This window comes from Leuciscus leuciscus (assembly GCF_965113295.1).
Source record: "Leuciscus leuciscus genome assembly, chromosome: 15".
Classification (NCBI taxonomy): domain Eukaryota; kingdom Metazoa; phylum Chordata; class Actinopteri; order Cypriniformes; family Leuciscidae; genus Leuciscus; species Leuciscus leuciscus.
The window spans coordinates 29,619,774-29,748,240 of record NC_138739.1 but is presented as its reverse complement, the minus strand read 5'-3'; the positions used below and the strand labels follow the sequence as shown (position 1 = coordinate 29,748,240).

The 128,467-nt window shown below is 39.0% G+C and overlaps 8 protein-coding genes across 13 annotated transcripts in view; 6 read left to right on the top strand and 2 right to left on the bottom strand.

The window, feature by feature from the left end:
• Window positions 1-10,566, top strand: part of fkbp8 (FKBP prolyl isomerase 8) — an 11,070-nt gene extending 504 nt beyond the window's left edge. Inside the window, exons 2-9 of the mRNA XM_082138052.1 lie at window positions 1,213-1,496; window positions 1,684-1,853; window positions 1,996-2,084; window positions 4,498-4,718; window positions 4,801-4,973; window positions 5,179-5,256; window positions 7,168-7,302; window positions 9,573-10,566. Of these exons, the coding sequence (XP_081994178.1) occupies window positions 1,226-1,496; window positions 1,684-1,853; window positions 1,996-2,084; window positions 4,498-4,718; window positions 4,801-4,973; window positions 5,179-5,256; window positions 7,168-7,302; window positions 9,573-9,659 (1,224 nt within the window). The 5' untranslated portion in view covers window positions 1,213-1,225 and the 3' untranslated portion in view covers window positions 9,660-10,566. The remainder of the gene's footprint in view (window positions 1-1,212; window positions 1,497-1,683; window positions 1,854-1,995; window positions 2,085-4,497; window positions 4,719-4,800; window positions 4,974-5,178; window positions 5,257-7,167; window positions 7,303-9,572) is intronic.
• A 1,273-nt stretch (window positions 10,567-11,839) lies between these two features.
• Window positions 11,840-43,609, top strand: ell (elongation factor RNA polymerase II). The gene is made up of 12 exons (XM_082138005.1): window positions 11,840-12,039; window positions 23,837-23,881; window positions 30,784-30,905; window positions 33,150-33,313; window positions 35,155-35,396; window positions 35,804-35,928; window positions 38,107-38,197; window positions 38,432-38,984; window positions 39,949-40,015; window positions 40,188-40,359; window positions 41,114-41,158; window positions 41,248-43,609. Exons 1-12 carry the CDS (start codon window positions 11,905-11,907, stop codon window positions 41,362-41,364), a joined length of 1,878 nt encoding a protein of 625 aa, XP_081994131.1. The 5' UTR covers window positions 11,840-11,904; the 3' UTR covers window positions 41,365-43,609.
• An 8,331-nt stretch (window positions 43,610-51,940) lies between these two features.
• Window positions 51,941-83,621, top strand: dot1l (DOT1-like histone H3K79 methyltransferase). 6 transcript variants are annotated; one of them, XM_082137619.1, is made up of 31 exons: window positions 51,941-53,135; window positions 53,214-53,308; window positions 59,444-59,487; window positions 59,620-59,694; window positions 60,500-60,563; window positions 60,641-60,869; window positions 61,561-61,655; window positions 61,748-61,810; window positions 61,947-62,002; window positions 62,196-62,275; window positions 62,686-62,754; window positions 66,662-66,768; window positions 66,964-67,005; window positions 67,118-67,210; window positions 67,338-67,572; window positions 67,663-67,773; window positions 67,910-68,001; window positions 68,763-68,864; window positions 68,972-69,109; window positions 69,232-69,357; window positions 69,958-70,409; window positions 70,483-70,591; window positions 70,672-70,818; window positions 70,914-70,986; window positions 71,404-71,963; window positions 72,054-72,259; window positions 72,355-72,419; window positions 73,586-74,197; window positions 75,801-76,820; window positions 76,947-77,008; window positions 77,260-77,368. In XM_082137619.1, the coding sequence occupies exons 2-30, from the start codon at window positions 53,228-53,230 to the stop codon at window positions 76,964-76,966; spliced, it is 5,166 nt and encodes a 1,721-aa protein (XP_081993745.1). In that variant the 5' UTR covers window positions 51,941-53,135; window positions 53,214-53,227; the 3' UTR covers window positions 76,967-77,008; window positions 77,260-77,368. The 6 variants fall into 6 exon arrangements, with proteins under 6 accessions (XP_081993745.1, XP_081993746.1, XP_081993744.1 ...); XM_082137620.1 differs by having other exon boundaries at window positions 51,941-53,308; window positions 75,801-76,793; XM_082137618.1 differs by having other exon boundaries at window positions 51,941-53,308.
• Window positions 83,622-84,817: 1,196 nt separating this feature from the next.
• amh (anti-Mullerian hormone) lies at window positions 84,818-90,338 on the top strand. Its single transcript, XM_082137625.1, has 7 exons — window positions 84,818-85,548; window positions 86,669-86,962; window positions 87,075-87,244; window positions 87,472-87,583; window positions 87,670-87,805; window positions 87,950-88,380; window positions 89,722-90,338. Exons 1-7 carry the CDS (start codon window positions 85,431-85,433, stop codon window positions 90,141-90,143), a joined length of 1,683 nt encoding a protein of 560 aa, XP_081993751.1. The 5' UTR covers window positions 84,818-85,430; the 3' UTR covers window positions 90,144-90,338.
• Window positions 90,200-92,308, bottom strand: LOC309475013 (uncharacterized protein). Its single transcript, XM_082137632.1, has 5 exons — window positions 92,108-92,308; window positions 91,864-91,891; window positions 91,588-91,722; window positions 90,897-90,973; window positions 90,200-90,827 (listed from the first exon to the last, which is right to left on the bottom strand). Exons 1-5 carry the CDS (start codon window positions 92,216-92,218, stop codon window positions 90,657-90,659), a joined length of 522 nt encoding a protein of 173 aa, XP_081993758.1. The 5' UTR covers window positions 92,219-92,308; the 3' UTR covers window positions 90,200-90,656.
• A 376-nt stretch (window positions 92,309-92,684) lies between these two features.
• On the top strand, window positions 92,685-97,038 carry oaz1a (ornithine decarboxylase antizyme 1a). The gene is given in 6 exon segments (XM_082137631.1): window positions 92,685-92,867; window positions 94,987-95,032; window positions 95,034-95,120; window positions 95,966-96,141; window positions 96,235-96,320; window positions 96,407-97,038. Coding segments are annotated over 6 exon segments (645 nt in total). The 5' UTR covers window positions 92,685-92,748; the 3' UTR covers window positions 96,538-97,038.
• LOC309475007 (inactive tyrosine-protein kinase PRAG1) lies at window positions 96,785-100,664 on the bottom strand. Its single transcript, XM_082137624.1, has 4 exons — window positions 100,420-100,664; window positions 100,096-100,247; window positions 99,174-99,685; window positions 96,785-98,747 (listed from the first exon to the last, which is right to left on the bottom strand). The coding sequence occupies exons 1-4, from the start codon at window positions 100,497-100,499 to the stop codon at window positions 97,683-97,685; spliced, it is 1,809 nt and encodes a 602-aa protein (XP_081993750.1). The 5' UTR covers window positions 100,500-100,664; the 3' UTR covers window positions 96,785-97,682.
• Window positions 100,665-108,242: 7,578 nt separating this feature from the next.
• On the top strand, window positions 108,243-110,406 carry org (oogenesis-related gene). The gene is made up of 6 exons (XM_082139960.1): window positions 108,243-108,542; window positions 108,659-108,739; window positions 109,468-109,696; window positions 109,772-109,926; window positions 109,992-110,096; window positions 110,186-110,406. Exons 1-6 carry the CDS (start codon window positions 108,486-108,488, stop codon window positions 110,204-110,206), a joined length of 648 nt encoding a protein of 215 aa, XP_081996086.1. The 5' UTR covers window positions 108,243-108,485; the 3' UTR covers window positions 110,207-110,406.
• Window positions 110,407-128,467: the final 18,061 nt, after the last annotated feature.

The window sequence follows — 128,467 nt, the reverse complement described above, 5'->3', positions numbered from 1 at the left end:
TAAATTGATGTATTTTTAATAATAATTAATTCTACAACAATTACGATTTCTTCAAAAATGACTACCGGTATGTTAATACCGTGTTGTTGTTGTTTTGCTCGTGTACCATAGTATAACGAGTAACTTACTTGAAGTATCATATAAATACTATGGATTGTCAATGAGGTAATTATTTGTTAGTACCATAGATCCATCACAGTATTTTTTATAATTAGCGTATTAACACTTCTAAATTGCACATTAATATATAATTTAATTTCAACAAATGTTTGTTGGACTATATTATTAGTATTCCATGATAAGTAGGGTTTCTTTTCCAAAAAGTACCATGGTAATACCATGTTTTTTTTGTTTTGTTTTTTCATGTGGCGAGTATTTGTAGTATCGCATTAATACAATGAATGAAATGTAAATACTCTAATCATTCCACAGCGTTTTTTAATTTTTTATAAGGGTTCATTTAGCCTATTATGTAATTTTTTACATTTTATTAGTAAATGTTAAAGTGATTTGTATTCTATATGATCATTTATTCATTTGAAAGGACAAATAATTAATGAGTCTTTTTGTTTCTGGAGTTACTTTGATTGAATTGGAAGTGGTATAAACAATTTTTGTTCCCAAAAATTCAATATAGGGATGCAGTTTCTTCGACGATATCTTGCTGAATGCTTTTGGGAGTTGAATGCCAATGGGAGTATGATAAACACTTTACACAATCTTTTTTTTTGTGTGTTAAAAAGCAATAAGTAAGCTTATATAATATGCACAAGTAGAAATGCTTGTGAAATTGGTAGATAAAGCTCAACCGCTGTTGGTTTATTATTTACAGAGATTGTTGGCGGCGAATGTGTTTGCTGATTTTTCTAGATTTTCACTGTATGTTTAAGGTCACGGGTTGACCTTTTCTCTGAAAATGTTCACCAAAAAAAAAAACGTTGAGCTTATCCTAGAAACGCATGTTACATAGTGCATAAAGGTGTGTACTGTGTATGCTAAACAATAGGTGGGAGGAAACATATTTAACTGTGAAACACAAAAGGAGATGTTTAGTTGTGGACATTCAAAAGTAAATTGAAACGACGCTGTTTTTTGTCTTTTTTTGGAGCTTGATTGTTTTGGTCACCATTCACTTTCATTATATGGAAAAGAGCAGCTTGGATATTCTGCTAAACATCTACATTAAGGAAACTTGTTATTTCTCTCCTGTAGAACGTGAGTCCAGATGGCCGACGGTGAGGTTGTGAGTGGCTCGGCTGATAACCAGGAGGTGGCGCCGTCGGGTAAGAAATCTGGACGTGCCTCGCTGCTCGATAGTGGTGAAGACTTTGAAATGTTGGAAGATGTGGAAGAGGATGTGGATGACGACCTCCCACCTTTAGAAGACGCAGGTGGAGGAAAGAAGAAAAACAATCCGACTAAAGACGCTACAAAAGCAGATGCATGTGCCGATCAAACCCCTTCTGCAGAACCGGAAGAGTGGCTGGATGTTTTAGGTACGTTTATTTTGGCAGCAATACCGTAATTAATTAATTAATGGAGATGAACACTATAATGGGCAAATATCCAGACCGATGGTGTAGTTAAGCACATTTTTCACTCCATATTCATGTATAGATGGTGGAGTGAAGTATGATGGTGATTTTTAGCTGGTTTTAAAACATTTTCTGTTTAAACGCACAGGAAATGGGCAGCTTAGAAAGAAAGTTCTGGAACCGGGAGCTGGTCCAGACAGCAGACCCCAGAGAGGCCAACATGTCACAATTCATCTTAAAACCAGTCTTACTGATGGAACTGTGGTAGAAGAGCTGCCAAACTTATCTTTCACTCTTGGGGATGGGGATGTCCTCCAGGTATTATTGTATTATATTATATTATATATTGAATTTTTTGAATATTGTCTTTTTTTTCTTTCTAAATATTACCTATATTATACATTTTCATATATGTATAGGCCCCTCAGTTATGATATGTTGTTGTTCCTGTTTTAATTAGGGTCTGGATCTCACTGTACAGCTGATGGAAATGGGCGAAAAGGCTTTGATTGAAGCGGGTGCTAAATACACGTATGGTGCCCTTGGCAGGTTAGATTCTATATATATATATATTTTTTTTTTTATATATAAAATTGTAATGTTTCAAATTATTGTTTAATATTTGTATAATAAAATAAATACTTTTAAATGCAGCCTTCGTGAGCATAAGAGACTTTTCAGAAACGGTAACGGTTTATATACAGTTGCGATCAAAATTATTCACCCCCTGGAGACTGTAACAATTTACAAATGTAAGCTTTTCTAAAGATACAGAGTAAAAAAAAAAATTTGCATATAATAATTGAATGGCATATTAAAAGTGATAATGTCAATATATAATGTAATGCTTTTGATTTGTAGGATTTTTTTGTAATACAGCTATGTCATAATTATTCAACCCCTTTTCAACACTGCTGGTTTTAAGTCACTTATTTGTATGGTATGGTACAAAATTGGGTAAAAGCTCAATTAAGCCTTTGGAAACTCTATAACAAAACTGAATTAGCTTGTGCTGTTACACATACATGCATTTAGCCCATGCATGTGCTAAAGTTGAGTAGCATATATGGCCAAGTCTGAAGAGCTCTCACAATAGCTATAGAACAAATTGTTTTATTTCATTACAAAGTCTATGGCTACAAGATTTCCAAAACACTAAAAGTTCCCAGAGACACAGCTGGCAGACTTATTCATAAGTTTACAATTTGTTGTACCAGAAGAAAAATCACAATATCATTAAGGGGAATAAAATGTTTGATCAGAGCAAATGAGAAAAACCCTCAATTTACTTGCAAGATGAGCTGATGCAGGACTTTACGTGCTTTTCCCAAACCACTGAAGTGACCTCGACGACCGGGTTAGCGGTAGCATTAGCCATCAGGCAAGTGTTATTTAAATAAACTCCTGATGCACTTACAAACTTTCCAATGCCTCGTTTTATGAGTACAGAACCTATTTGTACTACAGTATAAGTTTGGTACCATTCTGGTTATTATTAGTGGGGTAATTTACGAGATACATCCTTGGATCCATTAGCGCCTACACTAAGCCATTCGGCTGATATCTCTAAATAAGCTCTAACTTTAATAATGTTCGACCAAGGGAAAAAAAGCTTTTGGCTTGAGGTCATGGTGCGAAGGACCCTAGGTTGATTTTACTCCGAACCATCCCTTTAAGCTTGGCCTGTGCTGTCTTCAGATTTAAATCTGATTGAAAATATTTGGTGGAATTTGAGGAAAGCAGTGGTAACGTGAAAACCAAAGATTATCAGTTGAACTGGAAGCTTTTCCAAGCGAGCAATGGGCCACGATTTCAGTAGAGAGGTGACAGAAGCTTCTCAGCACTTACAGGCAGCGTTTATTGGAGGTCAGAAATCTTGGAGTAACAGTTGATGACCAGCTGACCTTCACAGATCACATTTCAAAGACGGCTCGATCATGCAGGTTTGCACTGCACAACATCAGGAAGATCAGGCCTTTCCTAACTGAGCATGCAACACAACTTATCGTCCAGGCCCTGGTCATTACTAGGCTTGACTACTGCAATGCTCTTCTGGCTGGACTTCCATCATGTGCAACTAAACCTCTACAAATGATTCAGAATGCTGCAGCTCGTCTTATCTTCAACGAGCCCAAGAGGGCCCACGTCACTCCTTTGTTCATCTCACTGCACTGGCTACCTCTCTCTGCTCGCATCAAGTTCAAGGCATTGATGCTTGCTTACAGATCCATCACAGGCTCAGCTCCCTCCTACTTTCACTCACTCCTACGAGTCTACATCCCTACCAGAAGCCTTCGGTCGGTCAACGAGCGACGTCTCGTGGTTCCATCACAGAGAGCCAAAAAATCACTTTCCAGAACATTCTCATTCACAGTTCCATGCTGGCGGAATGATCTCCCCACCGGCATCCGGATTGCAGAATCCATGACAACATTCAAAAAAGAGCTGAAAACTCTTCTCTTCCGTGAGCAATTAACCATATAAAAAAAAAAAGTATATATATATTTTCCTGTAAATTCTCGCTTATCGGGCTTATGCTAATCTGAATAATGCCTGAACTTCGTATTTTGAGCACTTCTTGCGTTGTTTTTTTGCCTCTTCACGATGACTTGCTTAATTTAGTCCCAATTTGTAAGTCGCTTTGGACAAAAGCATCTGCTAAATGACTAAATGTAAATAAAGAATAAAAGATTCTGCACAAAACTTGACTTTTGGGGTTGAATCATTTTGAACATGAATGTTTAGAGACAATTAGATTATTTTTTTTTTTTTCATTTCTCATCAACTTAACGTTCTCAGATGTGTATTAATAAACGTTCTATAATAGTTTACTGGTGCCTTTGTTTTCACTAGTTTGTTCTTGGCAGCAAAATGTCTTGCAGGTCAAGGGGGTTGAATAATTTTGATTGCAACTGTATGTGACATCGCAGCAATATCTTTCTGCGTTCCTCTGTTCTGTCAGCTCTACTCCTCCTGTGCCTCCTGATGCTGATCTCATCCTGGAGGTGCAGCTGTTGTCGGCAGATGACGCCCCAGACCTGGAGCTCATGCCGCCCTCGGAGAGAATCAGTTTGGCCAACAGAAAGCGAGAGCGAGGAAACGTCCACTACCAGCGCGCCGACTACGCCTTTGCCGTCAACTCATATGGCATCGCGCTACAGATAACTGAAGCCAGTTTCAGAGGTGATACTGCTTCATTCATGATTCATTTAGTTTATTTCTAAATACATCTGCAATTCGTCTGCAATCATTTGGTATCTTTTAGTGGATATCAGTCAACAAGAAGAGGAAGAACTTTTGGACATGAAGGTGCGATGTCTCAACAATATGGCCGCTGCTCAACTCAAGCTAGACCACTATGAAGCCGCACTGCGCTCCTGCGTCTCCGTCCTGGCGCACCAGCCAGACAATGTCAAAGCCCTGTTCCGCAAAGGCAAGGTTGGTTTCCTGGGTTCAGATGCGTATCATTTTCACTCACTCTCATTAAATAGTAATGCACTCCTGGTTTTGGACACTGCGAAAGCGAGTTGTTCGGTCATTTGGTTCCATTCAGGTTTCTGGCCACGGCAGAGGCGGGAGAACAAAAAGAACAGCTTGAGATGTGTTGAGATTAAAGAGTGCTGACATGTGTTTGTGTCTGCAGGTACTGGCTCTGCAGGGCAAGTTTGCTGAAGCCATTAAAACACTGAAAGGGGCCTTGAAGTTGGAGCCAAGTAACAAGGTAACACAAGGGACAATTTAACAGAACCGATTTCAGTAAACTGATATCGCAGCTGATAATAGTTTTTTTATATTATTTGTTTATTTATATATTTTATTTAATATTATTTGTTATATATATATATATATTATATTTTATTTGTTATATATTTTATTTAGTATTTGTTTGTTTATATATTTTTTATTTTTATATCTTATTTTTATTTTGTTTGATTTTTTTTTTAATATTATTTGTTATATATATATATTATATTATATTTTATTTTATATTATTTGTTATATATTTTATTTTATATTTGTTTGTTTATATATATCTTATTTTTATTTTGTTTGATTTATTTTATTTTAAATCTTATCTTATTCATTGAAATATTCAGAAAAATATAATATTTTATTGTATTTTTATATTACATGTATCTTTTTTGTCTCTGTTTTATTTTATCTAACTTTTTTCTGTATTTTATACATATCATAAATTGTGCTATTGAAAATTGGTATCTGTTGAAAACTACTATTTTATTTGACAAATTTTTTATTTCCTTTTATTTTTCTTTAAATATATTCCGGTAAATTGTGTTTTATTGAAAATTGGAATCTGTTGAGAACTACCGGTACTTGTGTAACAGGTCCAGAAACGTGCGTTTCTCATTATAACCTGCAGATGGAACCACAGACCCCCAAAAATAGCCTGTCAGCACACAGTACAAAGTGTTCAAAAACTCCTAGGATCGCGTTTCTTTCCGTGTCTATAAATAACCGGGTCCCTCTGCACACTTGCCATATCTAAAGCAGTGTTGGCCTGCTCTGCTTACACAGGCGGACGGATGAGGTTCCCTGTGTCCCACCATCTGACAGCTCCTGACTGCCACGGCTTTCTGCTGTATGACCAGCCTGCCACTGCCAAGCCACCTACGTCTGCACATTTACACCCCTCTCTTCTCATGTGACTGGCCTTTACAGAGGCTCCAGTACAGAATTCCTTAATCCACTCTGATCCCGTCTTGTCAGTTCGTCTTTACCCTACCTGTTTTTAGTCATTAGCCAGTAATTCAACTTTAGCGCTAATTAAACTAAATGGCAGGTTGTCATGGTATATTTTGACTTTGACTCCTGAAAGTCTACATTTTAGGTGCCATTCCCAGTCCTTGCTAATTAACAATAATGACAATCTGTGTAATTAGCAATAATTGTTTACCGTCATGTTTTGAGCTGTAATTTTGATGTTTGTAGGTTACTGCTTTGATTTAGCAGTGTTCTTTTATCATAATGCCATTTTTTCGTTTGCAAATGAATCATTCTTTAAAACAAATTGATAAACCTTTTTTTTTTTTTTTTTTACAGTCAATAATATGATCGATTCAGATTCACTTGAAGAATTTACACAACTTGAAAGAATCAATTTGTAAATGAATCACCTTACATTTGTAGTGATGACTCCAAATTATTTGGTTAACTAATAGTCTATAAACTGAATATAACAACTGTTCACATATATTGCCTGCACTGTCATTGGCTTAAACCAGAGTAGATCTAAACCTCTTCACTCAGCCATGGAGTGAATGAAGCTCAGGGGTCTTGATTATGAGGTCTTATAAGAGAAAACATAATGGAAATGTGAGTGACCCATCCATATAAAGGCACGTTTCTTCAGTACAAGATGTTTTCGCTTCTGCTTTTGTCTTCTGTGGCATTGCAGCTGATTTATGGAAGCATGTGAATGCGGTTTTAATCTTGAATTGGTTTATTCTTGAACTTTTGTGTAGGCTTTTACTCAATCTCCAACAGCATTGTCATGTTTAATCATTTGCGTACCGCCCAAATGTGTTGGTGTGCTGCAGTGAGCAAGTTTCATCAGCCTGGTGATTACCCCTCACACACACACTATTCATTCTCTCTGCCCTTTCCTCGGCAGACCATCCACGCTGAGCTGTCGAAGCTTGTGAAGAAACACTCTGAGGAGAAAGGAGCCGAACAGGCCATGTATAAAAAGATGCTGGGTAACCCGTCAAACGCCAGTGTGCAGAAACACCGTGCCAAGTCCTCATGGGTGAGAGCGTGAACTGCCCCTATTTAAACTATTTAACACTATGCACTGTTTGTTTATTTTGTTATGAGGTCGCATATCTGTTTACTCTCAACAGGAAGTGGGGTTTACAAATCATAAAGTGCACGTTTATGCCTTAACCTGTTAAAGGGATAGTTTATTTAAAAGAAATAAATAAATTGGTCATTATTTTATCACCCTCATGTTGTTCCAAACTTGTAAGTGATTGAATATGTTTTCACTTTTCTAATTTTAGTTAGTGTGTAATGTTGCTGTTTGAGCATAAACAACATCTGCGAGGTTATGACGCTCAAAGTCTTAAAAAATCACTTTTTAAGGACTACAACAAACAGCTTGTAGGGACTACACGACATTCCTCCCGGGTTAGTGACATAATGAACCCTAAAATGTACATAAACCCCGCTCCAGAACACGATTTATAGATTATCAAGACAGAATATGCTAATCAATGACTAGAAGATAACTACACATAAGCTACATAAATTCACCAACTAACCATTCAGAAACGTAGTCTGCATGTTGTCGCTTCTTCTTGAGTCTCTCCATCTTTCTGACTTCAGTTTGAACATAAAAGGCTAAGGCCACATCCACACGAAGCCAGAGCTTTCCCTATCCGATATTTTTTTTCCCCGTTCAAAAAAAAAATTCCATAAACTCGGCGTCGTCTCAAGAAATATCTGCGTACACACAAAACCACTGAAACCGACTCAAAACGATGTAGTAAACATGCCAGACCAGTATGTGGCGCTGTAATTCTGTCACAGACATGCACTAAAAACGGAGAAGAAGACTTAAAGCATGCGCATAAACCTTGCGCGCTGTATACTATGGCTGTATACAACAATAATATTAGGCACAGTAGCTTCTTTTTTTCTTTTCTTTTTTCTTTTCTTTTTTCTTTTTTAATCAAGAACTTTGTTGAACAATATGAAAAACCATAAATGTAGTTGCTGTGACTTAACGGTGTCTGACTAGTTAACACTTGGTGTGATGACATCATCGTTTCACAAAATGTACGGATTGGCCGTACACACGAAAACGCAAGGGCGGCGTTTTCAGATTTATCCACCTTGGGACCCGGTTTAAAAAAATAGCGGTTTCAGTCTCCGAAAACGCCGGATCCGTGTGGACGAAACGCCAATACAATAAAAAATGTATACGTATACAGCGAAACACGTCTCCGTGTGGACGGGCCCTAAAAGTTTGTGAAATTTTCAGTGCATGTCTGTGTGAGGTAAAATCACAAAAGCTGTTGAAGCTCCGCCCCCTGTGCTGGGAGCAGCAGCTCATTTGCATTTAAAAGGACGGACACAAAAACGGTGCGTTTTTGCTCACCCTCAAAAAGTGACAACTTTAACATGCTAAATAAAAATATCTGTGGGGTATTTTGAGCTAAAACTTCACAATACACACTCTGGGGACATCAAAGACTTATTTTATTCGAAAAGCGCATTATAACACCACTTTAACATTGAGCATGGAAGGGACATTTTTTTAACTTAACGCTGAGAATATATCATTGAGTTTGTGAGTGAGTCTAAGCAGATCAGTCAGATTTATGAATTAATTTACCAGCCCCTAAAGGGACATGTTAATGCAAATAAATGAGATGGAAGAAAACAATTATGTTTAAATTCTTTTGCGTTTGCTCACAAAACTTTTGTGTTCTCGCAAAAGTATTGCATTTCCCCCAAGAACTTTGCATTCTCTTGCAAAAATGTTGCGTTCCCCCGAGAAACTTTGCGTTCTCTTGCAAAAGTGTTGCGTTCCCCAGAGAAATTAAGTTCTCTCGCAAAAGCTTTGAAATCGTTTACCCTCCAATCTTATTATTTTCATTACAGTTTAGCGGCGGAATGTAAAAGATTTACGAGAGAATGAAAAATCATTAAAATATCAATTTTCTCCCATCTAATTTGTTTTCCTTTCACCATGTCCTATTAGGGGCTCCGTACAAATAATTCATTTGAGGCGTTTATTTTCTGTTATCTTGCTACAAATCGGCCTTAATGTTTTATTGACGAATCAAATTATTCTGATTCTCCAGTTTACCTCAATGACTCAAACCTCACTGGAGCAGAAAATGATCAGCGAATAAAATATTCAATTTTGATTTGTTCATCACACAAAGCTTTCAAATGACTTTGAGAAGGAACAGAAAAATAAACAGGTTTAAAACCACAGGGTGAGTAAATAATGACCAATTTTAATTTGTAATAAATATTTCTTTTAATCAAGTATTTCTCTTTTTACAGAGTCTCAGCTGGAAGTGGCTTTTTGGGGCTACAGCCGTCGCGATTGGAGGTGTAGCTTTGTCGGTTGTCATCGCAGCTAGAAATTAACCGAAATGTACTGTGACGTGATGGATGACGTGGTGCTCAAGACTTTGAGCATGCCAAGCCCTCAAAACACCTTACTGACCTTTTATAAAATATAAGTGAAAGTGAACTGGTTGTAAGTTCTGTTGCCCTCCATCATGCTTTAGAGGTTTTAAATGGTGTTCACTTTTTACTTTCAATGCATGAAAGATCAGCTGGGAAGAAATAGATGTGAGAAATATTATATTATTCCTATATATGTACAGAAAGGATCCTAGTTATAATGAAGAAATGTATTGATGTACAGAATGATGCTCTTCAGGTTGTTGGACACAGTTGTGTTTTGCTTTAGAACTCCGACTACAAAAAACATTTGTGAAGTTCCGTAATCTTATTTTGGTGAACTGAAACTCGCTTGTGAACAGTCTTGAACATTCAAGAATATGATTGTACGCCTTTTCTTTTGCAGTATCTACAGGCATCTTTAGCTTCTGATGCAAAAGAAAGACAACACTATTTTAAAAGTCCTTACACTGATGTGGTACGTTTTCACACTTTCTTCCCATTTATAGGCTCCAAAATATCCCTGGGCCGGTGTTAAAGACGTAAAATGTCTGATTCTCAATAATATTTCCATATTTTCGTGACCAAACACTGCAAGGAAGGTCATACGGACCTTTTCGGTTGATATTTTTCAGCTTCTACAAGAATTCTGTGCATTTAATTTGAATTATTTATTTAGGATGAACAGATGTGTGTTGTCACAATTTTTTTCATTGATCCTTATGTTGATTGTCTCAGTTCTCCATTCCATTTTTTTTGTAGTACTGTTAACTTCCAGCATTCCCCTTAAAGTTGTTTTGTAAATCCTAAAATATACTTTTGCACTCTGTTCATATGGTTGCAAATAAAGTGATTTCTTGAAAATGTTTCTATGAATTCTAGATTTGCATCTACTGAAAATATTTTTGGTTTAAAGGTAACAAAAGTGAACTGTTAACATCATAATAACAGTACAATGGTTCTTTGCACGCGCTGTATTATTAACTAAGTACCATAATACACATTTATGACGTATGGATTCGATGTGAACGTTAATGAACATATTTAACACGTGCGTTCTGATGAAATGAAGAATGTATTTGAAGTGCATAACATCCTCGACCTCATCCCTTTCGTTGTAGTCTTGTGGGGCATTCCCTATGCATGGGGGTTTTTTTCCAGACATTGACGTTATTCTGACGCAATTCTGAGTGTGAAGCGTTCGATCCAAAACCTTCCCCCACCCCCAACCAAGAGTTTTCCAGCGTACAAAAACACTGCCAAACATGATCAAATCAAAATTGCTAAACATATACGTTTGTCTTATTGTTGATATATATTTGGAAAATAAGGACAGAATAGTGCTTCAAAGCTCTTTCTAATGACGCCATTCATCTGTCATTTCTAGCGATGTCCAGTCAGTGCATGAAAGAATTGTTCGTTCGAGTCAGATCTTTTCAGTGAAACGGTTCGCAACGATTCGTTCATTAATTGGACTGAATCGGTCTAAGTGGATCTCGAGTCAATAATTCTTACTCAAATCCACTCACTCAAAGAACTATAATGGCAAAAAAAAAAAAGTCAAAATTAAGTTACTTTAAACTAAACTTATGTTTATGGCGTGATTGTCTGTTTTATTAATGTGCATAACAGCGACTTTTCAACTAAAAGTAAATCAATTTTAGTTTTGTGTAGCCAATTATGTAAATAAGATTTAGGATCTAAACAAGATTAAAAAAAAAAAAATCTTAATCCCAGCAAAAATCTGAATCGAGACATAAACACCCTTAATAATAAAACACAATTGTTATTAACAGCAGTATGTTCCTGTGGCTTTTATAGCTTTTTTTATTTATTAAACCGTACAAAATATCAAAGCATTAAGGCAATACAGATAGACATGGAAACAGCAAAACAAAGAAGACGAAAAGATACACAGATACAAATGTGTTGCGTTTTAGAGCTTATAATATATCAGTAACCACATAAAAAACAGCAGAACCGTTTTCGAATCGGTTCTTTGAAAAGATCTGCTCGAAAGAACCGAATCGCGGAAATGAGCCAGACTTCCCATCACTGGCCATCCCTCTTATGATTACCCCGAAGCCACGCCCCCTCCCGCCTGTACGTAATTCACGCCTCATGAATAATCATACCCTTCCCTCACTCGAGCTGCTTGTTGCGTTCACGGCAGAGGCGCGTGAGCGTGGTGGGAAATGCGAGCAAGATGGCGGCGTTGAAGGAGGAGCAGTGCTACGGACTGTCCTGTGGAAGAGTGAGCAATGGCAGCAACATCTCCGTCTATCACGTCAAGCTGACTGACAGCGCGCTGCGAGCATTTGAAGACTACCAGAGCAACAAGGTAAGACGCGCGTCGACCGCAACGCGAGGCTGGATAAACATTGCTAACAGGCTAACACAGTGAGCAGAAGGCGACAGTTATTTCCCTGCCTGACAGCAAATCACCCTCTCAGCTGAACAAATTCCCCTTAAAGCGACCAGGAACTTTGTGTGTAGCAAACCAATCCCTGTCATTTGCTGTCGTTACCTTCCTTATTTAACTAAGCAGTTCGTACACTAACGAAACCATTAATTAAAACCTACAGCAGGTAATTAAAAAAACAGATATAACTTGTTATGTGTTGGTCTGGTGGCGGACAGTCTAGTTTGGTTTAAAGCAACTGGGTTCACAGGTTCTTGGAGAACCTGGAAATGCCTGAGAATTGTAGGATTGCGATTTACAGGTCTGGGAAAGTCATGGAAATTCCAATAATGAATAGACATTTTTTTTTTCTAGTTATGTTGGCTCTCAACCAGGGGCCCAGAAAGGGACCACAAGATGACTTAATTGCTAAGTTAAAGATCATGAAAAAGGAATTCAAAAGGTTGAGAACCACTGATTTAAACTTTTTATTTTATTTTATTTGGCCCTTTTTAATGTTTCAATAATGAAATATCAAATGTAACTTGAAATGTACTTTTTAAGACATACATGCGCATATATAGGCTATATATGTATATGTATGTATTTATTTATTTATTTAGAAAAGGGACAGTGTACATTAACTAACATTCATAAATGTAAATGTACCCAAATTAGCCCGAAGGCTATATATATATAATATATATGTGTGTGTAATCAGTCTTCATATTTTATTTTAGTTCATTAGTCAATTTTCTAATAAAATGGACATTTGTCACAGTGGAATTAAACCCATTAATTATCATTTTTAAAATTTGATTTGTTTTTAATATGTGTATTGGCCATTTTTACAAGCCAACAAGCTTCTCTAAAAAAAAAAGAAGATAAAGTAATGCAAGGCAGTCAAGGGTTTAACTGAACGTATGACGTTGCATTGATAACATTTGTTTGTTGAATATAAAAGTCCTAGTTTAAACCAGAAACGAGTGCTTAATGTAAGCTGTAGAAGTTTGGATAAGATATGAAAGATGCTGCTTTCAGCCTATGAGCCCGAACCAATTGTTTCTATTTTAAACCAGCCCTGCTTCTAACTTGTATTCAGCAGTTTTAAGTGTAATTTGAACCCACCAGTTTTAGTTGGACGCTGTTTTCCACATTGCAAAGCAGTGAATCTGTGTCTTTGAGAGATTGTGAGTTGTTAATGCCATTGGAATCTATCATGAATGAGTGTAAACATGGCTGCCACATCTTCAAGAAGCCCAGTTGAGTGTCCACTCATCTGAAAAGCAAATATTTTAATATTTTTGAGTTGAATTTTTTGGTTTGGGTTCTCAGCTTTTGGATGAAAGGATTGTGAACTCTTGCAGATACAACAGGTTGGTCAGGTGGATGATATTTGTTAATAACATGCATTGATTTGTCTGCGCTGTTTCAGATCTAAGGAAGACCCTCGGGTTGCACGGTTCATGTTTGGTAGAATAAAGCGAATGCAACTCGATCCAAAATTCAACAAAGGCCAAGACTCTCCGTATTCAAACTGGAGTGGAAGTTGAGTCACACTTCTGATGATGTCAGAAAAAAGGGATTGTAGGAATAAAATTACAACTTTCGGCCTACTCCCAAGCCGTTTGTAACAGTTGGATAAAATAGTGAATGTCAGCTTCTCTAAGTCTGGTTTAAGTGTTCTCTTATGCAGTGATTAATATGGCGTATTCTTTAGATGTGATATGTGAAACTCAAGTCGACTGGCTACATGTGACACTGTGAGGGAGGCTGAAGCTTTGCTGGAGTATTTTTAGCTTTCAAGCAGAGTGCATAAATGCTACTTGTAAGTTTAGAGTAGGATAGTCTTCTTTTGATATATTTGCATATGTACTTTTGCTTTTATTGCTTAGGGCATTTTGGTTGCTCATGAGAAACTTGTCTAGATGGTCATTTAATTTTTTCTAATAATTTTTTTGCTTTTTTATAGCTATCACACATTTAAATGTGTTCGACTCAACTGTCCTATGAAGAGCTTGTTGATTTGAAATGTTGCAACATTCTTAAAAGTAGTTTAATGCATCTGTTAAATCCTTCGTCTCGTGTTTTGAAACATGTTGGCTACTTATGTGACCGGTGTTGTGTAACATGCACATACTTTGACGTTGTATTTAAGTACTTACTGCATTTCACAAACTCTATGAATCCTATCTGCTTATGACAGCATAACCTTTTCCAAATGGACTGTTATGAATAATATATATATATAAAAAAAATTAAGTTAATGTGAACCTCTAAATGTGTAGCCTTAAATAATTAATAATTTAAGTTATTGTTCTGTTGTTTAAAGCATATACAAATTGTGTATACGTAACTTGTGTATGTATGTATGTATGTATATATATATATATATATATATGTATATATATATATATGTATATGTATGTATGGATAGATAGATAGATAGATAGATATACGTATGTGTCTAGAGAGAGAGAGAGAGAGAGAGAGAGAGAGAGAGAGAGAGAGAGAGAGAGAGAGAGAGAGAGAGAGAGAGAGAGAGAGAGAGAGATGGAGATAGAGAGATTGATAGATAGATATACGTATGTAGATAGATAAATAGAGAGAGAGAGATAGAGAGCTAGATAGATATACATAGATAGATAGATAGAGATATATATAGTTACATATGTATAGATAGATAGATAGATATAGATAGTTACGTATAGATAGAGATATATATATATATACGTAACTATATATATATATATATATATATATATACACGTAACTATCTATATCTATCTCTCTCTCTCTCTATCTATTTATCTATCTACATATGTATATCTATCTATCTCTCTATCTATCTCTCTATCTCCATCTCTCTCTCTCTATCTATCTATCTAGACACATACGTATATCTATCTATCTATCTATCTATCCATCTATATATATATATATATATATATAGTTACGTATGTCTAGAGAGATAGAGATAGAGAACAAGTATTTGATACACTGCCGATTCTGCAGGTTTTCCCACTTACAAAGCATGTAGAAGTCTGTAATTTTTATCATAGGCACTCTTCAACTGTGAGTGACGGAATCTAAAACAAAAATCCAGAAAATCACATTGTATGATTTTTTTTAAAGTAATTAATTAGCATTTTAATGCTACTTACTCATCAGAGTGATGATCTTCCAGCTCTTGTTTCAGCTGTGCGCTCCTATTCTATGGCGCGTGGTAAATCAAGACTAACGGTGGCACTTTTTCATAAACATACTTGGTATAGTTTGGACTTTAACTAAAACAAATTTGCTTGTATTCTGCTAGACCTTTTCAGTGATATATGACTGTTATGTACCGTGATTTTACAGATCACATTTTCATGTAAAGCAGTTATTTTTTCACGCTATGAAAATAGAGCACTTCTAATATGTCAGCAAATTTAAAAGGACTTGTTACGTGATGGTCATATTCCCTATAATTACTGTAAAGCCGAGCTTCTAAGCTTTAAAGGGGTCATCGGATGCCCATTTTCCACAAGTTGGTGTGATTCTTTAGGGTCTTCATGTAAAGTTTGTAGCATACATTGGTTCAAATTCCTCAATGGTTGTGTAAAACGGCTCCCTTTTTACCTCCTCAAAAACAGCTCTGTTCACAGCGACTCGTTTCGGTGCATGTCTCTTTAAATGATAATGAGCAACTGCTCACCCCACCCCTCTCTTCCATGGGGGGTGTCACACAAGACGGAATCTGCCTTGGTGAACAGTATACAAATGTCTGAGGGCGGATATATGCTAATATGGGACAGTGGTCGTGGGCGAAGCATGAGCAATATGACATCATATTGCTCAGAAAATCTAAATGGCTTGATTATTGAGATTGTTTAGACTTTTTGAGGACTAAAAAAGGAGTGAATGGATTTTTTTTTTTTTCATTGTATGGTGGTTGTCCACACTGCAAAGACACATTTATATGCAAACACCATATAAAGGTGAATTTTGCATCCGATGACCCCTTTAAAATTACGCCTATTTTGTGTAGGTTAAGTACCCTGATAACTTAGCAGCACCCCCGCTTCGGATTCAGAGGTTACGGTTAACAATTAATTGATAGTTTTTTTTAACAATTCTTTATGGGAATCTATAGGAATCTGTGTGTATATAGATTATTTTATTCAGACATTTATATGAATATTTAATATCAGTGCATCTTTAGTGAAAATCATAATTTTGACCTCTTAAGCCCAGGACACACCAAGCCGGCGTCAAAGAACTAGTGGCGATGAAAGCGGACTGTTGTCGCCTCTCATCAGCTGCGTTTCGGTCAAAAAGCTGCGCTTGAACACACCAAAGGGACTGGAGGTGATTGTCAACTAGAACGTGCATTCTGTGCCTTTGTCTTTGTCATATAAATATGTCTATATCAGCTGGTATCAATAATCTGTTTTTGTCATTTTTAATATCACTCTTCATTCCAGTTGGGTTATTGTATTATGAAAATTGTCTGCATTCGAATTCTCGCTTTCATCACTTTTATTGTCGTGCACTGACTCGTTCACTAAGCTGAACAGCCAGTCAGAGTTCTCTCACCGACGGCCTAACGCAGATTCAGCATGCTGAATTGTCCCCCCAAAAAAAACAATGGCGTCTGACAAGAGCGGAAAAAAATAAGCCAACCAATGCTCAAAAAACGGCATTGCCCGACGGCCAACCTTCAGCTTTGTGTGTCCCGGCTTTTAGAAAAGTAATAGCTCGTGTCCTCATTAAGTTACATGATTTGAGGTCTCGTTCATGTCTGGCACAGGAAACTTTGCTTAAAGGGGTCCTATTATGCCCTTTTATAAAGTTTGTAGTTTTGTTTTTGGGGTTTACTAGAATGTTTTCATGCTTGATTGTTCAAAAAATTTATTTATTTTTTACATTTAACATTATTACTGTTCCTCTCTCCCAGTGTGGCTCGAACACTCCGATTTCGATGAAGCCCCTCCTTCGGAAATACGAAATGTGCTGTGATCGGTTAGCTGGCCCAGTGTGTTGTGATTGGCAGCACTTAGCGCGTGTTCGGGAAATTAGTGCTCCTCCATAACTGCAAGTTCTTCTCTAGTGTAAATATTACATATGGCGTCAATTTCAAACCAATTCGAGCCAGATTCAGACCCTGACAATGTTAATGAGCAGGAGGATTGTGCAGAACTGATTTCATGCACAAAACATGCAAGCATGGATTTCACATGTTGTTTCAGAGTGGTATGTTTTTGTAATGTTCTTATACATTATAGATGCGATGTTATCCACCATTTAATCGTGATATTTGTCGGAAAACTAAGGTGATACAAACCGTAAAGGATCAAAAAAATCTTCTTCTTTTTTATGCTCAAACAGCAACATTTCCACTTTTTCAACTTTAGTTTAGTAATAGGACCCCTTTAATTCAGACAAATTCTGATCACAAGGAACCATTTTTCGCACCTGCTAGTGATGGCCAGATTGCATCACGTGTGCATCTTAGTTACCTGTGGAAAAAAGTAGATTGTGTCTGTCGCATCTTATCAATACTGTATAAGGATAAGAGCTGGGCCTACCTCTTTGGTTCTTGGTGCTTGATGGAGAGAAAAACAGTGATAATCAGAATGACTTGGCTCTGCAAATAAATGGGTCAGCCATTTTACGGGGCCGCCCTGGCCTGTTGTTTGAACGCAATAGGGAAATGTGTTGTGGCATCTTGGTTAACTTCATCACACTGTTGCTTTTTCTGTTTGTTGTAACTGAACTTATCCAACAAAGAGTCGTCGCACCGAAAGCAAAAATTGTTTTCAAAGTCTCCTTAAAATGATAGTTCACATGAAAATGTTTGGATGACATGAGAGGGACACAGAGCTTAAATTTTCAAGTTATGTCGTCATTAGTGATCCGGCGATCATGATTTTTCATGGCCAATTCCGATTTTTACAAGCAAATTGTCCGATTCCGATACCAGTTGCCAGCAAATTTCTTTTGGAGCGGTTTCTTTGATTACCGCTGTACAGAAAGCAGTGCAGCGCTTATAAACTACTTTATACTGAGGTAAGAGGAAAAGAAAAGGCCATCGAAACTTTTCGGAAGATTCCCATCAGAGATACATTCATATATAAACCCCCACCCCTAATTCAATATTTATTTTTCTTCCTATATTTTGAGCATTTTGAGCTTGCTGTGTGCCTGGTACAATATTTGCTCTGCTGGTGCGTCTGCGTTCTCTTCGCGTCTGTCTTCAGCGTGTCCCATCTCTGGCCTGTGTTAACGTCCTGTTTACAGACTTTGCAATCATTTCAAATGATCGAAATATTACAATGCAGTTTGTCCGGAGTAGAAAAGCTTTTTGAAAACGCTCTTCAAAGTGGATGCATTTGAAAACGCTGTTTTCACAGATTAGTGTGGACTGTGAAAACGGAGGTATTTGAAACCGATGACGCATGTTTAGTCATGTGACGCATATTGTACCAACAGATATTCATGTTTATTACCAGTATTGTGCCTGTTGTGTGCTATTCACTTTCACACAGTTGCTAAAATGTTACTTTGCACACACATCATATCACAATCCTGCAAAGATGACAGAAAATGCACTCGCATTTGCTGTCCTCCGGCAATACATGAGCAGTTTTAGAGCATATGGTTACTGAGTGCGACCTGGACGCAAGCTGAACACTAGCATTTCAGTTGAACTGCATAAAATACACACTGAAACTCAACAGCAGAGAAATGTTAAGTTTCTTTTTCGGATGAAGTAGGCCTAGTTATCAAGGGCTGAAACCATTGACATCAATATTTTGGCCAAAATATTGGGCTGAATATTTTCAGTTGCTTAAATTGCGGTGCATAGTATAAACAATGATTTTATTTATAAGGTGTTCAGATTTAGTCCCTTTGCTATCAAATTGACATGTTGATGGTGAAGAGAGAATCAAATTAGACTCGATTTGCCATCAAAAGGAAGTTGGAGCCTTGGCACAAAGTCTTAAGGTGTCAATAGTTGAAGTAATTCAGAGGTTGTTCTTGGATCACGGGTTGGCCGTGTGAGTTTCTACATTACGTTCCTCTGAGTCCACGGCTGTTCTCTGGAGAGTAGCCTGTAGAGATGTCTTCGGTCAGGAGCCTGCAGAAACCGTCATTAAAGTGACATAATGATCTTGAGAATGTTTATCTACTCCTTCATGGATAAACTACATTACATGGTGGGTGTTTTGCCTCCGCATTTGGTGTCCGGTGTTATCGACCAACGTAATGGCTTAAGTGACACTGGAGGGCAAGCACAAACAGCAGAGTCTTTACTTTCCTCTTAGTTTGCACTTTTTTTTGCAGTTCCACAGGTGACTGCCATCGATTTGTTGTCTCTCAAGCGATAGCCTTATCTGACTGGTTCCAAGCCTGGTGCTTAAACGAGTTCACAGGTAGTTTAAAAGGAATAGTTCACCCCCAAAATTTAATTACTCACCCTCATGTTGAATGACTTTATTTCTTTTGTTGAACACCAAGAAACATGTTTATCAAATTATCTGACTTTTAAGCAGTATTACTAGTAGCTTATTAGCTAACACATTTTTTTCAGTAGTGTAACTATTATTTTTCTTTAAAAAAATCTTTATAAATGTACCCTTTCCAGTAATGAGAATTTCTGACAGATGGCTTTGGGAAATCTGAATCATTTCATTTAATCAGTTTTAGTGAATCACTGTTCGGATAACTCATTTTAATTGGGTAGTCCAAACATAGATTTTCTGATTCATTCCTCTGTAGAGTTCACTAAAGTCTCCTTGTGTCATTGTATTTTCTTCATCGCATCATTGTTAAATACTGCTGTTTATTCATATTTTTGGTTCAATGTTTTGAGTTTGCTCATCCTAATAAAGATTGTTTTTTCTAGTAGTTGTATAATGTATTTATAATGACATGTGGCCAAGATGTCATTCTAATAACATGAATTCAGACCAAGCCAGTTTAGTTTTGTCCATTTGTGCTACTTGATGAGCCATTCTTCACAGCATTGATCGCAAACCTTGTTGCTCAACCTGACTGCAGTAGGATGGACTGGATTCACGTGGAGGTCAGCCACTGTGTCATGGATATTTAAGGAATGCTGATTCTACATTTTTCAATGCTGAAACTAGGGCCTGGGAAACCAAAATTAGTGCCAAATATGACTCTGAAATGTCAGGCTGTCATGAGACCACTGCACTTTGTGTTGAGGTTCATTTTGACCTTTTTTTATTTTTTTTATGCTGTTAAACCATTTCACTCCTCACTATGATTGAATTTGCATATTGTGGATTAAAGGTCATATTTCAAACCTGGAAATAGATCATGCTCATTTAAAAACAAGTTTTTCATTAATTTTGCTGTTATGAGTCCTGGTGTCCTTGCTGAATCACTTCCACAGCTTTGGGATGCTTGAAACTGATGATGATTTTGTTATAGGGACTGGTATTATAAATCTAGAGGTAAAAATATAGAAATCTAATTTATCGATATGCTGCTTACTACACAGCTATTATTATACTGGTCAACCAATCACTTATGAGTCATGTTCGAGGTCAAAATGTCCATATCTGTGCATATCTAGCGTTGTCCAAAATTGGTGCCGGTGCTCCGCCTAGATCCGTGTTGTGTGATCCGCTGGGGTTCCGACTGTGAGTGTTGGTCCGGAGCCATCCTCTGTCCCAAGGTTAGCTCTGTGGAACGTTCTGGGCTCGTGTCCCAGTGAATAGTGACATGTCAGCAGCCCATTCAAATGAACAGGCTGAGGGTTGCACTCTTTTTAGGGCTGTGGAGAGAGACCGACTCGGGTTGTTGCCTGTATTTATAACGCTTTTGAGATCTGATCGTCATGTTTATCTCTTAAATGTATTTCAATTGATCAAGGAACTAACAGGCCTGGACAATAAGGATTTTTTTTGTGTGTGTAGTTCAGACGTTCACATATTCAGCCTTTTCCTTGACCCCATATTTTATTACAATTATTTTTTTTTCAAAAATAGTTTAATCAGAAAATAATATGACTGAGATTTTCTAAAAATGATCATTTTATTTTTTTATTGTGAATAATTTGTATAGATTCCATAACTTTTTGGCCTCCCATTGACTGACCTGAAATACTTATACTCTGACCCCAGGCCGTCAGATCATCCTTATTGTTGAGCCCTAAAGTAATAAACTCTTCAGCCTTCACAACCAGGCCTAATTATCATCTGTTGCAGTTCATATGAATCTGAATTGATGTATTACATGCATACGACTCGACATTGTCCGTATAGAATATACATTAAGCTAATTTTTCCTGTGTCCTGACTTCTATGAATGTACAGATGCCGGTAATTACTATTGCATTGGATTTTGCCATTCACCGCCTGTGCCTGCAGTGTAATGTCTTCATTACACGTGCATCTCAGTCACAGATGGAATCAAAAGGATGATTTATTCATTTCCTGATGTGACCCAGAACCCCATGGACCGAGCACAGCGCTTCAATGCATTTGTACAATTTGCCAAACTAGATGAACTGAGCCATGATGACATGCTACTGCAGTCTCACGATTTGAGCTCGTGACCAGTTTTACGTCTGTACATTGTCAATATTTTAAATGTTTTTAGAAAGCCGGATTTGGATGAGTTTGCATTACCTGCTTTGTGACTTCGGCTAGATTCAGCCAGTCGTCATGTTGACTCTTGAATATTCTCGCAGGGATAAAAAGGTGAAAAGCTTAAGATGAACTGTACAAACACTGATTATACGTTCAGCTGGTGTGAAGGCCTGATACTTAGATGTTACAAAAATTTTAGTGCAAGTCGCGTTGGCCGACGTATAGGACATGCTAAGAACTTGGGCTGCACAATTTGAGGGGAAAATTGAAGTTGAGATTATTTATTTTAAATTGCGATCTGCAATGCAATTTTCTTTGAGCTCCAGGTTTGCTGTACTTGTTTGTAGGGCTGCACAATTTGGCCAAATTTTTTTTTTATATATATCAATGACTATACAGTAATAAGTTTAAATAATTAAACTAACATACTAATTATGTCTTCATTTCAAACATTAAGCCATTGAGCTTTCTTTTTTTTTTTTTTTTTTACTGCAAGGTTAAGGGCCGTTCACACAGAACTACATTTTCTGTGTCACTGCGCTACTTTTCCAAGTAAACATGCGCTAGATGGATGTCTTTAACCATTAAGTTTGTGTGTAATATCCTTTGCTGTCTGACGCAGTTTCTTTTTTTTCTTCGTCTCTTTCATCCATTGACCTGCATTATGATTAATCGTTTGGCCCTAGCATGAACTGTTGCTCAATGGTCTATTCTACCTTTCAGGTCAACTACTGTCATGGACTGAGAAAACTAAACCTTTTGAGCAAACACTAAACCCTGATTATCAGTAGTAGTGATGATAGATTAACAAACGCAAATAAATGTGAAAAATGGGTGGAATCTGATTGGCTGCCTGATTTTGTCATTATAACAAGGCTAACATCTTTATCACTCAAACACCTAGTTCTCTTTAATGGTATAATCTTTTAGTTTCCCTTTTTTCTCCTCAACGGCATTATCTGAGGAAGGAAGTGCGACATGTTTTGTTTACACTCGGTGGTTTGAGAAACGCTTCCTTCCAAGAAACGAGCCCACAGTGACTGGTGCGACTACCCAGACAAGATGTTCTCAGACTCCTATGTCGCGCATTTTACGGAATTTTATGGAATCAGACGTTTCCAGCTCATCTACCTCGCTAATTGGCACCAAAGCACCTTGTTTGAGATTCAGCCATTTGATTGGCTGATTGAATGGACCAGAACAATTGGCCTTTTCCAGCTCCAACATTAACGTTATAAGTGCTCGCGTTCAGATTGTTCTGTCAGCCCCAGATGAATCTAGTGTGTTTACTGAAATTGCTTTGTTGATGAATACTTGTCTATAAAAGATGCGTTATTTAGTATGAAGTGGGTCGTAGGTGGCACGATTGCTTTAGACAATGATGGCCGGAGCTGAACCCTTCATATTCAAGTTGTCTGCGCTACTCAAGGCCATGTAGCCGATGTAGTTCGCTCCAGTACGCAATTACTCCAGAACGCTCTATATAAATGTCATAAACAACTAGCCTTTACTGAGTGCCATGGGTTTGATCTGATGACATTGTGGGGGGTTTTTTTCTTTTCTTTTCGTTTTCTTGGCACATGCTCCAGTCTTTTGAGTGCCTGCTGAAACTCTGCTCTTGCCCGGGCTAAAGCTCTTTATATTGGGAAACAAACCACATGGCTCAAGCGAGGAATTACTTGTAAAGCGTCCTCTTATTGCACTTGCACGTCCTGTATTTGAAATCTGAAATACCAGACGTGGTTTCGGGAGTGTATTATGGAGCACTTTGTAGAGCTTTTCTAGTGTTGATCAAACGGTCTGCATGTTTATTGGTGTTTGATTCCTTCTTGAAGTATCTGAGAGCATCTTGTAAATTTAAACTCTGCTTTGAGTAATGGAAATGCCAGTGCTTGTCAGCTTAAAATGAATAAAACATATCTGGTTATGATTCCTCATTTTATAATTTCAAAACCATGCGCCATCAGCATAAAACAATAAAATATGTATATTATATTTGATTACTATAAATCTATATGTATATATGTGGTATATAAATAATGTGATCACAATATAATTATTTATGCACACTTTATAATTATATATTTGACTCTGATTTCTCATATGAATAATTTATCTTGTTTGTTTTGCAGGGCCTGACTGCTAAACCACTAATAGGATTCACAGGAAACCAAGGGGTGAGTATGCACAAAATGTTCAACCTTTTGTTTGGGGCCATAAACCACTTGAAACATTGATTGTCATGTTCCATCATGGAGCCACAGACCTTGTGTGAACCTGGGATTCTCCCCAGTTAATGTGAAGTGTCCTAGTTGTGTAGGTAATACGGAAACAGTTGACTGTGTAGCTGGAAGTCATCACATCGCAGTAACCACAGTATCCTCTGCTGACTGTTGCAAAATCAGCGGTGAATCCATGCCAAGTCATAGACAGCCATTGGTGTAGATCTCCAACTCTTCAAAACTGACAGTGGTCGGGACCCATTTTCTCAGACATACTGTACAGGAAGTGGTTGACGACAAATGAATCCCCCTCTTCTGTTATCAAAACCCACTACGTGATTTTTGCACACCTAGTTTTGTTTTTTTCACGCACTCTTGCTCAACCCAGACCTGACAGCAAATGGCCCAGTAAATGTTCATGTTGCTGTTATCTACATATGTTGAAGAATGTGGTTTGTCTGCCTCGCACTGATTTCAGAAGGCATGAAATCAAAATTGACCCCTATTTACTTTGTTAGTGCACTAGTCTTGTGGTGAACTATTCATCTGTGCTGATCAAGTTGATTCACACATTTTTTTTTTTTTTGTTATCTTTGATCAAAGTCTGAAAATGTACTTCCCCTCTAGAATGGCCTTTCTTGTCAGTCTGCTGCGAGCTTTGACAATGAGCTGAATGAAACGCCCTCTTTTCTAGATCAATCAATTCCCAGCAGGAAAAGACAAGCCACGCCCTCTATTTTTTTTCATTTAATATTCAGTTTCACTCAGAAAAATGTCACGGTACTAAAGTAAAGTTGGTCGCCTGCAGAAACATGACTGCTTCTGTCCTAATGATAAAACTTGCAACAATTGCTGTTTAAGGCGTATGTTTCCCAGACATTTAGCCAATAAACTGACAAATTTACTCAACCTCACGTCTTTCGAAACCGATATTACTTTATTTCTTCAGTGGGACACACACGGAGAAGTTTAGTAGAATCTACAGGCTGCTTGTTTACATAATTCTGGCCAATACCAATAAGCCAAGTATAACTTTCATGTTTTGATCGATAACCGATAAATGTCTATTAAAAAAAACTGTACTATTTCATTTAAATAAAGCACAAAAAATGTTATATATATATATATATTTATACTACAGGGCCGTTGAATGCTTGAATCTGATTGGTTGACGAACGTTCTAAGGTGTGCATTATTTTCAGGGAAACGCACGGCTAAAGTAGTTCCAGGCAGGTCTTGACCGCATTACAGTTCCATATCACTTCGCGTAGTCAACTGTAATAACGGAAAATCGGATACAAATCATAACAAGAAAAACCATTTCGCCCCGTGCGCTTGATCTGCAATTTTCAATGTCTAGCTTCACAATCAATAGAAACATGCAGTTTAATTTGAATAAATAAACTATAAAGTCATATCTATAATCAATAGAAAATTAAACTGAATATAGGCTAAATAAATGGATAGTCCTGCAGCACAGATTTTTATTGCAGATAATTTAACAAATAAATAATTATTGATAGGCCTACTTGTTAAAAGGGCTTTGGGTTTCATTTATTTGGCTAGTCTACTGTCATCTGTCAATAATAGAAAGAAAAAAAGAATTAACGAATTCATTAAAACGAATTGAATTAATTAATAAATAATAATATTGACGCACATGCTTTTCTGTCTCATTATTGCAACATCTCTCTCTAATAACTGCATTAATAACTGCATAAAGCCGGGAACACACTTTAAGGCCGGTTATGAATGTAATTTGATACTTATGACTGATCATGCCCAAACGCGTGTTCAGCGCGTTCAGTCTGTTCAAAGTCGGTGTTTAAAATCTGCTGCAGTCGATCATGTCGATGAAAACAGTCAGAGAATGTGTCAGCTAGTCGTGTGTCCCCACCATTAGTCTGCTATCAGCGGCTCAAACCTCCGTTACTAACTCTGAAATGACGTTTTGGAATTAGCAACGGAGGCATGGGATTAGATGCGTAAGAAATTAGTCCTACATACAAGAGCGTTTTAATGACAAAAACTTTACAAACGTCTTGACGCGAAGCGGAGTGGCCGTTACACCTCGGGTGTGCATTATTTTTCTAATAATTCAACGGCCTGTCGTCAATTATTCCTTACATATATATATATACACATTAGGGCTGTCCCCGACTATGGATTTTCATAGTCGAATCGTCATGTCTTGCCTATAGTCGACTAATAGTCGAATCATGTGTATGGGGGCGGGGCTTTAACGTTTCAAAGATATAGAAGAAAATGTATAAAAACATTTGTGATCAATAAAACTAAGAAATAACATAAATAACTCCAGAAAGGCCACACTGCAGATTTGCATTTCACATGCAAATCAAATTAAATCGGCTAAATTACCTGTGCGAGCAGGCCAGCCTACAGCACAACATCGATGCACCGAAAAAATAAACAATTAATTTACTAAATTAAATTAGAACAGAATATACCTTTCTAATAAATAAAAATACAAAATGAAATAAATCAGAATCAAGTCACAGGATGAGGAGCAAATGTGTGCAAAATGCCTAAAGTGCAGGGGAACATATATTCAAAACACAAGCCACAAATAGTTAGATTAGATAACCCTGACAGATTAATAAATAAAATAAAAATAAATAAATTATTAAAATAACGATAGTAGCCAGAATTTTCAACTTTGTCTTTTTAACTGCAGAAACAACAATAAATGCTAAACTGGAGAGGCAGTCTATTTTAGCTAAAAATGTTCACAGCATCCAAAAATAAAATTAGAACCGGCTGAAAAGTTTTGAAATCACTTGTACCTGATCGAGAGAACAAATCCTGAAAGTCTTTCACTCTGTCTGTCCGTTGGAGTCTTTTCAAATTGTGCGCGCGGATAAAATACATTCTAACGTGAAACCCAGTCTATGCGTGAAACATGTTAACGTTGGCCGGCAGAAGTGCGATCATGGTTTTCCTGATGCTAAATCCAGCCTTGGAGAATATCCTTTCTGATGGTGTACATCCACACTTTAGATTTTCTTATCCCAGACATTGTTAAAGATTTAAATCCTTGCCGCGAAGACGCTCCTCTGTCGGTCACGGATTGAAAGTGAAACTTAAATCTGTCACGGGGTGTTTGGATTTATTCACGCACGTTAAAAAAATATTTATTAAAAGCTTCTTTCTTTGCACATTTTTATATAGGCCTACAGCATTATCATAATAGGCTGAATATTAACGTATATTGACATAAAAGCTAGTTCTATGTGAAATCAGACATTGAGCGCCCTCATATAGCCAAAGTGGCATGATCCTCGTTTCATAACACCTCTGCGAAGATTCGACCGTGAGATCGGTAGTCGAATCAGGCTCCTCCTATCGAAGCATCGAATCTTCGACTATTCGGGGTCACCCCTAATACACATACATGCATGCATACATAAAACTGTTAAATACCAGAAAATTGGTGACCAATGATTATCGGAAATGTATTTTATTATTATTATTTAAATATTGTCGTTTTGTGTATTAAAATGATTGGCTTATTGCCCAGGATTTTGGTTTATCACTACACACACTCATTACAGGCAACGCACCATAAAAATGACACGTAGTGACACATGATATCGCTAATAGTTATTGGCCATTATTATTATGATTAATAATAATATTAATATATTTAGTTTATTGTTATAAGAAGACAAAATAATAAAGACTTTGCAATATATCAGTTATTGGTTAACTTCTTAAGTTCTTTAACGTTGTGTTTTGCACCATTGCTTTGGCAAAGTATCTGTCAAAAGAGCTGAAATCGCAATATTGCTTCAATTTCTTCTCAAATGAAGGCTGTGACTGTATTCGGTTCGCGCTACACATTTCAAAGAGAAGCGCGCACTTTACTTGCGCAATCAGCTCGTGATCCGGTGTTTTCCGTGTCTCAGAACGGCTCAGTAAAAAGAGGGTTGAGTCTCCTTTAAAGTTCAGGTACAAGTCAATTCACAGACTTTTTTCTTTTGTTCAATTTGCACACTGAACATGGGTTGGAGCTTTTAATTTTTATCGGTGCATCAGATAAATGTAAAAGTTTTCTGCCATACCATGGTACGGTTTTATTGCTGTCAGTTGTCAAAGATGCTTGGTGTTCTGAAGGGTGGGATGTATAATGGTTTGTCTATAAATCATCAGTAGGATTTCACTTCATGGTGTATTTACTGACTCATCAGGAACTGCATGTTCACACTCCACCACGGTTCACTGCGTCACATGTGAGATAAGACTGCCTGTTTGCTTGTCGAATTAAAGCTGTATCAGAGCTTTTAGTGGCATAATATGAGCAGGCAAGACAGCATGAGAAACCTTGAAATGCTATTTGGATGAAAGGATGGAGAAGCGGCCAGTCGCACATGTTCCTCGACACAATGTGTTTATCGCAGGCCCATCAGCCTTGCGTTGGTAACCAATTGGTTGGGTTGAAATTAGCAAAAGGCAGGTGCATCCATGAGCTTTACGTGGACAGCCTGGTCTTTCTGAATGAGCAAGGCAAAGTTCTTGTCCAGGAATGAGCAGCATCCTGGCAGAAGAGCAGAGGTGCCGCCACATGGCCGTAAGAAGCAGCTTTGTTCATGGTTTGGACCAGAGTTGAGACCTGGGGAAACTCCAGTAACGTCACGCTCTTTCACTGCTTGTGATGAGTTGATTCATAACCTTTTGGGAGATTTTTTTTTTCCAGAAGGCTCAGTGGTTTGTACAGCATTTTGCAATGGTAAAATGACCATAAGTCCAGAGAATTGATGGTTAAGTAAAGAAATCCAGCAAGCATTAAATTGATCCAAAGTGACAGTAAAGATATTTATAAATTTACGAAAGATTTTTTTTTTATATAATTGCTGTTCTTTTGAACTTTTCTATTAATCAAAGAATACTGAAGAAAAATATCACTGTTCACAAAAATATTAACACAACTGTTTTCAACATTGATAATAAGAAAATATAAGGATTTCTGAAGGATCATGCGACACTGAAGAGAAGACTGGAGTAATGATGCTGAAAATTCAGCTTTGCATCACAGAAATAAATTACATTTTAAAATATTACACTTTTCTATAAGTTGATTGCACTGACTGTTACTCACTAGATTTTGTTCTTTGAAGCGCATCATGTTTTTGGCCTGTGACGCAAGCTCTTCCTTTTGAGAGCGTTTCCTCTCTGTGGTCTTTTTCTCAGTGACAGCGCGTCTAGAAAGTGAGGTTAGCAGCTGCGTCGTATTTTCTGAATGAAGAAACTATGAATTGCAATTTGTATTTCTTAAAGCGTATTAAACTGCAACGTCTCAGCCAAGGCATATAATAAAACACAACAAAATAAAAGCCGTAACTGCTAATATAAATCAACAGCTTTTATTGCGACACCACTGAGTGATTGTAAGTGGCAGCAGAGCTTATGGACCCGCCGTCTTTGCTTGTTGAATATCTCATGTGGGAGTGTGAAAAATGGCGTGTGAGCCAGCGAAGTAAAGCGTTGAGCCGAGGGAGCGCACTGGCTGGTAGTGTGAGCCTCGGACACTGGCTGTTATTTGTAGTTGGCCACCTGCAGGCCACACACGGGTGAGGAACCCTGGGTAAACCGAGCCAGTGGCTCAACGCATGTTGTCGGGTTTCTGTACGCTGGGCCTCTGCGGGAAAAACTTATAGAAAGTTATATTTTAACACTTAATGTATAGCATAGTCTACATGGATCCATTCACTATATTTGTGTTTATAGCCTTTATATTGTACATTGTGTGGAGGACAGCATTGGGCCGGATGTGCAATAACAGTTTTTAATTCATTAATAGAAGAAATAATTAACAGATTAATCAATTATGATATTTTTTTCCCTACAGTAGATATAACCTACTATTTATCTATTTTATTGAAAAAAACAAATGAATGTATAAACTAATACTCATAACGATATACTTTTTTTAAAATGTTTTAATTGTATAAAAATATTCTATTATTATTTGTAGAATTAAGTCATTTCTTTAAATAAATGTAATTTATAAAACTGATTTTGTTTATTAATAATAATAATAATAATAATAATATAATTATTTAAATGTATACATTTTATACAAATATATTATACAAATACCTTATTTCTTTTTTATTATATTTAATCTCCCCGCCCCCATATTAAAGGTGTACTTTTGCTGTTTTTTGCTGAGTTTAAGGAGAATTCCTGCTGCGTGCACAATGTCAGTGTGCTCGTGTATCTCTGTGGATGAGATCACAGTTCTCTTGTTAAATGAGAAATAAAATAATACGAGTAGGAACAAGGCAGGTAGAGTTGCCGCTCACACAAGACGAATCTCAGGGAATTGCTGTGAAATTATTGGCCATGCTCTCCAGCCGTGCATCTGTGCTTGACAGCTGCTGCTCAGTTGATGGGTGTAATTTGGCTGAAGACACGTTTGTTTGCTGGCTTCTCAGGTGTGCTGCTGAAACACCTGTGTGACGGCTGCCGGAGCCGGGGTTCGGTCGGCATGGTTGCACATTAAGGAGATTACAGAAGGGCCCCTTAGGGCCACAAACCTCACTTGTTTTAAAAGAGGTTAAGTGCAAATCTTGCGACGTGACTGGCTTATGGTTTCCTGAGCACAGCGTTGCCGATTATTTTCATTATCGATAATCAATTTTATCGATTAGTAGTTGCAGCCCTCATTCATTCATATTTATATTTATTCATTTATTTTTGTAAATAGAACTTGAACCTTTTTATAGAAGTAAATCTGTGTAATCCATTTTGTACTAGCCAGCTGCTTTAATCAGGGTTTTCTCTCTCTCGTCTGTCTCAATGCTTATGTTGGCTGCTCTTCTCCTCTGTGTCAACAGAAAATCTCAATACCGCAGTCAGAGAATCCAAATGAGCTGCGAACGTTTACGTTCTACCTGTCCAACGTGGGGAAGGACAACCCCCAGGGCAGCTTCGACTGCATTCAGCAGTATATTACAAGGTAAGCAAGAAAATAAACCACATCTTTTATTCCGACAGATTCATGCCGTCTCAAGGTAGTGTAACGATTTCTGATGTACAAGCACGTTTGTCTTTTTGAAAGGAAACAGAAAACCATGAAAACAGTTGATTTGATTTCTTCAGACAACGTCAAAAAACTTGCATCCATGGCATCGTTACGAGCGCCATCTGTTCCTTTCTCTGTTCTCGCTACTGTTCAGCTCTGGATGAACACCAGAACAGAGAGAATAAATTGAATTTGGCCAATTGTCCAACCAAATGAGGAGGAAACTGGGAATGCATACTGTTGCTGCTGTTAACATTCACAATAAGATCAAAGGGTCAGCTGAAGTTCAGGCGTTACATGTTGCGTGAGTTTCTCTTTCTACAACAAATCTACAACAAAAGGCTTTCTAAACCATTTGTTGTTGATTTGTGTGAAATGAATTTCTCATGCAGTTAGTCACACTTTTCACCATCTTCAGCCAGTTGCACCACATAATCGGCTAATTTGTCATTTTAGCTGTAGCTTTCGTTCAATGAAAGTACACTACTTTTTTCTTTTTTTTTACTTTACATGGACAGGCCTCCTAGCATTGAAGAGCGTTGTATAATGATGACAAAGACCTTGAATTCTGGATCACACTTTTGGGGTTTGATCTTATCCGCTTGTTAAATCATGATGTAAGGAATGCTCATTCCAGGTCCAAGCCTCTACTCGTTTCACTTGAGAATACTATCTCAGAAGCTGTTTATGAGCACTTTTTATTCATAATACACATTTAAGCTAAGCATTTAAAAACGTACGGTGTACACTACAGTCTCCGTGCTCTCAGCGTCCCAGACATGATTTATAAAAGATGAATCACTGTCTGGCCATCTTGGATTTCGTTATGAAGATAAAGGTTAGGATTATAATTTTTCGGTAGTATTACATCACATCGTGAGTGTGTATTAGCTTTGTTTGTTGTTTTGGGGCATGTGGTAGAGCGTTAGGACACGGAAGCAGTGACGCGTGGTGTCAGACTTAACAAGCGGATGTCTCAGCCTATATCTTCAACCACTAGATCACATGACTCCTGTCAAGTGCCAGTTTAGTATGGTTTGGTATGTTGACTTTTTATTTTATTTTAATTAAATATATTTTTTTATAAGTATACTTTTTTACATTTTATTAAATTATAAATTCTATAAATATACACTACTGTCCCAAATTTTGGGGTCAGTAAGATTTTTGTTTTTGAAAGAAGCCGAAAAAGCACCAAGGCTGTAAGCGAACTTCACAAAACTAAGTGTGAAATTATTATAACTTTAACTTTTTTTAATTGTAATATATTAAATGTAATTTATTCCTATGATACAAAGCTGAATTTTCAGCATCCTTACGAACATTTCTTATGAATGTTAAAAATAGCTGTGCTGCTTATTGCTTAATATTTTTGTGGACGCGTGATGAATAGAAAGATAAATAGATAATTTTTATCTATTCATCTTAAATGATCTTTATTTTTTTTGTCTTTTGATCAATTTAATGCATTCTTTTTGAATAAAGTATTAATTTATTTTATTCAATCTTGCTAACCACACACAGTAGTGTAGTTTTTCCATAATTTATGATACTTACAATTATTTTTATGCATATTAAATATTTTAAATGAAATAAACTGAATTTTATATAATTTCATTAAATATTAACCCTAAAAAAAATCTAAGATAAACTAGCCCTAATGTAGTCAGCCCATTGTCAGTGCACTATAAACCCTCTACATGAAGTTCTCTAAATTTAGCTGTAGCATCAGCCATCAAAGCATCGCTTTCACAACAAATTCACTTGCTTCATCAAAACGTTTCAAGACCATTACTGTCAGACTTCTAGTTGTCTGCTGAGAACTGTTATGCATATCCAGTGACTTTAGCAGCTTATTTTTACAGGGCTTCCTTCCGACTACTTTCGAAAACCTGCCAACTTGCTGTTTTGCACAGGCATAGTGGGAAAACACTGTGCCTTAACTGTGATCAGATGTTGCCAAGCTTAGGGGAAGCAGATCAAAGGCATTTGACAGGGTTTCAGGGTGGATGAGCTGTCCATAAGGAACCTCTCTACAGGTGTTGCCCTTTAGAGGACGCCCATCCAACCACCTGGCCTGTAAATGAGCCATTGCAACACATTTGAAATGCATAACTGGTGAGAAGGTGGCGTAGTCGGTGCCATTTGGAGTGTCTGACAGGCTTGGTTTCTGTCCAGTGAAGGGAGCATACAACTGGACTGCCTCGGAGGGATCCAGGACAAAATCACGGTATGCGCCACGGACGACTCCTACCAGAAAGCCAGGCAAAGCATGGCTCAGGCCGAGGAGGAGACCCGCAGCCGTGGAGCCATCGTCATCAAGCCTGGCGGGAGATACGTGGGTAGGTTTGACACATCTTGGGCCGCCACATTTGAATGTATGCGACTGTTCCTGTAAGGCTTGAGCGGAAGAACCTCGTTTTGGTCAAAATCCCATCTTGTTTACACATGGTGCACATAGACAGGTGGAAGAGGGGGTTGCGATCAGAGCCAGTTCGTCTCCACATGTCTGAAACTGCAGCGTGCTACATAATTTATGAAGCTTTTGGTTCCTGTTGGTTATTATTATTATTGCTCACTGAAAATATTATATGGAGTACTCTAACTTGCACAATACTATCAAGACACTAGCTTTCACCAAAGATGAAGTCAAATAAAAAAATGTGCCCCCCTCAAATTGGAATAAATAATTACAGGGTCCCCGCGGGGCATTAAAAGTCATTAAATGGGTTTTGCGAAAATTAAGGCCTTAAATAGCATTAAAAAGCATTACATTTGAATCCTACAGGCATTAAAAATGTAGATATAGTTTTGAAGAATTTTATACTATCAATTTATTTTAATATAGCCTTCATAATTAATCATTTTTATTTGCTGTCGCAAAATATGTACGTTAGTGTGATAAACACACGGAACCAGTTTGGTAATTGCTTCCAGCTGGAGCAGAATTAATTGACGTGATGCGGAGGTGACGCGGGCATTTTGTACAGCAGGAATAACAGGAATAAAACTAGACCAGAAAAATGGGAAAGCGCAAATTCCAGCAGAAGTGGCTGGAAGACAGTTTAAAGGAACCGTATGTAAGAAATGTATTTCAATTACTCATAAAATGGCCCTGATATGTCACTAGACATTAAGAAATCATGTTCATTTCAAATACTTGTATCACTGACAACAGTAGTCCGGCCAGGATATTGTCATTTAAAAGTGAAGTTGCAGCCCTCAACTGATGTTGATGTTGTCATGTTGTGTTTTGGCCTGATGCTCCACCCTCCACCTATCTACCAATCACGAAGTCAGTAGTGTTTCGGCATGCGGGTTGCCAGTTCAGCTCTAGTTACCACAGCTGCAGCTACAAACGTGTCGGATAAAAAATGCCAGCCTATCTGGCAACCTCGAGTCAGGGGGGAGGGGATACACCGCTCTACAGTAATTTGAAAGTGATTGCAGTACCAGTTTTGGCCACAATCTTACATACGGTTCCTTTAACAGTTTTAAACTTAAGTTTTTTTTTCATCGTTTGGATAGTTTTACATTATATGATCCTGGTCTTATTCATGCAAATGCTTTGAACGAGCATCCACATAACATAAGAGCACTCTTGAGTTAAATAAATTCTAAAATGAACGTGAAGAATTGAGTGAATGAGGCGCGTGTGAGATATCTTGCAGCAGCGGCTGGTTTTAAAGGGACAGCAGCCACTAAATCGGTCATTAATGTTAATCAAAGAACAAAGGGAACACAGAAAATCACTAATTGCTCTTGACTAAAGAACTTTTGTAGCTTTAATAAGGATTAGTCTGTTTAATCTATAATTTATGCCGTGCAGACTGTTTGATAACTTTATTCAATTTCTGTATATTGTTCTGTAAATGTTAGACAGGAAGGGCACAGAGAAATATGACATTTATTATGGGTTTATATGAGGATTGTTTGAAGTTCATCAATAGCTGTATTAGTCTCAGTGAGACTGACCTTCATCCATAAAGATGCCATTAAACAAGTACTTTTTGTGCTTGTCGCTTTATAACATTACATTTGAACCACTGTAGTCACATGGACCATTTTAATGATGTCTTTACTACCTTGATATACTTGAATACTTGCTCATTCAAGAGACTACCCTCTGTTCATTTAACATTTAAAAAAAAAAAATGAAAACTCTTTTCCCTTTACTGTTCAGGTAAGCGCGTACAGATCCGGAAGCCGATAACGGGTGTGTCAGATGTGGCTCCGTCGCGGCGGATCTCGAGGCCGGTTATCATCTCCAGCAGTCAGAAAAAGAGCCCGCCCCGGCCGCTGAGGGAACGGCTAGTGCATTTACTGGCCCTCAAGCCCTACCGCAAACCCGAACTGCTGGTGCGGCTCACGAAAGAAGGCCTGTCTCCTCAGGACAAGGAGACACTGGACAGCCTCCTGCAACAGGTTCGTAACCAGCACTAGAAATATGAATTGATAGCTTTGTTACATGCATATTAAAACACGATATCCATACTGCACGCTGTAAAAATAGTGCAAGTATAGAACCTCTTTCAAAGTTATGGTTTGGGTTTGACTAATTTAGTTTGTTTGACCCATACTAAATCGTGTTTTTGAACTCTACTTGGACATAATGGCTCAACCTAGACACATTTGTCAAAACATAGACAGACTCAGGCCTGCATAAAGCCAAAGCATGTACAGTAATATACAGAGGCTGTCAGCACGCTGTTGTAGTGTTGTTTGTTTTTCTGCACTGGTGTTGAAATACAGCGCTTATTTTTAGAGAGCCAAAGACTTAAGCCTGTTGTTTCATTTTTGCGGTGTTTTATTTTTTTCCTGGCTGGGTGTAGGTGGCTAACCTGAATAGTAAGGACAACACCTTCACATTGAAGGATTGTTTGTTTAAGGAAGTTCAGAAGGACTGGCCTGGTTACACTGAGATGGACCAGCAGATTCTGAAGAGAATACTTGTACGGTAAGCTTCAGTGACTTTCATATCCACACTGAATTCTCTTTCATTTCTTCTTTGGAAATTTTTCTTTAAGCAATTTTTTTAAAGGGGGCGGGGGGGGATATATTTGATATTCTCAAAACAAGTTGGTACTTCGATAGTAGGTTTGTATGTCATACACAATATACACACTTTTATGCAAAAATGTAGTATTCATTCTCTGCCATGTGCCAGTGTTTGCACTGCAATATTGCTTGAATTTTTTTGCCTTTCCAGTAGTTGTACAGCTTTATTGACTTAAGGCTGGCCCGCAAGATTATCGTGACTTTACCTAGGATTGTAAGAAGGGGAGAATTTGGCCCAAAATCAGCCCGATTATTTTGTAGTGTGTGGGTGCCTTTACATGGAAACGTCTGGGTTCCCATGAACTCTGGTGGTGTAAGACCCCTGGAAGCTAAATTTAGAGAGGCCACGCTACATGCTAGACCGGGGAGAACATGGTGTTGTGGTATCCGTTCAAAACAAAATGAAAATATTTGCCAGAAACAAACCCAACACCCGTGTGGAACACATTACACACGCTTGCATTTCGAGACTGGTGGTGAAGCTTATCAGCTGACGGGCCTTTTTACATCCACACACCCCCCTCTTGCTCCCACCCACTTTCCCATCTGGTCTTGAACGACGTGCTGTCATGTAAGAGCCGTGACTGTGTGCAGTCGGGAGGTTAGTGATGCAACCTTATTCCAGCACATGCTGATCCGTGTGTGGGTGGCACAGGTCCAGGTCCAAGGCCAGGCCGTGCATGGGCATACGCAGTTTGATCGAGACCATAGCGACTCATGCCCACCCACCTACTCTCAGGCCTAGACCCCTGTCCATGCACCCTCGATGGAGGCGGGGCCTGCTGTCGGGACGCATTGTCCCGTGTCGTACTGCCCCCTGTTGACATGCACACAAACTCCCTCAGTGCACTTGACCTCAAGCAGCATTATGAACTTTGGCTGATTGCTTGATTTTATTATTTTAGTGCACTTAAGTTAGTGTTTGATGTTAAAATACACATTTATATGGAAAATTAAATCATCTGAAGTGATTGGAGTGCCCATTCTCTGTGGTGGTGTTTCGCATAACTCTGACCAACGACACTAAATTTATGCCACTTGACAAATTTTTATGTATTTTCTAGGGGTGTAACGATGCCCTCATGTCACGATTCGATAAATTTCACGATACTGAACTCACAATACGATATTGCGATACTTTTAAGACATGATAAAAGGTTAACAAAAAAAAAAAGTACTTTTGATTAAAAAGGCTTGGACTTGGGGCTGATAACCCAATGCACAAGGACAATAGTGACACCAGAATAAAAATATTCATGATTCTGAAGCTGAAAATAAATACAGAATTATTTCAGAAGAATATACTTGCACTCTTTCACTGACTAGATATATTTAAAATAATGTAGGCCACTTTTTACTGGGAACATAAGACATTTGGCATTATCAGGACCCATAAATATTCTCCCATTGCATTATTATAGCTTCATTATATATAGTAGTTTAGTAGAACTAAAACTCTGTAAACTTGAATTTTTTTTCTCACACAAATTATTTTGGGTGCACTAGTCACATATCCACGATACATATTTTTGCATTTTTGTATTGACAATATATTGTGACACGATATATTGTTACACCCCTAGTATTTACACTGGCCATATTTTGATGTATATGTTGTTTTAACTGATAATGTATGTCGCTATGTCGAATCTTTTGGTCAGTACATTTGTTTTCCTGCTGTGCCATTTAAATGTATTTAGTGCAGTAATGCGTTTGCCAAAGTGACATTTTAAATGGCTTCGTCGTATTCTATCTTCATGAAGACTAGTCGGAATTGTCAAAAATGTTGTGGACACGATATTCACATAACCATCTGCTTATCAGTCAATTGCTTATCAATTGCAAGACAAGTTCAGATGGGTCTTTATCAGAGATATTTTGATGTGTTATGCTTCAATAATTAATATCTCAGTTTTAGTTTATTTTTCTGGAGTTATACATGCAAATCAATGAAGGTAAACATTTTACAGCACAGTCTGCAGCACTTTTCTGAATTAGTCAGGTTCTTTTGATTCTCTCTGAGGCTGTTCCTTGGTTCTTTTTAAACTGATGATTCCTTGTCTTACATTCTCCACAGAAAACTGTGTAAGCCTCAGAGCAGTGCCCCTGTGTCTGTGGAGAGCCCGGTCAGCCCGCACAAAGAGCCAGCCAGCAGCTCACCCTCTCAGGTCAGCCTTTTGCCTCGTTTTAGACCCATCAAAGCTGGAATAGAACTGTTATGATGGATCTGTTTGTGTTATGAGGAAGTATGTAAGGGTTAATCCTTTCCTGCTCCCATATTTGTCTTGCATCAAATCATTCATCATTCAAAATGATGCACTACTAGTAAACAACTGCTAAACATTTAATCACTATTTAATAACATCCCAGTTTAACGAACCATCATTGTTCGTGGCCAACAGAAACGACCTGCAGCAGAGTTCATCGATCCCCTGGCCAATAAGAAACCCAGAATATCGCATCTAGCTAGCAAGTCTACAGGGCTCATCAACGGCAAACTGAGCTCGTCCAATGGTAAGGACTCTTCTACTTCTAGTTCTCAAGCAGCAGAGACGTCGTCGAGCTCTCAAATCCCTCCGCTGGAGATCCCCCGACCCTTCGACCCCCTTTCGGATGTCAGCAACGACTCCAACGGCAGAGACTGTGAAAGTCTGGAGGCGGCAGTGGCGGAAAGACTGAGTCAGCCCCCGTCATTCGCCCCTCGCTCCACAACGCAAGAGGAAGTTCTGGGATCCTTGTCCCCAACCCACAGCAGCCTGGACGGATCTCAGACCCGGACCGCTCAACTCTCACTGCATGGCAAGCCTAAGAAGAAGTCCAAAAAACACAAGGACAAAGACAAGTCTAAGGAAAAAGACCGAGAGCGGGACATGAAGAAGGAGAGGAGAGTTGATGAAGACCATGGCTTGGATCAGAGGAAAACCTGTGATGTCACAACAAGCGATAGGAGGACAGGTGCGGATTACTTTCTCTGAATAATTTATAATGTCAAGGGTTATGATGTCAGAAAGCACCCCAGAATGCAGCAGGTGAACTTTTGTTCCATTTTAATTTAGTCTATTATCTCAATTAGATCTAGGACACAAAAGTAAATGTAAGGAGTAAATAGTAATTAAATGGCTATTAGTTAAATAGTCGTACAGGAGGCCCATCAATTTAACAAAAAGTAGTCCAACAACTAACACATTTGGTTAGTGAAGTAATTAGCGGAATCGCTCAGACAACTCACTGACTAGTCAATTAGTCTAAAGACCAACCTAGTCGTTAGTGAGGCCGATTAATTGGTGAGGTGGGGCTGTCTGAACATCTATTCAAGTAGGCAATTACTAGTCCAAAATCCGACACAGTGGGTTAGTGAGGTCATTCGCTGAATAATTATTCAGGCAACACACCAACTATTCGATTAGTAGTCCAACAACCGACCTAGTTTGTTAGATGGGTCGATTTGTCGAATAGTCGCTCAGATAACCCATCAATTATTTGATAAATAGTCTAACAACAGACTAGTTGATTTATTGAAGTTAATTAGCTAAATAGTTATTCAGACGGCTCACCAACTAGTTGATTAATAGTCCCAACAGCTAGCGTGGCCTGTTAGCAAGGTCAATTAGTGGAAAAGTCATTCAGACAATCCATCGAATATTTGATTAGTAGTCTAACAACCGACAAGTAGTGGTGGCGAGATGAAGCCCCATTGAGGCTTTTCAGCCAAGTGGTTCACAAAAGGGTTCATTTCTCGAGGCTTCATTTGCTCGCACTACTACCTGGTGGCCAAAGAGTGGAAAACAAGTTTTTTTCCTCTCCCAGCATACGTGTGGACTGACGTCATGGCATATTGTCCTTGTCCCTCAGTCTGCAGGATAAAGCTGTCCTTGAAAGAAACAATTTTCAACAATTTTTGTCCTTTAATTTTTTTCAGGTCTAAACGGAACGTGCAACAGCTCCAGTATTCCTGCATCTTCATCAGAGACGACAGACTATTTATTGTAAGCACCTCTTTGTACATTTTCAAGTTGGAAAGGTCTTTTCACTTAGCCTTTACGTCAGGTTTGTAAAAAAAAAGAGTTGCGTTATATAACTAAAAGAAAATGAAAATAACATTAAACTTTTATGTAGTTTATAAAACTGGTGTTTTTTTCCGCTTGGTTTCCTAAACAGAAAATACACAGTGATAAGCTCGCAAGAGCAACGTCAGACTTACAAGATTGACTTCAACTCAGAGTACAGCGAGTACCGGGGCCTCCACTCACGGATAGAGGGCATCACCCGACAGTTCACTATACTCGACTCAGAGCTCAAACAACTCCAGCAAGGCACAGACAAGTACAAGGTATCTTTATTGAAAATCCCATACCAAAAATGCAGTGCATTCATCCACGCATATGATTACAACTCATTTTTTATTAATATACTGTCGGTCCCAGCCTGATCCCGGTAGTCATGTCTTCCTCAGGAAAATAAAATATTAAAGAGGGGACTCATCCAGGGTCCTACTGTAATTTTCACATCTCGATAAATTGGAAACTGTTACTGCTTTTTCTTTTCTTTCCTTGCCTCTCCCAATCTAGTCTGGGAGAGTAATGAAATAAACAACACAATCATCTGACTGATTAGAGGCAATCATGTTAAATAACCAGAGCAGAATGTCGTGAGGCATCATTTATTTCTCCTACACGTAGTCATAATCTTTTATAGGGCTCAATAATGAAGCTATCCCGCTGGATTACGGCCAGTTTGAGAGTTACAGGTCAGGTGACAACTGCTATTTGCATTGTCGCTGTAAAACTGTGTTACCAGATCTGGCTAGGAAAATTAAGCAATATGGTTCGACAAAACAACAAAGGCAGAAACAAGGGAGGAAATGTATGTAGTGTGTCTTGAACAGTTAGTGGGGATATTTTATTTTAATCATACTTTGTGTTATAAGCGCTAACAGGATTTGGCACTAACTTGATTTAGTAAAAGATGCTGATCATAGAGCTACTCTTCAAACTCTCTTGTTTGTCTATGATCTTATTGCACATTTGAAACTACTGTATTCAAGCAGGAACATCATTGAAAAGATCTGTTTCTCCTTTTCACAGACAATCCACAACCAGATACTTGAAGAGTATCGTAAAATCAAAAAGGTAAACCGACAGTCTCTTCCACCTTTTTTTTTGTTAAAAAAAAGACTTTGCGTTTAAAATACTGATCACATTCTCTTCTTTTCTCACAGACTAATCCAAACTATAGCCAAGAGAAGAACCGCTGTGAATATCTACACAACAAACTGGCACATATTAAAAAACTGATAGCAGAATATGATCAACAGCAACTTCAAAACTGGCACTAATAACTATTTTTTGTCTCAATGTTTTTTCTTCTTTCTCCCTTGAGAAAAAGAAACAAACTCTGGATTTTTTTTTTTTTTTTTGTTATTTTTCTTGGTTTTCTCAAAACAAGTTGCTCTAATGTAAAATGCCACGAAACTGATTTCTTTTTCCCCCCCTCTGTAGTGGGCCAAGTGCTCTAGTAAGGACAATACAGACCCATTCATTTCATTTATGGGACGTGGGACATGGGCGTACTCAGCCATGCTTACCTGTGTCGCCTAATGCATTATGGGATTGGTTGCCAGCTCCCTTCCATTCTCGAATGTGTGAAAGGAAAAACTTTCTTTGAATCTCTTTTCCTGGCTTTGCGAACAAGGATAACCAACAGCCATTCCCAGATTCTAATAGTTTTAAGGTTTATAAAAAGGAAGGAGAAAAAAAAGTTGTGGATATTATTTTCCTGTATGTACTAAAATGGAAGGTCCTAATGATAAACTATTATCTTATTTTATTTTATATTTATTTTTTTTCATTTTTTTTTTCTCCGTCTTCCATAGGCATACATCAGTCCGATTATTTCACACTCCTCAGATTGAGTGCTAAACATCTCGTCCCGTCCCTTTGGTCTTTATCTCCTTAATCAGTCAGTATTTTATGCAAAAGCTGCCTTGGATTTCAAGAGATCCCAGTACACTTTCCCCATTTTCTTTCTTTTTTAGAGTGCTGTAGTGTCTGAAACGGCACTATCTGGCTCCTTATTTTGTGCAATGTTCTAGACCACGTGCAATGGACATGAATCAGATGCCTATCCGAGGAAGATCACCGTCAGTTTAGAGGCTTTGACAGAATCAGTATTAAGCGACGGCCATGGTAAAGCTCCATACGGATGAACTTGCCATTCCAGAAGTGAGGGTCGGTGTCGGCACTTTTTTTTTTTGCAATATTACATACTTTTGAATGAAAAATATTGCTTTATCACAACCCTCATATTGAATCATAAATCAGGTGTGGTTGTAAAGTGCAGGCAAATCTTGCGAAATTGTGCCTCACGTGAGCCGTGCGTCGTCCCTCAGGTATCTAGAGTGATCCAGTATTGCTAGTTACGAGTGTGACGGTAACATCACGTCTTTGGCCAAACTTACTTGGTATTCTTCCAGAAAATGGTGATTGTATCCCTTTAACGTAGCCCTATGGTGTTTCCAATGGGCTGGTTGGTGGAGAGACAAAATGGCAGAAACGCAACCTTCGCTCACTGTCTGAACCCTTTAGCAATTCAATGCTTTCTTGAATACTGAGTATTTGTGGGGCGTTTGACCATTTCAGACAGTATTTTCATTATGAGATGACTGTTAAATTCCATTAAGGCATCTCATCGTGGAGGATCCATTACAAACCTCTGACGTGCTCCTCACATTACTGTGGCATCCGCCTCGTGGAAGCTCGACCACAAGTTGATCATCTGTCAGGTCCTGTTGAAGCATCAGTTGTACTTCTGATATCCGAACTCTTTTTATGTTTAAATATTAAAATTCAGCACTTTGCTCAGCTTCTTGCTGTTACTCTTACCTGGGTTTTGTTGCAAGGAGACACTTGCCTTGTCTGTCTGTGTATGCATGCTTTCTGACTGTTGAAGACACAAAAAAGGGGTAAAGGCCAGTGTTTAGAGCGGTTTTACACTGCTGTTTAATGTTCAAGAGCATTTGAAGCCAAATACTTCTCAAATTGCCCCGAATTTACCTGGCCCAGCATTAGTTTAGTGTTGCGATTTTTAGGAGCGCAATTACAAGAATTGAAATAAAGCCAAATTTGACTCTTCTGAATCGATTGTTTAAAAGCAATTGAGATTTAAATCAACAATTCTCAATCACAAATTTACCAGGTAAACCACAGATATTTAGTCCTGAGAATAATTTTTTTTAATCACGGTCTTTTACGTTACCCGAGGAAACAGTCTGAAAATGCTGCAAACAATTCAACGACAAATACGAATGACGTTTGTTTGGATTGGAAACTGCTACGATTCTTCAAACAATGTCGAGACAACCGGGGGGGGAAATGTGCCAAATGACCTGTTGTATAGGTTTGCATCAGATGAAATATGTTGCTGTTTTAGCAAAAGAGAAAAGAAAAATAAAGGGAGTGGGAGGAGCTTTGGGACGAAGGCTTGCGACGTCAACGCTCAAACCCAAAGCGCGCTTTTTGAAATAACAAGGGACCGGGACTGAAATTTATCTTGGTATTTCAATAAAATTCTTGGAAAACTTGCTTTTTATTCTGAAGTGTTATTTTGTGTGTCCAAATTATGTTTCTTGGGGTGTGTTCAAGTTCCAGTTCGTATGTACGAGTTGGGAAGTAGTTTACGTCGTTCAGTCACGTTCTTTGGAGGAAGATGGAGGTGTACCTTCTCTTACTTAACTACACAAAAACACAGCAAGGTTTTTAAACTCTAGTTCTAGAAAATAAAGAATGTTTTGCTTCTTTTGGGGGGCCACTCAAAACTGTTACTTATATTGTTATATTACAATACTATTATATATTTTATCAAATTTTTTTTAGCTTGTTGTTAAAAAAAGCCTCACAAGGGTGAAAACCACCACCCTGGCCTCCACCATTTAGCTTCAACTTTAATTAAACGCACATGATTCAGCTAATCAAGTCCCGTGACTTTCCAGGAACGTGGGTAAAATTATACCCAAGGTCAAACATTTGTATTCACAAATCAATTAAATATTTACCATCTTATATTCTGTGTAACTGTAAAGGTTTTTGTCAACGTTAATAAAAAAATCCATTACGATGAGCCTTGTGTTTTACGAAGGGGGATGTTTGGATAATGTTAGACGAATCCAGTTTTCCTTATGATGATGGATAGACTGCATGACAGTTCTCCAGATAACTTTGAAAGTTTCTACAAAATATATAGAAACAACTAGTATATGATGTCCTCGTCAATTGTATCCCATCTTGAAGCACGACCAAGTGTCCAGTCAAATTAATTTCACAATACACATCGTTTCCAAACAGCTTAAAGTTATAATTTTATGTCTATAATTTCCAAATGCTTTAATAAGTTTTAGGACTGGGCGATATGGCAATATAACAGTGATCTAAGTGATCATCCAGATTTAGATTTACCTACATTACATAAATACCTGTATTTATAGTGTTGTCTCTATTCATGGATTTCATCCGGCCCCTTTCCACAGGTGTATTAATCAAGCACAATGCAGTCTGCATTCATAATCTAGGTGCTTGATTTTATACACCTGTGGAAAGGGGCCGGATGAAACCCATGAATAGCAGTCAGCAGATAAAGCGTTCATAGGCTTTACTTTGTGTTTCCCAGGTGTCGAAATCCGGCACATATAAATGTCAGGAAACCTGATTCCTGGCCACATGTTAATGTCCATGGATCACTTGTTCTTTGGTAAGTTGTAAGGATTACTGTCGAGTCCATTTGTCTTTAATTTAAGAAGATAATCGTTTGTTTTGCCAGTCATGTTGCAGGAAGTTTTGCCACTCAGTCTGGCTGAGGGGGCGTGTTCTGGGGGTGAAGTGACGTCATCGCGCACCCACTGACACGCCCCCAACTCGTAAACTTGTATTTACGACTTTGTTGTGACATTCAACTCGTAAATACGATATTTCCTGCATAGTTAATCCATTCGACAAATTTAAGTCTGTCATCATTTACTCACCCTCAAGTTGTTCCAAACCTGTATGAGTTTCTTTCTTCTGTTGTGCACAAAAGAAGATATTTTAAAGAATGTTGGTAATCAAACAGTTTACGGCAGCCATTGACTTCCATAGTAGGAAAAAAATACTATGGAAGTCAATGGCTACCATTTACTTTGTGGATACCATCATTCTTCTAAATAACTTCTTTTGTGTTCAACAGAAGAAAGAAACTCACAGATTTGGAACAACATGAGGGCGAGTAAATGATAACAGAATTTTCGTTTTTGGGTGAACTGTCCCTTTAAATTAGCCTCAATTTCTTTCTGTTGTTAACTAATGCATAGACTGTTCAGTCAATAGCCACTAGATGGCAGCACAGGTTTTGTTTTTGATCAAGTTGTTGTAGTGCCTTTATTTATAGCCAGTAGGTCAGTTTATCAGCGTAAATATGATTCTATATCTGTTCGGAAATAGTTCTTAAATATCATAACGTGCACTGCACTCATTTTAGTGGCTTTTTGTGCCTTATTTGGTACTCAACCCCCTGGTTCTTTATAAACACTAGCCGACTAAACTCTGAGTAGAGGGCACGTTTGGATGTACTATAAGGGAAATGTCGTGTGAAATCCTCAGCTGCCTTCATGGTGTTATGTTGGCCTCAATTTTAGGAGAGCTCGAGGGGAGTCAGCGAGTTCAGTTTGGCACTGCGCCAGCCTCTCGTTCCTGGCTCATTTGGGTCTCTCCCTGCCCTGTCCTCGTTCATCCCGTTACAACACACCGAACCCCCTGACAGTTGGAAGACGCCCTCAAGATTTAAGACTTTCCTTCCTGTTTGCTTAGGCCCACAAATTGCACTCTAATTGTCCATATTTACATTTCCCTCAAGATTGTGGGAATGCACTTTTAATATAGCTTCAAGTCCATGTTTGGGATGGGTTTCAATATTCATATACAAGCTGTTTGTCACTGGTTGAATGTAGAACAACAACTTTCAGAGTATTATGGTGGATTCCACATGTTTTTGCTTTGTTCAGTAATTCAGTAGCCTATATCTCAACATCACATGGAGTGTAAGAAGTGCTGGAATGCTTGAAAGACTTTAATACGCCTTGATTCATGTTGAGAAATCCACAATCTAAATCAGAAATGTGCATTTAATAATAGCAGGCTAATAATAACAACAGGTTAGGGGTGGGCGACATGGCAAAAATATCATATGACGATTTTGTTTCTGGAAAATCACGACTCACGACTTTATCACGATTCTTTTTCATGCTGGTTTTACTATTAGTGACTGAGCATTACAGCCAAACTAATGTCCCTATTTTAAAAACAAATCCTTACAATGTAACAAAATATAAAATAAAAAAGAATGGCAGACATTTAGGCAAAAGAGACGAAGATAAAAATATGTAATTATTTTCTTTATTAAAAGATACACATTATACACAACGTATAATATACAAATTAATTAAACAGTGCTTTATTTTTTCAGCTACAGTAGGTGTATTTAAAAGCATTCAAGAAATAAATTAATATAAAAATAAAACACTACATAGACTTCACTGTAACAATTATACACTGATGCTTATTAAAGCTACTGTTAAAGTTCTCAGAGCAGTGAGTGGTTTTCTCTTTGCTTTTGTTGTTTTAGAAAGGAATACGGGTTTGGAACATCATTAGAGTGAGTACATTTTTCATTTTTGGTTGAACTTTCCTTTTAAGGACAAGCGGCAGCATGTTTACTATTAGGCTACTGTCACTATAAGACCGGCACTCATCTAATATACACGCATATGACACGTATCCGATTTTAACGGACACACCGGCATGGACACCGACAAAACAAAACCCGGGACGGACATCAGCACAGGCACGGACACAATGGCACAGACACCAGCAACGACACGGAAACACGGGCACCGACCGGCATGGATACACATGGGACGGACACGGACATCGGCACGGACATACACCGACACGGACACAATGGCACAGACACCAGCACTGGCACGGACACACACGGACACAGAAACATGGGCACTGACATGGACATGACAAAAAACGTGAATTTGACATGCAGGTGCCCATGCCGGGTTTTGTTTTGTCGGTGTCCGTGCATGAGACTAACCAACAGCGGTTACACAAACAAAACTAGACAAGATACAATGGAAACATGAGGGCTAATTGATAAACCAAGACTAATGATTAACAAGAAACACCTGTGAACAATCATGGCGATCAACCAATAAGAATATGACACCGGCACGGACACCGACAAAACAAAACCCGGCATGGACACCGGCATGGGCACCGGCACGAACACACACCGACACACATAGCACAGACACGGACACAGACTCCGGCACGTACACAACCACACGGACACGCCGGCATGGACACATACCATCACGGACACACTGCCACGGGCATGGACATCGGCACCGGCACAGACACACACCGTCACGGACATACACTGACACGGACACAGTCCGACGCACGGACATCGACACGGACACACACACAGGCACGGACACACTGCCACGGGCATAGACATCGGCACCGGCACAGACACACACCGTCACGGACATACACCGACACGGACACAGTCCGACACACAGGCACGGACATCGACACGGACACACACACAGGCACGGACACACACATAGACACATACACCGGCACGGACATCTGCACGGACACACACAGGCTCGGGCACACACGGTCACTGACATCGGCACGGACACGCACAGGAACAGACACACCAACACACAGGCACGGACATCGGCACGGACACACAGGCACGGACATCGGCACTGGCACGGACACAGACAGGCACGGACACCGGCTTGGACACACCAGCACAGACACCGGCACAGACATCGACACCGGCTTGGACACACCAGCACAGACACCGGCACTGGCACGGACACCAGCACGGACACCGGCACAGACATGGACACCGGCACGGACAAGGACACTGGCACGGACACCGGCAGAGACACGGACACCAGCACAGACACGGACACCGGCACGGACACCGGCTTGGACACACCGACACGGACACCGGCATGGACACAGACACCGGCACAGACACGGACACCGGCACAGACACACCAGCACAGACACCGGCACGGGCACGGACACCGGCTTGGACACACAGACACGGACACCGGCATGGACACAGACACCGGCACAGACACGGACACCGGCACAGACACACCAGCACAGACACCGGCACGGACAAGGACACTGGCACGGACACCGGCAGAGACACGGACACCGGCAGAGACACGGACACCGGCAGAGACATGGACACCGGCTTGGACACACCGACACGGGCACGGACACCGGCTTGGACACACAGACACGGACACCGGCACAGACACAGACACGGACACCGGCACAGACACACCAGCACAGACACCGGCACGGACAAGGACACTGGCACGGACACCGGCACAGACACGGACACCAGCACAGACATGGACACCGGCACGGACACCGGCTTGCACACACAGACACGGACACCGGCATGGACACAGACACCGGCACGGACACCGGCACAGACACGGACACCAGCACAGGCACCGGCACAGACACCAGCACAGACACGGACACCGGCACAGACACAGACACCGGCACGGTCACGGACACCGGCTTGGACACACCGACACGGGCACGGACACCGGCTTGGACACACAGACACGGACACCGGCACAGACACGGACACCGGCACAGACACACCAGCACAGACACCGGCACGGACAAGGACACTGGCACGGACACCGTGCCGGACACCGGCACAGACACACCAGCACAGACACCGGCACAGACATGGACACCGGCACGGACACTGGCTTGCACACACAGACACGGACACCGGCATGGACACAGACACCGGCACGGACACCGGCACAGACACGGACACGGACACGGACACCGGCACAGACACGGACACCGGCACAGACACAGACACCGGCACGGACACGGACACCAGCACAGACACCGGCACGGTCACGGACACGGACACCGGCTTGGACACACCGACACACAGGCATGGACACCGGCACGGACACCAGCACAGACACGGACACCGACACCGGCACGGACACCGACACGGACACGGACACGGACACGGACACGGGCACGGGCACGGACACCAGTACAGACACCTGAATTTGATTTTGCTACATGAGACTCACCAACAGCGGTTACACAATCAAAACTAAACAAGATCAAATGGAAACATGAGGGCTATTATACACATTACAAGACTAATGACTAACAAGAAACACCTGTGAACAATCATGAAAATCACGAATCATGATTTTATCACGATTCTTTTTCATGCTGGTTTTACTATTTTGCAAGTGACTGCAAGTGACATTACAGCCAAAATAATGTGCAACAAAATAGAAAATAAAAAAGAATGGCAGACATTTAGGCCGAGATAAAAATATTTGTCATTATTTTCTTTATTAAAAGATATGAACAAAGATACACATTACACAACGTATAATATACAAATGAATTAATCAGTGCTTTATTTTTTCAGCTACAGTAGGTGTATTTAATAGAAGCATTCAAGAAAGAAATGAAATAAACTAATATAAAAATAAAACACTACATAGACTTCACTGTATAAATTATAAACTGATGCTTATTAAAGCTATTAAAGTTCTCAGAGCAGTGAGTGATTTTCTCTCTGTTTTTTGTTTTAGAAATAAATAAAGGTTTGGAACAACATTAGAGTGAGTAAATTCAATTCAATTCACATTTATTTGTATAGCGCTTTTCGCAATACACATTGTTTCAAAGCAGCTTTACAGAAAATGCATGTGTCCACATTACAATTTAGAGTGATCTGTTATCAGAAGTATAAGTTATGTATTTCAGAAATGTACATATACAAAATCACAGTTAGCTAAAAATGTATTCATTTAAACAATGTAATAATTTAAGTCAAGTCACATTTATTTATATAGCGCTTTTTACAATACAGATTGTTTCAAATCAGCTTTACAGAGATAACAGGAAAATAATGCAACAAAGTTTGTTTCTAGAAGAAAATAGCGTCACAGTCCAGCTTAAGTAAGTTTAGTGATGTTTCATTTTTGTTGTAAAAAAGTTATTAATTTAATCATTTATTTATATAGCCGCTCTGGAGAAAACCATGATGTCATTGTCCAGCTCAGTTCAGTTCTCATATAAGGGTGTCAATGCTGGCAGATCAATAATATTGTTGAATATTCAATTAAATTAAATGTCCATCTATGCAAGCCAAAAACTAAAAAGGCAAAAAATGCGACAGTGACAAGGAACCAAAACTCCATCAGGGAGAACCCAGGCTCAGTCGGGGACCAGTTCTCCTCTGGCCAATGAACCAAAAGTGTATGATTATGATTCAGCCAGCATTATAGGTCAGAAGTCAGATTGGATTGGACATTTAGAATATAACCATGTTCCATCTGGTTGAGGATCGGAGTCATCACGCCGGTATGGAGACGGGTTTGTTGAGGATCAGTGCCGATGGCTGTCGTGTCGATGAGGCCTTCACAGGGGAGAGTCTTGTGAAGTAATGAATACTTGTTTGTAAACAAATGATTATGACATTTAGAAAAATGAAGCATTGGTGCATGTTGAATAAATAAGGACAGAATTTTCATTTTTGGGTGAACTAGGCCTATCCCTTTAAGGACAAGCGGCAGCATGTTTACTATTAGGCTACTGTCACTTTAAGACCGGCATACATCTAATATACACGCATATGACACGCACCCGATTTTCACTCAAATGTTTGCTTTCACTTTAGACATAACCAACTGTGTTTATGGAAACTTTTTGTGTATTTGACAGTTCCCAGTAAGCCTTGAAAGATACTGCAACTGATAGAATACACTGTTGCAGGATACTACAATATTTCTTCAAAAGCAGATTGTGGAGACATTTTAATCGTCCACGATCAAGAATCGTGATATCGCACACCCCTACAACAGGTCACTTTTTTTTTTTTTAAATAACTTTTTGATTTTAGTAATTGTAGTACATAAACTTTTTAATTGCAAAGTCGACTTTTTTATTATTATTATTATTATTATTTATTTTATTTTATTAAATGAAATCACGATTTTTAATAGTTTTAGTCACACTAGAACAACACTAGAAGTAGTGAATGATTTATGTAGTTCTGGTTCGATTCAGTCACTCTAAATATGTCTGTGGCAAATTTTGATCTGTTTTGTCATTTGTGATCTGACATTAGAATTGGAAAAATAAATTGGTATAAAATAGATAAAATAGCAACATCAAATATACACAGCCAAATCTTGACCCAAAACATATGCCACAACTGTACAGCTCACAGATTTACTTTAAATTTGTTTAAAATTTTTGACACCCAAGACATTATTAGGACCAGCATTTGATCCCAAATTATCTAAAGATATTTTCTGAAAAATGTTCAGGCCTTAACACCACACCTAGCCTATAAAAGGGGGGGATAATGTTGAATTGGGGTACTTTATAATAACTTTGTCTCTGTTCTCAAATCTTAACAAAAAAATAATAAAAATTACTAAAAAGAAAGCTAAATATTAGTTTCACTTCACCTTTTCACACTGTATTTGAAAGTAATGCCATTATGGCCCAGAAAACTTATCCTGATAGTAAACATGAATTATTTGCATTCGGCACATGTGCTGGGGGGGGAAATGGTACGTCCCGCCCAGTCAACGGTTATTGGCACCGGCATCCTGATTCAAACTGCCCGGTTAATTGTTGATCCGTGTCATCGTTACCCAGCCAATGTGAGAGAGTTGTCGAGGAGAAATCCCCGCCGTTTGTGTGTCAGAGAACCGACGCCTCGCCCCTCTAGTTTTATACATACCGATTTCACTCTCCCTTTTCTTTCGGTTTTGTTGGTACGATCTGTGGGCTACACTCGCACGCGCGAATTGTTCATGTCAGTCGGATCTTTTCAATGAATCAGTTGAGCCGATTCCTACAACCGATGTGAGCGATTCGTTAACGGATTGGACGTTCAGGAAACGGTTTGAGTAATCGAAGAAACGTTTAATTAAAACCTTTCACTCATGATATGTAGGCTAAACGCATATGGGACACCAATGACTATTTGATGACGCAAAATACTCGTTTGAAATTATTCCTTGAAAAGAACTGTTCGAAAGAACCGATTCGCGGAAATGAATCGGACTTCCACACATATAGGGTGTTTCTCAAAACCAAGAATGCAAAGAACGGACTTGTGTTCTTGGGGAGAACGCTCTTGCTAGTTGTTCTTGGAAGAATGAACTCACAAGGTGACGAGCACACAGAACGCCGCTGACAGTTTGAGACGATGTGTTCTTGCTGGTATTGCGCAATAACACCCCCGCACAGACGCCGTCTGCAGTGCCCAAACATAACGAGAATTATTGACGGTAACAGCCATGCTTTATCGCCCAAGCCTACCCCTCAGCTCAAGGGATTACTCTACAACTGTACACTATGTAATGTATATTCATAACAATAAAGCTACCTACGCTGAAGATTCTCACTTCCGAAAACGTTTGAGCGCATTTTCGAAAAATGCCAATATTTGAAATCTACACAGTTGATTTCTCGCATCAAATGTTCTCAGAAGTGAATTTAGCGATGAAATTGTAGAAAAACGACTTGCTGTATTGACCTCTCGTTCCTCGAATGCCGAAATGAATGCTGGGATATTTCTGCCGTCAAGTTCACACAAGTTACCAACCAATGCATCCTCGGTAAAATGGGCGTGTCAAGAACACTTCCGGGATTTTTAACCGTTCTTGCCAAAATGCAAACTTGTGTATTGGGACGGTACTTGGGCAGCGACTGATGACGTTTCACAAGTCCACAAGAACGCAAGTACAGACAAGAACGCATATTGAGAAACGGCCATACACTCGGGCGCATTTTTTTCATTCGTGAGCCGGTGAAGATGGCGGCGGTGCTACTGCCGAGACTGAGCAGCCGCTCGGCTTAATCGATCTTTTTCTCTAAATCACCGGGGCAGATCGGATCCAAATCGACCAAATCTTGCGGCTCAACTTTGGGAAATCACCCCCAACCTGCGATATCCAACGTGAGATCCTATCGCGTTAAACCGGCTGTTTTTTTCCACGGAAAATGCTCTTACTCTAGCTTGTGTCTCGTCCATTAGCTGTACTGGGGAGAATGGGAGAAAAGCTGGAGTTAAAACTGAAGTCGCCGGCCGGAGCCGAAGCTGCAGGCTACCCGTGGCCCTTGCCTATATATGTAAGTACTATCCGTCTTATTGTTTTAATATAAACCGAAACCAACACCGGGATTCCCTTGCGATCAGGCGAAGTGGGTCATTTAGGTAGAGAACAGCGTGCATCAAAACGAGTAACCTACAGTGTGTACATTTTCTCATTGTTGTTTTGGCTTTTTTGCGTGCTTGTTTCAGTACTAGTGTTTTATCAACCGCTTACAACTGGGGCACGAGAGTGTCAATACATCCTAAAGTGTTGGATACCCGTAAGCATTTGTGTATATATTCATAAAGGTGCTCAGAAGATCACTAAACACTAGTTAGACCTGAAATGACACAGACGGTTGTGTTTTGAAAAGACAAAATATATTATAACCTCGAATAAAATCATATTTGAATCGTTGGAAACACACACTGACTGTGTGTAGCCTGCTGACCCAGTTGGCCATCTCGTACAGTGGTTGCGTCTTAGATTCTAGTGAGCTGGCTACCTAGGCAGCATGTTTATACTTAAGTGGCAGATTAAATGCGATTTAAACGTGAATATGATGTTATTCGAATAGTTTAAATTTGCTACATTTTATTTTTCAAATATTATGTCTCTTTCTAGAGGTTATATTTATTATGCCAGTTAGTTGACCTACTCATAACACCCTTAAACAAACTCACTTCACATCGAATCATTGACTCAAGTCATTGTTAAACAAATACGAAACAAATTGTTTATTAAAATCAAAATGACTCCTTGAAGGGGGCGTATTAATTTAGTAGGTCAAACCAATTGAATGCGGCGTGACATCCCGCACTCGAATACGATTGGTTCGTGCTGTTGTCAGTCTTTGAAGGAAGGAAAGCAGTGAACTAAAAATACTATACGTTCACTAACTAGGCAGCTCATTAGAGTTTGAGACGGAGTCCTAACCAAAATCTGCTATAGCAGAGAGTGTGTATAACACTTATTCGTTTCGTTATTCACGAACAATTTGTTTTAACTTGCAGTAATGCACATTTTAAGCCTAAAACGACGATTTGCATGACTGTATTCAACGAATGTGTATAGAGACTGGAGTTCACGCTAGCCGTCATGCTAACAGTCAGATAGCAGGGCTAGCTAACTTTATCGCTTTTTACCCAACACCAATAGTCGTCAAACTCTAGATAACGTAAACAGTACAAATGTCTCAGAAGTGTGTGTGTGTGTGTGTGTGTGTGTAGATATCTGAAGTGAATATATTAGGGTGTGATATGCTTCGTACCGGCTAAATATCGCACGAAGGGTGTTAAACAAAAGGCGAGTAGTGCACTCAGGCGACAGGACAGCATCTCCTAGTGTCTTTTATTGACAAATTGCTCTGGTTTGTGTCCTGTAACGTATCTCAGTTTTTTACAGTTTAAATGTTTGCTTCACAATATTTGGCGGTTTTATGATTCTAGTATGGTGTTTATATAACATATGGGATCCTTTGAAGTATTGAATACTGCTCTGGAAGTGTCAGATTTGTCACTGGCGGCTTAAAATGGGGTTGCTATTTTGGCAGCCCTTGCACTTTATTTTGGTTACCATCTGTATACACCTTTGAAAGGGGCAAAGTGTCATGTCGAAACCCAATATGACTGACATTTCTTGAAAAACAAGCTAGTATGCAAGATTATTTAGGAAGTTTTGCAATAACTGACTTTTTAGTGGTTGCTAGTGGGTTGTAAAACTTGCTGGACTTGAATATTGGCTTTTTAAGTTTTTTTTATTTATGCCGATATCTTAGAAAGCAGGGTGGCCGATATAAAGCCTATATATATATGTGTGTGTGTGTATATATATACATATATATATATATATATATATATATATATATATATATATATATATATATATATATACACTTTATATTTATTTTAATCAATATTTAATAAATTAGAAAACAAATCTTTAAAATAAACATGCTTATACTTTAGATGCAAACTTCTTGAATCTGCAATCCTTTTTTTTTTTTTTTTACAAATAAAGTAATTGTTTAAAAATATATGAATATGTGAATAAAAAGGAAGTAAACACTGTAACGGGGCACTCAGTAATCTGGTAATTTTGTGCGCACTGGTAATCATATTTTTTCAAATAAAGACAAGGTAACGCTAATATTACATACAGCACACAGTGAAAACAATACGAAAATGACACAGTTGGAAACTGGATAGCACAGCATATTTTAAAATGAAGGATTTAAAGTTTTTCGATCGCGTCTCCTGAAGCTGATCTTCTGTTCACATTGACTCACTTCGCACGTCACTCGCAGTAACACGTTTTTGCAGGCTACAAATGCACACTTCAAAAGATTTCACAGTTGGATTCGATTAAATCTGCAAGGTTTATGAAATTAAATGTTTATTAGAAATTCATATATTTGTTTAAATGATGTAGATGCGCATTTGCTGAATGTTGATGGCAAATGAGAAAGTATTTTAGCCTGAATGTTTGCCTTTTCTGTTACAAATAATATAAAAGCAAATGCTTTACTTTTTCGCATACCATTTACTTTCTTTGTTTACCAGTTCTGTCTATCAAAGTATTAGATATGACTGACAGAGATCGTAAACAAATGAAGACGGAGAATGCGAGCGAGCGCTGTGTGATCAGGCGCTGCCGTTCTCTTCTCAGGCGCTGGTGTTCTCAGCGCCGCCCGTCAAAATAAAAGTCCCGCTTCCAACACATCGACCAATCAGAAAAACGTATCGGCCGGTGCCGATATTTAAAAAATGCAAAATATCTGACGATATATCGGCCTTGGCGATATATCGGTCGACCACTACAGCAAATTTACATTATTATTGAAGCTTGCTTGCTATCTATTATTAATTATTATTATTGCTCAGCGGATTAGATATCCTAACACAGGGGAGTTTCACCTGGTAGAAGATAAAGCAGAAATAAAACAAACTGTATATTGGCATTGAAGCAGGGGCGCAAATATTTAGATTTGCGTATATCATAGAGAAATGGTGGTGGTGACTCTTAATATGCTTTGAACGCTTTAGCATCTGCATAGCAACGCCCTGGTAACCACCCAGAACACCCCAGCATAGTGATGGCAAGTTATTTTTCTTTTGAAAATGTAGTATTCTAGTTTCCATGACTGTTGTTCCCATAATGACATCAAAAAGTCAAATCTTGTTCATATCATCCATTCTGAGTCAGCCACCATTCTTCTGTCTGTTGTTTCTGAAAGCATTACAGTCATTGCACATGTACAGTAATCATAACACACAGATTCCACACCGTGATTAACAACCCCCCATAATAGTTCTATAACTATTTACCCTGTTACAGAAGAAAGTACTATTTAGGGTCTAAGAGATGAAGAATGTCTACAAATTCGGTGTAACTAGTGAAAAAAAAAACAAGACAAGCGTATTTGTTTTAAAATTTATTACAAGAACGTGTTCGGAAAGTCTTTTCTCACGCCATCAAGGTTTTCAACGCAATTTCGGTCTTAGAAGGAAATGGGGGGGCAGATCAAAAGGCTGTGGTTTCCACAGAAACAGCTGTCTCATTTGTCCCTTTCGCCAGCTAATATTACGATTCATGCTCATCTTACTCAAACTGAGAATGTGGGAAGTGCAGGTTCTTTTCGTCACTAAAACTCCAGTCTCTTTCATTTGTCATTCAGCGTGCCCTTTCTGGTTGTTGTGACCTCAGCAGTTTTACTGTCTCACTTGGCCTCAGATGACTTCCGTCTTTGACTTTGGCTGATGTGGGATGGATGCCCCACCTCCTGAGAGACATGTTTCTGCCCTGCTGTTGGGTAAACTGAATTGCAGAGCGCCCGTGATTGGCAAGCTGCAGATATGCCTTGAATATTTTTTGTTTAGGGAGGGGTGTATTCTGTTAATTAGGGAGTCTGGGTGGTGGTTATCCACATGCACTGTTGATTTAGACTACCCCTAAAGAAAAAATTCACCCTGTGTCGTTCCAAACTCATATTGCTTGCTTTCTTGTGAGGAACACAAAAAGAGATGTTTGGCAGAATGTTCACGCTGCTTTCACAGTGAAAGTGAATGTGGTGGTAAAGCTCCAAGTAAAGTGCTGCCCCTTAGGGATGTCACGGTGAGGAAAATTTGCGACAACACCGGGTGGGGAAGGGGGAATATTGTATATAAGGCCCTTTTTACGCCTTGTATTGAGAGATGCATTTTAGTCGATTGGATCACAAGTGGACAACGCTAAATTCAGGCGTAAATGGGGTCTAACTCTAACCCTAATGACAAAATGCACACTTCTTGGGAGAATTAACCCTTTAAGACATGGGAGAATTAACCCTTTAAGACATGGAAAAAGAGGGGATATGTGAGAGAGTTTTCTCGTGACATGTTTTCCAGAAATATTTCAGGCTTTTATTTGAGGTGACAGTGTTTTACAAAGGCCGAAATACCCATTCAAATCTTGTTTTTCAGAGACTCAGCTGAGTGATTTTTTTTTTCCTTCGTCCACTAGCGTGCCATTTTGCCTCACGGCTTCACATTGTGCTCCGGACAAAAGCATCCCACTCACCTGGGGTGGGAGGAAGGAGGTGTTTTATCGAACACTGAGCATCACTGTTTTCTTTCTTCCCAGCGCTCCTCAAACCTACGTTCACGGACACATTTATATCCCATATCTGAACACTTAAATCAGCTTTATTTGCCTCCATATCAAGTTCCTTGAACTTGGAGACAAAATGATTTGTTTAAGAGTATGAGAAAATAATAATTGGACACTCCTCATAGTTTGAACGTTACAACCCGGGTAAACGCGTCGCGCGTAAACGCGTCGAGGTGTGGTGATTTGCTGTCACAGCCAAAAAGAACAGTTGTGCTGAGAGGTAATCAAGGTGAAACGAAAAGTGTTCACAAGGCGTGATTTCTTGGCGTGAGTCACATCAAGTGTGCGTGAGGTGAGCGAATAGTCCGATTTTGTGCTCGTGAGTCAAGCCTGCTTGTATCAGAGGGCTGTTAGCTTTTATTTCTTGCTCTCTGTCATCCTCCCCTCCTTTCCTCTGGATATTTTTAGCTGCGGCTCTGGTGTTGCTGTGCGCCGGAACACCCCGTACACACGCCGTCCCCCCCCTCCTCCCGTGCAGCACGACGAGCTGAAGTGTCTGCTTGTGCACGTACACACTCCACCATCTGTCTTAGCATTTGCATTTAACGCAGTATTGAAATAACGCAAGTCAGCCGCATCCCGCTTTAAATAAGTGCCCTTGTTCGCCTTAGACTGTGGCTGCATTATTTCCCAGTGCCGTCACACCGCCTCGGAGCTGCAGGGGTGGGCGGAAAAGCACGAGACCCGCCATACTTAGAGCGAAGCGGGAAAACGGCTCCCTGCTGGATGAGGAGGAGCCTAGTGAGGCAACGGAGCCCAGCAGCGGCACACTCCGGCAGGCAGAGGGTTTCTCAGGACTCTGTTGACGGAAAGTGGGTCACTGGGTCAGGAAGCAGCAGAGCTCCAGCGGCAGGACTGAGCGAGTCGGCCTGGTCACATCCACATTTAAGACACAATCCTGGGTTAATTGGCCTCAAAACTGATTCATTATGACCTCAGAGCTCTTAAAAGGCCAGCATTACACGTATTTAAGTGCAGCACTGTCATGTGTGATGGCTTCCGGGCCTTGGTAATTGAAATAAAGCTAAATGAACTACAATTAACATGAAACTGGACATATAAATAAGCTTAAATTCGAAATATTAGTTAATACTGTTGTATAAATAATACTTAACACTGTAACATGCGACAGCATGGTTTCTGCTTTTTTTGTAAATAAGGCCCATTTTCTTTTGCACACAAGCTTTGTGCTGAGATATAGATCTTGCTTTGCATTCATAGACTGCAACATACGTGATCAGTGAAGCCGGCTTGGTGACATAATGTACTTATCCGGGCATGTGCGCCCAATGAACTTGTTTACCTGCTTGAAGGCACACTGGCTGCTGTGTGTGAAGGAATGTGCTACAGTTGTGATCCGTGACCCTGATCAAACTGGAAAGGTCAAGTTTCTGTTGTAGTTGTAGAAACTTGTTTCTTGTAGATGGATAACTACACATCATGTGCTAAATAAGTAGTCTAGCGAGTAAGTAAACGACAATTTGAACCTTGTTTATAACTCAGCATTTCTTTCCTTTTGCCCCAGGATAAACATCATGATGCTGCACATGAAATCATCGAGACCATACGGTAAGTCTGTGATGGGTATTATGGTTTGATTTTTCACTTGTATTTGACTGCTCTGTTTGTAAAAGGTGTGTTGTCAATAAAACAGTAATAATCAATGTAGTAATACCTAACGTGTCTCTTCTCTTTGTCCAGCTGGGTGTGTGAAGAGATCCCAGATCTTAAGCTGGCCATGGAGAACTACGTACTTATCGACTACGACACCAAGAGGTGAGGAAATTGTCACAAAATGGTCTCATAAGCAGGGCTTGACAATAACTTTTTTGCTCACCAGCCACTGTGGCTAGTGGTTTTCCAAAGTTACTAGCCACTAGTCACTGGCCACCATTTTGACATTGGTACCATGGGGAAAAACTGCCATATAATAAATAAAATTGTCTCATAATTTGGCAGCAGGTATATTAGGTTGGTATATATTAGGTTGGTATATACTGTTGCACATGCGTTTTCTTTGTCACCTGTTTACATCACTTAAAATAAAACTCACTGTGTTTGTGAATACTCACCAAGATCGACATTTTGTGTGTATTTGACCTTTTTCGTTGCTTATTGCGCTTAATCTCAATTTAGTACTGAGAGGCAGCTTTGTTTGCGCGCACATTAGATGCGAGCACAAAATCTGCAGGAACGAGTAAAATTAGGGCGGAATTCAAGCCCTGTAACACCAACAATATTCATAAAATTCAACCTGGCAAAGTGGCTAGTAGGAGTGACTGCGTTACACGCCACTGCTGAAATCCACCCCCATTTGGTGGGGTGAATGTCAAGCCCTGCTCATACGTATGGTCCATTAAGTGTCGTTAAAAAACAAAGCTTTAAAAATAATAATTATTATTATGATTCTTATTATTGATGTAGTTGTAATGCAAATAATAATAATTGTATTATTTACTTTGATTAAAAGTGCCATTTGTACGAGCTAATAAAAATATTGTAATGCAATACTAGTTTTGTGAAAGTAGATATTCTGTGAAGTTTGTCATTTCACATTCCATATATATGTTTTTTCTTGCAGCTTTGAGAGTATGCAGAGACTGTGTGATAAGTACAACAGAGCCATCGACAGCATTCACCAACTGGTACGTCAAGTCTGTCTTGCCGACAACAGATGATTTTTGCCTCAAACAAAGTGTTAAACTGTGTTTGTGTGTTGCAGTGGAAAGGGACCACCCAACCCATGAAACTGAACAAGCGGCCTTCCAACGGCCTGCTGCGTCACATCCTGCAGCAGGTCTACAACCACTCCGTCACCGACCCGGAGAAACTCAACAACTACGAGCCGTTCTCTCCCGAGGTGTACGGAGAGACCTCCTTCGACCTGGTGGCCCAGATCATTGACGAGATGGAGATGATGGAAGAAGACACCTTTGTGGATTTGGGCAGTGGTCAGTAATGTCTGTTATTGAGAGCCTATTTGATGGGGGCCCTAAAGTACATATGAAAATTGCAAATCTGAAAACGTAACTTCAAAATTCACTTAGCAGCTTAAAATTTAATGTCCAATAAAAACGCAAAAGCGAATTGTAAGCTACAAATCGGAAAACTCAACGGCGAATTCAAAAACGCAGCAGTAAACAGGGCTGGGTTAAAAATATAGATTTCTCGATTTTAATCAATTCTCATTTTTATGAACCTACATTGATTCTTAAATCCCAAGAGTCGATCTTTTGCTCTATGCTGTTTTCTTTTGGTGAATGAATAGAGCTCGCATCCAATAGCGTTTGTTAATGTCAAGCCCTGCTCATACGTATGGTCCATTCACTTTGGCGTTACAGATCTGTTCTGCTTTACTACTAGTTACAGCACCATATAAACATGAATGAACATCAGAAGGTATGTTTAAGGAGATACAGTACAACGCATCAGAATCATTATCACGATATCATTATCATAACATTATCACTGCGGAAAGACATCAATAAAACAGCTTGTTAATGTCACGACAGCTCACAACACTGAATTCACTACTAAATTGGTATAAACGGGCCTTGAGTAGCAGTTTAAGATTGAAAGTCCAATAATGTCCAGTCGGACCATTATACATGACATTCAGTGTTGTTTGTGCTTGAATTGCAGGGGTTGGTCAGGTAGTCCTGCAGGTCGCTGCAGCCACCAACTGTAAACACTACTTCGGCGTGGAGAAAGCAGACACTCCAGCAACCTATGCAGAGGTACCAACAGGAAGCCGAAATTAAACGTTCCTTATATACCCTGACATAACCCTGGATTTTGCGCTAATCTTTATATCTGAATGTGTTTACAGTCAATGGACAAAGAGTTTAAGAGGTGGATGAAGTGGTATGGCAAAAAACATGGCGAGTACACGGTGAGTGTGTGTTCTGGTGATGCGCCAAATCGATCCCCAGTGTGTTCGTTTATTAAAACAAATGTTATTACTTGTGAAAACTTCAGTATTGTGACTAATCCGTGCGTACTTGATGTCGTTTGGTCTTGTGTGGCAGTTGGAAAGGGGAGATTTCCTGTCAGAAGAATGGAAGGAACGAATAGCCAGCACAAGGTGTGATCACATACAGACTAGTTAAATGCTTATAACAAGGCTATAACCTGTTTATAACCAGAGCATCTTTCCAAGTAATGTTAGTTTTTTTGACATGTTACATTTTCATCATTAATTCTTCATAATTCAGAACCGTTTGCATGTTGTACATAACGTCTTGTGTAAGGATGTAGTGTGATGTGCTCTTTTGCAGTGTTATTTTTGTGAATAACTTTGCCTTTGGTCCTGAGGTGGACCACCAGCTGAAGGAACGATTCGCCAACATGAAGGAAGGTTTGTGGTGTCATTGTGGTCTTGTTAATAAAAGACTAAATAATGAGTAGGACTGCACAGCTAGTTAAATCGAATTAATTGTTTAACATGAGCGCTGCTGTTTCCATGTCATTTTATTTTCGAGAAATCATGTTAAATGATTTCAATAGCAATTTGAATAGCAATTAAAACATCACATTTGGTGCAGTCCTAACTTGAAGTAAACTGCACAGCTGCTTACGTTTAAAAAAGAAAGGGCTCTGTGTCAGAGTAACTCAAAGGCACCTGTGTCAACATGTCATGCTTGACCTTTGACCCCAGTCAGACTTGTTTTTTAGTTTGCATTGACTTACAGATGTCAAAGAGATGAATATGTGCTTAGATTTTCTCCTCGGTGTTACCTGGCTGAATTTCAGTCTCGTTTCTTGCAGGTGGAAAAATTGTATCCTCAAAACCTTTTGCACCTCTTAACTTCAGAATAAACAGCCGAAACTTAAGTGGTAAGTATACAAGTTTGTACAACACGATTCCCCTACAAAAAGATGGTACCATGGTTAAAAAAATAAAAATAAAAAAGAGAGAGAGAGAGAATTTACTATCATGGTAGTTTCTTGACTATTTAAAGGCTCAATCCCAATTCACCCCTTGGCCCTACCCCTCCGTTTTGCGCGTTCCCGTGAAGGGGTAGGGTTGTCTCGATTCTCTTTTGGTTGGAGGGGTAGGGGGAAGGGCCAGATAGCCCTTGAAACGAAGATTTTTCGGGACCACACTTCAAACGAAGGGGTATGAGAAATGTACCTGCATACACCGGCTAATCATTTTCTTTGTCACATTCAATCTTGTGTTCATATTTACGGTCATGTTCTTCAAAGAAACGGTAGCAAAAAAATCGCTAAAGTTCGTTAACAATATGACGCGTGTAAAAAGCAAAAGTTTGAAGCGAAGTGGACGCGCGAATGAGGTGAATTCGCGTCCACCGCGCCGCGCTAAACAACTCATTCGTGCCGCAAGACCTCCAGACGCGCGTAAACGCGTCTTTAATTGACTTAACATTGAAATCACTCGCGCCAGACACTCTATTCGCGTTTGGTGTGAACGCAGCATTAGGCGTCGAAGATATCGTCATCTCCGTTGTTTTCTGCGAACTTCAGAAGAAATATGCACAAAAAAATAGCTGTAACTCACGCAATTGAGATGACTACAGCTAACGACGGCATCTTGGAAGTTTGTGATAAACATTGGTGCGTCTCCTGTGACGTAGGCGCTAGCGACGATGTATAACGGGTCGGCAACCTAATGCACGTGTGCCAACACTGGCACACGGAGGGTTAATTGCTAGCACGCAAGCAAATGCGAGAGAAGTGTATGTATTTTCACGCATATTTTTTTCGCCGTGCATGTTAATCAATGAGTGCATTCACACTGGCAGCAGGAGCAGCGCGTGAGCGCCGCACTGAGCACCAGTGAAGCGGGGGTTTCGCCGCCAAGTCTATTTTGTCTGCGCTGCTCACGGTCAATTAAAGTGAAAGCACACTTTTGATGGACAAAATAAATATGATTTCAAACAAAAGTGCCCAAAATGCACAATGTTTTAACAAGAACTGGATTAGGTTATGTCAGAAAAGAAAAGAAAATGAAGACTCAAAAATATTTATGTAAAATGTACCCATTTAATCTTGTTTTTATTATTCAGTTTGGCTGAAAGGATATGGTATTTTATAAAAAAAAAAAAAAAAATATATATATATATATATAGAGAGAGAGAGAGAGAGAGAGAGAGAATTTGTGTGTGCTGTAAAATGGTTAGAAAAAATGAAATCGGAATCAGCTAAAATCGGTATTGGCAGGTCAAACTCAATGAAAAATCGGAATTGGCCTAGAAAATTGTAATCGGTGCATCTCTAGTACTTAGGAGTTATAAATACTATTAAATTGTCTATCTAAATCTAAAACAAATTTCAAGAGAAATGTTTAAATGTATGTAACATTTGTGTAAGCCATTATGAAAATGTAAAATGTTTGTGTATTTATATGAGTGTGTGTGTATATATATATATATATATATATATATATATATATATATATAGGCTATGTGTGTGTTGTGGCACAGTGATGAACTCGGAAACTTAAAAATGGCACTTTATGACAAAAAGGTTGCCGACTCCTGATGTATAATGACGTGTAACGGTGTAGTAGTGGTGTCCCATTTCTTAGGGGAATATTTTCACCCCTACGCCTTGCCACTCTGTTTCAAGGGGCAAGGGTTAGGGGTAGGCGAAGGGGTATAAAATAGAATTGGGATTGAGCCAAAGTGATTGGTGGTTATTCTCTGATACATTTTTATAAGTGTTAAGGTGTCGTCACATTTGCGATATTTCGCTCATAATTAATTTTTTTTGTCAATAGTGTAGCGAAGCACAGCTCAACAGAAGTCACTTTCAAACCATAAAGCTTTCTATTGGTCAACGTGGCAAATTCATGTGAAAAAATTCAACCTCATGCGAAATCTGTGTGGGGAAATCTTTCGCCCTCACGCAAATTTCCCGATTTCTGCTAGCAAACAAAGCCTTGAGTTGTTGAGCTGCCGCAAAACCATGGTCCAGTTAGTGTTACCACAGTAAATCCATGGTAAATGATGGTGATTTGCAGATTTAAAAAGCCTTCTGTCTGTATCGTTGCGCAGGGGTTCGTTTGTCAGGATCTGCTCTAGTAAGCTTGTGCTGTGCTGGTGTTTGAACATTGAGCCGAACGGATAAATCAAGCCTGAAAACTCAGCGAATTCAGCACCATCATTGATAATTATGGTAGTCAACACTGCGAATTTGTGTGGGGAAAGGGGTTGTAACGGTATGAGATTTTCACGGTATGATAATCGTCTCAGAAAATATCACGGTATATGGGATTAAACAGTCATTATTATCATAATCATCAGATAAAATTACCCTTAAATGAATGAATGCAGATAGGCTTTTTTGGTTGAACATATGGTTTATTATAACAAACTTTTTTGAATGGAAAAAAAACTTCTGGAAGTATGAGTCTACCTTTTGAAAAAATAAAGCTGCACATCTCCCGTTTGAACAAAATAAGGAATAAGTTATTTATTAAATGGGAACTGAAATGTGGGATATAACTTGGATGGGGCAAACTAATTCCCATTTTTATAATAGACAAAAACATGTCTGATCAATTGAATTCATAAAACCTTAACTTATTTTTATTCTTAATTTATTAATTATTATTTAAGATGATAATTATAAGATAATAGAGTCTTATGAAATGTATTTTATTTCCTCAGAAATTCTGGGTTGTCTGATATAATTTGTCTGGATTCTATAATTTAATACAAATATATTATTGAAAATGCCAGATGAAATATAACAACTTTTGTTGGTCTGCAGACTCTGCACAACAGAGGTTTACTAAATTAAAACAGACAAATTATATTATTTCTTGAGTAAAGTTTAAATAAACTTTATTGTTGTTATAACTTTTAAGTTGGCTACATTCTATTGTACAATAGTAATATATTTCAGTCATTATTTCTAATAATGACTGATCAAGCTAAACCGAACTTTTATTTTGAAAGGTTGTACTAAACTCCTTTGAGTTTCAGTCAGAGTGTATTTGACGATGATTCTTTTAAATAAAATTATGAAATGCTCATTAAGTTCTCTCAGAGCAGCTCTGGATATGTTCATGTTCACGTCCTCATATAGTGAGTGAAACGGCATACTTGAGTATGTACTAGGCGAAACGGCGTTGCTCATTCACACAGACATGCAGAACAAGCAAAATATAGATATAGTCTTTTGCGCTGTATATTCATAGACACGCATATAGCGATTTGATTTATTGCACAGCTATATTTATTTATTTCTTCATCAATCTTTTGCCATTTTAATCTGCGTTATATTGTAAATTCCCTCTGTAACTTCAACCCTCGGCCATAAATGGAAAATGCCTTTATCTGCACGGAGGGACGGTGTTTGCGATTATGGGAGAACATGTTCGATGTATATCCTCCTTTTGCAGCCACTCTTCGCGTTCGTTTTTCGGATTCCCAAAGTATTTCCCCACTGTAGTAGATTTTAAGTTTTTTTTAGGCGGTGGATAGAGATTAGAATTCGTAGCCTCTGTCTCAGACACTTTATCCGCTGTACATGTATGGGTGGAGTCTAAGCAGTCAAGTGGAAAGAAGTTGCATATGCGCAGGTGAGATCTGGTCACGATATGATAATCGTACATGTCAATATCGCGATAAACCGCCATACCGGTATACCTTTACAACCCTAGTGGGGAAGTCTTTCGCCCTTGCATGACATTCCTGAACACAAAGATTCCTATTAGACTGCTCACGAAACAATACATTTGATGAGTAACGTTCTTTTTTTGTGTGTTTTTAAGATATTGGCACAATAATGAGAGTAGTTGAACTGTCCCCTCTGAGGGGATCGGTGTCGTGGACGGGGAAGCCAGTGTCGTACTATCTGCATACAATAGACCGCACCGTAGTAAGTTCCCTTTTATTCATGTTACATGGGTTTTGTTGTTCCTCTTGGTGTACAATGGGAGTCTTGTTTGCATTAGCCTTTATTGCCAGACAAATGGCATTAAGCACACAGAGCACCCTAAAACTTCTTTGAGTATTACATTTCACATGCATGTATGTATATTGATATCTAACCAAATACTTTTTCTTTTTGCAGCTTGAAAACTATTTTTCTAGTCTCAAAAATCCTAAACTCAGGGTAAGATTGTCGTGTTTGATTGTCATGTTGATTGATTTTTTTTTTTTTGGGGGGGGCAAAATATCCTGCTAAATCTCTTCCCACAACTCATGCGGTGTGTTTTTGGTTCCAGGAGGAGCAGGAGGCAACCAGAAGGCGGCAGCAGAAGGACAGTAAGGAGAATAAGAGCAACACCACCACCCCAACCAAGCCCAAGGAGCACAAGGTTGACCTTTAGGAATCGCATAAATATGCTATTCATTCATTTCATGTGTATTTGTCTATACGTTTATTTAAAATCAATTTTTTATTTTTTATTTTATTGATTAAATTGTCTTTGCCGTGTGCCTCAGACGCAGCATGAGTCAGGCGGTGAGGAGGTCCGCTCGAACTCGCATGTGCCCGTGAAGCCTTCGCCCAAACCCCGCCGGGCCAAACTGCTGGCCAGGGGCCGCAAGCTCGGTAACAGGAAGCGCGGGCGGCCCAAGAAGGCTGCCACTACCACCGCAGCCGAGCGCAAGAGCAAGAAGAGCCAGAGCGCCCTTGATCTGCTTCATGCCAAGACCCTGTCAGCGGCCCCCGCTCAGGGTGAGACACTAATCTAAAATCAGGCTTTTCAAGGTAATTGAACAGCATTATTACCCTTGACATTAACTTGTACTTTCGGTCAATCCACAGATCACAGGTCACCTCAGAGTCCATTCTATCAGCTACCTCCCAAAGTGCAGCATTATACATCAAGTCAGCTTCTCATGGGCCCCACTCCACCAGGCCTGCAGGCTCTTCTTGGTAATTTCACATAGGCCTCACTTCTCCTTCCATATTTAACACGAGGAGATCCATTTCAGTTCCACAGACATGCATATACGCTCTAGTTACGTAGTCAGTCGCCCAGTTAACGTAAACTGTCTCGTTCGTGCTCTAGATAACGTGAAAATCCAGTACCTGCAGTTCATGGCCTACATGAAGACACCACAGTACCGCACCAACCTGCAGCAAGCTCTTGAGCAGGAAAAGGTAAATCTGTCTCTTAGAATATATGTTCTATATTATAATGAAGTATATAATTATTTTTTAAAAATCTCTCTCTCTCTCTCTCTCTCTCTCTCTCTCTCTCTCTCTATATATATATATATATATATATATATATATATATATATATATATGGAGTATTTGTATTTTACTGATACATTTTTTTTAAATGATATACATTTTCTTTCTTTTTTTTAAATGTTTACTCATATGTGTATTAATATTAATAGTTTTTCGTTCAAATCAGGATAATACTAAGAAATAAAATTAATAAAACAAAATACATTATTCATTATTAATGTTATTAATATATCATTCATATTTTGAAATAAAAATATTTTAAATTAAAATGTGTAAAATAAATATATGTAGTATATAATTATTAATAGTAGTAGTAACAAAATTATTCAAAAAACGTAATAGTTTTATACATTTTAGGGCTGTCACGATATCAGATTTTTTCATTACACGGTTATTGTGGCCAAAAGATCTATAGCAATCTCTTTTTTTCTATCTTATTTTTATATATATATATATATATATATATATATATAAGTAGTAGCAGTAGTAGTAGTAAAACAAGTTAAATATTTACGTTATATTTAAGAATTTTAATAAATGATCTTTTTTGTACATTTATTTAAAAAAAGAAAAATTAGATAGTCTTGTGAATTTGTGAGCTCAGCAAATAAATGGACTTTAAATGTTTTTTTGTCATAACGTTATTGTTTCTTTTCTCCTCCCAGCTGAGACACACAGAACTATCCGGTCAAGCCCAACAGCTGCTCAATGCTTGTAATACCCATAAGGAGAGGATCAGAGACCTTTTCCAGTCTAAACTGGAGGAGGTAAGACTTTTCTCAACCTAGTGATCTGCCTACATAGACAGCACATATTAAGTCAATAATATGTAGGCATCAGAGCTGAATTTTAAACCCTTCCGCCTGTGTCACAGCTGGGCGTGAAGGCGGTAACCGTGGAGGACCTGGTACAAGCTCAGAAGGAGATCACAGCCCACAACATGCAGCTGAGGGAACAAACCAAACAGCTGGAGAGGGACATGACAGAGCTCCGCGATCAGAGCCTGGTGCTGGTGAGTGATCGGATATAAACCATCATGCCCTGCCTCAACAGAGCAGAAGGATGCTTATGATTCAGAAATGGCAGGTTTGGAACTAAACTCCCATTGCGCATATGTTTGTGTGTGTTTGTCAGCTGAAGGCTCGGTGTGAGGAGCTCAAGCTAGATTGGGGGTCTCTGTGTTTGGAGACTCTGTTGAAAGAGAAAGCTGCATTACGAAGACAAATCTCAGAGAAACAGCGCCACTGTCTGGAGCTCCAGGTAACTCGCATGCACGTTTTATTCAGTCAGCTCAGAGCAAACAGGCCATTGCATATTTTAGTTTCACAAATGATGTGCGTTAGAGTTGAGGCATGCTGATACGTGGTGAAAGTTTGATTCTGGCCTGAAACATGCTGAAATCCCATTTTGGCCTTCCCAAACTTCCTGTTTCTCCACTATTTGTGTTTAATAAAGGCAGGTAAACCCTGCCGATACATGTGTCCGAGCTATGGCATGTTGATCCTTTATGCACATAAAGGGAATGCACACGCTCAGGCCTGCAACATGCCACAATCACATTTTCCCTCTCTGGATTCAAGAGACTTGAAGCACACTTAAGATTTTCCACAAAGCACATTAGAAAGTGACTCCGAATTGAATGTGAAAGACACAACAGAAATCAATAAAAATAATAAATAAATAAAAAATAAAAAACTGTAAATGTTATTTGGGTCAATTACTGACATTTTTTAAATGGTCTGACAGCAGCTTGTTTACAGAAGCCTGAACTAGCTCCTAAAGGGATATTTTTACCATGAGCATTATGGGTTGGCTCTGTCTGCGTTTATATCAACGGCTCCCCCTGGTGTTTCTTCGCAGATCAGCATTGTTGAACTAGAGAAGAGCCAGAGGCAGCAAGAGCTCCTGCAGCTCAAGTCGTCCTACAGCCCGTGTGAGGTGTCCCCCTACCGAAAGGCCCTCCCTTGCCCAGAGACCCGGCCCACACTGGATTCCGACACCCCCAGACTTACCCCACAACCCTCTGCGGGACTCAACGGCCTCAGTCCCGAGCTATCCATCAATGGCACGTCCTCGCCATGTTATGAGAGAGGCGGTGGAAGTGGAATGGGCAAAAATGAACTCCTCACCCGCTACCTGCCCATTTCCCCTGACCATGAAATTGTGCCACCCACCCCAGACTCGAGAACCAGGCAGCTAGGGCAACCCCTGCCCGACTACACCCGCTTTTCTCCAGCCAAGATCGCCCTCCGTAGGCACCTCAATCAAGATTCAGCTGCCAATCAATTTAGAGCCCTTAGCAACATCCACCGGTGAGTAATAATAACACGTTTAGTTGACTAAGTGCTTGTCGATTAGTCACTGATCCCTCACGGGTGTTTTCAGGGGCGACATTGTTGCTGTTTCATCTCCAACTCTGGGATTAAAACAGGCTTGCTCTTCACCCAGTTCATCTGATATTCAAATGACCACCACACCCAAGAGCACAGATAGGGTAACTAATGTGTATTTGTGTTTATGGAAACCCCTTTTTGAAAATGCAGCAAATGTTGAGCGTCTCTTTCCCAATTACAGGCCGATAAGGAAAAGAGCCCGGCTGCTCCCGGCGACACTATAACCAGTCTACCAATAAGCATCCCCCTCAGCACTGTGCATCCCAGTAAACTTCCTGTCAGCATCCCACTGGCCAGTGTGGTGCTGCCGAACCGTGCAGAAAGACTGGTACGTATCTATGTGGGCGGAAGCGATGATACACGATCTTGTGGATGTTTCTTGCCCACATTTCAGCATTAATTTAAGCTGTTTTCTTTTTCCAGAGGAGCACTCCTAGTCCAGTTTCAAATCCAGCTGGACAGAGTAATGGCAAGGCACCTCTCACGCCTACCTCAGGTACAGCTGCTTTGTTTTTTGTAACCAAGGCCTATTTGGTTAACACACATGCTTCAAAACATTGCACTAAAAATGTCTTGGTATGTTTTAAATTTAAAGTCAGCATGACATGGAAATTCACCCTATCTCTTTTATAAACTCATGATATTGTTCTTATTGTGAATTATTCGACACGACATACAAGTATGCAATGTGTGTTTGAGTCTGACTTGTGACCTTTCCTGATCCCATTTTCCCCATCATTTCCTGTGCTCTTTTCTCTCGTGATCAGCTAAATTGGCAAAATGGTCAAAGGTCTGCTTTTTTGGACCTCATAAACCAGATGTTCAGAAATAAGGTCTAATCTAACATCATCCTTCCATCCATGTAGGTGATTTACATTAGTTATCTTCTAAATCAAAATCTGTTTCCTCTTAGGGTACTCCTCCAGCTCAGGATTGGTTAATGGCTGTCATTCTGCCATGTTGACCGAGGACCAAGACTGTGACACCGCATCCCCTCCCCCTCACAGCACACCTATCATGGGGCTTCAGCCCCGCGGCTCTGGCCTCAGTCCTCCACTGGGCACCGGAGGTGTGCTGCAGTATGCCGATGGCCCACCGAGGCTTCCCCCCGAGGACGGCCATGACCGCCAGGGCCACGAATCCGACACAGAGCCCTTGGACAGCGAGGCTCGTCGCCGTATTTTTTTCTCCTCGTCCTCTTCTTCCTCCTCGTCTTCATCCTCCACTGGAGGCTCGAGGCTGCACCATGGGTCGGTAAAGCAGGGTCACCATCATCACAATAAGCACCATCACCACCACCACCATAATCATCACTCTCCAAGTTCTCATAGCCAAGAGGGGCGAAAGCGCGGCCGGCGGAAGCGCAGCTCCTCCGGGGTCATGCCTATGAGCGGCTCCCCCAAAAGAAGGGCGTTTCCGGGTCTGGGCTGCCCAAGCCATTCCTCTGGATCGCCGCTTAATATCAATTCTATGGTGAGTGGCCAAAAACAATGGCGGCTGTTAGTATTGCTCAAACTTACGATTGGCCTCAAATCGGATTCAAAGTATTCTTTCTTTTACCAGGTGAACAACATAAACCAGCCTTTGGAGATCTCCGCCATCTCTTCCCCGGAGCAATCAGGCCGAAGCCCATGCGGGCCAGATCTAGATCAGCCTCCTGTGCTCAAAAGAGAGCGTCCCCTGGAGCTCAACACAGGTCGCTATTCCTCCACCCCTAGTTCGGACGAAGAGGGCACCAATTACGCTCCAGACACCTCTAGTTCAAGCCGGTAATATATTTTTCCTTCCAAATCCAGTTCATTGGTCTTTAAACTTTGTGGAATATATGGTTTTCATTTAGTACCTTGATTGTTTTCTCTTTTAGAATTGAACGGAAAATTGCCACAATTTCCTTAGACCGAGATGGACCTATGAGAGATGTGGAAAGGGGTAAGTGGTAGGGCTGGGGGGTATATCGAGTTTGTACGATATATCGATATATTTTTTTTTAGAAACAATATGGAATGAGGCAATACCGTTTATTTCGATACAGTAGTTTGATACGAGCACACATGAAAAATAGCGGAGGACGCAGTGTAAGCTGCTGCAGTGAAAGTACATAGTACAATTTGTCCTAAACATGACACAAGCTTATATTAAGGGCTGCAAAATAACTGGTAAGATATAGTTAAGTTTAATGCAGCTTGCCCTGTCAGATGCTCTGACAGATACTGTTGCTGACTGACAGATAAACACTTGCGCTGTTTAATGCGTTTGAGATGTGGTGCTTTCCTCAGTGCTTAACTTACATTTCACAGGTATATTCTCCATCTGTAAATGTTAGAAAGTCAAACAAATATGTCCATTTCACTGTCAGGAGAGGACGAGCCCTCTGCAAGTGAATCTCCGCTAAAATTCTAGCTTCCGAACAGACGGAGCACAATAGAATAGTAGCGCAATAATTCTGACTAAAATATACATATTGCTAAAATATTTGTTGTTGGAGACAATAAATGTGCCTTTTTAAACCTACAAGTAAATATATTTTTATGAAAGTGACCATTATAATGAGGTAATCAAATGCAGGCTAATATAGGGTGAATTCAGGTTGATTGGGACACATTTTGCCATTTGAGGTGACTAGAAAAAAGTGTCCCAATCAACCTGAATTCACCAATTGGTTTGTGCTTTTGTTTTTATTTTCATTTTTATTTTAGCCTGAAAAGCAAAAGCATTATTTTTGTTTTTAGTTTGTAATGTTACAATGTTAGAATGTAATGTGATTTTTAACCACCTTTTTGTACATAAAATATTGCATAGCCTACATTAGATTCACTATATTTGTTTCCATATCCTTCAATATCAACATTGTTTGTAGGATATCATTGGGCAGGATGTGAAATAATTAGTTTTTTTAATAAATACAGATTTTCTTTATCCAAATAGAAAAACGTAGAAAGTACCGAGATATATCTTGTATATCGCCATTTAACAAAGAAATACAGAGTTATGATTTTTTTTACCATATCGTCCAGCTGTAGTAAGTGGCATGTGTTTTGGCTTACGGAAATTTCTGACTCCACTGTCTATTTGTAATGGAACGTGGCTTTTTACAGGCTCGCAGGGACGTAAATCAGGTGCCAGCAGCGTGAGCAGCGAGGTATCCTCTTCCTCCGGAGCCAGCAAGTGGAAATCCACCTTCTCCCCAATCTCTGACACCAAGCCAACTCCTTCGGACCTCCGCCAAGGTGGTTCGCCGTTCGGCATGGGGACATCCCAAGGGAGCACGGACTCTGACTCAGACCAGAAACCACAGAGGAGAGGGGAGCGGGAGCGGGAGCGTGAACGTGAGCCTTACGGGAACTCAAACCTCTTCCTCAGTCAGGATGGTGGCGGTCGCTCGGTCGTCAACACGTCGGAGCGGCCGCTGCAGAAACAGAAAGTGCGGGAGAGGGACCTGAAAAGTGGATTGGCCAGCCAGAACCTCTTTATATCTGCCGCGGCCAGTGGAGGTATCCTGAGTGGGAAAGTGGGTGGGACCGCTACCGTTTCCTCTGCATCCTCAGGGGCACCGTACTTTTCCCTGGGCGGTTCAGCTTCAGTTCTGCAGTCCTTTTTTGGAGCTCAGACGCCCGGACCAGCCACCAGCGGAGCCCCCCGGTTGGTCAACGGACATTCGGCGCTTGGCAGTTTCTCCAGCGCTGGTCTGGCAGGGGGCGCTGCAGGAGGTGAGTTGAAGACATCTGTCTCTCTTTCTGTTTTTGGGTGAAATTGAGTTTATGGTCAGAACAGTCCTTTTGGTTGTTGAGAAAAGGTAAGTTAAAGCCCAGTGCTGCCACCTTGCCTGGCTCTCCCACACTGCTTGCTGTGCAGACTGTGCAAAGGCTAAAGCTACACACCTAGAGGAAATGACAACAGGTTGTAATAAAGTGATGTCCTGGATATGTTTCACCCCAGTCAAAAGAGAAAAAAAAAAACTTTTTCCCCTGACAATGACACATTACCGTAATTACTCAAATTACTCATTACCGTAATGCAGGGGAGGAAATAAGTTTCAATTTATCATTATACTTAATGATGGTCATGAATCTTTAACAGTAATGAATATTATCCAATCTTTTTTCAAAAACATTTTATTAATTTGTCTTAGACTGCATTTTGAAATTGATTTATATTTATTTACATCACAGTAATACTCATTTTACTTTATACTGATTTATATTTATTTACATCACAGTAATACTCATTTTACTTTATACAGAGTTTTTTTAACTTTACACTAGGAAGGGGTTTATTTGTTTAAGGGGATCGTGAAGACGATTATAACTTAAAATATTTATATTTCAAATAAATATATAATAAATCATCTGACACTGAAGACTGGAGTAATAATGCTGAAAATTCAGCTTTTATCATAGGAAAAATATACATTCTAAAATATATTCAAATAGAAAAGTTATAAAAGTTGAAATGATATTTCATAATATTACTGTTTTATTGTAGATAACTTCTTTAACTTCTAAGGCGACTTCTTTCAAAAACATAAAATCTTATAGGCCCCAAACATTTTAAACAGTAGTGTATAATAATAATAAAAAAATCAACTATGATATCTTAGTTTTTTCTTTTGATTTTCCTGTGAAACATGTTCTTGACAGGTTTTATTGAGTGAATCCCACAAAGCTTTTAAAGCTTCCCACAATACCTTACAAAGCCAAATCCTTTATGGTGTAAACTGGTGATTTAGAGGCCTGTGAAAATATTCAGAGCCGTCAAGCTCTTTGTAGTTTGAGATTGGCGAGAAACTCCTCGACTCCTTGACATTTTCTCTGGGTGTTTGTCTTATTGCAGTTCTTGATTTTGGGTGTTGAGGCATTTCACTCTGTACCAGCACCTCGCATTCCATGAAAATGAAATTAGTCACATGATCAGTGAGACAGGAGTTGTGAATGGAGATTTATTTACCCTTACATACATCTATACATACAGTGGGAAGAACAAATATTTGATACACTGCCGATTTTGCAGGTTTTCCTACTTGCAAAGCATGTAGAGGTCTGTAATTTTTTTCATAGGTGCACTTCAACTGTGAGAGACGGAATCTAAAACAAAAATCCAGAAAATCACATTGTATGATTTTTAAATAATTAATTTTATTGCATGACATAAGTATTTGATCACCTACCAACCAGTAAGAATTCCGGCTCTCACAGACCTGTTAGTTTTTCTTTAAGAAGCCCTCCTGTTCTCCACTCATTACCTGTATTAACTGCACCTGTTTGAACTCGTTACCTGTATAAAAGACAACTGTCCACACTCTCAATCAAACAGACTCCAACCTCTCCACAATGGCCAAGACCAGAGAGCTGTGTAAGGACATCAGGGATAAAATTGTGGACCTGCACAAGGCTGGGATGGGCTACAGGACAATAGGCAAGCAGCTTGGTGAGAAGGCAACAACTGTTGGCGCAATTATTAGAAAATGGAAGAAGTTCAAGATGACGGTCAATCTCCCTCGGTCTGGGGCACCATGCAAGATCTCACCTCGTGGGGCATCAATGATCATGAGGAAGGTGAGGGATAAGCCTAGAACTACACGGCAGGACCTGGTCAATGACCTGAAGAGAGCTGGGACCACAGTCTCAAAGAAAACCATTAGTAACACACTACGCCGTCATGGATTAAAATCCTGCAGCGCACGCAAGGTCCCCCTGCTCAAGCCAGCGCATGTCCAGGCCCGTCTGAAGTTTGCCAATGACCATCTGGATGATCCAGAGGAGGAATGGGAGAAGGTCATGTGGTCTGATGAGACAAAAATAGAGCTTTTTGGTCTAAACTCCACTCGCCGTGTTTGGAGGAAGAAAAAGGATGAGTACAACCCCAAAAACACCATCCCAACCGTGAAGCATGAAGGTGGAAACATCATTCTTTGGGGATGCTTTTCTGCAAAGGGAACAGGACGACTGCACCGTATTGAGGGGAGGATGGATGGGGCCATGTATCGTGAGATCTTGGCCAACAACCTCCTTCCCTCAGTAAGAGCATTGAAGATGGGTCGTGGCTGGGTCTTCCAGCATGACGACAACCCGAAACACACAGCCAGGGCAACTAAGGAGTGGCTCCGTAAGAAGCATCTCAAGGTCCTGGAGTTGCCTAGCCAGTCTCCAGACCTGAACCCAATAGAAAATCTTTGGAGGGAGCTGAAAGTCCGTATTGCCCAGCGAAACCCCCGAAACCTGAAGCATCTGGAGAAGGTCTGTATGGAGGAGTGGGCCAAAATCCCTGCTGCAGTGTGTGCAAACCTGGTCAAGAACTACAGGAAACGTATGATCTCTGTAATTGCAAACAAAGGTTTCAAAACTTAAACCAAATATTAAGTTCTGCTTTTCTGATGTATCAAATACTTATGTCATGCAATAAAATGCAAATTAATTACTTAAAAATCATACAATGTGATTTTCTGGATTTTTGTTTTAGATTCCGTCACTCACAGTTGAAGAGTACCTATGATAAAAAAATTACAGACTTCTACATACTTTGTAAGTTGGAAAACCTTCAAAATCGGCAGTGTATCAAATACTTGTTGATATATATAAAATGATCAAATTAATTCATTGTAAACTGTTTATGATTTAATTGGTTTGAGGTGATGATGGTACATCAGCGCAGTGCCTCGTTGCTTTATGTGCTTGTTTGTTGGATTGGCTTGCTGCTGTGCACAATCTGGCTGAGCCCCCATTTTCTGTCTCTCTCTGTCTTTTGCTCCCCTCTCTGTGATGTATGTCTGCAGGGATTTTTCACCATATGGTGCCTTCAGTCTCCTCACAGCAGTCTGGGGCCAATCTGCCGGGCCCCGGGGCCCTCAGTTCCCAGCAGAGGCATCTGGACACGAACCCCAAACCAGGGGCCTCGTTCTTGGCCTCTGGCCCCTCGCAGCACAGCCGCACACAGACAGTCCTTCACACGCCCACCCTCGCCCTTCCTCCGCCCCCTCCCCTCCTGAACGCGTCCTCCGCCGTCCCTCCCCAACCTTCCTCCCCGCGTTCCTCAAGGCCGCAGTCGTCCCTCCCCGCCTCCACCTCCTCCCCATCTCTGGCCACCTCATCCGCTTCAGTCACCTCCGCTTCCTCCCGGCCCTTCACTGTGCACTATCCCCCACATCTGCCGCCTCCGCACCCCCCCGGCAGCACTGGTTCAGGCGGGGCCGGGGTCTCCTGGAGGACTCTGGGTCTGCAGGCTTCTTACACGGCCTCGCAGATCCCCGGCAATCGCCCCAGATAGGACACGTCCGGGGGTGGGGGAGGGGGGTTGAGATTGAAAGAGACTCTAACTAGACGGATACAGGGAAGCTACTGCATTCTGCCAGCTATATTATTATGAGTCTGAACAAGGTATGTGTGTGTTAGCATGGAAATGGGCAACACGCTTTGCTGCTTTTCATTCTTTTCTTTCATTAGTATTTTTTTTATTTTTTTTGGCAGCTGCATTTCCTGCGAGTTCTTTTGGTTTCAGAAACCAGCAGTTATAGAATATTAATGTCAGAATTGTCCATTTTGTTATGTCTATAGAAAATGTCATTACATGCTCAGGGCTCAACAATGAGATACTCGGAGTGATTTCTACTATACTAGCCCCACAAATATTATTTTATTTTACGTAGTAGCAATGAACAAATCACATTAGTAACCCTATTTTTGTAAGTGTTTGAAAAATATGTATTATTTTTTCATTCAATGTTTTTCCCTTCTCCTAAAAGGAAGTTTAAAATGACTGATTTATTCAATTAAATAATAGCTGGAAATATAATAGATATAATGTAAGTCTGTGACAATTTTATAAAATTTTTTGCTAAATGATTATAATTGCTTATGCAAAACATACAAATATAAAAGGTATATAAAATATATATATATATATATATATATATATATATATATCAGTATTAAAAAGATATATAAATTATATCACAGTATAAATATAATTAAATAATATAAATACTTCAATCATAATTAATATAAATACACTTATTATTTAATATCATATATATATATATATATATATATATATATATATATATATATAAAATATGAATCAATTCATTTATAAAAACCTTTTATATTTGTATATGAATCTATAAAATAAATCAAATCATAATCATCCAGCAAAAAGTTTATAAAAGAACACAATTATTTTTGTTATATGTAAATGTATTTCTATTATAATTACTGTGAATATACACACACACACTGAACATAATTTTCAGCCCATTGTAAATGTTTACAAGCAAGTTGCTCCTACACAATAATAAAAAAAATAACCCTGATGTGTAAAAAATCGCAATCCAAATGCATAAGTTTGCCAGGCATATAAATTGTTGAGCCCTGATGTTCATGATATATCTGTCCACACACCATGTGTAATTCCTGGATTTTACCCCCGACTGGTTACAGGTAACTGAAGAAATCTACCTCAACCCAACATAACCTATGCAATGGACAGGTGTGGACCAATGGGCTCGACTCACTCACCGGTGCTCGAACATTTTCTAAAGCCGCCACTGTAAAACTGGCATGGGTATCAGAACTTATCACAGGTGCAGCTTAACACACACACACACACACACACACACACACACACACACACACACACACACACACACACACACACACACACACACACACACACACACACACACACACACACACACACACACACACACACACACACACACACACACACACACCCCCAATGCCCCTGAATCATATTCACATTTACACTTGCACCATGTTGGGCTGATGCTAACAGACAGTCATTTATCAATAATTGTGAGTTTAACATGGCTTTGCTTGATGGGTGGCTAAATTCGCAGCCATCTCCTGATGAATTTATACTCGATGACACAGGAAGTGTTTTAAATGTCAGGAATTTCAGTTAGTCCGCTCGCAATGGGCCCTACAGAAAAAAAAATTTACTTGTGAATCTCTATAACCTTGCTGCTTTATCAATGAAAAGAAATGTGGCTTTTATGATTGATAAAATCCTATTCTAGTGGACTCCATGAAGCCTCCAGGACCAGATACAATTCCCATGCTGGGATTTCACCTTTTAAAGCCTGAGCTTGTGCTATAGTCACTATTTTAGAAAGTTTAGTAACTTTTTTTTTTTTGACCAATAATCTGTTCTATAGCATAATATCCTCATATATGTATTGGGTATTTTAATCTCTTCATTTGAGTTGTTTGCCACACAAGGTAAATAATAGGAAACCACAAGCTCCGACTGTAAAAGAGTGAATCTCCAAGTGATATTTTACCCCGAAAAGAAGAAAATGAAATTATATATTGCACAAGTATTAGAACCTCAAAGATTTTTTTATCTTGTTTATTTCTTAATAAATTCTTACCAATTCAAATTATATTAGAGTAATATTACAAGCTGAAATAAATATTCAAATAATAATAGAATATAAAGCTAAATATATTTTGCATGGCAACTATAACATTTGTTTGCATCACAGTTTTGGGATTTGAGGGGGATTATCATCCCTACAAAAATTGTCTTAAAATAGACTTAAATTTCTAATTCTTATTCATGTTTTTTGTTTTTTTGGGGTATAATATGACCATGTTCTTGATGGGCTTCATGAGATACACTGATAATAAAAAATAATTGAATTGTTATTTTTACACTGGATAATACTTTACCTGTGGAGCTATTAATGACATATTATGACTGCATGTCATTTTTTAATTCTAAAATTTGCGAGCTTTTATTAATCAAAAATAAAAAAAAACTTTCATTTTACACGCATATAAAATAAACCGTAACATAAATAAAGCAAACAATTGCACCTTCCCAGGAAAACACGATTAAAACACAATCTGCAGGGAGAGAAGCCGTTAGAGCCACAGAATGAGCGAATGCCTGTAAGGATCTTATTGAATCACTACGTTAACCGTTTGGTTTAGGGCCCTGTTGTAATACGCAAGCTTCCACGTTCCTAACAGTTACTGCTGAACCTTTAATACAATGCACATATTTTGTTCAATCGGGGGCGCGGCGTCTTACACGGTACAGGCTTATTCAGGTGAATCTGGTGCTGAACCGTTTTCTTGACCGATTTCGTAGGGGTTTTCTTTCGGATTACAAAATCCGATGTTGTCGTGGTGCTCTCCGCAATCTGGAAAACCAGCACACGCTCGTAGATACAAACAAACAAACACACACACACACACACACTGATTAAAAGATGTGCACACACTGGGAAAATACAAGATCACAAAACGACAACAACTACTGGGGAACTTCAACTCATCCTTTTGTTTTTCTTTGTGTATTGTTTTTTTTTCTTGTACTGTGAATGGTAGTCTCTCTCAGACTGTATAATTGTGTATATAATTTGGGTTATTTATCATTTTAATTTTCTGTCTTTTTTGTTATTTTTTTTTTGGTGTGTGATTGCTCTTTTGTTTCAGAGCAGAGCACAACATGTGCAAAGTGTGTATGTACTTGACTCGCAGTCTAAAAAGACATGGTGCTACAATCTGTACAACTTTAGACTGCTTATTTATATTAAGATCATCAACAACAAAAAAAAAGAAATTAATAAAGATTTTGGTGCTTCTTTTAACACAGGGATGTTTTCAAGCCTTGTGGCGTTTTTTTTTTCCTATGTTTATAATGTAATCATATTATTTGGCGCCCAGCACGAAGCAACCCTTGCTTGTTTGGATCAGTGCTGTTTTTATATAGAAGAAACACCTTTTCGTCTTAATTTACCTTAAAGAAGCATGAAAGTACATTGCAGAACTTTATAGGATGATTTTTTTTTTAAGGTATTTACTTCAATGGTGCTCCAAAATCGGCCTGTGTGACAGGTAGTGAATGCTTTGAATTGTACGTTTGGCAAACTGGTGCCAGCTGGCGTATAGTTCCTTAAGATTTTTATTTCTCGTAAGGATAAAGTGTGCTAAGCCTATTTGCCTACCGTCTTGGCCCGTGTGGCTTGGTGCCGTTTCTTAAAATCATCGTTTTCTTCACAATGTAAAACAAACAGCTTCATCTTACACAAACTTGGCGCTGCTGTTCACACGGATGTCAAATAGACCAATTATGCCCGTACCAAAACCTACAATCCACTATCAAAGCCTGTCCTAGAGTGCATTGCATTGTGTAACCTAGAATTTGAGCCTATTACGTATCGTGGTGATGTGAAGTTGTTCTGATGTGACTGGTTGTAGAGATCGCTAGTGTTTTTGTCAGTGGGCTAGTACTAGTGGTCGACCGATATGGGTTTTCCAATTACTTTTGGAATAATTAATAGCATATCTAGAGAATAGATTGGCCAGTAGCAGATTTAATGGCATATATTAAACATTTGGAGAATTAAATGGATGCTTCAGACAAAAATTAACATTCTGTTGTCCTTCATGTTGTTCCAAACCTCTAGGACTTGATTTCTTCTGCAGAACACACAAAAAAAAAAGATATTTTGAAAAATGCAGAAAACCATTTTGTCCATACTGTGAAAGTCAATGGGGTCCAAAATTTGGACCCCATTGACTTTCATTGTGTGGACGAAATTTTGGAGATTTCCGCCTGCCCGATAAATCGGTCTATCACTAGCTATTTCAGCGTTGTCAAAATAGTCATTGGCGTGCAACATCGTCAACTTGAAGACAAAGCAGGAGTTGACTTCCTCATTGTTTTGCGTCCTTATTTCTTTTTATCGTGTGTTTTGTTGCTCAAGTATGTGCTCAAGGAAAAATCAACCTCACCTAAGCTTTAGTCAGAATGCTGTTTAATAGATTATGGTGTATAATAATATTAAAAAAAATTGTGTAAGTGGTCTCTCTGTCCAATTAACATGAGGACGTTTTATTGAAATAGGATATTGACCATTAAATGAATTAATTGTTACCAGCACTGAGGGTATTTTTTTTGTTGTAATTAAGTCAATGTTAATGTTACCTGTTTTATTGGCCAATTTGTGTTTTGATATCTTTGCGACTGTTTATCAATGATGGTTTTATTATGATTTCATAATCCTGAGCATTTGGATACTCTTCAGAACAGTATGATGGTGCTCTCCTACACTTTAAACAAGGAAAATGCAGCTATGAAATTCATGCACCTTACATTGTGAGGGGTAAACATTTAATAAACGTCAATGAAAGCTTTGCTTTGTGACGTCTCATTTGAACTCTTTTGTCTATTGTCCAGATGCTGTCTCCTGTTAGGGTGGAAATTAAGCTCTTCTTGAAATCGATGTTAAGCTATTTAAAAGGATAACAGATCGTAATTCTTGATGTTGCTTTTTCTCAGGTACGTGTTTAAGGTTGTGCGTTGCAAAAGGCAACTCAAGTCCTTTCGCATGTTATAAATAGATTTACAAATATGTTTTGACTATGTAAATTTAGATGTCTAAGTATGTAAATTCATATAGGTTGGTCTAGTGTCTCAGGAACATCAGTTCTGGCTTTAATAGTTTTGCATATTCAAAGGGAATGTTGAAAATATTGGCTAGCTGACAGATATAAATGAAAATGAATTTGCTTTACTGCATATTACCTGTGATTATAACATTTTTAATACGCCATCTCAAAGGTCGTAATTTGCCCTTTTTAAGTTATTAGAATTAATTTGAAAGATATGCATTCCTATTTTCAATGAATCACATTCTTGTTTTTTCATTGTTCAACAGAAATATCACAGGATAATTGTGTAACAATTGCAAACTCTTGCGGTGTCAGATTTGTGTTGGTGCTTTTAATCAAAAAGAATTTAGTTAAGGTTTTAAATCTCAGCTTTTTGTTAATAAAGTGTTTCTAATAAAAGCTTGGTTTGATAATTTTTTTTTTTTCATTGCCTTACTTGCATAATGTACAAAGATTAATGTCCAGCTGGCAAAGGTAATTTAGCAATAAAACAATCACAACCCAATTTAAAAAATAATCAGGCAATGCAAGTGACCTTTGTGAAGGTGATCATTTATTAATGTCCTTTCTGTGGCTGCATATTCTATGTGGGCCTGCTGATAGGTAAAGATGATACTTGTTGAACATAATTTGATAAGAATGCAATGGTGTTGATATACAATGAAGATTGCTGAAATCCTGTGCAACATCAAATAAAAAATACAAAATAAATGTACCTTGTGTTCTATTGTGTTCTTGCAAAACAGACCTAAAATAGACTTGAGAAATATTTATACAGCCTGTGTGTATGTAATAAGAAATCACTTGCAAATCGATGTATCAGTATATAATCATAAATTCCAGCTTTTAAAATACAAAAGTGTTTGAGTTCTGTAAAAACGCATCACACATAATACAAAAACCAGAGTACGGTTGTAAGCATTTATACTTTTAAGTACCCTTTGTACTTTCATCAAGAATTCCAGATATGGTAAACTATCTAGCAATTCGTCCTCTGTGATTTGTCCCTGTTCTCAGCCATTCTTTTGGCTAAAAGATACCTGCTTTATCTCTTGGGACTGGTCAAACATCCATCACACCAGCACTAGAGGGACCTTGAAAGTCTGGAAAACATGTGCAGCTGTGCGTCTTCCAGAGATCAGAGCTAGGAGTAACAAAAGGACTATTGTAGCTGTTCCTTTGACAATCTGTAATTTACCCAAATTAATCTTTAGCACTTTTTAATTTAAGAGCCTTTTGCCTTTAATGTCAGAACACATAGATATGGAAATATAGGAGCATTGGGAAATGGTACAAGCCTAGGTTCAAAAGCACATGCACTACCCACTGCAAAAGAACGATCCATGAATAAGGTGCAGTGAATTCAGTGGGACCATGTTAGCAATAAGAGAGCTAAACCATCATGTCTGGATGGTAACCCACGTTTTGCAGAAAGTTGTGCAACTTTTAAGCCAATGGGAATCTCTCGAGAGTTTTGCAGTACAAAGTTTATCATGTAGACATAACTGTGCCCTGGTTCCTTGTTTAAGTTTATGGATCCATTCCTTGCAGGATTTAAACCTACACCCTTTTTGGTTGCAAGCCCAGATATGCCCTAGACATTTAATCAAGTCAAGAACAAAATATAGTTCCTCCAGATCTGAGGTGCGCAATACAAGACAACTTACAATGGGGGTAACAAAAATGTGCCCAAAGTCACTCTGGGAAGTCTTAAAGGGATACTCCACTTTTTTTGGAAATAGGCTCATTTTACAACTCCCCCAGAGTTAAACTGTTGAGTCTTACCGTTTTCGAATCCATTCAGCCGATCTCCGGGTCTGGCGGTACCACTTTTAGCATAGCTTAGCATAGATCATTGAATCGGACAGGACCATTAACATCTCTCTCAAAAAAATTACCAAAGAGTTTCGATATTTTTCCGTCGGTCTTAGTACACGATGTAACTACAGAAGTGTCAAGTTTTAAATAGGAAAAATATCGAAACTCTTTGGTCATTTTTTTGAGAGAGATGCTAATGGTCCTGTCCGATTCAATGATCTATGCTAAGCTATGCTAAAAGTGGTACCGCCGGACCCGGAGATCGGCTGAATGGATTCGAAAACGGTGAAACTCAACTGTTTAACTCTGGGGGAGTTGTAAAATGAGCCTATTTCCCAAAAAAGTGGAGTATCCCTTTAACTGTGTCCCTTGGGAATGAAATAAGAATTTAAGAATATAACTTTGTTGCAATTTGGATCAAACTGTTATCCGCTACTACAGCTAGGGTCTACACAGTATTTCATTGTCTGGATGAGTTCCTCCTCCATCTTATCAAAGCTCAAAGGCATGTGATGTCCATTCAATATCCCCTGAAATTCACACGTTGACTCGCATGCTTTGAATACCCAGTGTTACTCCAAGGACGCGATTTCTTGGCTGGCTGGCTGGTTTCAGGAGAGCAGGAGGAGGTGCGTATAAAACACATCCCTGCTGCTGACCCACCCCAAAACAAGTGTTGGATTTCTCTGTGAATGAATGAGAGAAGATGCTTTTCCAGGCAAGATTTTGGCTGATGATGTTGCTGACTGTGGCGACTGGGTCATATGGTTCCACAGTGGGAAACAAAGAGCAGGACAACAGCCAGAAAGTCACTCCGCTATCAGGTCAGTCCCTTCCATATGTCCCGTACCTGTGTCTCAGGGTGCATTAATGGAATTGTTTAGCATTTTCTCTCAGATCAATGAACTTGCTCAAGTAATAGCTTGTACCTTCAATGTTGTTTTGATAGTAGTTTGATGTTTTCTTGATTATATATTTTTGGACTTCCCTGAAGTGGTTGCAGGGGTGTAGGAATCATTTGACAAATTTGAGGAACACATAAAGGCAAGGGTGTCCAGTCCTGCTCCGAGAGGGCATAGTTTAGATCCGAAACACTCGCCTGGAAGTTTCTAGTGATCATAAAGAAATCGCGTCCTTGGAGTAAGCTTTGATAAGATGGAGGAGTATGGCAAGCCGTTTTAGCTTAAATTGTACCCAGCGTTACTCGTCGTAATTGCGTAATTTTTACTAGTAAGAATTAAATTTGAGAGCTCTACAATTCAATTCTTACTAGTAGCAATTACAATTAGAGAGCTCTACAAATAAATTTTTACTAGTCATATGTCTCCATTGACTTCCATTCATTTTTAATTTCAGAGCTCTACAATTGAATTGTTACTAGTAAGAATGCAATTACAGAGCTCTCTAATAAAAATTTTACTAGTAAAAAAACGAATTAAAGATATGTATAATTGAAGAGCTCAGTAATTGAATAAAAGAGCTCTGCAATTGCATTCTTACTATAGTAACAACTGAATTAGAGAGCTCTCTAATTGGAATTCTTACTAGTAACAATTCAATTGTAGAGCTCCGTAATTAAAAATGAATGGAAGTCAATGGAGACATATTACTAGTAAAAATTAATTTGTAGAGCTCTCTAATTGTAATTGTTACTAGTAAGAATTGAATTAGAGAGCTTTGTAATTGTAATTCTTACAAGTAATAATTGAATAAGAGAGCTCTCTAATTGTAATTGCTACTAGTAAGAATTGAATTGTAGAGCTCTCTAATTGAATTCTTACTAGTAAAAATGCAATTACGACGAGTAACGCTGGGTACAATTTAAGCTAAAACGGCTTGCCATACTGCAGGAGTGGGATTGGGTTACTTAACTCTCCAAACAGGGAAGGATAACTTTAGGTGACACTTTTTCTGCCCGTCAATGGTTGTCTAATTGACCAACAGGATTGAATGGAGATCAGCGAGAAGTCAGAGATATGGCATGTGCCAGTGAACAGCCAATTGGCCCTACTGCCCAGTCAACACAAGCCACCGAAGATGTGTCAAGTGAGCAACAAGCTCACAGTCATGCCATAGATGACTTCCTGTCAGCCCTGAACGGAGAGAGTGAACAGGGCAGGATTAACTTCCAGCACTTTGGAATATGTTCGCCCGGAGCACCAGGTTTGCAGGTTTCACGTCTAGTTCAGAATGTGCAACAAAACCGAAATGGCCTCAAGGGTGTACATGCAACTAAAGGTAAATACATTTTTCTTTGATCCATACATTTGATTTCCAGCTAAACCCTTGTTTTACTTGGATGTTTGTCCAGTTGACACCATTAATTGAGTTGTGGTTAATGTTTTAATAGATGTGTGGGATGCTGAGCAGGAGGGAGAGATGACTTTAACCCTCACATTCCCAAGACATGCCCCACCGACCAACCCGGCTTCCGTGACACTCCTGTTTAATGTCGATCCCATTAAAGGAGACGGTTTGAGAGTGACATTCAAGAGTCATTCCATCCAACCTAATACACAGGTCAACCTCATGATAATGATTTTTATATTTCTGACACTTTATTGACAATGATGGTAGATGGAAAGGGGGCAGCAGGTCTTGGACATGTTGCGAGCCAGATTTTTAACTCACATTGCTGGCATGAGCATCAAAGCTCAATATGTCAAATTAGGGTGCGCTAACCACTTGTGACTCCAAGCATATTTTAAGTTGCCATGATGTGTTTTCTCGGGTTATTTGACTTTCAGATGGTTTGCATTTCTGAGGCCACACGTTTCCTGATTCTTACGGGAGGACACAGTCATGCCCACGTTCACCTTAAGCTGAGTGTAACAGTTGAGGCATGGAAGGATGAAAGCGGTGAGACCAATTTTTCATATCAAAAACAGACTACTCAAATGAATCCTTTCACACAGCCCATTTGAACTCTTTCCGTTACATTTTAGGCTCGAAACCCAGTGTGTCTGAGATTCAGGAAGTGTTGATGAGAAAGGTGGATGGCAGCAGTACTACAATGAGGCCGATCTTACTTTTCCTCTCGGACCGTGATAAGCAAAGTACACCTCATTTAAAATATCACGGGTAAATAATTCACTTGCTAAAATTTTTTACTACTCTGTTTAATCCTGCATTATGCGATTAGATAACCAACTATATATGCGGCACAGTATTCAGTAAGCTAATATTCCATTCAGAACATTGCCAATGTTTCATTGTTTTCCCTAGAATTCCACTGGATGTGAGACCCCCATCCAGAACTTTTCTTTTCCTTTGCGAGCTGCAGAAGTTCTTGAGCGACGTCCTTCATCAGAAAGAGGGACCCACACCTCAGGATGATGCAAATGCATTCTTTTTGGATACACTGCATTCCCTTCCACCTCTCAGCCTTGGAGTGTCGTCCACAGAGTCCCTCCTATCAGGACTGGTGAACTCCTCCATGCCGACTGTATTTGTCTTCCCCCAGAGGCAGCAAGGCCTGCAAACTCACCGAGTGGAGGTGACCCTAGATTCTCCTCTGCTGTCTGTGCTCAGAATGAGACTGGATGAAGCCATGGCTCAGGTCAGACAGCAGGAAGCGGGGCAAAAGGTGATTGACAGGCTCCAGAAACTGAGTGAACTAAGTGCCGTTTCTCCAGGCGGAGAGGACGATGAAGCAGGTGAGCATTACATTTTTTTCATATACACTAATGGTCAAAATTTAGAATGGACTCTTTAAGAGACAAAATAAATAAATAATCATAGTTATTCCAAACATTTGACCTGTAGTATGTTACTAAGGCTGGGTGATGCAGCTAAGAAATCAACGATATTCTTTTGAAATGGGTAGCACAAATATTTTTATCTGACAATCCGTAACTTCAACCAAACAGGCATCAGGGCCAATTAGATTTGATGTAATGAGAAATAAGAAAAAAAGAAAGAAAAAAAATCCAGTTTTTTACTAATTGAACTCACAGAAAATTGTTTTCATTTAAATGCACCAATACAACCATATTTACCTACATATTTTACTCTTTTTTTTATTTCGAGTCAATTTACCAAAGCGAACAGATTGAACTGATTCATAATGAATAAGTCTTGCCAACTTTAAATCAGAAATGCTATGAAAACATCTCTGACTTAAAGGAACACTCCACCGTTTTTTGAAATAGGGCTTATTCACCTTCTTTCCCACATTTAGATAGGTGGGCAAATGCATTTTTGTCTCAGTGCATGCATTGTTTTAGTTTGACAGGGTTGGCGCTAGCTTAGCTTAGCATAATGAATGGAATCCTTTGTTGCCAGCTAGCATGTCCTGAGTAAAAGTGATATAAAAAAAAAAAAAAAACCACCTGATTACTTCTTGTGGCCTGCGTATTCACAACAAGTACAAATAGCGATGCAGATTAACACTAGGCGATTTCCTATGCAGATTTTGACTTGGGACTATATTAGGGGGAAGCACAGGCGAAACACTGCTACTTGGGCGCAGAGATATCACGCCCAAGTAGCAGTGCTTCGCCTGTGCTTCCCCCTAATATAGTCCTTAATATATAAGTCAATATCTGCCTAGGAAATCGCCTAGTGTTAATCTGCATCGCTATTTGTACTTGTTGTGAATACGCAGGCCACAAGAAGTAATTAGGTAGGTTTTTTTTTTTATATATATCACTTTTATTCAGGACATGCTAGCTGGCAACAAAGGATTCCATTCATTATGCTAAGCTAAGCTCACGCCGACCCTGTCAAACTAAAACAATGCATGCACTGAGACAAAAATGCATTTGCCCACCTATCTAAATGTGGGAAAGAAGGTGAATAAGCCCTATTTCAAAAAACGGTGGAGTGTTCCTTTAAATCTCTCATACTCGAGAATTTCGAGACAATGATACATCTTGAAACTAGTGTTTTAACGGAAACTAATTGCTAATGAATATAAAAAATATCACCCAGCCCTATATGTTACCATTGAATTGCATCTAAAATATTATGATTCATTCACTATGATTTATTTATAGTCACTAAGGACCACAAAGAAGCCCAGTACCGGTCTGTTCTGCTGCTGAAGGCCCTGCAGACGGTACTCAGCACCTGGGAGGCGGAAAGAGCCCAGAGGGCAGCCAGAGCGGACGAGGACAGCCCATCAACGCCCAGTCAGTGTCGGCTTCAGAGCTTAACCGTGTCCTTGAGGAAGTTCTTTCTTGAGCCCTCCCAGGCCAACATCAACAACTGCGAAGGAGTGTGTGGTTTCCCACTGAACAACGCCAACAACCACGCCGTCCTCCTTAACAGCCACATCCAGAGCGGCCATCCTGTCAATCGCTCTCTCTGCTGCGTACCAGTGGACTATGACGACCTGTGTGTGATCGAGCTGGAGAGCGAGGGCACCAACATCTCCTTCAAAACCAACGTGGTGGCGACCAAGTGTGAATGTCGCTGACGGCCTTACTTGCTCTTTGAAATGCATTTATGTATGCATATATTGCAATATATGAATAAAATCTCATACATCTGCATTTATTTTTGCCTGTAAATACACAATAAAGCTCTCAGTTTTACAAAATGACCTGGTACATGTGTAAACGTGCAACATAAACTGTCATTTGAAGTGTAAATTAGGTCATTAGAGGGAAAATGTAGATATTCAATGATATAAACAACCACTTCTAGCTGTATGAAATAATTAGATGCCCTGTTAACAGGTTTGCATCACTGCTGAGCTTATGAAAAATCTGGTTGCTTGAATGAAGTAAATATTTATAAAGCTTTTCTCTGTGTCAATTATATGTATAGTGAATGTAAATGTATTCACTATGACTTCTTATATTGGAAAATGCTCTCAAAATGTTACAGGTGGTTTTAGATTTATACAAACCACATTTCAGATGAAGGTTATATATTCATTTTCTATACATATATTTCATCCAAATCCCAATTTTTGGGATATTACAGACTATTCCCTTCCCTTGAGTAGTCCTTTAGCCATTTCCTTGTTACGGATCTTCCGTGGTCCGACCTTCTCTCCATCCAGTCTTGTTCTTGCTGCTCTTTTCTTTCTAAACTCTTCAAGTTCATCCTCAGATCTCCAGTTCCAAAACGCAAAGGTGTACCACCATGAATCAGGCTACGGCAAAAATAGGCAAAATTTAGAAACTATGAACTAAGTGAAAACAGTTCAAGACATGAGCCTTACCTCTGCTGTCAGATCACCGGCCTGAAGCTCTGATCCAGGTTCATCTTCTGTCACTTCAAAGTATGGCTCTATTGTCTCTGTTACACATTAAAACACCATAAACACTTGTTATGATTGGTAAGTTGTGACAGTTTGGGGATACTAAGATTTTAATGTTTTTGAAAGAAATCTTATACTTATCAAGTCTACATATATTTGACCAATAATACAGTAATATTGTGAACCTTTCTATTTTAATTTATTTATTCCTGATGACAAAGCTGTAATTTCAACATTTTAGCACATGATCCTCAAGAAATCATTATAATATGCTGATTTTTATTATTATCAATGTTGAAAACACCTTTCGTGTGGAAACCGTGGTACATTTTTTTCAGGCTTCTTTTAAGAATAGGAAATTCAAAAGAACAATAAATCTTTTTTTAACGTTAAAAATGTATTTCCTGTCACTTTTGATCAATGTTGCTATATAAAAGTATCAACTGACCCCAAACCTTTGAACGATAGTAAGTATAGCCGTGAAACTAGCAGAATAATGTACAGTAAATCGTTAATTATGACAAAAACAAACCTCTTCAGGATGATACAAGACATTTTATTTATTTTCCACTGTTTTTTTCCCGATAATAATTGACCAGCTATATTTACATGCACACATAAACAACCGCATGACTCACATTCAAGAATTTACCTTGAACTATCTCAACCCCAGAGTTGACCATCACGATGACCATGGCCACTAATATGCAGCGGTTCAGAGTGATGCCTTTCCATGGATTTTGCACCTTACTCAAGGATTCCACAGGAAATATGCGCCGATATTTCACTGTCGAATGGAGATGGTTGAGTAACTCAGAAATGAAGTGCTACTCTTACACAGTGAGTAAGACTGACATTCAAAAATCAAATCGTGCATATATTTTTTACAATCCCAACAGAGACCCCACTGCGGGTTAGGGATACATACTTGCTCTGATTATCCTTTCTGGATGTTTCTGTGGAGTTGAAGATTAGAAAGTTTGTCACAAAACGTTTTACATATCTTACTCTTACATTTAAAACTATTTAAACTTCTGTTATTGACACAGAAGTTTAGGCCAGAAAGTAGGCCTATAAAACTATGACTGATATGAGTGCAAATAAGTCAGAGAAAAAAAACAATCAAAACAACAGCATTAGTGATAGTTTGCAGTTAAACGCGCAGTTCTTACCAGGCAAAGCACGAGTACATGCAAAAACTGAGGTGTCTCAAGTTCTTCCGAGCCCTGATGGACAGGCACAGCTGAGACTTCATTATAAAATACAAGCATGTGATTTTGCATGACCTATTTGCAATCTTGAATTGAATGTTGGTATTATTTATGCTCATATACATACAACACAAACGACTTCAAAAAACTATTTTGTTGAGATTATGTTGAACATTATACATATTTTTAGTTAATAATTCAGTCAGTTATATATTCATTATAATGAATCTTAGTTATATAGTACATCTTGCACTGCTACTAATGTTGAGTGCGTAACAATGAGAATTGTGCTTAATTATTGACAGATTATGTAACTCCGTTAGAAACCCTTTAAATTAGCCTATATTCTATCCTATTCTAGTTTTACATACTGCACAAATGTGAGTTCATAAATCAGACATTAAGCTTTTTATCGCGAATGTGATACATTCTATTTTAATTTGTTTATTTCCAGTGGGGTCTTATTTGTTTGTTAGAACGCATGACGTAACGCATAAGCCACGCCCATTCGTGTTTCGCGTATAAATACTGCGGGCCTACACAACCATTACACATTCAGTCGGAGCACGGACGGAGAAGAGTCGGGTCTTGACGTTGGCCGGATGGTTAAATCCAACCTCCAGACGATCCTGAATAGCCACTGTTTTGTCAGAGAAAAAGAGAGTAATATATCCAAGATGCCAGTGATCGAAATGACCCGTAATAAACCCGAGAATGAAAGGTAATGTGGGACTTTAATGTAGCTCGCTTTGTTTGAGGCCTTGTTTTAGCAGTACAGCCTAGCGAGCTTTAAATTATATGACGAAATACACGGTAATGTTTGTACGCCTTATTGTTTTAGTTTTAGTAGCAGAATGAGACATAAGTCTATCCATCTGTCAAAACTCTTTTCAGAAAAATGTATTTAAAATAAAGAATTATTGTTAAATATCACGTGATAAAGCCTCGCAATTCTGGTGGGATTTTGTCAGTCATTGGCTAGAATGATTGACAGGCCCGTTGCCAGGTAACAGGTTTTTGCGTTTGTAGAACATTCGAGAAACGTCCAAATCACTCATTCAAACTGTCGTTATTTCCAACGTCTGTTTTAATACCTTTAGCTGTAACGTTAGATGCTGTATCAGTTTGGCTTTCGAGCCAATCATAGGTATTTTAAACCTCGTTATCTAACCTCATAACATTTTATTTATGACTTTTTTATTGACACCAGTTTTATCACATTTATTCAGGTGTCGCTCAGCTCAAGTGACGGGTTACGTTAACGTTAGGTGTTCACGAGGTGGCTAACGTTGCAATGCTAACGTTAGCTGGCAAAGCGAAAACAGTCAGGGGAATTGCTTTTGTGTCACTGCTAAGAGGATGTTTTATGAATAATATATTGAGTAAGAATTTTAGTTCTAATTTAAACGAGAAACTTCCCACAATAAGTCTGTTTAAACCGTTTTGAAGCGGATTGTAATGTGCTAATCTTTTAAACGTCGCCTCGCCCATCTCCCCTTGTTTGTTCATCTATCATGCGTCGTTGCTGAACGGAAAGGAGAACCATGTTTTTAAAAGATTAATTCAGAAAACTTAATACCAATTAAGTTTTCCTTTAATGTAATTTTAAAAGTTAACATGATTTAAAACTGCTCAATGAATCCATAAGTTTAATATGAAATCTATTTTGTGTAAATGTATTAATGTTGTACGAAATGAGCAGGTGTCAAGTAAAATGTGGCTTAGTCCATCTGAGTAATTTTTTTTCTGCATTCTTAAAGGGATACTCCACTTTAAAATGAAAATTCTGTCATCATATACTCACCCTCATGTTGTTTCAAACCTGTATGAATTTCTTTCTTCTGTTGAACAGAAAGGAAGATATTTAGAAGAATGTCAGTAACCAGACCGTTTCTGGTCTCATTGACTTCCATAGTATATATTTTTTCCTACTATGGAAGTCAATGAGACCAGAAACGGTCTGGTTACTGACATTCTTCTAAATATCTTCCTTTCTGTTCAACAGAAGAAAGAAATTCATACAGGTTTGAAACAACATGAGGGTGAGTATATGATGACAGAATTTTCATTTTAAAGTGGAGTATCTCTAACTTGCACGGGGTCATATGGGGTTTTTTGTAACCGGTTACTGCCTCTTGTATCCTTTTTGCTTGGATCATATTATCCATTTATGTCTTAAATGCAGGAATGTGTTACAAATCACAGGCCCTTTTACTCAATCTAAATGTCGGTGTTCATTCACCTGCTACAGGCTGTTGTGTAACACAGTGGGAGACACAAAAGGCAAAAATTGCCCTCACATGTGGTACTGAATTGAAATGAGGTTGCTCTGGTTTCACAGATGTATCCATTAATTTTTAGTATGGTTATTAAAGATTTGCATTCACACACAACTGCAGCACACGCTTGGAATAAACAGAACGATATCGTCTGCTGGTGTGGATGCTAATAGTTATTTATAGTTGGTAAGGATGAATAAAACAAATTTTCATTCAAGCTACCCCCAAAAAAAAAAAACTTGTTTATTCTGTTATGTTACTTCTGTTGGGGAAAAAATGCATGTCTTTACAGAAAGTTGTTAACCAGGTTTTATTTTGTGACATTTAAACGGAAGTAAATGGATTTAAAGGCATCATGCTGCTTCGTCACATAGTCAGACAGCCACTGTCTCTCTGCATTTAAACATTTGATCAATGTTGTAACATACCCTGGGTATGGAACCTTGCTCCACCAGTTGAGCTACTGGAACTAACTAGTCTATCGTTCATTAATTTTTACCCATTATATGCTGATGTCATGCTGTCTGTTAACAAGCATGTTGTCGTGTTTCCTGGTTACAGTTCCCATCGCTGCAGTAACCCGTGTCCGGGGCCTCTGTGGTGTTCCTGATGTCCCTCACCCACCCCTGAAGATCCCAGGTGGGCGAGGGAAGGATCAGCGGGATCACAGTCTTTCAGCTAAGCTATTCTATTCTGTGAGTGCAGAGGTTTGGGTCACACTTCACATCACGTGAAAGTGAATTTGTGTGAATAAAATACAATTGGAAATAAGTAATGTGTATTTAGTTTTCAGACTCTTCTAATTCTATACATTTCTAAAGGCCTGTTCACGTCAAGAACGATAACCATAACGATGTAGTTCTAAAGTATTCTAAATGTAAACCAAGAGTCCACGTTACAACGATAACGGCATAGAGACATAATATCTTTGGAATTACTTCAATTTTATCTAGCTGATGAACAGTAAAAACAATGACAACCAATCAGAATCCATTCTGCTTGAGCATTTTAAAGTGGCAGAAGACAAAACTGCAGCGAGTGCGGTGGCAGATATTCACCACCGCGGTGGTAATGGACTAACTACCTGCAGTGGTTGGTTGGGTTGGGGGGTTGTTTTGAAATAAATAATAATAATAATAAACGAGGCTCAAGCATCAATTTCATAACAGACGTGTATATTTGAGCAATTCCGTCAAAGAAACGGTTTACCTGTAAAGCATTGAAAAATCTCAGTAAATAATGGTAACTTAAATAATATAGTATTCTTGGTGTGAATTAGGCCTTGAGTCTTTAGACTGTATTCTGCTTAAAGATAGTGTTTGCATGATGTATGCTGTTATCTCACTGTGCAAGGGTCATCCTGTCTTATCTACATATTAATCTCATAACTTAAGTCAAGTGAGGTGGAATGACCAACCTCATTTTCCATATGTTAATGATTTGAATGTCATCCATTACTACAATTTGTTAAATGACTTTACAGCAGTAATTGCCCATGACTGCATAAATTCATATAACTGTATTTGTGTCCTCTTTGTAGGATGCTCAGTTACTGGTTCTTGAGGAAGCTCCCACGTTGAACAGCCGTGTACGGTTTTTGCTTTTTGAGCGCCGCTGCTCTGTGAGCAAGCACTTAGTCTGGAGGGGGGCACTGAAAGGGGCAAACCTTTACATCGAAATCCCCACTGGTGTCCTCCCGGAAGGGAGCAAAGATAGGCAAGTCAAATTAACGTCATCTCGTGGTTTTTCTTTTCTCCCTACTGAAAGTAAATGTTGGCTCTAACTGGTTGTTCCATTCTTTTGCAACAGTTTTTCACTCTTGCTAGAGTTTGCAGAGGAGAAGTTACAGGTTGATCATGTTTTCATCTGCTTCCATAAGAACCGAGATGACAGAGGTAAGCATTATGGCTTTTATCTCCCTTCATGCCTTTTGTTTGAGTTAGTTGGGCCTATTTTTAACCCTTTCTGCTACCATCTCCAGCATCGCTGCTGCGGACATTCAGTTTCATGGGCTTTGAGATTGTGAGACCGGGTCATCCCCTCGTCCCAACCCGCCCCGACGCTTGCTTCATGGCTTACAGCATCGAAAGAGACACCGATAGTGACGATTAAAGCTTATCAATCACATTTTGCTTCTAATAACTATGCTGTATCTCACCAACATGCTGTATCTCACCATTAAATGAAACGGTATGAATATGTCAAATTGACTTTTTTTCTTTCCCCCTGTTAATTACTACATTGTAGTTCTTGTAAGGGTTGTGCTGTGTTTTCAGTCGTATTTGCACTAGTGTAAACGCATTTCTGCAGTGACCATTAGTTTTTAAGCCATTACCACTGGGCTTAACTTCCAATGTAATTGGATTCTTTGCTGATTCCCTTTCACCCATTCCTACACTGATCATTTTTAGAACATAATATTTATGGTTAAGATCTCAAGCAACAATGTAGAATCATGGTTTTTATTGCTGATATTTTGATTTCTTTACCGGTGGCTTCAAGTTGTTGTGCTTAATGTGTGCATGAATTTGAGTTTAGTTATGACTTCAATAGGATTTGTCTGCATGTTTCCTACAGTGTGCAGAATAAAAAATGCTCACCCTACAACACTGACTTGGTTTTGCTACCTTTATTTCCACATGCATAAATGTAAATTATTAGACTATGTCTCACTGGGTTTTCAGAACACTTTATTGTCCTAACCCCTGATGTTTTGTAATGCTCATTTTTCCAGGTATTGTTAATAAGTAAACTCCACAAGGTCAACAAACAATAAGCTGATTTTGTAGTAATACATTGTATATATTGGAGAGGCTTTTACTGTACATTGGATATAATCTGCCCACTGTGAATATGATAAGAGTTTAATATGTAACAGGTGTTTCACATGGTGATCTTGTAGCCAGAAGTAGGTGAAAAAATAATAGTAATGCATATGTACAACGTGCAGAACATGACATGGGTGGGAAAAAAAATTCATTGTGGCCAAAATTAAGAATGTTATGTAAAGGGGTACTAAATCAAATGTGGCTTCAATTTAACTAAAAGATGCAGAAACAGATATATTGGCCATGAATTAAGCATGTGCAGGCCTCTTCAAGGTTTTATGATGGGAAGTATACAGCAGTATATGAATAATATGCTACAAAGTTATGTTAGTATTTAAAAACTTAATTTAGGTTATATAGCTACATTAGTCAATAGCTATATCTAAGTTTCACTATCTGACAATTGTTATTAACATTTGCATTTTAATGTTAAGCAGGTTTAAAAAAGTCATGAAGACCCATGCGTTCAGTAATGCTAAGCAAAGTATTGGGGTCAGTAAGGGATAGATATTGCAGGCAGAGAAAATCTTCCCAGTCCAAGCCGTATTGATCCTGAAAGAGTCCCTTCTCGGCAAGCTTGAGGACTAAAAGAGATTGCTTAAGTAGCAGCCAATTAGAAAACACAGAGCTCTCCAGTTGGTTCTGCTGAAAAAGTCCCTGTCGTGGACCCCAAAGTAAGGCCTGGAGGACACCCACCACATCGGCCAATAGTAGCCCGGGTTTCTCAGATGTTAGCTGGGTGACCAACCACACCAATCCTGGAGTGTATGGAGTGTCTTGTGGCACCTTCGACACGGATGAGCAACCGTCAGTGAGATGTAGGCAGTACCTCAGCAAAGTCCCCAACTGGAACTCTTGGGATGTTGCTTCTTGAAAAACGTTGTCCTCAAAATGGCCTTTCAGTACCAAACGAGGGGTGCCCCACTTCTCCCATAAAGTTTCACAAATCTCACTTTTGTGTATTAGCTCTTCGGTCACCGTGATCCCGAGGGTACCTTTAGAAGTGTCTGTATTCATCTCCATTACCTTCTTCATTTTACTATGGTATTCCCAAGAGTCAGCCCTCTTGCTCGTGATATGAGGCCACACCAAAGTCGCACTCTGTGGTTTCAGTTCTCTGTTGATTACTTTAAAATGTCCCAGCTGCTGTAGACCTAGTACCAACTGGAGGGCAAGAAGACAAAGCCTCCTCTCATAAACCTCAGGAAGGCTGGAGTGCAAAGAGTGTCCTTCCTCAACAAAGTCCTCCAGTGTTCCCAATGGAAAGTCTCTTACCACAGTCACACTAAAACATTTCTCTAGAAGATCAGCTACTGTTTGCTGTTGGCATACTTCAGTGGTGTCCCCATGTGAAGGCTCTGAAGTTGTCTCAGCATGCTGCAAGGTGGAAGTTTGATCTGTAGCTGTGCATTGTGGGAAATGGACCACTCCTTGCTCAATGTTAGGATGCGGCATGGATATAGAGCAATCTGATACCAAATCTTCTCTGTGAACCTGTCGAAACATTTAGGGGTTGTCTTCAAAATACTCATTTTCTTTTATTCAGTAACATGCAACATGTAGGATTCTCTACTCCTTTACCCAAAAACTGTTGCATTGTGGCTAAATACTTGCCCATAATTATACATAGCACATGTCAAACTGTTGGTGCTGTTTCTCAACACCTGGCATGATGAAGGAAGTGTGGTTTGAGGGTTTTATACTGCAAGCTAGGGTTGCCTTATAAGGGTGCGCATTCTGCTTGTGGTTCAGGGGCTCAGCCTGGGAATCGTTAATGGCCTACTTAGATCTTTGGATTAAAAACCCTTGTGCACAAAATACACAATTCCGGATTGCTATTTGCTACAGTACCTAACTAGATTCCTTGTACATCTAATTTAGATCGGTAACTGTTTGTAAATGCAGTGTTGATGTCCTTACCTTTGCTGAAAACAGTCTCCCAGGAATCTTCGAACAACGCAACAAGTAGAAAGCATCCCTCTTTGTCCACTGCTCCTTACACAATATAAAGTCATTAGGCTGAGAAGTCTTTGCGATCTCCATTTCCTGTTCATTTAGGAAGATGCTCGATTCAATGTTTTGCAATGTGTTCCTGAGAAACTGAAGATAACACTCTTGAATACCCATGGAAACTTGCTCATGGCTCTGGAAGCTTCTGAAGACTCTTTGAAGTTGCTCATCTGGTGTATCAAAGTTCACTCTGTGCAAGGACGGACCTTGATGTAGTTCCTCTTGTACCTCTTCCTCTTGTAGTGTAAGTGTGCCATGGAATGGTGCTATCATGTATAATGGATTTTCATAGTTGTAGGTTCCTGTATGATCATGGTAAGATGGGTTCAGAGCCTCCGCTGGGAGGGATAGGGTTCTCTTCAGACTCTTTTTGGGTACTGGAGGAGGAGTTTGATCTGAGAAGAATCTTGCCTGGTGATTTTCTGAGAAACACAACAAGGTCAAAATTACTTCTAGCAGTAGAGCAAACACATGTATTCTCAGATGCGGTGCATGTCATGTGTTATGAAACAATGAAATGAAATTTTGTGGAAACTCTCAGTTCCCACAGTGCCGTGAGACACAGACTCTGCGTGGTTTAGTTGTTTGTCTATTGCCTTACTGTATTGGTTTCAGGTGTTACTTCCTTCAAAATACTTGTGTAGAAGAAAAAAGTGTTAAAACAACAAAAAACATGACCAGAAATGAGGAAGGCCATGCATGTGAAACGTTACAGAATCAAGTTCTCATTTTACTAAGATCCTTATCATTGCTGCAAAACTAACATTTTTGTATTAAACTTTACAAACACACCAGGTTCTACCAGACAATGCCAGACATTATAAGTGCTCACCATAGCGATGGTGTATTGGACAGTGGGCTGCATTACAGTAAGTAGGAGTGAACACTTCAGCAAATGGAGACACAGGTGTCTGTGGTCCAGACAAGAGTAGATCTCCCACCTTCAGATCTAGATCCTGGATGGAGCTTGAAGATGACTTGCTCCTAAACATGCACACATGCGAGTTCACAGAGATACAGAAACAACAGAACAAGTTACTGGGCTAGATCTGCTTCATTTGCATTTCATTGTAATGAGCAACAAGTAACTTTTGTGGTATGCTGTTTCCTGTATCACAGCTAGCATGTGTCAAGTCATAACACTAGCATTTCTTACCTGCGCTGTTTGATGGGCAGTGCAGGTGGCGATGCCCCTCCTGATGTTCCCAGTAGAGTGTAGTCTGTTGCTTGATCCATTGTAGTTTAGCATGTGACAGTGAGAGCGTCCGTGAATGTGCTTTACCCTCCTACAAATGTCAGTTCCTGTAGTTTTCTTCTAGTGCATTAGCACACACACACACACACACACACAGTTATCTTACTCATTGCCACAGCATATCTAGCATCTGAGGTTGGCAGCGGAAAAGCTGAGTGCATTTTGTGCACATCTGTTCTCTGTACTTTCAAATAGGAAATTTTTAAATAAGGAACCAGTTTTTGTTAGTTCTAGATTAGTACCTTTTACTGTCATGGCATGGGATGACGTTTATTTGCATTGTGCTCATGCACTGAGCTTAGTTTGTGTCAAACATGAATCTAAGATTTTTTTATTTATTTTTTTATCTTACTGAACATTTCTTTAAATTGGAGGAATTTTTTAAACTTTGATATTTTATTTGTGTTTTCTACAGAACATGTAACTAAGCAACTTAAAGCACACCAGTTATAAACTCCTTGCAACAATGAAGTTACTTGGAGACAAACTCTGCAAGATACTAGTGATAACGAGTGATCATCATACACTGTCATCTTTCAGTCACTAGAGGATGCTGTTGTCCCTTTATAAACAATAAGCAACCTCAAACATGACTTGAGATCAGAAATCAGAAATTGCATACTTCCTTACTATGTAGTAGGTGAAAAACAGTGTAACAAAAGAAGTATGTCCGAATTCACAGTGCTCATTAGGCAAAAAGTACCTGGATGACCTACTACTTTCAGTGAGATTCTTAAGTGTGCATACGATGTACACTTTACTATCCGATAAGGCCACAGTAGAGGATTTGTGAATGGCAGTGAAGTGATGCAACTGACACTGGTAGGTCACCTGATAATGACAACATGGCGAATGTAGTACGTCCAGATTACATTCATACTACACACACTCATACTATATAGAATGTACTTTTTAAGCCCTCGCAAAGTCAAGAGAGTATGCAATTTTGGATGCAGCCCTTGTGTGCCTGATTTTGGAATGGGCCTGATAAAGACTGGATTCAATTCAGTTAAACTGAACTTCAGATGATTCAGTTCAATTGGACTGCACCATATCCCAAAGCAGCTTTACTGAGTGGCAAAAGCAGGAGCGAAAACCTCCCCAAGTATAAGTCTAATAAAAACTTAGTAGGAACCAAAACCCAACCCAGAAGGTAGAGCCAGATACAAAGTTGTCAAGTTAAGTGTCTATTGGTAAAAATGACAATGACTACTGAATAATGATAAGAGTGTGGTTGGGTCATATGCAGTTGAATATTTTATACCCCTGCTGGTAGGTGTTGTAACTACACCATCTGTATAAATGATCTATCTCCATTCACAGCCATTCAAAATTAGCCATGCATTCTGAAAACATTTTCTTTTTAGCAAAATCACATATATATTGCTAATATTTCCTTATATATATATATTTTTTTTTTTAATAGTATAAAATGGATACATATTTTTTTCTGAAACAACTGCAAGCATTTCAGTTAAACTATAAATCGGTTTATTGCATGCATAAGAATAAGATGGCCTGAAAGTTTTTATGTTCAGGTGTGATATGTTTAAATTTCAAAATAAAAACAATGTATTAAACAGACCTTTAGCTGGATCGTTCAGCAAAAAATAATTGTCAGACAGAATTTAAAGGCACAGTATGTAAGTTTCTCTGCTAGATGTCGCTTATTCAAAACAATAACAAAGGTGTAGTTTGATGGCGCCATGAATGAGCTGTTGACGTAGTGTAACAGCGCAGCGCTTCTGGGTTGTACGTCAGAACGTAGGCACACTATTGGCTGACACTGGTCATGTGTGTGATGCGTGTGATGCTGGCCAATAGTGAGCCTACGTTCTGACGTACAACCCAGAAGCGCTGCGCTGTTACACTACGTCAACAGCTTAGGAGAATGACATGGAAGAGAAGAGATGGTTGAATAAAGTCGTTATTTTTTGGGGGGTTTGCGCACAAAAAGTATTCTCGTCGCTTGATAAACTTAAGGTTGAGCCACTGTAGTCATTGGAGTATTTTAACGATGTCTTTAACTTTTCTGGGATGGCAGATATCGATTACCTTGCAGCCTATAAAGGAGTGAGACAGCTCTCAGATTTCATCAAAAAATATCTTAATTTGTGTTCCGAAGATGAATGAAAGTCTTACAGGGGTTGGAACAATATGAGGGTGAGTAATTGCTGACAGAATTTTCATTTTTGGGTGAACTAACCCTTTAAGTTCAATGTATTTTATGTATACAATTTTTTAAAACAAATATTCATTCAACATATATTATTTGTACACAATAACTGTTGCAGGTCAGTCTACTCTACTCTTGCTGTCATAAAGAGTCTAATAGAATCCAGATGAAGGATTTGCATGTTTAGATGCGCAAACCGAGTATTTCTTAGAAGTCCATCATGTCCATCCATGAAGTGCAGATCAAAAGATGAATTGCAGTTCTAATTTAAGACATGAGTGCAGGGAAGAAGCTCTCATCAAAATAACAAAGAAGGAAAGAGAGAGAGGGCGAGGAGGGGACAATAAGGACGCAAGCACTGAAGAGACCCTGAAGTGGATCATCATTAAGCTCATATGCTGCTAGTCTCTTAGTAAAGAGACTCTTCACATGCTATGAGTCCTGGGGCTTCCTTATGCAGAGTTTGCCACAGATTTACGTCAGTAGCCTCATCATGTCAGTAAACGCTAACAAAATGCAAGGAAACTGTCTAATGAACCCACTTGAACCTATGGAATCTTGCCATATTCAAAGATGCCAAGTGGATTTTGAATACCATTTCTATATAACTAATTATTATTCATTTTTGATACTTCCATTTAACTTTTTTATTGTTAATCTTCACCGTAAAAAATGATATGATCAATAAGTTATGACAACATATGTTTTTACATTGCTTTAACTCATCAAAATAAGTTAAGCAATGTTCTACTTTGTTTTAAGTTATCCAAGATTCAACTCATTTTTTAAAAGTCAGTTTATTGTAATTTAAGTTGAAATTATTTAAACATCTAGTTGATTGTACTTAAAAATTGAAGGCAGTGACTTTTTTTACAGTGCAAATGCAGTGGCTGGAAAAAGTATTAGGACTCTCAAGTCACACTTGTATGTCTAAATTTATATTGCACAAAATATCAAACAAATTATGCTATTTTTTTTTTCTTCTCAGAACTGACTTTGTCTGTGCTCTTTTTCCAGCTGGATTCAGGGTAATTTTGTTTAGTTTTTCTTAATTTTGTATGATATAATTTCCATAAAGTGTTTTGCTAAAAAATGTGTGTTTGTGTTATAATTCTTTAAAAATAAATGTTAGTTGGATTGATAGGATTGATATTTAATTAAATTAAATTTTACAGGTTTTTTGAGGTCACTGTAGCCTATGTCAAAAGACTGATGCTTTTGAAACCATTTGTATTTCCAAAAACGTTTATTTACATCATAAGGTCATGGACAACATCTGAACATATGAACATGAGGAATTCATGCATAAAATAAATAAATTCCCACACAACAACAAAACTTGTTCATTTACAATAGAAGGCGCTCGATTGTCATGTTATTGAGCAACACTGCTCTGGATTTGTTCATTTGTGGTTTAAATTGAAGTCGAAAGACTTTCTTTCTTGTTTGCGAAGAATTCCCCACAGGCTTCGCTTGATTTTGCTGACCGGTGCTTGTTTTACTAGCTCACTGTTCTGAGCCAGTTTCCTCTGGATCTCGATTCCTGTAACGCTGTGGCTTCTAAAGAAACGATGAGAGACAGGAGACTGGTGTGGAGGGGTGCTGGCATGTATCTGAATGGGGGATGTCCTGACAGCTACGCTTCTTTTCGTTTCCAGCTTAGGGTGCCTAGACGTGTTGACCTCTTCATCGTGACCCCAACGTCTATGGCCCTGGGAGAAGAGTGCCTCTTCATTGGCCATTTGTGGGCTTTTGCTCAAAGTTACGAAGCCGTATGGGGTGGTGACCTTGGGAAGGTGAGGTAAGGAGAAAGCCGCTTGGCTAGCAGGGTCCGAGCAATGTTTGAGATCCGAGACAGCGTTTCTTACAGGAGATACGCTGAACCCAGAGGATGATGATGAGGATGACACTGAAGATGAAAGAGAAAGCTTGGCATGATAGGATCCACTAATGTCGTCATAGCTCCCCCAGTCCACCTCTTCTTCGCCCTGTCGTTCTTTCTCATTCGCTCTGGATCTATAGCCATCCTCCAGGGCTAGTTTTGGAATGGTGAATTGTGGGATGCTGCCCGGGGTCACGACGATACTGCGTATACTGTCTTTACTTCCGCGGTTTTCTAACCCCAGCGAACTTCCGAACGAGCAACTTCTCGCGGTGGCCCATTTGAGCGCGAGTTTTTCCGCGGAGCTGTGCCTGCGCGCGAAAGGGAATCCCGCGCTTTCTGACTCGCTGTCGGCACTCGTGCAGTTTCCAGCACTGATGGTGCGCGTCACCGTCATGTTCTTGTGCGTTGCTGCCATGCTGTGCCTTAAAAAATATTAAAATATATGGTTTATTACCTGTTTGTGGAAATGTGTGACTGAAAGAGCGACCTCAGAGATTTATAGTCACCCAGACCCTTCAAATCTGCCCATGCACTCTGTTTGTTTTAGACGTGCGTAAATGTGACGAGGGAACCGTGTGCGGAAACATGCCCAAATGTGGATCTCTCCCGCCTTACGGGTCTCCTCCGTGACTGACGTTGACAGGAATGACAGGAACGAACCCCTCACGAACATGTAGTTTGTTAGCATAGTTACTGCTATTGTTGTTAATAGTATTTAGCAACTTGGTAAACACAAATAAAGACAAAATGGCATCAAGATTATGAAAACGATATAAAAAGCCTATAGAGAATATAATTTATAATAAGTTAAAGGCTAATATAATGCGAATATAGCTTCATTGCAATAATTATTATTGCATGGTAGGCCTACTGGTAGCCTACAAATAATTATCATATTTATGTGCAGTGGTGTAGTCGGGGCCCTACGCATGTAGCCTATACACTGTATACTTGCCCAGGGCTGTTTGCGTATTACAACTTCTAATGATCAATATTTGCGTATACCCACTTCTCCATAATACTGTCATGTTAGCTTCCCATTTAACTGTGTGTCCAGTGTTGTTGTGTAAACTCGTGATTTTTTGGGACATTAGCACTTCTATCCCACTGAGCAAAGGTAGGCCTACGTCATTTCGGCGTCTTTGTCAGTCACACGTTGAAAAGACGTCCCCTGAGGAGTCAGAATGAAAGTTTATATTACGTCTTTTACTCTTTTTATGACGTCTTCTGAACTGCTGATATTGACGTCCAAGGGACCTCTGTACAAGGTTCAAAACTAGTTCATATGTTGTGTGGACGTATATTTTCAACGTCTTATAAGGTCTCAGTTAGACATCATTTATACTGTTTCTGAACCAAATAAACACTCTCTGAATGAATTCAATTAAAACTCACCTTTATTCCTTTTCCATTTGTAGTTGCAAAGAAACTCACAGACACTGTTTGTCCGAAAACCCTGAAAACAAAAGAAACTTCACTCAAAATTACAGTGGAAAACAATTAACAAATAACAAGCAACAATTTGGTCTAGTTGGGTCAGTGTTCACCTAGAGCAGTGAGAATGGAGGGAGGAGGGACTTTCATTTTTCATCCGAAAACTTTGGCAGCTTGCCTCGCTGCCTTATGACACTGCAGGCGTTTGCCCATGAAGGTACCTCATGAAACTGATTTCAAACAGACTTCTGAGGCAGGCAGGGTAACAATTTAATGACCTACAGCAAAATAGAACGAGCTTTGGTAAGAAATAAACAAATATTTAATTACAGAAGAAATTTCTCACTAGAAATGACATCAGAAGTGGAAAACGTTGGTCAAAAACGTACATTTACACACAAATGACCAGCAACCGCAACTTTCAGACGCCATCTTTCTTTTTCTAGCTCAACTGTCACCTAATGTAGTGCATAGGATTGTTTTAAGTACAATCAACTTATTTGTTTAATTCATTTCAACTTAAATTACTTTAAACTTACTTTAAAAGTTAAAAATTGCTTAAATTATTTTGATGAGTCAAAGCAATGTAAAAACATATGTCATAACTTATTGATCATATAATTTTTTACAGTGTTGGAATGCGTCCTCCGAAGGCAGCATTTTTAAGCTGCAGCAAAGACTTCTTAACTACAACAAAAACTTTACATCAGATACGTTTAGAAAATATAAAATATATTATTGTGAAGTTGCGTGTTTTAGTGACTAATTTAAACAACTTAAAAGAAATCAACATAAATTTACCCTTAGACACTTATAGGCCGCCTCATGCGCAAATGAACCAACAACAGGGAATTAGCAATAAAATTACAAAGACACAGAACAATATAAATCTAAAGTCAAATTAAACATTAGTTTGGCAAAACAACTACAAATACAGTACAGGCCAAAAGTTCGGAAACATTACTATTGTTAATGTTTTTGAAATAAGTTTCTTCTGCTCATCAAGCCTGCATTTCTATTTTTTATATTGTGATATATTGTTACAATTTAAAATAATTGGTTTTCAATTTATTATACTTTAAATTATCATTTATTGCTGTGATGCAAAGCTGAATTTTCAGGATCATTACTCCAGTCTATCACATGATCCTTTAGAAATCATTCTAATATGATGATTCATTATCAAAGTTGGAAATATTTTTTCATAACCTGTGATACTTTTTTAGAATACTTTGATGAATAAAAAGTAAAAATATATATACAAAAAATATATATATTAAAAAAAGAAGCAAATGTTTTAAAAATAGAAATCTTTTGTAACAACAATATACACTACTGGTCAGTAATTTGGGGTCAGTAATTTTTTTCTTTCTTTTTTAAAAATATATCAATACTTTTATTCAGCAAGGATGTGTTAAATTGATAAAAAGTGACAGTAAAGAAGATTTATATTATTAGAAAATATTTTTTTATTTTGAATAAATGCAGTTCTTTTTAACCTTTTATTCATCAAATATATTAGGCAGCAGAACTGTTTCCAACACTCATAATAAATCAGAATATTAGAATGATTTCTAAAGGATCATGTGATAGACTGGATGTCACATGTGACACTGAACACTGGAGTAATGACTCTGAAAATTCAGCTTTGCATCACAGAAATAAATGATAATTTAAAGTATAATAAATTGAAAACCAATTATTTTAAATTGTAATAATATATCACAGTATTACATTTTTTTTCTGTATTTTTGATCAAATAAATAAAGGCTTGATGAGCAGAAGAAACTTCTTTCAAAAACATTAAAAATACTGTTTCCAAACTTTTGGCCTGTACTGTACATTTATAATGCCTACCTTTTCCCATTGTGTATTGTGTTTGTAGGCCTACTCCAAGGTAGGCTACTTCAAATAATACAATGGTAGCTATACATGTGCACAGAACAACAGGATTTTAGGTTAAAATTTGTGTAAAGATATATTTTTTAGGAATATTTTGTTGTTTATGATTCCTTGATCCACAATCATTGAGGCAATTTATTTAAAATATGTTACACTGCATAATTAATTTAAACGAAACGAGAAATGTACCTTATATATATATATATAATTTTTTTTAAATAATAATTTAAAAGTCTATATTATATTATTACTTTTTTTGTTAATTAATAAATTGTTTTCAAGGTAACATTCAGATGCAAAAAATAAAATAAAATGTGCTTTTACTAAACAAACATACATGAGATAGTAATTGCGTGCTTTTTTCCATACTTTATAAACCGTAATATGCAGCATGCAGTATGCTAGTTTTCTAATCCGCACACAGCGAAGGTCTCCACGCATGCGGACAACCGCACAAACCGCAGTGGGCTGGATAAACGCACGTGGTTTAATTAGCACGTGGATGGCTGCTTGTAAATTGGCGGGGAATCGCTTTTACACAGTCGGTGGATTAATTCAGAGAGCATCGAGATGACTAACCCGTGCAACTACACCGTTGAGTCAGAGAACACTGAGGGCCAAGAAGAGGCAAGTTTATTCGATTACATTTCCCTCACTGAGACAAAACAGGAGTTTGTTTTGTTCACACGAGGCGTTCGAGAGAAATGAGCGTTTGTAAAAATTAAAACTTTTGTTCCCTGCAGAAGAAAGCTGTGTCGAAGAGAGGTGGAGTCGTTTCAGCCGTCCTCTGTCGGATTTCACAGTCTTGGCCAGTCAGTTTGACTGTAAGTCTTAAGTGCAAGTGAACTAACTGTGGTAAATAAGTGTTTACAGAGGACCTTTCTGGTCTGTTTACTCATTTCAAATATCAGACTGTAAACAAACGATCTCAAACACTTTGGCACTCTATTTTCTTATACATTATGTTTTATATATTGCTGAAAAAACCTAAAACTTGCTGATATACTAGTATCAGTGGACATTTCAGGTCTCTAGGCTGGGACACCATCTAATTCTAAACCATTGAGCACCAGGTTAGCCAAGAATAACATAAAGCTACATAGACCAGCAGACCAGTTTAAGCGGCATTTATTTTCATTTTCATTTAATTGGGTAATTTTATTTACTTGACTCACTGTGGCTGAGTTATTACTAGCTGCATCCTGGCACTGAGTACCTGTTAGTAGTCAGTTTCCTCATTTAAGGCTATAAAACATTTTAGATGCATGTTGATTTTATTTCAGTCAACACCGGTGCTAAAAAAAACCCCCTAAAACTAGCCTAAGCTGGTCTGCTGTTATTAGTGGAAACTGTTCAGGTGGCCATACTAGTTAAACCATTGAGCACCACACGGGCCAAGACCAGCATAAACCAGTTGAGACCAGAAAACTAGTTTAGGTTGGATTTTATACATTTTTATATATATATATTTTTTTTAAGTGTGGTTTTTAACTTTTGCTCCTTTTTTAAATTCTCTAACTTGCTTTGATCCTGTATGCCATTTCTTTTTAAGATGCGGGCTCTCCGTGGTTTCTGGTGGCTGTTTGGCTTTTCCACACCAGTGAAGGCCATCTCTCCAGCCGGTGAGGAAAAAGGCGGCTCCCCTAAAGAAAGACAGTGGCGAACGGTCCGGAAGCGTCTCCACAGGGTCACACGGCTTCTGTTGACCATCCTGCCCCGCCGCGTCCAGAGAGCTCTGGGTTATCCGGTCTGCACCAGCATTGGCTGTGCTGTGTCCCCGGGTAAGCTCATCCCTTTACATCCCTAAACCACTCTCAGATATGAGACTTGAAGTGCAGCTGGTGTTTCTGTTTTAGAGGTGCGTTGTTCCCCTACTAAGCCTTGTGGTAAAGGCAGCAAGAGAAAGCAGGATGACCTGGATGAGGAAGAGTGGGTAGATCAGCAGTCCTGGGTGGAGGCGCTCTCTCAGGAACTGGCCGAGGAAGACCATGTAGTTGATCCGGATTATGAGGTTAGCTCTTTTCTTTTTTTCTTTCTTTCACTGGCAAATTTCGGGATACTAATCTTCTCCTGCAGCCCAGTGGAGTTGAGACGGACAGTGAGGAATACCGGTCACACAATGACACTGAGAGTGACTTGGAAATAGAGAAGGGTGTCGTGGTAATCAAAGACTTGGAGACGGTACAGTTCTCCTCACTTCTCACCACCTTTTTGCTGTTTTTAATTATTCTGAACTCTATATTCCAAGTCACCTGTGTTTCTTTTTTCAGGTAATTCCTCCTGAGGCCTAATGATGGCAGTATGTACTAATACTAGTATGCAAATCAAGAATATTTCAACAGTTGCTTAATGTGTTCATTATGTTTGTTCTCTGGCTTTGTCTTTTTTTGGCATGCTCATTTAATGGCTTCCCAATTTGCTGCTTGTTCAGTTTATTTTGTAAATTTGTGTCTTTTCAGTGTTAAACTGCCAAATAAAAGTGTTTGTAGTACGGAGTCTAATTTGGTTGAGTGTCCTACACAGTTGGCCAGTGGGTGGCAGATGCTCACTTAGTTTGATGGATACACCAACATGTTCTTTTGTAATCGTTAAAAAAAAAAATGCAATGGGTATGATAGAACTTTGTAGTTTTTAAATGATTGCCTTTTTCATTAGTGTATACATTTAAAATATTTACACAGGCAAAAAATTCCTTACCAAAAGTAAAATATTTACACGCACATATGTATACACATTGTGTATATATAAAATGCAATTTTTATATACTAATGTTCCATGCCAAAAATTTATTAAAATATTAAGTTATGTATGCACACAGATATAATCTTTTTTTTTTATTTATTTTTTTATATTCCATGAAGATAAAAAATATGCAATGTGTATATATCAGTTATATATATATATATATATATATATATATATATGTGAAATATTATATATAGTATTTCATTTCAAATTTATTTAAAATGATATGCACAGCCGGAATGTTTTGGACTCGGCATTTGACTGCGCACCCTTTTTTTATTTTTTTTATATGTTTGTTTTGCTTTAACAAAAAAAGCGAAAGTTTATTTCAAAGATAACTGGATGCCCTTTGTTGAATTGAATGTGCAATATGATGAGGGGATTTGCTCCAATCTGAAGCTTTTTTTCATTCAGTAATGCATATTTTGCTCAACATTTTTCAGTTCTGAAAATAGCCTCAACCTTTCAAGCATTTTTTGAAAGACAACTGCTTTCCCAGAAGAAAGCAATTTTGTGTATTGACCTGATAGGTTTTAAAAAAAAGTATTTTAAAGGGTGCTGCTCATTTCTTATTTGTTCGTCCTCATTTTCTTTCTTTGCCGTCTCATGTCTCAGCTCCACTTCGGATGCGAGGGAAGAAAATGAGGATGAGGGAATCAAAGGAAATTTGTATATTGGATTATTCTTGATCACTCGAGTGTCACTTCAAAGCGTCACCAGCTGCGCTCAAGGGATCTGCCCTTATGTTGTAAAATTTTGGTTATTTAATAAATGAATAACTAATAATAAAGCACAATGCTCTGTTGAAATATTTGAGATTTATGGAATAAGTAGGTTGTAAAGCATAAATTAAAATGATTGTGTCGTATGTGAAGGGGGAGGAGAATTCATATTGGTGTCAGGTTTTTTGACAAGAAAGACTTCTGCATAGGATACACCTGTGCATCCTCACTCATAGCTCCTCTGGAAGCATCCTTACTCCTCGTTTCTCGTGGTGCACTTAGATAATTGAGATGTCCTTCAAGATGGCTTTCCTTGATCAGTGTCCGTGTCACTGGCTGCAGGACGGAGGAACGAGGAAACGAGGAGGCATCAGTTTGAGTGTTGGGAAGCACCCACTGATTACTCCAGACTCAACCTACCATTTATTAACATTTCGTCATTGGTGAAGTTGGGAAAACAAACTTAAAACCCCTTGAGGCTGATGTGAACGTGAGCTCTCGCTCCTGAAGGCACTACCACCTACACTGGTGCGCTTTTAGCCGAAGGTGAGCGCCGTTCTTGCTCCTCGAGAAGAGGGGGTGGATTGTTGCCAAGGACTCTTCACGGCCCTTTGCACACCAAGAAGATAATTTTCAAGCTGCATATGGCAGAGGAAACGCACACCCTCCCCAAGTTCGCAAATGAGCACATTAAATTCAGTAGTGAGGTGGTGCGGAAGTGCGCACATATCCATCTGAAAGAACAGAGCGAATCGGGCCAACCATCAAAACGGTTCTTGTTTGTTGACCTAGCTAGGAGTTTTTCCCGTTGTTTTCTGACAGCTATAAACAGGCGGTGAAGGAAAAGTGTAATGTGATTGTTCTTGGAGGCTTTGAGAAGAACAGAGATTCGGAGGGGGTAAGAACGGGGAAAAGCCTTCAAAGTATACATCAGATCTATGGCCTGCTGGGATTTCTTAGCTGTCGGGCGTTTTTTTGAAGAGGAGACGGATGAGTCTTGGGAGAATCGTGTTTTTAGTGTGCCTGAAATAGCGCTTGTGCACCAGGAGCTCTTCTTATCCCCCACTTCTCCTTTTTTCCTTTAATGTAGATGTTGCTGTGTGTGAGTTCGAAGCCGATGCGATACGGTCTTCTGTGGGGTGCGATGCCTTATTCTCGATTCACTTCCTTAAGCTATGCTTAGATGCTGACTTATTGACTGTAGATGCAATTTTATGGTGATATTGTGTCCCTTTCATGCCTTCGGTTTTCATTCTTGTCCTCGGGGTAACCTCGGGCGAGGTGTTGAGGTACATAGACGACCTGCTGCGATTTGGCACACAAAACCACTTCCCTCAGCACATTCTGACACCGGCTCATTGTCACCTTTCTTGAATGACAACGGGTGTCGGCAAGAGCACATTGTCCGACCTGAATGCTATTAACAGCTAGATTATCTTGCACTCCCTTTGCTTGTAATGTGATTCCATTTATTTGATATAGGGCTCTCAGTGCATTTTAATTGAATTAATTATATATACTGTACAGTGTTATTAGCTCAGTTAATTGTATTAATTACAGTATTTGTTGAGAGAAGCCCCCGAACGATTATACGTTATTGTGGCAGATATAAAACATTGAATAGACCATTAGAAAAAGTGGCTTTAGAAGTTCAAAATATGTGACCCTGGATCACAAAACCAGTCATAAGTCGCACGTGTATATTTGTGGCAATAGCCAAAAAAAATGTGTGAGTGAATCGCAAACATAAAAGCACAACTTTAAAGGCGATTTTCTCAATGTTTTGATTTTTTTGCACCCTCAAATTCCAGATATTCAAATAGTTGTATCTCGGCCAAATATTGTCCTGTCATAACAAACCATACATCAATGGAAAGCTTATTCATTCAGCTTTCCGTTGATGTATAAATCTCAATTAAAAATGTTTTACCCATATGACTGGTTTTGTCATCCAGGGTCACATATTGTTAATTTTTTTTTCAATATCATTGAGCATTACTGCTTACTGTACACAGCATTTGAGTTTTTCAGAGGCATATTTTGACTGTTCTCATACAGAATCCATCTATTATTATATATATATTTTTTTTTTAAAGTTTGCACCTTTTAAAGTAGGGGCACACCGTGTACAGGTGCTGGTCATAAAATTAGAATATCATCAAAAAGTTGATTTATTTCAAGAATTCAACTTAACAGGTGAAACTAATATTATATAGACTCATTACATGCAAAGTGAGATATTTCAAGCCTTTATTTGTTATAATTTTGATGATTATGGCTTACAGCTTATGAAACCCACGAAATCAAAATCCCAGAAAATTTGAATATTACATGAAATCACACAGTAATCACACAGTAATTCCATGGTCATTGAACCAGGTTTTGGTTCTTTTGGCAGTGTGGGCAGGTGCAAATCCTGCTGGAAAATGAAGCCAGCATCTCCATAAAGCTTGTCTGCTGAAGGAAGCATGAAGTGCTCTGAAAATGTCCTGGTAGACGGCTGCGTTGACTCTGGATTTAATAAAGCACAGTGGACCAAAGTCCTCTTTTCTGATGAGAGCAAATTTTGCATCTCATTTGGAAACCAAGATCCCAGAGTCTGGAGGAAGAATGGAGAGGCACATAATCCAAGATGCTTGAAGTCCAGTGTGAAGTTTCCACAGTCTGTGTTGGTTTGGGGAGCCATGTCATCGGCTGGTGTTGGTCCACTGTGCTGTCCACTCAACGCAGCCGTCTACCAGGACATTTTCAGAGCACTTCATGCTTCCTTCATTTTCCAGCAGGATTTGCACCTGCCAACACTGCCAAAAGAACCAAAACCTGGTTCAATGACCATGGTATTACTGTGTGATTTCATGTAATATTCTAATTTTCTGGGATTTTGATTTCGTGGGTTTCATAAGCTATAAGCCATAATCATCAAAATTATAACAAATAAAGGCTTGAAATATCTCACTTTGCATGTAATGAGTCTATATAATATATTAGTTTCACCTGTTAAGTTGAATTCTTGAAATAAATCAACTTTTTGATGATATTCTAATTTTATGACCAGCACCTGTACAGTGTGTGTATATATATATATAAATGTGTGTGTCTGTGTGTAATTAAAACATTTTAAATATTAAAGATCATATATAATTTGTTTCATCCTTTAGTAGCATTGTAAAGTATTGTTTTTTGTTTTATTTATTTTTTCCTTTAGTACTATACATTTTAAATACCCATTTATTGGTTATTTGCCATATGAAAAAAAGTTTGACACATTCACTGTTTTAAAGAGTCAAAAGTGGGGTCTTGAGGTTCCTCTGTCTTATTGTGTGCCATCCTGCAGAAAAAGTCTCTATGTTGTAGTTGCATGAGTTTGTACTGTATATCATTTTCTTGGTATTTTATCAGAACAAATGTGTCTTTAGCTTAACGATCCCTCGAACATTACAGCTGTTACTTTACATCCAGACAAGGGTTTCTCCAGTTAAATTCACAATGGGCTTTCAAACTGCTGCATTGTTTAACATATCGCAGCAGAAGATTTTGCTGCAGACGACACGGCTGTCACATCATTCTTCTTTAATTTATGCGGCGACGTCTAACCCCTGCTGTTTGATGATACCGTGGCACTTAGTTTTTCCAGCATCACTCTCACAGGCGTTTTCCCCTTCACATCCCAGAGGTAATTACCTTATATGAGCACCACAGAGAGTACTCTGCAATTCTATGGCAAATTGTTCAATCGATTGGTTTGAGCTCAGGGACAGAAGATGCCGTGCCAGAGTTTTTAGTATTCAGACTGAAGAATTAATTAAAGAGCCTCTCGCTGCTGCCGCACTACATGAGAGGATCTTTCTGTTGAACAAAGATACTACACCACAAAGATATTTATTGATGGACTAAACAGCTTCTTTGTGAGTGTTTGGCCTATATTTCGTGACTAGGCAGTTTAATATGTTGCTATAATTAGGCTAAGGAACTATAGAATTATTTATTCCAGTAATTAATGTATTTAATTGAACATCTGTGTCTTTCAGGTTTGCTTTTGCAATCGTTTTAGAAATCTAAACCATAAGGCTGTACATTATAATGATTTTGCAATGTTTAAGGGCATTTTAAGCTGCCTAATGTGTTTTAAAATCACTGTAACATTTTTCTCTCTCTCGTTATTTATTTATTTTGCTGTATTATACTGGAAAAAGAACATGTCCACCCCCCGAAATAAAAGTATTTTTTCCAAGAGTATCTTTCAGCCCTTTTCCCCCGTAGCGTTCGAATTCTTCAAAATAATCAATAATTCATTTCTGTCTTGTCCCTCTGCTCCGTGTGCTTGTCCTAATCAGATCTGTCAATCTTCAAGATTTATTAATCAAAACAGCACAAAGCTGTCACCTCAAATCAGTGTCCATTTACCACAAGTCATTTCTAATGAAATAAAACAGTGCTTAATATGTCCAATCTCTTAGCTTTCACACAAAACCTTCAGTGTTTTAAAATGAACAGGTCTAAAAGCTTAGTTGTCTTCAAGAACGTAAATCTTTTGATCTATTTATCTGTCAAAACATATACAGTTTACTAGGTGCTTTTTTTAATTTTATTTATATGAAACATCTCTGTAGCGTATTTTCCAAAACATTTTTAAAGATTTTGTGGACCGTTTTAGACTAATTATTGCACATTTTGGTAAAATATTCCATTAAGTTAATCAGGCCGTTTTATCTTGGAAAAGTTGCAACTACACATTAAAAATGCAATAGTCTTCAGTCTGCTTGGTTCACTTTAGGCCACGTTTTCAAGCCACACAGCAGTGTCTGCACTGACTGACTGTAATATTATCTCACTTTATTAGAGCATAAAATTGCTTGCACATGCAAAGGCAGTTTCATAACCAAGTTGAAAAGTTCAATTTGAAGAAGTAATTTGGCATCCCTCTCGTAATGCACCTGTCAAAGAAAAAATACAATCAGCCATTTCAATCTAGAGTAGGAATTCCCAAATAAACCCTTAATTTTTTTACTACCAGAACCCCTGATATAGTGTTCAAGTGAAAAATGTTCTTGCTGTTCCCGTCAAGGGACCGTAGCGTTCTCTACAATTCCTTTCATGCTGACAGTGTTTTGACAAATTAATAAAGGCACAGTTGGCTCCCTAAATGACTTGCAGGAGGCCAACCCTTTTAGACAGAATCGCTGTGAATTTCTTAATTAGGAGTGTCTGTCTCCCTTGTGGATGCAAAGTTGGAATTTGTTTTGGAAACTAATTACGGTTATATCTGAAACCACTCTGGACTGTTAACCCATGGGTAAGCACGTATAACAGGGTGAAAGTTTTTAATATGACTGAAATAATCTGATTTGCATTTAGATGAGAAATTCTAGCTTTTTTGTTTAAATAAAAAGCATTATTAACATGGAATGCTTTGATAGCCATTTCTTTCCCAGGTATTGGCAGAATTTTCCGGCAATCCATGTTTTCACTGGTATATGGTAGGGGGCGCTATTATGCATCTTCTAAAAGAGTACTGAATCTCTGGATCAAAACAGAGGTGAAGAAGAAGCAGAAACTAGCAATAGAAAATGAGGAGTTACGTCACAATCTTTTCACGCAGTGTTACATTCCGGGAAGGCGCCGCCATATTAGGTGGTTACGCTATCCGTTGCCATGGTTACTTCGAAAGTGAGACCAAGAGAAATAGCGAAAGAGAGAGAACGCAGCTTAGTATTTGTTTACATTTTAGCGCTACGCCGCAATTTCTTGGGAAGATATGGAGAAGGAGGAAGAGAAAAGAAACGGGCTCTATCGGGAGAGACAAAATAACAACGCTAGGCAGCGTTATTTAGAGAAACTGCTTGTCACTAAACTGACAGCAACGACAACGAGCACTCAGTATGATTTCAAAAGCGACATATTTCATCGCGAGATCGCTTTTTATTTAACACAAATTAACTAAATTAATACTCTGTTAGTCAACTAGAGTTGTTTAATTTGTTATAGATATATCTGTACCGCGAACTGTTTCAAAAAGACACTTTTTTTCAATGACGTACGACTCGCATTGACAGGGGAATGTCCGATCTGTCCGCTTACACGGCAGGTCCCAATGCACATCCGATTCATATCAGATTTATTTCCACATATAAATGAAGCCTGAAACCTCAAGTATGACTGAGCTCTCGCAGTTTACAGGTTTGTGGGTTTGTAAGTTGCACCCAGCTGCATCAGAAATGTTCATAAGCTTCTAATGACTTAAAGCTTCTAAACTCTTGCATTGTGTAGGCACTGATACCATAAACCAGGTAATTGACTATGTCAGGGTGTGTGAAAAGTGGTAGTGCTTCTGGGTCTTTCGTCCATTCTGTAGCTGCAGGTCGTTCGGGTCCATGTTGTTGATGCTAAGCAGTTTCTCTAAATAACACTGCCTGGCGTTGTTATTTTGTCTCTCCCGATAGAGCCCTTTTCCTTTCAATTCCTATTTTTCCATTTATTCAACCGTATCGCAAAAATGCCAACGAACATCAAGCTGCTCTTTCTCTCTCTGACGCTTCTTCTCTCTGTCTCACTGTCGAAGTAACCATGGCGACGGATAGCGTAACCACCTAATATGGCGGCGCCCTCCCGGAATGCAACGCGGAGTGAAATGCGTGACGTCACATTCTCATTCTCTATAGAAGCATTTCTTACCCACATGTAAAATAACGCGATCATCAACATTAAACAGTATGAATCAGAACTGCCTAACGTTACTGAATGGAATGTCGACCCAGGACGAGCTAGGATTGTGAAGCTTTGGGGGTTGATGGATTTAATCTCCATCTATGTTTTCCGGGTGTAGTCTTTGACAAAAACGTGATTTTCTCAGCTTTTTGTTCAAAATGTTGCTTTTTTAAATTAAACCTATCCATATTTCAAGTTGATAACAAAAATAATGCATAATGTTTTGTTTGTCTGATTAAAAGCAGAGGCTCTGTCTTTTCTTTTAATATATTGTATGTTCCAATATTTATATAACGAAATATTCTGGGGGCCATTGAAAGTTTTGTGAAAATGATCAAAAATGTTTGTGCTGGCTGGCAATTTTTTTTCTTTTTTTCCCCTCTTGTGGGGAAAGAGTTAAGAGTTATTTACCTAAAAAAAACAAAAGTTCTGTAGTTTTACTCAAACCTGCATTAAAATGAAGATTCTAGAATACAAAAGAAGATATTTTGACAATATTGTATTTGTTCCATTCAATCAAAGTCATTTGACTTAAATTGAATGGACAAAAACAACTGAAACATTCTTCAAAATGTCTTCTTTTGTGTTCCGCAGAATAAAGTAATGAAGGTTTGGAACAACATGAGTGTGATAAAAATGACTTAGGCACTGTCCCTTTAAAGAATAGCTCACCCAGAAGTTTACTTTTGCATCCTTTTTGAAGCTTAAAAGCCTGGAAAAGAGCAGCCTTGACATTCTGCAAAAATTCTCCTTTTGTATTTCATGGATACAAGAAAGTCAGTTATGAACAACGTGAGAGTGAGTAACATTCTCATTTTTGGATGAACTGTTCCTTAAAATAAACATAATAACCCTTTGTCTCTGCAGTCGGTTCGTGGTTCCGCCAGTCACATTGTGTCCATGAATCATACCGTGTCCAGACTCCAGCGACCGCCTTATGTAAGTGCCGTGGGCTGGATCCTCCCAGCAGGATGGCGGAAGCAGTACATGAGCCTGAGGTAAAAAAAAAGAAATAAAATACAATAATTGTAGGCTGGAGGCTTTACAAAATAGCCTTGCTTATTTTTGTAACTTTATTATATTTAATTTTTTTATATATAGTGTTTACTTGAACTTTGGTCTGCAAGAGATGTAGTGTCAGTCTGAAGAAAACTCTTTTAGAAAAACGTGTTGTGGAATCATACATGCCTAACCATGCATTTCAATCGTTCTGAACATGCTCATGCCATTAAGCCACCCACGGCAGGCTCTTCTCTGTCTGAATCTGCATACAGCGTAGGAGGCTATTGTGTGGCCTCTCTTCAGTCCACGTAAATAGCCACATTAGACTCACCGCTGCCCTTTCCATCTGCATAAAAATGAACAGCTGTATGGCAGATGCAGAATAGCTTTCAACGCGAAATGTGTACGGCTCCACTGTCTTGTTTATGTTAATGAAATCAGAACATTTCGACTCTGAGTGACTCAGATGTGCTCGTTTTTTAAAGCTTTTATACAGCCCTTTTGCACAGTGAGCATGAATGAATCTCCAGTATGTGCAACTTAAATAATCCAATCCAATACAATGCATTTATATACTGTATACTTATATTAGATTTAAAATGTTTTATTTTCCTGGATATATGGTATTTAACAGCTCGTTTTTTGTGTCTGAGCTTTCAGGAAGCTAGTGCCTCAAGCCTGTGCTGATATGAATGTATGGAGAACAATAAATCCATTGCTATTATTGGACAGGCTGTGGTGTATCATTCTTTATATAAGCTGATATTACACTCCTCCACGGCAATTGTTCCCTCTGATTGCTTTCAGCGCTCACTGCAATTGTGTATCATCCTATCATTCAGTAAGTAAACATTGGGAGATGGCCTGTTGATGTTGCTGGATCATGAGGGACGGAGGCGAAGGAAATTGCTTAGGCCCTTTTTCAAAAACCTCCCATCTCATTACATTCCTGCTGGGCTCCAACAGCCAAATAAATGTGTTGCTTATTGACTCAAGAATGGTGAATTTCACACTGCCATTTTTTTTGATGGATTTGTTTTTAAGATCCAATAACTCTCTGGGCTATGTCGCTTAGCCTGATTTTCACACGTAGACTTTCATAGTCCTTTCATTGTATGTGCTGAATTTGATAGATGCACATGTTTGATGCCTTGTTAGCTTAGCCTGCTAGCTAGCAATAATAACAGTGGTGTCTGAAATTACACACTATATACGATGCACTATGTACCGCTATTAAATTAAGGTTGCACATTCCATATAAACATTCCACACTTCGTTTTTTTGGTTAATTAAGTGCATCATCGGGGTATTTAAAGTGCATTTTTGGAATGTTCACTGTGAACACACTAACAATATTTTATTCTTCAAAATGCCATAGAATAAAACCTCAGTATGTAAATTGGGGCACACTTCTAAAATGAACGCTTGAAGTGTTTAATTTAAAGGCTCTACCCTTCTAAAATTCACACAGAACATGGCAGAGTATGTGTTGTATAATATAATATTAGGGATGCAAATAAACACTTTTGATTTGCTAGACCAAGATATTGCAACGTCCTGCCTTGAGGAAGGAGGATTGGGTCTTGCACAACAGTGTTTCACAGTTTTCCTCCTTTTTTTCAGAATCTGTCATCTCCTTAGCTCCTGTGGCTTTATGGGATTGCAGAGTGTCTGCTGGTTGCACACTTAAGAATCTCAGATGCGGTTGGCCCACCCGGGTGTTGTTTGTGTACTTTTTAAACATGCTTTGCTGCTTTTTCCATACTATGTTTTGCAGTTTATTAGGCAGCCGAGATGGTCCTCTTGTTAAGAAGTGCACTTGCAAAGTAAGTTAGGGTTTCCTTTTGTACCACTGGTGTTCATCTCATTTCCCAGTGTTGCTGTTCGGCGCACCACATCCACCTTATCTGCTTTTCACCAGACCGCCATTTATTTATTTGTGACAGCCTAGAAATTGGGGTCCATGACCACAACAGGTATAGACTCCCGTCTACCCGGGCTTTTGCTGTTCACTCCGACTGCGTAATCAAGTTCTGTGTAAATGCAGTGGCACGGTTTGACCCCGTTAACAATCGCTAGGCCTCGTCCGAAAGTGCTTTTGCTTGCAACTCAAATTTAAAAAAGTTCAACAAAACCATATACATCAGCGCTGACTCATTCCGTTGTGATACTGAGGGGAAAAAACGGTAAGAAATGGGGCCTCTTTCATAATGTTTACTTTTGCCAGGCAATTTCTCCCTGATAGCATCAAGCTCCTCTGTAAATATTACACAGTGTGTCTTCGTTTGAACCGATGCGACTCCTCTCACGGTGCCACTGGGAACATGATTAAGAGATTAGTTTCCTTGTTAGATGCTCTCTGAAGACAACATCACAAAAGAAGCACAGTTAAGGTCCACACTGTGCGATGCAGACTGCAATTTCCTCACACCCAAGGGACTCTTTTATGAGACAGCTGGATTTTGTGTTGTCACGTTGGACCGAGAGCATCTCGAAAGCTTGATTACAGAATATGAGCCAGTCGTGAAGCAGACAGACGGCCCCTTGCGGAAACACATGGCGCTTTTGGCCGATGGCACCTTGTTGCCGTAGTCTGGATGCTGTAATAGCGATGGCTTCGTTTTTTCTGGCCATCCTCCCAGCGTTACTCTGGCATGTATCATGGGGCAGAATGCTTGGCTGTGTTCTGAATTGCTCATTACATTCCCAGAGGCGAACACAGGCCAACCCAAAGATACAAACAAAGACAGACGCAGCCGACAGCAGGGAGTCCCCCCCCCACACACACATACATACACAATGCACGGTGACTGCTCGCATTTCTCTTGCAGCTAGTATGCAGTCCCAAGATTCACTTGCTGATAGCAAGCCATTCATTCAGTGTGTTTGGAGTAGGAATGCAAAACTGTTTTTTTTTTTATCTACTACTTAAGGAAGGAAGAGTTGTACAACTAGACTAGTTTTGGGTTCACTTGGTCCTACATCGGACGTATTGTTAGGGAGGCATTTAAATGTATGCATTCTTGCATTCAAAACAAGCTAGACTTGGCGTAGCAGGTTAAAAAGTGTTTTGGTAACAAGTTGTAGCAACTGATTCATTTTCATGAGAGGGTTACATTGTGCTAATGTTTAAAGTGCAGCATGCTAATTAAAAAATTATCAGTTGTGTTACCGAAGCTGCTAATGTGTAATTTCCCCCCCCAGCTAAGCTAATGGCTTACCATACAAACCTAGCATAGTGCTGATTGGTTAATAGCTCTTTTGAATAGCTCAAACAAGATTGCTTGCCTACTCATTTAACATAGCGACTGTGCTTTTAAAAGGGAATGACTCAGGAACTTTGCTTAACTGCTAAAGCTCAACAAACTGAAACACCATCATTAAAAGAAAATCTGTTATATTACTGAAGCTGCTAATGCTCAAACATTTGTGTTTTCAGTTGACCTTCTGTTAGCAAGCTAATGGCTTATCATTAAAACTTACTGTCGCATAGTGCAAATTAAAAAAGCTGTTTTCCAAATATTTCATGCTATCACGCTATCTATTTGATCAGTCAAGGATCTTATATATAATGGCTAGCTGTTCTAGGTCAAACCCCCCATCCCCCCCCCCCCATCCCCCCCATATGGAATCGAAAAAGTATTGCTCGCCTACTTCTTTAAAATAGTGACAGTGCCTTAAAGTAAAAGACTCTGAGACAACTTTCCAGAGAAGCAAACAGCTAACGCACAGCACACTAATTAGCGCACCGCTACTAGAAATATCAAAACTAAAGGAAAATATATAAGAGGAAATATACATAAACAAGTTAACCAATTATTGATAAGGCAGGCAACTAGTCCTAGAGTCATGCCTACAGGGCGTGCAATGTATATTTAACTGCTTATTTGACCATCTCAAGTATAATTTTCTGACTCTTAGTGCTAGTCACAATTGATGATGGTGCTTGTTGTTGTGGTTTTGTTTTTCCAGCTCCTGAAGAACCAAAAAAGCTGTTATTTTTGAGAACATGCTTTGCATCGCCTGATGAATACCATTTAGATCACAATCTTTGCAGGTGAACGTCATTAAATATCCTATCTCAGGTGTGCATGTAGCAACTTTAAATAAATATGACAGTCCAGATGACTGGGATATATCCACAACTTAGTCCATGTTCTCACTTAGTCTATAAATCAGCATTTATTTAGGTTAATGTATTCATCCATATGAATGAAATGTGTTGCAAAAAGGCCTCAAAGTGAGTCTCCGAATTAACCAGAAGTCGTGTCTCTGCAGTGGAGCGGCTTGGGTTTTTTGAGCGTGAACAAGAGGACATTAATTCATCTTGACTGCCGAGAGATGGCATGTCATGTGCTCTGGAAACCCCAGGATGTGTAAGGCTTTAATGATGTGCTGTTAAAAGAAACCAAAGAACGTCGAGTCCCAGCATCATGCTGAATGTTATCTGTGGTACCAAATAATCATAGGGCAACGTCAGCCAGGTTCTTTTCAGATGAAGACAACCTATTAAGGCTACCATGAATGTAAATATGTGTTTATTTCCTTAAAGTGTTATTTGAAATATGGACAGAATTTTGTGTGTGCTGTTTCTAACTTAATGATCAGGTGAATTCTGCTAGCTTTACCAAATTGTAAAAATTCCTACTATTTCTATGCAGGTATCCCCATACTCATCAGCCATTGGTCGCATTAATGGACAGTTATGCCCCCAAATTCACGCCATTGGTTGAGCCAATACTGTGGCTTCGAGCAGGTCAGTATGGTACTTTTTTTTTACACTTTTTGAGGGAACTAACCTACAGATGACTGACTTAATAGTTGTCTCTGTGCATCAAACTGGGATACAATTATGAGAACATATTTAGATGTCGAAAATACACTTTACCTTTAAGGTTTTCATTTAGCCTTGCTATGCATTTGGTTAAAGGCAGCTGTAGTTCCTCTTTCGGCTCCAAAACTGTAGCATTGGCAAATTTGTAATAATTCATATTTTGTAGGCTCTCAAAATTCCCAAGTTCCCAAATACTACTCTTCCCTATAAATGTCCCTGGATAGTCCTCTTGTAGCCCATAGCATGCATTTTTTTTTAGCTTATAGCATGCAGTTAGTATGTACAGGACCAGATACTTGGCTAATGAATATAAATGGCTGTGTTGTCTTAGAACTGTCCAGAGGAACAATAGGTGATGTCATACTTCAGAAGAAGCTGGTTGTCTATTTATATTCCTTAACTCTGGGGCTGGAGTTCTGTGTGCCAGCTGGAAATAGCATTCATTGTTTGAAAGTAGCAACTCAGAGCCAGCATTAACCTCCAAGGTAGCGTCGCTCTACTGTGCTTCATTCATTTTAAACAGATCATCGCATACAGATTTTGCTACCGCTGCTCTCCGTGCGCTTTCTCGTCTTCTGTTGTTTGGCTGCATCAGCGGTATCAGCGCAAGTGTGCGTGACTGATTCCCAACACTGCTTTAATCTGCACCGTCAGCTTATTTCCACTTCACAGCATTAGTAAAGTGTGTCAGGCTTGTGTATGATGTCTTTTTTCAAGTTATGTTACCACATGAGGACATGCTCTTGCACGACCCCAACATTAAAGCCCATCTCAATCTCTTCTGCTGTATAAGAAAGCAGCTGAGTCCAGAATTGCAATGACTTGTAGCTTATTGGATTTAAAAAAAAAGAAAAAAAAAGAAAAGGATGACCATGGCTTCATTTCCCCACTCATGAAATTCATGAGCTCAAGTCTCCTGGTCCTTGACCTCCTTTAGAATGATAAATCAGTATATATAATTCCTCCAATCAGAATATTCAAGGGAATATTTAAATATAAATACGTGTAGTTGCATAAATGGATGGTTTCCAATCCTTGTGCTCTCAGAAGGGAGGATGATATGTGCTTTGTTTATGGTAAACAAGAACGCCGCAGCCTTGCATATTGGATATGAAAGACATACACGTGGCTTTGTGGACAACATTGAACCCCTCATGCAAGAGCCCTCTGTGAATATTAAATGAGGTAAATGCAAATATTTTGGGGCAAAAACAATGAATGCTTATCAGTCTGGGTGTCAGTCAGAATTTAATTGAGCGGTTTTTAAATTCTAAAACAATTTTGTGGTAGAAAACCGTGATTTCTATGATTTAATCATAAATGTAATCATAAACATAACTTTATATTAATAACCAGTGTTAAATTTTTTTTATTTTTTTTTATTGAATTCATATTTCATTGTTTGTTTGGCATGTTTGTGTGTATATATATATATATATATATATATATATATATATATATATATATATATATATATATATATATATATATATATATATTTCAATAGTCCACTTTAGACATTCTACTAACTATAAGTAACTTTGGAGCTACATATCAACTAAATGTATTTAGAGTATTAGTAGACTGTCTGCTTAATATCTGCTAACTCTATATTGTGTTGGTCCCCCAACAGATATTCTACAGACTATAAGTAACTTGGCAACTACAAGTCAACTTATTCTCCTAACCCGAACCTGAACCCGAACACCATAACCTAACAGTCTACTACAGTCTACTAATAATCTAATGACAGTTAGTTCACATGTACTTGAAAACTTACTTGTAGCTAGTAGAATATCTAAAGTGGACTATCGAAATAATGTGTAACTATATATATATATCACATCACATCAGATTTTTCTGAATTGAATTCTGGAAATGGCATTGGTTGTTCTCTCTCATTAGGATGCCCTCTGGCTTTCTGGCTTTCTGGCTTTCTCTCCATCACCCCCCTCATCCCCCCCTCCCCCCCTCTCTGTAGGGACCCATTTGGACCCGGTGAGACTCTGCATGACTTCAATCACGACTGCCTCTGGAGGCGGCTGCGGCTTTGTCTGGTCTGTCTCATGCAAACTCCTCACACACACACACAAAGGTTGCAAATTAGGTCCTACTCTGGCAATGTCATTTACTGCTAAAAGAGAAGAATGCCCTAAGTTCAGCATGGTCAACTTGAGGCATTTGTCTGAGTGACATCGAAAATTTTAGTAATTTCTGCCTCTCTGCTTCATGGTGATTTCACGGCAGCATGTCACTTTGTATTATTGTGTAACGCATCTCTGCTTAAATGTGGCCTGTTAAAACATGAAATGCTAAACAACTTCCTTTAGTAGTAGTACGACAGGAACTGGCTAGTTAGCCTCCAACTAGTGACTTAACTACATTTTTCAGTGTAGCAAGACAGTTGTTTAAGAGACAGTGTAGCTCTTCCAGTAACAAACTACTTGCTTGCAACACACACTAAATATTTTTTGCCAGTTCTACTGTAAATTTAATTAAGTACAATATAGGCCTAACTTAGTAATTGCAATTTTTATTGTTTCACAATTCCTTGTGGTAGTAGCAAACAGGTTAGTTAGCCTTCCAACTTTACTGGAAACTGCCAAGTAGTTTTGCTACAAATTTTTCAATGGCATGGCAGTTCACATAGCTCTTCTAGTAACAAAATCTAGATTTTTTTTTAATGTTGCATAACTTCCTGTGGTACTAGAAAACTAGCTAGTTAGCCTCCAACTAGCTGAATCAGTTTTAGGAAGTAGCTTACTAGAAATAGGCAGTGATTTCACCAACTTAACAAAATTTTTCGGTAGCCTGCAAAATGGTAGCCCATAGCCTCATACAGCAACAAGCTACATGCTAACAAGCTAACTCTTTACCTCATTTTTTTGTTGCTAAAGGTATCTGTTTTTTTGTTTTGTTTTTAAACCGATACGTACTGGATAACCTCTGACTGGAACTACATTATCTCTTTATAATTAAGGTTAATTAACACACAGTTAGCTTCCTAGTGACTCAGATTACCCAACACAATGGCCACCATATGCAACAAGCCATCTAGCATTGCACACGATTAGCATCCTGACAGGCTGGAAAATGTGCTAATGTTACTCAGCTTCGCAATGTTCTGTTGCCACCTTGAAAACATTTTAACAGGGTTTAGCACCCGGAGGGAAAACACACATGCGTCAAGGTGACCTCCTTCAAGTGCCATGGGAAGACCCTTGCCTTCGCCACATCCAGTGTCCCTATCATAAGTTTATATTGCTTGCGGGCTGTTCTGACTGTTCTCAGTAATGCAGATGGTCTCACCGGACGAAGCTCAAACACCTTCAGGTGGCCTTTTGCCACTTCCACCAGGGTTTGTTGCTTCAAATAAAGTGTGACGCACTCAGGCACTTCCAGACCTCGGAAAGGTCTGTCAGTCTTTTTTTTCTTCCCTTGAAAAAGAAGACAAAGGATGTTTTTCTTCTGCTGCCCCAGAATTCCCCTGTCTCTTCACTGTTCTCTAACCATTTTTCACAGCTGCCACTCAAACAAAGCCATCTTAAAGGTTTAAAGCTCAAGCAGAGTTGTGTGAGGGTGTTGAAGTGCGTTTCAAACACCCACATCTAAGGCTGGCTGAGGCCATTAGGAGCAGAGACAGCATTGCATTGTGTGTATTGTTATCTTGGTGGTTTTTAGAGAAGGTGCCAAATTCTTTGGATTCAACATTCCAAGGTGTCTCAATGCAGAATTCTGGATAGACTCTGATTAAGATTTAGTTATGTAGTCGAGGGTCAGTAAGGTGTTTTGGATTTTTTTGTTGTTGAAAGAAGCCACATATGGCGCTTTTCCACTGCATGGTACGGCTCGGTACGGTTCGACTCGGCACGGAACGGTTCGGCTCGCTTCCCTTTCCACTGCGTGGTACGACTCGGCTCGGTACAGCACGGTTCGGTTCGCTTTAGCTCGGTTGCTTTTCCACTGCAGTTAGTACCGCTTCAAAGTGGGTGGGACTGATCGTTATAGTTGCCGTCTCTACTGCCATGACATCATCATATTAAATGCGAATTTTTCATTCCGGGTTTCCCCATCCGCTCCTCGGCAACCAACGAGAGGAACGTCTGCACCTCGTCCACTGACCACGATTCAGCCATTTCTTTTTTTTAAGTTTATACTCTTTTTTTTTTAAAGCAAATACTTTTAAAACTGGCGCTACAGCGTTGGCTGTTGTCTACTGGCTATTTAAATCTAGCGGGTTTAGTGTCTCGTGCCGTAAATACAATGACGCTGGTATTGATGATTCTGTCTGACCAATCAGTGATATGCAGTGTTTTCACGTCACATTTTAGTATCGGTACGGTACGCTTGGAACCTCAACAGAGGTGGTACCATTTAAAGCGAGCCGAAGCGAGCTGTACCGTACCGTACCATGCAGTGGAAATGCGTCATAAGTGAGCCGTACTGAACCGAGCCGTACCGTACCATGCAGTGGAAATGCGTCATAAGTGAGCCGTACTAAACCGAGCCGTACCGTACCATGCAGTGGAAATGCGTCATAAGTG

Bases quoted from the DNA above. Each gene is read 5' to 3' on its own strand.
- amh (XM_082137625.1), top strand. From the start codon at position 85,431: ATGCTTTTCCAGGCAAGATTTTGGCTGATGATGTTGCTGACTGTGGCG. The intron at 87,245-87,471 runs GTCAACCTCATG...TTTGACTTTCAG, and splicing joins CCATCCAACCTAATACACAG to ATGGTTTGCATTTCTGAGGC. The intron at 87,584-87,669 runs GTGAGACCAATT...GTTACATTTTAG, and splicing joins GGCATGGAAGGATGAAAGCG to GCTCGAAACCCAGTGTGTCT.
- LOC309475007 (XM_082137624.1), bottom strand. From the start codon at position 100,499: ATGGATCAAGCAACAGACTACACTCTACTGGGAACATCAGGAGGGGCA. The intron at 100,248-100,419 runs GTAAGAAATGCT...GTGCATGTTTAG, and splicing joins CTGCCCATCAAACAGCGCAG to GAGCAAGTCATCTTCAAGCT. The intron at 99,686-100,095 runs GTGAGCACTTAT...TGTGTTTCTCAG, and splicing joins TCCAATACACCATCGCTATG to AAAATCACCAGGCAAGATTC.
- ell (XM_082138005.1), top strand. From the start codon at position 11,905: ATGGCGGCGTTGAAGGAGGAGCAGTGCTACGGACTGTCCTGTGGAAGA. The intron at 12,040-23,836 runs GTAAGACGCGCG...TTTGTTTTGCAG, and splicing joins AAGACTACCAGAGCAACAAG to GGCCTGACTGCTAAACCACT. The intron at 35,397-35,803 runs GTTCGTAACCAG...GGCTGGGTGTAG, and splicing joins TGGACAGCCTCCTGCAACAG to GTGGCTAACCTGAATAGTAA.
- LOC309475013 (XM_082137632.1), bottom strand. From the start codon at position 92,218: ATGCAAAATCACATGCTTGTATTTTATAATGAAGTCTCAGCTGTGCCT. The intron at 91,892-92,107 runs GTAAGAACTGCG...TCAACTCCACAG, and splicing joins ATGTACTCGTGCTTTGCCTG to AAACATCCAGAAAGGATAAT. The intron at 90,974-91,587 runs GTAAATTCTTGA...AATGTGTAACAG, and splicing joins TGGGGTTGAGATAGTTCAAG to AGACAATAGAGCCATACTTT.
- dot1l (XM_082137619.1), top strand. From the start codon at position 53,228: ATGGGAGAAAAGCTGGAGTTAAAACTGAAGTCGCCGGCCGGAGCCGAA. The intron at 62,003-62,195 runs GTGTGATCACAT...GCTCTTTTGCAG, and splicing joins GAACGAATAGCCAGCACAAG to TGTTATTTTTGTGAATAACT. The intron at 67,006-67,117 runs GTAAGATTGTCG...TTTTGGTTCCAG, and splicing joins TCAAAAATCCTAAACTCAGG to GAGGAGCAGGAGGCAACCAG.
- org (XM_082139960.1), top strand. From the start codon at position 108,486: ATGACTAACCCGTGCAACTACACCGTTGAGTCAGAGAACACTGAGGGC. The intron at 108,543-108,658 runs GCAAGTTTATTC...TGTTCCCTGCAG, and splicing joins ACACTGAGGGCCAAGAAGAG to AAGAAAGCTGTGTCGAAGAG. The intron at 109,697-109,771 runs GTAAGCTCATCC...TTTCTGTTTTAG, and splicing joins TGGCTGTGCTGTGTCCCCGG to AGGTGCGTTGTTCCCCTACT.